The 144179-nt window shown below is 38.0% G+C and overlaps 6 protein-coding genes across 6 annotated transcripts; 2 read left to right on the top strand and 4 right to left on the bottom strand.

The window, feature by feature from the left end:
• Window positions 1–20965: 20965 nt before the first annotated feature.
• On the bottom strand, window positions 20966–24691 carry LOC149830822 (uncharacterized). The gene is made up of 2 exons (XM_090013510.1): window positions 23108–24691; window positions 20966–21738 (listed from the first exon to the last, which is right to left on the bottom strand). Exons 1-2 carry the CDS (start codon window positions 23748–23750, stop codon window positions 21107–21109), a joined length of 1275 nt encoding a protein of 424 aa, XP_089869636.1. The 5' UTR covers window positions 23751–24691; the 3' UTR covers window positions 20966–21106.
• Window positions 24692–51987: 27296 nt separating this feature from the next.
• On the bottom strand, window positions 51988–58506 carry HSA32 (Aldolase-type TIM barrel family protein). Its single transcript, XM_090013508.1, has 5 exons — window positions 58352–58506; window positions 55803–55994; window positions 55512–55722; window positions 52527–52750; window positions 51988–52280 (listed from the first exon to the last, which is right to left on the bottom strand). Exons 1-5 carry the CDS (start codon window positions 58472–58474, stop codon window positions 52200–52202), a joined length of 831 nt encoding a protein of 276 aa, XP_089869634.1. The 5' UTR covers window positions 58475–58506; the 3' UTR covers window positions 51988–52199.
• Window positions 58507–82138: 23632 nt separating this feature from the next.
• On the top strand, window positions 82139–83442 carry LOC149830820 (transmembrane protein, putative (DUF1218)). The gene is made up of 3 exons (XM_090011833.1): window positions 82139–82237; window positions 82440–82645; window positions 83193–83442. The coding sequence occupies exons 1-3, from the start codon at window positions 82139–82141 to the stop codon at window positions 83440–83442; spliced, it is 555 nt and encodes a 184-aa protein (XP_089867959.1).
• Window positions 83443–84770: 1328 nt separating this feature from the next.
• LOC149830819 (histone H2A.6-like) lies at window positions 84771–86087 on the top strand. Its single transcript, XM_090011881.1, has 2 exons — window positions 84771–85001; window positions 85661–86087. Exons 1-2 carry the CDS (start codon window positions 84813–84815, stop codon window positions 85880–85882), a joined length of 411 nt encoding a protein of 136 aa, XP_089868007.1. The 5' UTR covers window positions 84771–84812; the 3' UTR covers window positions 85883–86087.
• Window positions 86088–88352: 2265 nt separating this feature from the next.
• On the bottom strand, window positions 88353–99094 carry FH5 (formin homology5). Its single transcript, XM_090013507.1, has 7 exons — window positions 99012–99094; window positions 96262–96973; window positions 95465–96164; window positions 95174–95373; window positions 92112–92347; window positions 90155–91013; window positions 88353–89115 (listed from the first exon to the last, which is right to left on the bottom strand). The coding sequence occupies exons 2-6, from the start codon at window positions 96935–96937 to the stop codon at window positions 90174–90176; spliced, it is 2652 nt and encodes an 883-aa protein (XP_089869633.1). The 5' UTR covers window positions 96938–96973; window positions 99012–99094; the 3' UTR covers window positions 88353–89115; window positions 90155–90173.
• An 8229-nt stretch (window positions 99095–107323) lies between these two features.
• LOC149830817 (choline/ethanolaminephosphotransferase 1-like) lies at window positions 107324–142715 on the bottom strand. Its single transcript, XM_090013506.1, has 20 exons — window positions 142518–142715; window positions 141531–141749; window positions 139233–139242; window positions 139072–139122; window positions 138194–138271; window positions 127766–127841; window positions 127648–127670; window positions 127475–127575; window positions 114357–114451; window positions 113942–114010; window positions 111839–111908; window positions 110189–110252; window positions 110075–110115; window positions 109904–109988; window positions 109348–109410; window positions 108934–108992; window positions 108796–108848; window positions 108636–108708; window positions 107935–107988; window positions 107324–107791 (listed from the first exon to the last, which is right to left on the bottom strand). Exons 2-19 carry the CDS (start codon window positions 141665–141667, stop codon window positions 107967–107969), a joined length of 1170 nt encoding a protein of 389 aa, XP_089869632.1. The 5' UTR covers window positions 141668–141749; window positions 142518–142715; the 3' UTR covers window positions 107324–107791; window positions 107935–107966.
• Window positions 142716–144179: the final 1464 nt, after the last annotated feature.

Genomic DNA, 144179 nt, shown 5'->3' with positions numbered 1-144179 from the left:
CTAATAGTCGTCCTATAAAACTTTTCCTTCAACCGCAAAGGCATTCTAGGACACTCCAGTTGCAATTTTCCTATTTTTCAAATATCTTCCTAACTTATAAAATTACATGTCATTATTTTTCAAATATTTCCCCCCAAAAACCACCTTTGGGAACTTGTAGAGAGATCTTTCCCTTGCCTAGAAACTTTTGATACTGAGATCTGTGACATTGATTGCATTGTTGATTTGGAAACCACTAGCACAGCCATACCCCATGGCTCTCGAGGGATGGTTTTTTGCATTAATTACAGCTTTGTCTATACAACAGCATCTACGAATTAATAACATTACCTTTCTAATCTTTCATTATAGATGGACAAGCCTAGAGATGTCAAATATACAACCCACCAAGGCATGTGAATCCCCATAAACAAGGTAATTTAGGCTCTGTTTGAGAGCATGGAATCCATAACTTCAGATTTTGTTTGGAAGAATGGAGAAACGGCATTTAATGGTGTTGGCATAGGGAATGCCACCTCCAAATTCTTAGGTTAGGGCCTGTTTGGAATCTCGGCGCTCGGATGGGTGTTTATGCATTTGGTGTTTCCCAGGCAAAATCTTGGTCAAACGCCCGTGGTGGTCCCGTTTGGAATCTCAGAGCTTGGATTGGCATTTATGCATTTGAGATGGAAATTGAGGCCCTTTCTCCTTTGTATTTACACTAAACCATGAATCTGGTAAAACAGTTGCCACTTCCTCAAATGCATAAACTCCCATCCCAGCTACCCCGATCCCAAACAGGCCCTTAAATCAACTACCACCATGGAGAGGTGGTAATTTCCAAATTCATTGTCCACACCAACTCCAGCATCCATTCCGATGGTGCTTTCAACTATCACCTAGTTCAGTCTTAAGGGTGCATTAATTGACCGTTTCCCTTCCCAAACACCTTTCATTGGGAAAGGAATGATTAAACCATTCCAAAAACAAATGATGTGAGAAGTGCCAAATCCATGATCATTATCTCGTCCAACAAGATTAGCTTGGTCGCCAAACATGTAACTTGGATTTACGTAAATAAATATCATTGCACAAAAGATTGTGTTATCTTGTTTACTTGTCCTTTTAATGCAAAAAAAAAAAAATAGAAGAAAATATATTTACCAAATTCAAATGTAGAGAAAAATGTAAGAAAATTAGCATACCATTTATAAAGGGAGTCGCAAATTTTGGCAAAAGAACGTTGTGTTCTTGGTCAAAGGAAAGGACAAACTATTTTGCATAGACCCAAGGGTTTTGACATAGTGGGATGGGGCCTAGATCGTTTAACGGGCAGTCTAGGTTCAAATCCCATGGGTGCTACCCCTCTGCATAAGCCGAAGCTTGGCGACTCCCTGTGGTTGAGGGGTAAGCCCTCGGAGTTTTGCGCTGACATAGACAGAGATCTTATGTACAGCAGGCTGAGCCAATGCAGCTAGGTCTCTGTGTCTCGAGTGGTTTCTCCAAGTAAATAAAACTATTTTGGAATATAATTTGAGCAAATGTGGCAAATATATAAGAGGTGGAGGGTCCTATCAGGATTATTGCCTATAAAGGCTTCACTCATCTATTATGGGCAACTTGTGAGTATCACCAAGTTGAGGAACATCACGAGTTCAAAACCCATGGACCGCACCGCATCCTTTGCTACTCTCAGATGTGTCGGAGGGACTTTAAGGTAGGGTTGCAAATGGGTGGGATTCAGGATGAGGTTTTTGCAAATTCAGGCTGTCCCGATTCTGATCTGATCCAACTCTTCAATGTATTTTCTGATCCAAAATTCAAACCGTTTGCATCCCTACTTCAAGGGTTGTATCAACCAGAGGTCGGACAATGTGTGTCAGTCATGGGAGGTTTTCCCTTGCCCTAGATAAAATATAATTATAATAATAATAATAATTATTATTATTATTATTATTATTATTATTGTTATTATTATTATTATTATTATTATTATTATTATTATTATTATTATTATTATTATTATTATTATTATTATTATTATGCTTAAGCTTTGGGCCTAGATCAGGTGCTCATAATCTATATCATATGTATCACTGATAAAATAGCAAAAAATTTCAACTTACATGAGAGTCCCCCACTATACTCCGAATTATCATAGCTGAGGGATATCGGGTTCGAATCCCATGGGGTCGTGCCCCAGCTTGACTATTCCAAAAAAAAAAAACTGAAGTCACACCTATGATTGAACCATGGGCATTTTTCTCTAATGTGTCAAGAAAAAAAATCATAGCCATATCCAAATCGTAAAGTCCTAAATTAGATATGCACTCGATGAAGATCCATCATCAATGATCTAAATCCATTCCATTTTTAATTTTCATATTAAAAAGGAAAAAGTGTAAGCGTATCATGCCCAGTTGAGATGGGGTCCTAGCTATTCGGGTCGGATATCCAGTCGAGGTGAGACCCGTGGTCATCCTTATACCGTGCAGGGTTCTTTAGCAAGTCGTGTGTTTGTATCTAGCACTTGTTCCTCTCATCAAACTCAAAATGAATATGTTTGCAGCTTTGGCATTCTCAGGATTAGTCCAAAGCACTATGACAAGGGATGGAGTTGCAATTGGAACTCAGAACCAGTGGAATGTAAAAAATTGATCTTAAACATTTTGTTTCTTGTGCATTAAAGAACAGGGGAAAAACAAGTGGAATAAATAACAAAAATTAAAATAAAAAATCCATTTTTTAACGTATCTTTATTTTTAATGAAAATTTTCAAAGCAGTAAAAATAATTATTTATATAACAGGGCTTAAAACATGACAAAAGTGATCTAAGGATGAGAGTACAAAATAATATTTTTCCCATCATGCATTACACTTGGCATTGAATTCATTTGCTCTCTGCCTCACTGGGTTGGCTTGTCCAAGATTAGGGGCAGAACACTGTTTAATGTTTGTTTGGACCGTCCTCGGGTGTTGTGTTTTAAAAGTCCGTTGTTTGACCACGATGTGCAGACAAAGTCCGTTGTTTGATGAAGTTGTGCAGACAACTGGGACAGACGGATAATGGGTCGGATTACGTCATTTCAGATCGTGTGACCCGATTCACCCCCCCCCCCCCATTTTCTATGTTTTAACATGTTTATTAGACTGTTTCTTTAATTTCTATAATATCTTTACCTAATTTTTACTAACTAAAAAATTAGTTTTTGTTTTTTATTTCCAGTGAAAACCTGATTTTCTAACAAAAGAAAAGGAAAGTTGTTCTTAACTTTTGATTTATTGTGATTTCTCTAAAATCTAGAGAAAAAAGAATAAGATTATTTTAGAATCTAAAGTAGGAAACAAAAAAAAAGGCAAAAAAAAAAAAACACTTAATTTTCTCTCCCGGATTCAAGAGGAATGAAGCAGAAACTCAATCTCTGGCATGAAAAATGTGATTTTTATAGCCTATCGATGGTAAGGACGGGGAAGAAAGATCGGAACTAGGGTCAAAGGCAAGAATCGACAAAACGTTCATCAACACAAGAAACACAAAAAATGACGAGAAAATACGATAATAAAAATCCTGAAAAGTTCGGGTGATGAAAGCGACGATTTGAATTTCTGAACGTGAAATTGCAACCAGAGAAGTTCAGGAAATGTGGAAACGCGGAAGGCAAGAAACTGATGGATTTTAGAAAGAATCATCGATTTCCCCTTTAATAAGTCATTAAAATCCCCCCCCCCCCCCTGAAAACCTCGATTTGCTTGATCAAGGATCACGAAAAGAAGATGAAAATGTGTGATCAAAGAGGCGGGGTTTTTTTTTCAGGCTCTTCGTTCCCCTCATTTAGTCCTCCTTTCCCGAGAATTCAAAACCCTAACCCTGTCAGGACCATTAATACTCGGCCCAAAACCTTAAAAACCGCAGCGATCAAAGTACGAAGCAACCCGGGAAAAGAAAGTGAATAAATGAAGAGGAATGAACGGCATCACCGGAAAACGGCGTAATTCACAGAAAATCTATATATCCAGTGGTTTTCTGGCACTTCGTATAACAAAATCCCTGTGACTCCACTGGAAGCATGTGGCGTGGCTGAGAGCTTTATCGTTCTTAAAAGATCAAATTGGGGACGTGGGAAATTATGATCAGTGGTTGCAATGGGCGATTGCGCCAAATGGTGCATTCCACACCCACAAAGTGTATAGATCGTTGCTCCCCCGAGGGTGTGTTATTGGCTAAGGGCCCTTCCCCAAGATCTCAGGTCTTGGCTTGGTTAATTTTGCATGATAGGGTTCAGACTCACAATTATTTAAAGAAGTTGGGCTTTCAGTTTCCTAGCTGGTGCGTTCTTTGTCAAGCTGCTGAAGAAACTACTTCTCATTTATTTTTGTCATGCCCAATCTTTGTGACCCTATTTGATAGGACGTGGAGATTTTCGGACGTAATTGTCAAAGAGGAGACTTTTACGCTTGATCTGCTCCTGGGCCCTATTGAAATTAGAAGATGCAAGCGGTGGAGACTGATCTGGAAGACGTGGTTGCTTACTACTTGGTGGTTTGTTTGGATGGCACGCAATGATGCTACCTGCCGTCAAATTTTGGTCGTCCTTAATAATCTTGTCCATAAAATCCTGGTTGATGTATATGTGATTCTACGTATGCATCTTAGAGACTAGGGGTGGCAAAACCTGACACGACCCGCCAACCTGACCAGCCAATCCGCCTCTTAGGCGGGTTCGGGTTGGGCTTAAGCCAACCCGTTTAATAAACGGGTCGACCCGCGTAACCCATTTATTAAACAGGCCAGGTTCAGGTTGGGGGCATGCCAACCCGGCTGACCCGTTTAATAAACGGGTTAGGCGGGTGGGTCAACCCGCCAACCCGGCTGCCAACCCGCCAACCCGTCGACCCGACAACCCGCCAACCTGACCCGCGAACCTGAGAACCTGTTTACCCGACCCAACCCATTTATTAAATGGGTTGGCGGGTCGTGTCGAGTTACCCGTTTATTAAACGGGTCGGGTTCGTGTTTGCCACAACCGACCTGTTTAATAAACGGGTCGGGTTCGGGTTGAGGTATGCTGACACGCCAACCCGACACGATTGCCACCCCTATTAGAGACCTCTCCTTCCCTCTGAACAACGTTCACTCATCGATGGTTTCTTCTAATCTAGCGGATCCTGGTTGAGCTTGGCTTTGTTGTCTGTTGCTATCTGTTTGTAGTTTCTTTTTCTTTAGCTTTTTATTTTTCTATATTTTAATTTTGTTTTCTATATTGTTCGGTTCATGGGTTCAACATTTTGTTGATCTTCATGAGTGGTAATGTTGATCTTCTTTCGGCTCACTGCACAGGAGAGAGAGAGGAGGAGGAGGTTGGGCACGCCTGTGGAGAAATAGTTTTTTTTTAATTTGTTACTCATGTCCCTGGTATTTTCATTTTCATAAAGGGGTGGAACGATTTTAACGGCTCTTTATGAATGCAGCAAAACCGTTCAATGCTTGCTCCTTTTGGCATATTTCGTCTCGCACGACCCATCAAACAAGGATGGGCGTTTGTGATCAGTAGCTGGGATGAGCGTTTATGCATTTGAGAAAGTGGCAGCTGTCAATGAGCGTTTATGAAGTTTATACCTTCGAGGAAGTGATAGCTGCTTTAGCAAATCCATCTTTTAGGAAGGAAGGGCTTCACTTCCCATCCCAAATGCATAAATGCCTACACTAAAGCCGAGATTTCAAACAAGACCGCCATGCATGTTTGACCTAGATTTTGCCTTGAGAACACCAAATGCATAAACGCCCATCACCGCGCCCAGATTCCAAACAGGCCCTTACATTCGTGACATGATCATAACCAGGGTAAAAATGGCTTCTGAGTTCATTGACCTAAAACTCCAAGTTAGAGCAAAGAAAATCATATCTTCAAAACCATACTTTATTGGAGTTTTGTGGGTCCTTCTTTACATGTCTTCTGTCAAGCTATAGGGTTGTTCTTGCTCTTGAACCGTACTAGAAACTTCTTGAGAAAAAATCACATATTTCTTTGTCGATGAAGCAGTCTCATCCACCTCTACCTCAACTGCCAATTTTTTTCATCATCTTTCTCTTGCATGTAATTCTTTTTATTTGCTTTCATCATATGCTCATTATCAAACACAATGTCCCTACTTATGACGACCTTATGAGAATTAGAATCTCATAACTTGTACTTCATCACTCTCTTCTCATATTCGAAAAAGATGCATGATTTAGACTTAGCATCTAACTTGGAATGCTATCTACTATGCACATGAACAGAAGCAAAACATCCAAAGACTTTCAAAATAATAATCCATATCTCCTATGCAGTCTTGGAACTCCCCTTCATTATCTGACTTCATTTGTGTTTCTACATTTGTCTTTCATTATTTGATTTAACTGGTGGAGGCTCCCATACATTTATATGCATAGTCTAAGATGCCACAATTTGTATGCATTGCAGTTTTGAAAGTCACCCTACATTATTTTTCTAATATAAAATATTTGAAAAAATCTGGTTTGCATGACTTAACATCATTCAACAAATTCCCATTATAAAGTTTCAGCATACCCCTTTCACTCGTATGCCCTAGTTGCATGTGCCAAAGAGTGGTCTGATCTATATTGGTCACTTCATTGATGGTCACATTTGCTCTACCTGAAATTGTATTTCATATCAACCTGTATAAGTTCATTGTCAACTGGCATTTCATTGCAGACAAAGCTTCTTTAGTTACCTTAAGAATTTCACCTACTGCTGCAAACTTGCAACCACTTACATCTAAAGCACCCAAAGTGATTAAATTTTTCTTAAGTTCAAGGACATATCTCATATCAGTCAAGGTTTTTATCATCCCATCAAACATATTGAATTTTATTGTTCTTATTTTTGTAATCTTACATACAACACCATTACTCATAAGAACATAACCACAATTATAATCTCAATAGGTATCAAACCAATCTTTATGCAGACACATAGTATGAGTATCTAGAATTCAAAATCTAGTGATATGAGAATTGATTCATACCTGCAAAAACTGAAAGAAGATCTTCACCATCACCTTCATTTTTGTCAGTTGTCACACTTGCTTGTTCTGAGAACTTGTCATTTTTGTCTTTCTTCTCGATGTTCTTTTTGCGCTTCATGCAGTACATCTTCAAGTGTCCTTTTTTTTTGCAATAATGACAAGTAAGAGTGTTATTTTCTCTCAATTTTGATTGATTCTTATTTTCAGGACCCCGTGACTTTAATCTACCTCTTTCTTGACACAAATATATTCTTGCTAGAAGCCATTTTTCCTTGAGGTCGGTCGGTGTCGGGCTTTTTTTATCTCATTTGATAAAAGAGTCGCAGTAACATCATCCAACTCAAGAGACTTCTCCCTGAACAAGAGAGTGGTCATCAGGTGATCGTAGGATAGAGGAAGAGAGACCAAAAATAACAAAGCTCGATCTTCTTCTTCAATCTTTACTTCAAGACTTAATAACACAGTCAAGAACTTATTGAAGATAAGTGATCTTGCAAATTCGAGTCTTCTACTATACGAAGAGCATATATTTGCTTTTTCAAATAAAGCTTATTAGTTAACGATTTTGTCATGTACAAGTTCTTTAATTTTAACCATAGGTCTGAAGTAGAATTTATATTCATGAGATTATAGATGACATCATTTACAAGATTAAGTCAAATAACACTAATCGTTCTTTCACGTATGTCATTCCAATCATCATCAAACATATACATGGGTTTCTTACTTTTCTTATAAAGGGCTTTAACCAGCTCTTGTTGAGTCAAAAGATCTTTCACTCTACGTTATTATAACCCAAAGTTCATCTTTTCATTAAACTTTTCAATCTCGTAATTCATGCTTGATCCTTACATTGCCACCGTGAATAAACCCTAAGATCGGGTCTTGCCCTAATACCAGTTTATGGGCGCAAAAAGTGTGTAAACACACGATACAAGAAAGTAATCAAGCATACAAGACACTAAATTTATGTAGTTCAACAAAATCGCCTACGTCCATGAAAAAAAATATGAAAGAAATCTCTATTAAAACCAACATGTAATGTTACATGGCTCTCAAGAACAAAAAGTAATACACTAATATGCAACCAATACGGATTACCTCAACCCTACGAATCAAAACCAAAATTTGCACCTTCTTTCTCCTCTCTTGTTGCAGCCCTTCACCCCTATGAACAAGAACCCTCAAAGAACCTTGTAAAAATCCCTCCGGCAAAATCACCAAAGAGCATAATCACTAAAAAAAATGGTTTCCCATTTGGGAAAACCGTCTTCGATAGTTCGAGAAGGGGTGAGGATAAACCTCACCCCCAAAATCCGTGGGAGGGGCGAGGTTTATCCTCAACCCCCTCACCCTGCGTGAGGGCTATAAAAACCCTCACGCAGACCCTCCTTCTGCGCCCTACATCGAGAGAGAGAGAGGGGAGGAGACCGAGTAGAGAGAGAGAGAGAGCGGCAGAGAGAGGGGAGTGTACCAAAATCCCAACGGCGGTGAGGTAACACCCTCTACCATCTTCATCTTCTTCTTCGTTCTTCTTTTTTGTTCCGAGCAAAGGGGAGGGGGGCAGCCATGGCTGTTGGCGAAACTGCAGAAAAAAAAAGAAAAAAAAAAGATACACACAGAGAGAGAAAGAGAGGAGGAGGAGAGGGTCGGTCGGCCGATCGATGTCGGTGGCCAACCCCCCTCTGCCAATGAGAAGGACGGAGAGGGCTGACTCTGACATTCGGCCCCTCTGTTTAAGAAGAAGGGGAAAGACAGAACGAGTGATGCCCTTTTCGCCCCTTGTTAGGGCTTTTATTGAGGGATCGAGTCGGTCTGGGTGCTACCCAGACCGAACCTGACGGTCTGAGTGGCGCCCAAAATGAGCCAACCAAAAAAAAGAAAAAAAAAGTCGGTTCGGCCAGGGTGTGACCCAGACCGAACCGGGTCGGTCTGGGTCGCACCTTGACCGAACCGAGACAAAAAAAATATATGGACCGGTTCAGGGTGAACCAGTTCTAGCCGAACCGAGTTAGGTGGGTCGGTTTAGACCGAACCGGTCTGAACTGAACCGGTTCGAACCAACCTAGGTTCTGGCCAAACCGGTTCACGAGAATTGGTTCAGACCGACTCGGGTTTGAGCTAAATCGGTTTGATCCAAACCGGGTTTGATTGGATCAGTTTGGTCTGACTGGATCCGGGTTCTTGGTTTAGATCCAGCTGAACTGAATCAGACCTGTTCTGGACCCGATTGAATCAGTCTTGGTCCAGACCCAGTCAGACTATCCTTGATCCAGCCAGACAGGTTTGGATTCAGTCAGACTATCCTGGATCCAGTCAGGCTAGTCTGGATCCAATCAGACTGTTCTGAATCCAGGCAGGTCTGGATCCAGTCAGACAATTATGGATCCAGTCAAACAGTTCTGGACACAAATGAGTAATGAATCTAGATCAAGCTGAATTGTATTGGATCTAGATCGCAGATGGATCTGGATCGGGTAATTTTAGAGTTGTACCGAAATCCGAAATGACCAGAATATCCATTTGGATACCCAAGATCCATTTTGATAAAATGGACATAACTTTGCACCCCGAACTCGGAATCGAGTGAGGTTTGGTGAGTTGAACTTTTATTGTAAAGGAAAATCTACTAGTTTATGAAATTCAGTCAAATTAGTGATGTAAAAATTGAGAGTTTACGAATAAATTTGAGAAAGGCTATTTTGGTAATTTAGTAATAATGTGTGAAGTTTTGTGCATTAATATGAACATGTTATGTAACAACCATATTACACTATTAGAGCATCTTGAGACTCGATTTCGGTGAAAGCACGATGTTCGCACTTGAGGTAAGAGATGTTATAAGTAATTTTAGATGTGAATAAATATTTTCACATTGCATGTTATTGTAATGTTATAAATGATTAGCATGATAGTTTTCAAGTGACATCATGACATGCATAAACTTTCATGCTTGACATTATGAGTTGATTTATATACATGTTTGTTGTGAGATGCATGTTAGTTGTGATATGTCATGCATGATAGAAAGAAATTGTATTTGTGATTGCATGTCTATATGATCATTAATATCATGCATTGTGATGAGATTATGTTTAGATTAGAGTTTCATTTAGTTTATTCATATTGTATGAATGAATATTTTGATATCAGCATGCATGACCCCTTAAATCCTAGAAGTAGCGACCTTTGGCAAGGGCTACCTGGTTCGCGGCAAGAGTGCAGCCACCACGAATAGTGGGTTGTCGATGATTTAACGATGTAGAGACACTACATCATTGTGTGCTAAGTGAGAGAGGTGTGAGTCCTAATTTCATCATGAGCTTAAGAATGAGATTTGTTGTGATCAATCGCGACATCACTCATGTGAGAACGAGTGAATTATGAGTTTGAGAATATCGTTCAATGTGTGAACTTAGTTATAACTAAGAATTATACTCACACTGGTTTGGGACTCTGGACGATCATAGATGGTTGGTAACCATCATGGTTAGGATGTAGCATGAACCACATCGAGATTGAGAGCTTGACCTCCCGGCTAGCTATCGGTGGGGTCCCTAGGGTGGTTCACTACAGTGCCTGATGGTCCGAGGACCACTAGGAGTGTATGGTTCATTGTCTGACCAACATATAGAATTTGGGTGTTCTACGGGGTTGTTACGCCCATAGACAACTATGATCGGTATAGCCAACCTAGTGATAGTTGTGTGAGAGAGAGTGCTTGAGAATGATAATGGGGGTAATTAAAATATACAAACATGTGTGGTGTGTCGAAAACTAAACTAAGATTAGGGGCTTAGAACCCACTACAGTTGTAAGTTAGTTGTTATTTACTTATAATTATTTCTTACTAGGTTGTAGACTTACCCCATGTTTGTTAATTACAATTGTAGGTTCCAGGCATTAGAACATGCATGTCGTGAGCAACTTTTCCTTCTTCAGTAGAGCGTTTGGTATATTTTACTTTTTTTGTCATTGAATAAGATGTGTTTTGCTTTCTTTTGTTATTAATGATGAACAATTGTAAGAAAGAGTTAATTTATGAGAATAAAAAAAAAATAGCCATGTTTTCTCTATGTAAACTTTGTACTTTTTCTCTCTAAGAAGTAATACCAACCGAACTCAGACTCCTGAGGTCCTAGATCGGGGTGTTACAAAATAGTATCAGAGTCAGGTTTACACAGAAAAATGTTCATCATTCATAATAAAATTCAATGACAAAATATAAGACTCTACTCGAATAAGGCACGTCAGTGATTAGTTTGTTGCGTGATTAGGAATGGCTAGCGAACGAGGAAACCACTAAGACCCAAGAGCTCAAGACTCTACTGAGCCTCCCATCGGAGGGAGAGAAGAGTTCATCGTTGCAATGACGATGGCTATCAGAGTCATCACAAGCATGGCTCAGGTAGTTAGAGATCTAACACCACGGCCTCCTCTGATCTACATTATAATTGGAGATATCGGTTCCTACCATCAAAACTACCTCTATACTACTCATGAGCGTCAGCCACCACCTTACAAAAATATGACTTGTCAGTTTAACCGTCAGAGGGCGAGGTCTATACGTAGGCGGATGATGGGAAACCGGATGGCAGCTCAAGGACGAATCATAAGAAGAGCCTCACTGAATAAGAACTTTATGCCTCGGGGAGGGCCTCGCATGGCCAGCGCGCGGGGATGACATATGTCTCGAGCGAGCTATGAGGCTGCCATGAGTGTGGACAACCAGAGAGTTTCACCTCCAGTCTGAGAGTTTCTGTCTGAAGAAGCTCGGAGAGCCGCATTTCAGGCAGATGAAGCAGCATGGCAGGCAACGGAAGTCAACCGAAGCGGCCATGCGAGGCAAGGAAAAACAACTTTGAGGAGTTCGGAAGAGGAAGGCGAAGATGAAGACCTGATAGATGATCTCACCTCACCTACATACACTCTTGCCTCACCTACCCACACCTCTTCCTCACCCACTTATACTCCTACTTCACCCTCATACGACCTAAATGCTTCTCCCGTGACTCACGAGTATCAGGCTCAGAGGAGCATAGGGAACAGGTCATGCTTCAGATGGATTGAAGAATGATTAGGATTAGTTAGTGTATTTAAGTCGAATTATATTGTTTGAATTGCATTGTTTCTTCTTTCCTTGCTAGTGATGTTTCTCATACATTTATAAGACTTATGAATGAAATAAAATGAATGGTTATATATATATATATATATATATATATATATATATATATATATATATATATATATATATATATATATATATATATATATATATATATATATTGTCTGATATGTGATGAAATTTCGTACGAGTACCAACGAACCACGTGATAATAAATTCACTAAGTGATAATTTTCCTGCAGTATCGATGGCCACTCGCAGGGAAATATCTTACCTATCAAATGGCACGGTAGCGATCAGGCGAGAAAGGGATCTCCTTGGCGGACCATCGCAAAGGGCGCCTTCATCATCTCCTACTACGGAAGAGGCACAAGTTCAGGAGAGTCACACGGTGATTCACACTCCCGAGAGGTATGCTCCATGTGAGGGTGGAGGAGAAAGTATGAAGATCCCACCTGAATCATCGATGAGAAGTTCAGCGGGTCAAAGTACGAGAATACTGCCAGAATACACTACCAATCGCATATTATATTAGGTCCTGCAAACGACCTGAGCCCAACAAAGTCAACCTCAGACGGTGATTTCTGGAATTACCTCATAGGTTGAGAGGTTCAAAAATATGCAACATCCGCTCTTTGATGGCACTCTTGATGGTGTTGTGGCAGAAAATTGGTCGATGCAAGTAGAGAAAGCATTGGATGTCATCCAATGTTCAGAGGATCAGAGGGTATGGATAGATGTATCCAATCTGACCAGCGATGAGGAGTAATGGTGGAGGTCTATCAGGGACACCTTTGAGTTGGACATGTACTTTCCCTGGTCCATATTAATGAGAAGATTTTACAGGCAATTTTTCCCAAAGTGTTAGAGGGTAGAAAAGGAAGAAGAATTCAGGAAGTTGAAGCAGGGTGACATGACTGTCGTCCAGCATACCGCTCGTTTCAACTCTCTCTCCCGTTTTGTCAAGTCCTTAGTGGCGAACGAGAAAGAGAAGTGTAGGAGGTTCGAGAGGGGATTGATGCCCAAAATTTTGAGGTTGGTAGGGCCACAACAAATAAAGAAATGCAATCAGCTTGTAGACTACGCCTCCAGGTATGAGTTTTGAGAGATGAGGACGAAAGAGAAGCCTTAAGCAATGGGATAGAGTACTTTCAAAGAAAGTTTCAGTCTAGAAGAAGATTTCAGCAAGACAATAAGAGGCAGTATGGAGGACAAACCCCTGGTTAGAACCAGAGTAAGCAAGTCAAGTATGCGGGCAATCAACAAGCCAAGCGACCGAAGACCCAGAAGTCGGTCGAGTCAGACAACGCTTGCAGGACATGTGGTCTACAAAGGCACGAGGTTAAATATGACTTGAAAAATGTAAGATGTTTCAACTGCCAACAGATGGGTCATTATGTCAATGATTGCCCACAACCTGATCGGAGAAGCAACTCCCCACCGAAGCCGAAGTCGAAGCCTGCAGTACCGGGTCGTGCCTACATTGTAGCTTTTCAAGAAGCTCTTGCCAACCCTGAAGTGGTTGAAGGTACACTTTCTATTTCTAGTGTTCTTGCTCATGTATTATTTGACTCAAGAGCTACACATAGTTTCACTTCTTCAGAATTTGAAAAATGGTTGTCAGTGGCACCTTCTCGATTGAGTATTTTTTTACTTAATAGAGACACCTATAGGAGCAACCATCATAGTGGATACAGTGTATTTTAACTATGTAGTGAAAATCGAAAATTACGAGTTGCCTGTGAACTTGTTGCAACTTGACTTTAAAGATATAGACGTTGTTCTGGGCATGGATTGGTTGTCGGACCATCATGCCATTATCGATTGTAGAAGAAAGTGTGTCAGCTTTCAAATACCTCATACCTTTACTTTCACATATCATGGTATTAGGAAGTTACCCAAGTCAGCTATCATATCTTGTATAAAGGCCAATAAATATATTAAAAAGGGATGCATGGGATTACTGGCCTACATGAAAACTAAAGAGAGTGAAGACCTCACAATATCAGATGTAGACATAGTTTGTGAATATAATGATATTTTTCTGGAAGATCTATCAGGCCTCCCTCCTGATCATGAGATTGAATTTCAAATCGATCTAGTTTCGGGAACAATGCTCATTTAAAAGGTTGCCTATCGAATGGGACCTGCAGAACTTAAGGAGCAACTGCAAGAATTATTAGAGAAAGGTTTTATTCGACCGTTAGTATCTTCTTGGGGTGCTCCAATCTTGTTTGTTAAAAAGAAAGACGGATCATTGCGCATGTGTATAGACTATCGACAACAGAACGTAGTGACCATCAAGAACAAATATCCATTGCCGAGAATTGATGATTTGTTCGATCAACAGCAAGGAGCAGCATGCTTCTCAAAGTTGGATTTGAGATCGGGTTATCATCAGTTGATGATCAAGAAAGTAGATGTGGCTAAGACGGCATTCAAATCAAGATATGACCATTATGAATTCTTGGTCATGCCTTTTGGTCTGACTAACGCAACAACTGCCTTCATGGATATGATGAATAGGGTCTTCAGACCTTATTTAGATAAGTTCGTAGTGGTATTTGTCAATGACATTTTCATATACTCTACCACGAGGGAGCAACATGAAGAGCATCTAAGAATAGTTCTACAGACACTCAAAGAATATTAGATATATGCCAAATTCTCTAAGTGTGTTTTTTGGTTGGAACAAGTGTCTTTCCTCGGACATATTATTTTTAAAGATGGAATTATGGTAGACCCTGCAAAGATTGAAGCAGTCACCAATTGGTCTAGACCCAAGAATCTTACTGAGATTCGCAGTTTCTTGGGATTAGCTGGGTACTACCGACGTTTTGTGGAAGGGTTTTCTTTGTTGGCGGCCCCCATGACAAAGCTCGTAAAAAAGGACGTAAAGTTTGAATGAAATGATAAATGTGAGCAGAGTTTTTAGGAGGTAAAAAAGTGTTTGACAATTGCCTCAGTGTTGGTCTTACATTCTGGATCCGGAGGTTTCACTATTTATAGCGATGTCACTCACAAAGGATTGGGTTGTGTTCTGATGCAACACGAAAAAGTGATAGCTTATGCATCACGTCAGCTTAAAACTCATGAACTGAACTATCTGACGCATGATTTGGAGCTAACAGCGGTGGTATTCGCCTTTAAGATATGGAGGCACTATCTCTATGGCGAGCAATTTGAGATCTTTACCGCCCATCAAAGCCTCAAGTATTTATTTTCGCAGAGAGATTTGAACTTAAGGCAAAAGAGATGGTTGAAATTTTTAAAAGATTATGATTTTGAGCTAAAATGTCATCCAGGAAAGGCGAATATAGTCACTGACGCCCTTAGCCGAAAGGAAAAAGCACTGGCCAGACTCGCAGATTGGGAGTTATTTTCCTCGGTGGTTCATCAAAAGGCAAAACCTCAATGCTTACCAAGGCGGTTGTTATTCGTGCAAACCACCATGAGATCAGAATTGTGGGAGCTAATTAGGGTAAAGCAACCCTTAGACCCAGAATTGACCCAAATAAGAAAGAAGTTTTCGAAAAATGAGGAGTCAGAATTCAAAGTTGATGGTCAAGGACTCCTTAGATTTCGTCAGAGAGTGTGCATTTCTAAGGTCGACCAACTTAGAAATCAATTATTGGAGGATGCATATCATTCTAGATATGCCATCCATCCTGACAACACTAAAATGTATCGAGATCTGAGGGATACATTTTGGTGGAGTGGTATGAAGAGAGACATTGTTGAGTTTGTTAGCAAGTGTCTACTATGTCAGCAAGTCAAGATTGAGCATCAACGACCAGGTGGTCTTTTGCAACCACTTCTCATACCTGAGTGGAAATGGACGGATATCTCGATGGATTTCGTTTCAGGGCTTCCAAGGACGAAAAATGGGATGGATTCAGTGTGGGTGATTGTTGATAGGCTAACTAAGTCAGCTCACTTCCTGGCTTGTAAGACAACTCAATTTTGTGACCAATTGACTCAATTATTTATCAGAGAGATCGTCAGACTCCATGGAGTGCCTGATTTGATTGTTTCAGATAAAGACTTCAAACTCACATTGCGATTTTGGCAAAGTTTTCAAGAAGCAATGGGGACGCAATTAAAAATGAGTACAGCCTTTCGCCCTCAGTCAGATGGGCAGTTAGAGCGAATCATTCAGACCCTAGAAGACATACTCTTGGCATGTAGTTTGGAGTATAATAACTCATGGAATGAAATTCTACCATTGATGGAGTTTGCCTACAACAACAACTTTCAAGCAAGTATAGGCATGGCTCCATTTGAGGCATTGTATAGTCAACGATGTCGAACTCCCTTGTATTAGGATGAGGTTGGAGAAAGAAGATTGTTAGGGCTCGAAATGGTACATCAGATGGCAAACTAGGTGAGATTCATTCAAGAGCATCTTCTCACAGCGCAAAGTCGATAGAGGAGTTATGCAGACCAAAGACGACGCGAGTTAGAATTTGAGCAAGGTGAACACGTATTTTTTAAGATATCTTCATTTAAAGGAGTGATGTGTTTTGGTCGAAGAGGAAAGTTGAATCTCATATATATTAAACCCTTTGAGATACTCGCGAGAGTTGGTCAGACAGCATAGAGACTGACTTTGCCACCCTCCTTATCTTGAATTCATACTATGTTTCATGTTTCATGTTGCGAAAGTATGTGTTGAATCCCTCCCACATATTGGATACAGTTGAATCTGTATTGGATATACAAGATGACTTAAGTATGAGAGAAAAACTCATACAAATTTTGGATACGAAAGTACAAAAACTAAGAAACAAAGAGTTATCTCTAGTTCTAGTTAGATGGAGTCATCACAACAATAAGAAGGCTACTTGAGAGTGTGAATCTGATATCCGCGAGCAATTTTCATATTTGTTTTCAGGTAAGATTCAGGACGAATCTTTTCTTAAGGGAGGTAGAATTGTGAAAAACCCTCCAACGAAATCGCCGAAGAGGATAATCACGAAAAAAATGGTTTCCCATTTAAGAAAACCATCTTCGATAGTTCAAGAAGGGGTGAGGATAAACCTCACCCCCAAAATCCGCGGGAGGGGAGAGGTTTATCCTCAACCCCCTCACCCTGCGTGAGGGCTATAAAAACCCTCATGCAGGCCCTCCTTTCGCACCCTATATCGAGAGAGAGAGAGAGAGGGAGACCAAGCAGAAAGAGAGCGGCAGAGAGAGGAGAGCGTACCGGAATCTCGACGATGGCAAGGTAACACCCTCTACCATCTTCATCTTCTTCTTCGTTCTTCTTTTTTGTTTTGAGCAAAGGGGGGGGGGGGGGGGGGGCAGCCATGGCTGCCGGTGAAGCTGCAGAAAACAGAAAGAAGAAAAAAGATACACACACACAAAGAGAGAGAGAGAGAGAGAAAGAGAGAGAGAGGAGGAGGAAGAAGGGACCGGCCGACCGACCGATGTCGGTGGTCGACCCCCCTCTGCCAATAAGAAGGACAGAGAGGGCCGACTCCGACGGTCGGCCCCTCTGTTTAAGAAAAAGAGGGAAGACGGAAGGGGTGATGCCCTTTTCTCCCCCTGTTAGGGCTTTTATCGAGGGATCGGGTAGGTTCGGGTGCGACCCAGACCGAACCCGACGCTCTGGGTCGTGCCCAGACCAAGCCAACCGAAAAAAAAAATGGTTTGGTCTAGGTGCAACCAAAACTAAACCGGGTTGGTCCGGGTCACACCTTGACCGAACTGAGACAGAAAAATGTGTGGACCGGTTTAGGGTGAACCAATTCTAGTTGAACCGGGTTAGGTGGGTCGATTCAGACCGAACCGGTCTGAACTAAATTGGTTTGGACCAACCTGGGTTCTGGCCAAACCGGTTCACGGGAATTGGTTTAGACCGACTCAGGTTTCAGCTGAACTGGTTTGATCTAAACTGGGTTTGATTAGATCGGTTTGGTCTGACTGGATCAGAGTTCTTGGTTGAGATCTAGCTGAACTGAACCATACTTGTTCTGGACCTGATTGGATCAGTCTCGGGTCTACACCCAGTCAGACAGGATCCTGTCAGACTATCCTAGATTCAGTCAGACAGGTCTGGATCCAGTCAGACTATCCTAGATCCAGTCAGGCAGGTCTGGATCCAATCAGACGGTTCTGGATCCAGTCAGAATGTTCTGGATCCAGACAGATAGGTCTGGATCCAGTCAGACAGTTATGGATCCAGTCAGACAGTTATGGACCCAGATGAGTAATGAATCTGGATCAAGCTGAACTGTATTGGATCCAGATCGCAGATGAATCTGGATCGTGTAATTTTGGAGTTGTACCAAAATCCAAAATGACCAGAATATTCATTTGGATACCCGAGATCCATTTCAATAAAATGGACATAACTTTGCACGTCGAACTCATAATCGAGTGAAATTTGGTGCGTTGAACTTTTATCATAAAGGAGAATCTACTAGTTCATGAAATTCAATCAAATTAGTGATGTAAAAATTGAGAGTTCATGAATAAATTCAAGAAAAGGTATTTTGATAATTTGATAATAATAAGTGAAGTTTTGTGCATTAATATGAACACGTTATGTAACAAGCAGATTACACTGTTAGAGCATCTTGAGACTCAATTTCGGTGAAAGCACGGTGTTCGCACTTGAAGTAAGGGATGTTATAAATAATTTTAGATGTGAATAAACATTTTCACGTTGCATGTTATTGTAATGTTATAAATAATTAGCATGATAGTTTTTGAGTGACACCATGACATGCATAAACTTTCGTGCTTGACATTATGAGTTGATTTATATACATGTTTGTTGTGAGATGCATGTTCGTTGTGATATGTTATGCATGATAGAAAGATATTGTATTTGTGATTGCATATCTATATGATCATTAATATCATGCATTGTGATGAGACTATGTTTAGATTAGAGTCTCATTTAGTCTATTCATGTTGTATGAATGAATATTTTGAGATTAGCATGCATGACCTCTTAAATCCTAAAAGTGACGACCTGTGGCAAGGGCTACCTGGTTCACGATCAGAGTGCAACCACCATGGAGAGTGGGTCGCTGGTGATTTAACGATGTAGAGACACTACATCATTGCATGCTAAGTAAGAGAGGTGTGAGTTCTAACGTCATCATGAGCTTAAGAATGAGATTTGTTGTGATCAGTCACGACATCACTCATGTGAGAATGAGTGAATTATGAGTTTGAGAATGTCGTTCAATGTATGAACTTGGTTATGACTTAGGATTACACTCACACTGGTTTGGGACTCTGGAGGATCATAGATGGTTGGTAACTATCATGGTTAGGATGTAGCATGAACCATACCGAGATTGAGAGTTTGACCTTTCGATTAGCTACCGGTGGGGTCCTCATGGTGGTTCACTACAGTGCCTGGTGGTTCGGGGACCACTAGGAGTGTATGGTTCATTGTCTGACCAACATGTAGAATTGAAGTGTTTTACGGGGTTGCTACGTTCATAGACGGCTATGGCCTGTATAGTCAACCTACTGATAGTTGTGTGTGAAAGAGTATTTGAGAATGATAATGAGAGTAATTAAAATATACAAACATGTGTGGTGTGTCGAGAACTAAACTAAGATTAAGAGCTTAGAGCCCACACAGTTGTAAGTTAATTGTTATTTACTTATAATTATTTTCTACTGAGTTGTAGACTCACCCTCATTTTTGTTAATTACAATTGTAGGTTCCAAGCATTAGAACAGGCAGGTCGTGAGCAGTTTTTTCTTCTTCAGTAAAGCATTTGGTATATTTTACTTTTTTTGACATTAAATAAGATGTATTTGTTTTCTTTTGTTATGAATGATGAACAATTGTAAGAAAGAGTTGATTTATGAAAATAAAATAAAAAAAAAAAATTAACCACGTTTTCTCTACGTAAACTTTGTACTCTTTTCCTCTGAGAAGTAATACCAACCGAACTCAGACTCCTGAGGTCCCAGATTGGGATGTTACAAACCTCTCTTAAAATTCACATCTTGAAACCACCCTCTATACCTCTTTATATAAAGGTTTCACACTAAGATTTCAAAACAAAGAGAGAAACCCTCGGTGAAATTTGTTTGGTAACATAGGAGGACTCTAAGTGGTCCTATGTAGCAAGACAAAGCCATATCACCCCCAACATGTACTTATTTGGCTTTCCCGTGATCATCATTAGCATGTAGAATACAAAAGCAAATGGGAAATAGCAACACTTGTTTTTCACCAGAGAGAGAGAGAGAGAGCACTGTAAATGTACCGGTATAAGCATAATATTTCACGTTAAAATCTAAGCCAAATTCAAAATGCAATATCAATTGTTACACTTAAGTTAACAAAAAAGCCAACCAAACCCAGACTCTTGCAACAAAAGCCCCCATATTTTACCTCTTTCTTAAGATAAGAATGCGCAACATTACATGTATTAACATACAAAGCCCCTGCCCCTCTAGAGCTCAAGACACAATAAACAAATGTTGCAATAACACCAAAATTCATTGGTAAAAAGGAAACCAATGGTGAAACAAGTTAAAACAGAAAAAGACCAACTATTAGACAGCAATATATTCAATTGCATTCAATGATCATAAACAGTTACTTATTCTCAATATCATGCGTGCTTCTGTAGTCTCCTAGAAGGCCTATTATCTACAGCATCTCTGAATAGTTCAGACAGCCATACTCTTTTGTCATGGAGCATCTTTCACATGATATTCAGATAGAACCAAACTTGGCTTTTAAATATGAGATAGTTAAAAAATAAACATGGAATCCAAAAGTCATTTTTTCCAGGAGGGAGCCCAAGCCTGCTATCATAATCCACAGAAACCAGATGCTAGCAGTGAAAAGAAGAGTGTGAATCTCTTTGTCTCACCTTAGCATGGAAAGAAACAGAACCATATCTGAAGTTAAGGTGTAAACTTTGATTCACATGAGATCCATCCAAATTAAAGGTACAATGTGTCTAAGAATTGGCATATGATCATGATTTACAGATGACCACAAAGCATGGCAGCAAAGCTCTAGGATTGAGCAAGTAGAGTTCCCCAATATTGGAATAGGGACCTACTTTTCCAGCCAGCGAGTCGAAACCCGATTGGTCGTTCATTTCTTGAATATTTTCCAATGGCCTGTGAACTCGCCCTGCAATCACTCTGCAAACCAGCAAAGCCTTCCTAACTGAAGGGATATCTTCATATACTTCAATGGATTCATATGCTCTTCCACTAGTGGAGGTTGTGAAGACTCCTATTCCTTCTTTCATTTCCTTTTTCGTGGAAAACCCATGTCTGATAATCCAGCAAACACTGCACTTCTCCGAGATACAGAGGTTGGATGAACCGCTCATACCAAGTGAACATGTCAGAGTGGTGCCATAAAATCTCAACAGTTCGTTACCATCGGCAAGGCAGCGTGGGTGTTTCTTGGGTAGCTTGCTGGCTTTTATCTTCACTGTTTCTCTGTATTCCTCAAATCGAGCGAGGGTCTTTTGCATGTTATGGACTTTTAATACCCTCTCTATTCGGCCACATTGGTTTTCAGACTTCAACCAGCTTGTCCTGCAAATTATCTCCACAATCTTTCTAGATGAATCACCTTCAACCAACTCGGTAACTGCAAAATGTGGAGTTAAGATACATCATTATCCCAAGGCTTCCCAGCAAGAGAAGACAAAACATGAAGGCAGTCTGACACAAAGTATGTTACTGCAAAGAAGGCTACAGTTACAGTGATCTGAAAAAAAAAAGTGAAGGTATAGACATGAATAGACATCTGATATCCACAGGAGAACATGCTATACCCACATTATATCAGTCTTCACATCAAATGCCCCACAGGTATAAATGCATTTATCACCATTCCATTGTTTTCATAATATATTATATCTTCCGCACAATCTAATGGCCCTAGAGAGTGTATCTAGGACTAGGAGAATGGACCTAAAAGTCTAACAGCCACAAACAACCCTTGATAATTCTATCACCCCATAACCTAGATTTCTAACAGAAGTTTATGGTATCGGCGTCGATTTTTCAAAATGAAAGAAATCAGCTGCATAAGAAAAAAAACTCAATAAGTTGTTTGGTAGCAACAAAAATAGTTCCTACGTGGAAACAAAGACTGGGATCTTGTTCAAAGAATTTACAAAACTGATCAAGAACTAACAAATTCAAGACAAGCTTGGAGAAAAATATAGTTAAGGAAAAGAACAACAAATGTTATATGGAAGAAAGCAAGAAACATATCAGAAATCACCTTGACTGCATTCAGATATAGAAAAAAAAACAAATTTGCGCCAATCAAGAGAATGCTCAACACAAGGAATGCAGTCCATAGTTTGAACCAACATGAACTAGGTAAGTGACTGCCAAGAAGAAACATGCTGATATTATAAAGTTAACAGACAATCAGCACTCTGTGACATCCTTGAGCCGATAACTTGTAAAAATAGCAAACCTCTACAAACCGCAGCAGAAAAAAATGTGCCACAAATCCTGTTCCCAACAAGCCCCCTAAAGAAGGTTATGCAATTTCTTCTGCAGAAAATTAGAGAAGATACACAGGCATGGAGAAGAAAATAACCATATGAAAACCAGACAAACAAATCGGCACTAGAAACTCATTTTGAATAGCTAGCGATATTTAAACTCCAAAAACTAAATTTGGCCAAACCATCTTGGTTGGAAAGATATCAAGCAATGAAGCACAAGAGTTTTTGGTATAAGCCATTGAAGAGAAAGTTGAAGTAATCACCCAATATAGACTCAACATCAGAATAACCTTCAAGTTAACAAAACAAGCATAGAAGAATATGAGATATGAACCAGTTGCATATCTGGAAGAGTGTACTATCTCCTCCACCCACAGCCCTCTTCTACACTACTATTAGGAAATGAATGGTAATTATATGTAGTAATAGTTGTAAACTTATAACTTTACAACTATGAACGAAGCAAGCAGATCAAACAAGTTCTGTGCTCACCAGCATGTTTGGAGAGATGATGCGATTCAAGAGCTTCACACTTCCCAAACTGTTCTCCACATTTGTGGCAAGTAATATTGGAAGATCCTTGAGCTTCAGAGTCGAGAGAAAACCTTCGGGTCGATACAGCGTAGCGGCTCCCGCTAAAGATAGCAGCAGAAAGAGCAGAACCACCATAGCTAGAAGGTTCTCTATTGGAGAGATGGAGGCTGGGGGACTTTCTTGGAGGGGTGGCAGGAAAGCTCCCTGTAAAAACAGGGCCATAGTGAAGGGCACTTTGCCCTCCAGGACCAGGGGTACCAGGCCTAAGTGTACCCACATAGGTAGAGTCACCATCATTAGTGCCATTGAAGCCTGTGATCTTGAGCTCGCACCTTGAATTGCTTAATATGACCTCATGTGTGATGGGATTGAGGAACTCACTGCTTTGTATGGACCTTGGGCTGCAGCTAGGGGGCTTGTCCATGTGTCTCTTGCTACCATGAATTACATCTTTGAGATTGGCAATGGATCTTGAGCAACCTGACCTGCCAGTTCTCTTGGTGTGAATTGAGCTCAAGCGGCTGGCCTTTGGATCATAAACATCTGAGGGCTCAGATTTGCAATGGAGAGATCTCTTCAGAGAAAACCACGCTGTTGGCATCTTTTTTCTTTTATTCTTTGCTCAATACCCTTCAGATTTCATCATTTTCTGTCCACAACTGCTACCTGCTTCACTTGGTATATCTCTTTTTATATATTCCAAAAAGCTACTTCTTATCCAAACACTTCATACCTCCCTGCTTTATGTATGTGAAGAAGCCACTAAACCACCTGAATCTCAGCAACTTGAAGGCTCAACCTACACTTCTGAACTTTTCTACTCTTGGGAGAGCATAACTCCACAGGAACAATCAAGAGTACTTGTCATAAACACCCATTTTCTACCTTTGGAAATCAATCCACCATGAAGGCTAGGGCACAATGATACTTGGAAGGAGACCAAAGTCAGAAAGTCTCAAAGAGCAAGGCCAACCCCCTGAGAAAGGCTAAATTTTCAGCATTTGGAAGTCAATCCACTGTCAGCCCTCAACAATAGATGATGCTTGAGAAATACCCAGGTTGGGACTACAAGGAAATTATAGAAAACCCCTCACAGACAAACACATCTCTCAACTATTGGAAGCCAATCCACCACCCAGCCTGAACTAGAATGGTGTCTATAAAGAACCCAGGTCACAACTCTCAAGGTAAGCCACAAAGAAACCAAGAGAGCCCAAAAATGAATTCATACCAGAAAGACAGAATAACACAATAGAGAACGGTGCCAAGAAACCATTTTTCTGCTGCTGATTTTCTTTTTGGAAAGTGATCCACCATTAAACCTGACCAACCTGTCAACCAACTTGAAAGGATGCACTTATCACTTATGGGCTCATTAACCTTGCAGAAGAGGGACCAAACGGCAGAAAAATAAATAAATAAATAGGGAATGGAGAACAATAAACAACAGTAGGAACTTGACTTCTCAATCCTGGTGTCATGAAATTCAAGGTTTTTGAACATTCAACAACCCAAATGACAAAACTATATAAATCCAACCTCTTAAATCTACGGGGGTTTGAAAGTTTTGAGGCTGACATTAATTAAATGGTCAAGTGGCCCAAGTACATGTTGTGGATTGGATTAGAAACCAGAGGAGGTTGAAAGATGCAAATAATAAAGCACCATTATGTCTGAACCCTCGAACAAAAACAAGTACATAACTATGTTTTGCCACAGCGGTAAAATCTAGAGGTCGGTGATAAATATATCCAGGTGTGAAGATATTTATTAAACCCCCACAAATTTTTATGAGCCACGTGATCTTCCTGTTACAATGACCAAAAAACCCTTTAACAAGAATCCTTCGTGCTTGAATGTTCTAACAATAGTTACAAATATAAAGAAAATGTATCACGACATTTTGGAATTTATGTTTTTCTCAAAAATATAAATAAATATCAGTATATATGAATATAATGTTGTTGTTGTTGTATATATGAATATAATGTAAATATAAAATTGTATATAGATATAAATAATACACAAGCTCTAAAAAAAAGTGTTTTCATAGTGTTAATAACGTGATAAAAAGAGTATTATCCACAAAAAAAAACGTGATAAAATTTAGATATTTTCAAGATAGGTAATAATGTGGTAAAGAAAGGGCATTAGAGGAAGCAGTGAGCAAGGGATCCCATGAGGGCGGAACTCCCAAATAAGGGGGTTTGGGTCAAGGTGAATAGACATAGCAGTGGACCCGGGAAAAACTAAGACCCGCCCCGCCTTGTCTCGTTTGGACTGGGGATGGAGGTACAAATCAAAACTTGCGTGGGGATGGAGGTGAAGATGGACTGACGCTTTCCTCCATCCTTGATCCTCATTAGTAAAATAACTAAAATATCTTTAGGGATGGCCGTGGACTTGGGAGAAATGAGGCCCCACCCCATTTGGACTGGGGATGGAGAACATCAAACAGAGATGGAAGTTAAAATCAAAACCCGTGTGGGGATGAAGGTGGGATGCAAGATAGAACGTGGATGAAGACGTTGTCCATCGCCTCTGCCTTGATCGACCCCCATCCCTAAGGGTGAATGTTGTGCCCTTCTCTTTCTCTCTCCCTATAGAGAAAGAGAGAGAGAGAGACTGATGCTCAGTTGTTCACTTGTTAGGTGCACAAACGGAGTTCACTCACACGCAACCACACTAAAAGCGTCAAATAAAAATCTAAGTCTCTTTGCTGGCGCTATTTTTGCACCACTAAAAGTCTACAAGTGTCCGCTGAGACTTTTAATGGCGCTATTTAAAGTGTTTTTGCGCAAAATGACATTGAGATGGATGCTCAGTGTGAGTTAGCTCCATTTAATCACCTAACAAGTGAACAACTATATATATAAAAGCCTTATCATCAAAACACTCAATTTTTTTTCATTTATAGTTTTTAGTTCAAGACTGTCACTAAAAATGCTTTTTTTGAAAAAAAATTGATGCGCAGACCTTTTTTTATACTTAGAAACGCTTGAGAATACGTTATTTCATGTGTATATTATAGAGAGAGAGAAATGGTTACCTGCTAAGTGAAACATGCTAAATAAAACGCACTAAATGGGTTTTTCTGCTCCTTTGGTGTGTTTTTTTTTCAATTCTCATGGTCAATTTATGAGGAATCCACACCTACCTGGAACATGAGTTTTCAATGAAAAAATGAAATTTAGAGTCTCAAAAATTTTGAACCATTGAATTTTAGAACATTATAACCATGTGCCCTTATAAAATCAAGTCACCCATATATATATATATATATATATATATATATATATATATATATATATATATATATATATATATATATATATATATATATGTGTGTGTGTACCCACCTAAATTGGATTTTTTTCCTCCCCATAAGGGGACCTAATGTTAGTCAGAATCGATAGGCCTGAAACAATTTTCAAAACTATTCAAGGAATCGGCCCATTCCTATTCTGAACTGAATCCGTCAAATTTTAACAAACATATGAAACGTGTCACAAAAATGTTAAGATAATATTACAACTATTAAAAAATTTAAAATAAATATTTTTAATTATTTTCAAAAAATATTTAAAAATATGATGAATAAGCTTGATTTTGGATCTTTTAGGTCTGATTGGCAACAATACTGACAACATTGAGGAGTCCTTCATGTACGGATGAAAGCGTGGGGTGAATCAAACATTAATGGTTATGGAAAAATTGGATTTCAACCTGAAGTCAACAAGTGGGACCTCTACCCAAGGCGGGTGGTTCAAACCTGAATCCAACTATAAGCCTGAGGTTCTAGTATCGGGTCCAGCACTGATCTGATTGGACCTACCATAGGCAAAACCGTGCTCCGGTGCTATAAGGATAACATAAAATCAGACATGGATCAAACTCAGCAAAATAATAATTTTTTATAGTTTTTGCATCCAAAAATTTGCAAATCTCGAGTCAAACAATAGTTTAATGTAAAATTTTATTAATTATAACCCAGCTCTATATGACCCAGATAGTTAATCGGACCTATTTCTTAGTAACCAGACTTGGATCCTACTGTATCGGATATGGGTCAAGATCAGATCATACATGACATGTTGACATCCCTACTAACCAGGTCTTGATCTGTTATCTTTCTCTCATTATCCTTGATTCCTTTCTACTTGGATTGGATTTAGAGTTTTGGACTTTTGTACTTGGATATGATCAATGTCTTATATAAATTATAAAGGAAGAATATAAAAACTACAAAACCTTTTCAAAGTGTTTTATCGTATTAGCATCATGTTCATGATATTGTTGAAATATAAAATATTATTAAAATATTACCATACTCTTAAGATTATATCAGCTTATCAAACTATCATGGTACTATCACGATATTTTCAAAATATCCTTGATGTTTGTTATGTAGGATATGAAAACCCCATAACCGAAACCTGGGGTTTTGTTTCTCGAATCCTAGGGAGTTTAATGAATCTGACTAGCTAATAATTGGTCACTCAGTCCTCCATCCCAAGCCTAATTAGTGACAAGAAATTCTACTTTTACTGGCGCTATTTTTAAGCCAGTAAAAATAGGACTAGCATCAGTAAAAGGCTTTACTGGTGTGGTGCTGTCGATATATCAGTAAATGCTACATAATAGGATTTGCCGGTAAAGCCTTTACTGGCGCTAGCACTAGTAAACATTTGGCACTAAGGTCGTTCTAATAAAAAACTCACTCTATGCAAAGACAAGCTTGAGTAGAAAGAGACTGCAAAGACAGACTAGGGGTGGCAATCGGGTCGGGTTGGCGGGTTGGCGTGTCAGCATACCTCAACCCGAACCCGACCCGTTTATTAAACAGGTCGGTTGTGGCAAACACGAACCCAACCCGTTTAATAAACGGGTAACCCGACACGACCCGCCAACCCATTTAATAAATGGGTTGGGTCGGGTAAACGGGTTTTCAGGTTCGCGGGTCAGGTTGACGGGTCGGGTTGGCGGGTTGGCAGGTAGGCGGGTTGGCGGGTCGGGTTGATGGGTTGACGGGTCGGGTTGACGGGTCGGTTGGCGGGTTGGCGGGTCGGGCAGACGGGTTGGCGGGTTGACCCACCCGCCTAACCCGTTTATTAAACGGGTCAGCCGGGTTGGCGGGTTGGCATACCCCCAACCCGAACCCGACCTGTTTAATAAACGGGTTACGCGGATCGATCCGTTTATTAAACGGGTTGGCTTAAGCCCAACCCGAACCCGCCTAAGAGGCAGGTTGGCGGGTCGTGTCAGAAATTGCCACCCCTAAGACAGACCCTCCATCTGGGTCTCATATCCCATATAGACTTGTCCATCATTTTTCTCACTCTAATTATTAGGAGGGTTGCCTAACCTTAGCTGGTGTGCGGATCGAACCTAGTTTATTCAGTGAGCCTATGGGAGCTTGACTAACCTTAGCTTGTATTTATCGAGTCCATTTATAAGCCTGCCCAACTTTAGATTATCAGTGGAACCCATTTTAGTTGAGTTTATTTGCCCAAGCAAGTGTGACAACAATGAAAGGAAAAGGTGTTTTCAATCTATTTTGTGTTGAGCTGTTACGTACGACCCAAAAGATTCACGTGGGATCCCTCTGCTACTGCTACATAAGGCTGTGGCACGAACAAGATGTTTCATTGTAGAGTGGGGCCCAAACGGACTGCAGTATGGCCCACATATTAAAGTGTGTTGATTTGTGGAATAAGCACCAAACGTTAGGAGAGGGTGTTTGCGTGTGCACCCTCGGAATAAGAACTGTAGCTATAATGCATGTTCCTGAGAGAACATATAACCTGCCCGCAAACATTAGGGATGGCAGTGGACCGGAGGGAAACGAGGCCCTGTCCTTGTCCTGAAAACTGAGGACATAAAGCTGAGAATGAACCGGAGATGAAGGTTAAAATCAAAATCTGTGTTTGCATGAAGGCAGGAAATGGAAGGCAACAATGACAGAAGGATCGAGGAAATGGAAGGCGACAATGACGAAACGGTGTCCCGCCCTGACTCGCCTAGTTTGGACTGGAGATGGAGGACATAAAATGGAGAATGAACCACAGATGGAGGTTAAAATCAAAACCCATGCAGGAATGAAGGGCAAAATTTTGAGACTGGGCGAGGATGGAGACCTTGTCACTCCCACTCCCATCCACTGTCATCCCTACCAAATATGGTCCCAGCTACCACAATCTAATTGGGTAATTGGCCCAAACCTAGTTCTACATTAAAGAGGAAAGAAAAGAAAAGCATTTATATGCTCTCCGTTCATCATTACCCTAAACCCCATTTTTGAGTACCCAAAGATAACATAATGATTCAGATATTACTTATTAGGGACTCACTTGATGTGATGTGATCTACAGCTAAGAAGAAACCTACCAGACCATGTTATATATTTATATGGGGGCATGTGAGGCAAGAGTCTATTCGGACAAGTGAGAGTGATTGCCAACTTGGAAGGAACCTGCCAAAAACCAAGCACGGTTGATATGGGCAGCATAAATGACATCAAAACTTAACATATATATGTCAATGGGGGCCATGGAACGGTTCACCCTTTCCTAGAAGTAGGGGTGTCAACGGGTCGGTTTGGTTCGGATCCAGGTGGAACCAGCATGGTTCCAATTTTCACGTATGGTATTGGGTTTGGACCCGGGTCTAATCGAACCCATCAGAGGAGAAACTATACCCAGACCTGATAAAAACTACATGAACCAGACTCGGGCCATACCCAGTAAAATAATATTTCATTATTATTTTTACATTGAAAATTTGTGGGTCTTAATAGGAACTCGAGTCAGGCCCAAGTCTGGTATAAAATTTCACAAACTATACCCAGATCCATGTATTAATTGAACCTTCAAATTCGACCCGGGTCTTCTTATTTATCACCACACCCGGACCCTATAGGGTTTGGTAGGGGTCGAGTTTTGCTAAACCCGACTCACTGGTTGACACTCCTATCTAGAAGGTGAACACCTTTATACATAGAGCATGCAAGCAGCAGTGAAATCTTACTTAATCATCCCCGGTAACTTAACTATGTGTTTATGATACAAACAAAACAAGGGGTCCAGGGAACATACAGTGATTGTAGAAGCTAAATATGGATTCACTGATGCCGATCAACTGATTATGAAATCTAAATAATCAAACTATTTTTTGCATTTCACTCAGGGATATCAGGATGCTTATACGTTAATGTCTGAGAATCCCCTTTGGGTATAGAAAACAAAAAAGGAATGCAATAACTGCAATTCAGTGAGAAATGAATAACCGAAGTGATAGTAGCAAGTATCACCAAAATATCATGATTTTAACATGATATTTCCAGTGCCTGTTATTTTAACGTTAAAATGTGATATTTTCATATCTCATACAAACGCTAAGTAACTTCAGATATTAGGGACTCACTTCGATGTCGTACATGATTCCCTTTTAATGTGCCCTTAAAATCAAAACGGCAAGAAATTAAGCTGAACATCGTAAGTATGCTTGAGAAGAGGCATTAGGTTAAGGCCCGTTTGAAATGCAGAAATAGAAGTACCCTGAGACTTTTTATCCTTAAAACGGCATCGGCCCCATCTAGAGCGCATCGTTAGCAAACACTCGAAATTTTTTACTGGAAAATAGAGGTACGAACTGTCGTAATGGACAACCAAGTCGCTTGTGATAATTTGCTGTGTAAATTGGATCCAACATGACATAATTTTGCTAGAGCATCAAGAAATAATTTCCACTATATATAGATGCATGGGAGAATCTCTCTCTCTCTCTCTCTCTCTCTCTATATATATATATATATATATATATATATATAGAGAGAGAGAGAGAGAGAAAGAGAGAAATGGGTATGTGCTAAATGAAATATGCTAAATGGGTTTTTCTTCTCTTCTCATATTTTTTTATGCAGTTTTGACCCCATAAATGTGTTGGCCATAGTCAATTTATGATGAATCCACACCTAGATCATGTGTTTTTGGTGAAAAAAATGATATTTGGAGCCTCAAAAATTTACAAATATTTTGGACAGTTGATTTTTTAACGTTATAAAAATTCACCCGTGTGTCAAAATTGAACATTTTAGTAGCTAATCCCTATAAAATCAAGTACATAGATCACATTTGTACGATCAGAATTTAAAAATAAAACAAAAAATATGAAAAACTCATTTAGCATGTATTATTTAACATGTACCCATTACTATATATATATATAGGTTCCTCTTAGCCGTTCATATAGTGTGGACATTGTTGATTTTTATGTTTGAAGCCATATTTGGCAATGTTGACCCCCATATGCATGCAGCATGATCTCTTTTTTAGGAATTGACTATTGAATTACATTTTTTTCTATAAAAAAATATGATTTTATAAATCTTTAGGATTATATAAATTCTAAGTTATCAGTATTGCATGTCTTTGCCCGACAAAGTTAAACCAATAGAATGCAAATGGTTCTTTAAAATAAAATACAAGGCAAACGGATCAATCGAAAAGCCCAAGGTTTGACTTGTTGTCAAAGGTTTCTCTCAGCAAGAAGGACTAGATTATCACGAGACCTTTGCTCCTATTATTAAATTGGTTGTTGTTTGATGTATGTTGGCCATAATGGTAGCTCGCAATTCGTTCCTACATCAGATGGAAGTCCATAACGCTATTCGTTGTGAACAAGTGTATATGTTGATGCCCCAAGGATTTGCTAATAATTAAGGGGGCCTTAGTACGCAAGCTAAACAAGTCCCAGTGTGAACTTAAACAAGCCCCAAGGAACTAGTCTACTATATTCTTGTATGCATTGATAAACTATGCTTTTTCCTAGTCAAGAGCAAATTATTCAGTATTTACTCTCACTCAGGGTGCATCACTTATGACAAGTCTTGTGTATATAGATGATCTGATAATTGCAGGAAATAAAAAAGGAGCAATTGTTGAACTTAAAAACTATTTGAATCGTCAGTTTTACATGAAGGACCTTGGACCACTAAAATATTTCTTGGGCATAGAGGTGGATTAATCGAAGTCAGGTATATGCCCTTAGAGAAAATATACATTGGATATTTTAGATGAGACAGGCTTCTCTTAGGAGTTTGACCTTTGGATATTCCAATGAAACAAAGGCACAACCAGAGTGAATCAAATGGTGATATTTTGGAGGATCCTTCTATGTATAGACATCTGATAGGCCATCTTATTTACCTAACAATTATGAGACTTAACATTTTTTTTAGTTCAAGTTCTAAGTTGCTACATGTATTCTCCCTGCAAACCACACTTGGACACTGCCTTCTCAGTTATCTCAAGGAATTTTGTTATCATCAAGCTCTACACTTCAATTGAAAATATTAGCTAAAAGAGGTCGGGGTAGGCCTAAGAAGACTTGGATGAAGATGATAAGAAAGGATATGAATGCTTTAAACCTCACCGAGGACATGACATTGGATAGAAATGATTGGAGGAGAAGGATTCATGTGGAGGACCCAGAATGATTTTCTTTTTGGTTCATATCGTCACCCCCAATTGTTTGAGATGAAGGCGTTGTTGTTGTTGTTGTTGTTGTGATTGGGCTGCATGTCAAGATTTTCGTTGATCTATTATTGGATATTGTGCTTTCCCTTGATGACAGACTCATCTCTTGGAAATCGAACAAACAAAGCATTGTATCTCAGTGATCTACAGAAGTCGAATATAGTGTGATGGCAAATGCATTTTGTGAAGTTACATGGTTAAAATATGTATTGTCAGATTTACAGGTTTCTTGTCCTCAACTGGCATTGATGTTTTGTGACAACCAAATTGCACTTTACATTCCACCAAACCCGGTTTATCATGAAAGAACTAAACACATTCACATCGATTGCCATCTGGTTAGAGAAAAAAATTGCTTCTACAATAATAAGCACATCATATATTCAATCAAAGGATCATGTGGCTGGCCTATTTACTAAAGCCCTTGTAAAAGATCAGTCCACAAAGTTGATGAATGAACTGGGTATTTGCAATTTGCATGCTCCAGCTCGAGGGGAAGTGTAAAAAAAATGGAAAGGAAAAGGTAACTAAGGCAGTAAAAGTTGACAATCCAACTTATTGGGCAACACATCCAATATTGTTGTTGAGGCCACCTCGATGATATCTATCAATCACGATACCTAGCTTGATATCCTACCTTTCCGTGAGATTTCAGGTCTTTCTTATCATGATCCCACATTGGTGTATATCATGAATTGTATAGCGTACCATGATGTGTTTTTCTTTCTTTCTTTTTATTCTTCATTAGTATTATAAATTAAGGATCATTCCTCATCTCAATACACAAAAAACATATATTCAATCTGACTTCACATCAAAACCTTCTAAAATTCTAAATAAATCGTGTTAAACACATATATATGGTTAGATTTACCATTTAGTGGCTAGATCTATGCAAACAAGAGTATATACCAACATATATATATATAGCTGCTAACCAATCTTTTTTCCCATGTATTACTTAAAGCTAATCGTACAAATGTGTTCTACATGCTTGCTTTTAAAGGAACAAACTCTTAAATCATCCAGTTCTGATACGCAGGAGGGTTTTTATAAGATTTAAAAAATCAATGATCTAATATATTTTTTAAATAATCAAGGCTTAGAAACATGTTTTTCATCAAAAATATGATTCCAGTGTTATTTCCTAATAAATCAACCGTGCCGAACAATATGTACAGCTAGATTTAAGTAAAAGATAGGAAAACCCCTTTGAAAGCCTGATTAGCTAAAAAAGTGGTTAGTATCTGCCACCTTCTTTCTTTCTTTCTCTCTCTCTCTCTCTTTCTATATATATATATATATATATATATATATATATATATATATATATATATATATATATATCAAGAGAGAGAAACTTGTATCTTCAAACAACTAAAGTGTCCAAAAAAAATTGGACACTTGTGTGCCATTGATCACGCGTGCGATCAGCGATGCTCTTTTTTCTTAACGTGTCTCCAATATGAGTTTAGGAATGAAAACTAGAAGCACGAGTAGGGTCTTCGTTTCGTGGCATGAGATATTACTTAAATCCATAACGGATGCTAGAGAGATTTTGGTAGTACCAGTGAACCAGATGTTGCTTTGTAGTGTTGCCACACAAGATAAGCATGTCGCTCGCCCGTTGGTGGGGCGAATCCAAGTTCTCTTTCAGCCAACTGTCAACCCAGTCAAGTGCAAACACAGTGGAATCACGCAACTGTTGTGCTTCCTGCTCACGAGGAAAGAAAGAAGAATCCAAAGGTTTCGTTAGGATTTGACTGTATGCAGCATGGGAGCTGATTACCCAAGATAACAATGCAAAATGAAAAGGATAATTCGGTAACGAAAACTAGATGACATCCAACTGCCTGAAAGTCCGAGGACCTTCAGTGTCTCTTACCTTACCCCCAAGCAAAAGCCTTCACACCGAACAAGACTGCCAATGCCACTGTCCCTTTCTTCATGCCTAACGGCAGTTCAAAACATGCATGTCTAGTTTTCAAACGCCCGTATGAACCATATAGGTTTTTCTATATATGTAATTAATATCTGCTAACCTTGTGGATAAATAACTCCTGGTGAAAAAATGTAATATTTTTAATTTTTGTCAGCTTTTCTGCACAACTAGCCCTTCACATGTAGGGATGGCAGTGGGGCGGGGCGGGGGACAAGGTCTCCACCCCCGCCCGGCCTGAAGATTTTATCTTCCACCCCCGCCTCCATCCCCGGCGGGGAATGGATTTTATCCTCCATCCCCGCCTTCATCCCCATTTCATGTCCTCCATCCCCGGTTCAAACGGGGATGGGGCGGGGTGGGGATGAGGCGGGGATCGTGGCGGGGCTGGGAAAAGTGCACGTCCATCCCCGCCTCCACCCCCGGATGGGGATGAATTTTAACCTTCGTCCCCGCCTCCATACCCTTCATCCCCGGTCCAAACGGGGCGAGGCGGGGCCCGCTTTCCCCCGGTCCACTGCCATCCCTATTCACATGTGATTTACATATTAAGTTTAGTATATAATGACTTTTGGATAATGTTTTTCTTACGTATATGTCAGATTACGAGGGTTGAAATTTTGATGGACCTACCAAATTTTTAAGCCTCAAAAAAAACATAATTTTACATTGTAAACATTGAAAAGTTGATTCTTATAAGGTCAGATAGTGGCCTTTTATGAGTTCCAAGAGAGGTGAGGTGAAGATGTGTGAGGTGCATGAGTACTTTGAAATTAAAGTTTCTTAGGTAAAAATAAGTTACCGAAGCTTGGACATCATTATCAGTTAATTTAATAGGATGACCAAGATTTTCTCTGTCATACATTTAAAAAATCAAATTATGGAGCCAAGCCTCCACATTCACCGGTTGATGCATTCTGTACAGAACTCTGACAGCTGTCGTATTACTAAGACAGCAAAATGACTCATTTTTGTTAGGCAAGATTGAATAACCATTTGTTATTTAATGGGCAGTAGGTATTTTCGAAATTAATAAGAGATGCACCTTTGGGTCTATCTCACCAACCAAAGGTGACATTGAAGAAGTCACATGGCAGAGTTGTAAAGGGAATAATTGATGCAAATAATTGTTCTTGAGCTGTCACAATCCAATTACAAATTTTAAAGTTTTTTTAAAATAAAATACCATTTATAATTGATGACAAATAACATGTTTTTCATACGTCACTCTCATGCCCCTTGTATTTTTCTATAAAAATCCCTCGCATTAATTTGCCATAGGACGGGGAACCTCGCATCGCTCCACCTCACGTTGATTGGGCTAGGGATGGAGAACATGAAACGAAGATAGAAGCGGAGAAGTAGGTTAAAATAAAAACTTGTTCAAGGATGGTGGCGGGGATGAACTTAAGCTTTTCCACGCCCCCACCCCTTCTCCCTTCCTATCTGGGTCGCCGCCCTGCCTCACCGTGTTTGGACCCGGGATGGAGGACATAAAACGAGGATGAAGGCAGGAATGAAAGTTAAAATCAAAACCTGTGTGAAGATGAAGGCAAAGATAGAGGGTAGGATTTTGAGACGGGGCGGGGGTGGAGACCTTAGTACCCCCACCCTGATCCACTGCCATCCCTAATTTGCCATGTGAAGTGGCATTTGGACTCTAAGGCCTCGTTTTACATGAGAAAGTGCTGAGTTGACAAGCCTAAAATTATCCTTTTTTTTATCATGAATGAAATAAACATAAAAGTACCATGTGGCACAAGTGAGTCTCAGTTTTTTTTATCACTTTTTTTAATTGTAAATTCATTTATATCTCTTCCTCCTCTTTCTATTGTATCACCTCCCACTTTTTGTGTAAAATCATTCGTACCTCACGCACCCTCCATGCACCTTTACGAAAGCTTTACATAAAAAGCAGTAAATCATTTCCTTTATATAAGACTGAAATAAACAAGGCCCAGCTGAAGAATAGTCATTTTAATACCGAGGTGGTATCCCATGTGGTAAGCAGAGTCATTTTAATAAGAAAAATATATGATAATGGAAAACTACATAAAAAGAAAAAATCTCACTTGTGAGCCATGATTTGACATAATGTAATATATATTCATCACCGTATCTTGGCTATTGTGAGGATTTCTAGGGCTTAAAACAGAGTTTGTTAGAGGTCCTTGTGGACCTGGACCAGGTCCAAAGTTATCAATTCTACCATGTGGAATACTCAAGGACAATGCAGGCTAACCCAGCACAACCAGGTCTTCTAGCGTTTCTTTGAGTTTTACTCCTCTAGCTATAGTAGGTTATTTACTACAGTCTTCACCAATGTCAAAAATCTTGTTTCTTGGAAAATTCCCGTGAAGAAAACCGCAGTTTCTTGGAAAATCCCCGTGAAGAAAACCGCATGATAAATAAAAAAAAAACTTTTGAAAGAAACTTAGAAAAATGTTTCATACATAAAAAAAATAAAATTTAAAAACTTTAAAAAGTGACGTATTACTCTAATGTCAAAACAAAATGAGATTTTTAAAATAGCAAATATATTCAAAATGCTGTTTTTTTTTTTTGTAAATGTATCAGGTTTTGAGAATATCCTTATAAATTTGCAAATATATTCAAAATATCGTGGGATTTGCTGCAATGGTCCCGTCCTAAAACTCAGTGAACACCGGACATCAAGGATGAAACTGAATTCACGCAAGCGCGCACGCGCACACACACACACACACACACATATATATATATATATATATATATATATATAGGGTAGTAGAAAGGTACCTGACTGCATCCTTACCAAACGGTACATGATTGATTGTGGCCGCCAAATTTTTTGGTGTTTTTTTTTTAATTTTGACCTTACAGATGTATTCAGATTGATTCACTAGAAATTGACACTTGGATAATTTGATTTTGATGCATGGATAGGTTTTTATAATGTTAAAAAATCAATGGCCTACAACTTTCATAAATTCTTTAGCCTTCAAATACCATTTTTTCATCCAAAATGCATGATTCAAGTGTCAATTTCTAGTAAATCAATCATGCAAGGTCAGAATTTAAAAAAAACACCAAAAATATTTTTAATGAGAGGTTTGTATGTTTTCTATACGGTAGGTTTTTATACTCTCTCTCTCTCTCTCTCTCTATATATATATATATATATATATATTATTTATTGTGGACCACATGGACAACCCGAGGTACTATTTCATTGGAAGTCGGGAACTAAAACAGACAAAGATGGTTAGGTACATAATTTGTCAAATTATAAGAAATTAAGTGGCACTTGAAAATGATATTGAAGCTACATTTGGACAAGACAAGCACCAAACCTTAGCGCATAGTGACAAATTCACAACCCCTATAGTCTATGCATAGAATTGGGTACAATAGAAATACGGTTGGAGGAAAATTTTCTTGAACTTACTGTATCTCTAGGTTGAATAATCTTTTGAACTGTGAAATCAACGAGCTAGGTGCTAAAATAAAAGCCACCTAGGTTTTTTTAGGTACCAACTGACCTATATCTCCAAAGCCAAGTGGAGCATGGCATCAAGTCACATGCTTTGCCAATATGCACGCAAGCAACGCTGGTTAACAATCCAAACAAAATGTGTTCAAGCTCAGCTTGTTGTTATGGTGAACTGAGCCAATCAAGCTCAAGCTCATGACGAGCCTGAGCTACACGTGCCAAGTCCGAGTTGGCTCATTTACAACAAATACATTTTGCAAAGCCCAAAATGATAGATTTTAAACTCTATACCTATTGAGCGAACACTAAAAAAAATATGTGTTTTACTGGCACACCCGGGCGGTACGTAGCGCCAGTGTAAAATGATGTTTACTAGCACAGATTTTCTGTTGCCTCAAAGAAAAGGGTTACACTGAAACAGGGAGCCCCAGCCCCAGTTAAGACAATCTTAGGTCATTTTAAATTATATTTTTATATAATTTTTATATCAAAAGTTAATTTATTCATTATACTTTGAATGATTCATTTTCTTTCATTAATTAGGTTATGGTGTCTAACGAGATGTTGGAGATGCGTGGCATAATGGATTTGAAACTTTTTGGATGAATATATTTTGGACATATAAAACTTGTTTTTAAAAAAAAAAATTGTGTAGCCAAACTTGAATAGATTTTTTTTTGTATATGTTGAAAATGATATACTATCAGTGTGATTGCACCCTGCTGTTTCTTATCCATGTTGACACCAGTAGTTGGTGTTTTATATTTCCTAGTATATTCTCTGCTAATATCCATTTTGTAGTTGTCATGTGAAAGATCCATACCAGTAAAAAGCAGGAAGAATGCTTTAGATGATATGTTATTTCTTGCATTATTTTCATTAATATTTATTGTTGAACAATATTGATATCATAAATTTGATTTTGAACAATGTTGACGAGAGGTCATGTTTGTGACTGGTGAGATCATCTTCAGGCCCATGACTTTTGGAGAGAAGCAGTTATTCTCTGGCAGCTTGATTTGATTCTGTTAGTTAACCTTTGTTGAAATTAATGCACAGGCGCCTTTGATTTTGTGCAATAAAAAATCATTATTATGTAATGGTCTAAGGAAAAGAATGTGATGGGGTTGAAGATTCTGCATCTTTAACTTTCTGGTTTTTAGATATAGTGAATCAGAACCAAGAAAAGAATGTGAAGAACAGGCCAAAGCAAAAGGAAGAAAATAGTGAGGAAAGCAGGCCGCCCATAAGAGCTAGTTTGGTGACTCGACCTCGTGTTGTGTTGTGTTGTCCAGTCAGGGTATATGCTATTTCTAACCATACTGTCTATTCAATTTTCATTAGATCATGCTTGATATTTTAGTGGAATATTTCCCAAGAAGTAATTATTTTATCACACAGTTTCTCATCTTAATAATCCTTTATTTTCTCCAGCCTCGCATCAATAATACAATATTGTTAATTCTTATTAGATGATTTATTAAGATCTGCACAAATTTGTAAAAGATTGCATGTCAATTCACTGTATTAACAGATCTGTTTGTTAATAAAGCATGTTTCACGAAGGCAACAGTAATATTTTCCGTATCAAACATGGTGGGTGTATGATGCTAAGTTGATTCATGACAGGTGTACGGATTTTTTTTTCAAGTTTGATTCTTCAAGGATGATTCATTCCAAGATATATTGCTTGTTCCCAATGCCTATTGGACTGATTGTTAGTCATCATGAAAATTTGCCATTGATTGAACCAGTTTCAGTTGTTGAAGTTAGATCAGCTATGTTTCAAATTTGTGGAGACAAAGCACCTGGCCCCTATGTTTTTTTGGCAAGATTTTTTTACAAAATATTGGGACATAGCGAGGGCTGATATTACTAAGGTTGTGCAAAAATTTTTATCGAGCTAAACTTGGCTCTGTGCTGACTTTGGTTCGTATCCCTAAGGAGTTTGAATGTAGTGTAGGCATGTTGGTGAACAAGCATGTCTTTGGTGCACGGTGATGCTCAATACAACTTATAGTTAGGCTTAGGGATTGTGTAGTGTGCTGGTCTGGCCTCGAGATCAACTTCCATTTAAGTATTTTGGGGCTCCATTGTTTGTTGGTTGGATTGTTGTAGTTTGGCTCAAATTTTATAACTTCTTGAACCAAGCTAGCTATTTGGTGAAATAACTCTTTTTTTGCTTAAATTTTTGAGAAATGAGTTTTTGAGAGAAAGTTCACTTTACTAAATATGTTTAGTCTTATATTGGACATTTTTTAGAATCGCTTTGGATTTAAAATGTGTAGAGTTGAGTTAGATGGCAAGCCCCTCAATGAGCTTGTCAATTGAACTTTGGACTTGAACTTGGATTCAGATTCGGGTCGGCTCCGTCTGGTTTTGTCTTGACAAATCTTTTTATCATTCATTTTTTAACCATTTTTAACCTCTAAAGGCCTGTTGATCAGCCATCTATCCAAAGCCTATATATATATATATATATATATATATATATATATATATATATATATATATATATATATATATATATATATATATATATATATATATATATATATATATATATATATATACTAAAAGGTCCCTTAATCTTAGATAGAGACTTGACTGGCTTAGACTCTCTTCTTCTTCTTTTCACTCTTGTATCAAAGTTATTTTTTTCTTTGTGGGGCTGCTCAAGGTAATTATGTCATGGTAGTCGATTAGTGATAGAGAAATGCATGAAAGGTGTGGGCTTGGTTATATCCAAGAAGAGAAGTTTTTGTTCACCCTTCTGCACCTGATTTTTTTTGGAAGGGCAACTGGCGCCTTTAACCAAGCCAATTCGGCTCTTGCCATCACCATGGTCACCATCCAAATCATGCAGAAATTCCAAATTCAAACACAACTAGAGGTGAGTTCTTGTGCCCAGCTGATTCATAAAGTCCGACCCAAGGTTAGCACTTGGAGGACACGACAACTTTCATATGTTGGAAGCATAGCCTTAATTAATACGGTTTTGAGCTCAGTACCTTTGTATTGGCTATTGGTTTTTAAGATTCCAGATTGGGTTTTGAATGCTATGGAAGTGGCCATGAGGGAGTTTCTATTGTAGGGATACCATGAGACCAAAAGTATACATGACATTAAGTGGGACAAAAATTCTTTGCCAAAGATGAAAGGAGATGCTGGTGTGTGATACCTCAAAGACCTTAATCGAGGATTCTTAGCTAGGAATGCTATACGCATGTTAACAAGTGACTCCCTTTGGGCTGGTCTCATGAGGGACAAATACCTTGCCTACAGAAGTTTATGGTCTGATTCAGGCAGACTATTTGGTTCTTACATTTGGAAAAGCATTGTATGAGGTTGGAGGGGTATTGGTACCACTTGATTCATTAGCACTTGGTAATGGGACATCGGCCTAAGTTTTGGACAGGTCCTTGAATTCATACTTCTTTGGATTCAAGACTTGGAAAAATCATAGGAGGCTCATCCATAATAGACTAGGCCTCTCGGTTGCTGCTGGGTTGATTACACCTTGGTTCAGTCCCCTATTCCATTGATAGCTCATTTGTGGCCAAACAATACGTAATACTTCTCTTGGATGGCAACCTGATGGTTTGGAATGAACTAATGGTCTATCGTTTCCTGATTCGTCTAACAAACTCATTTGGGACCACATTCGGAGGCACGATCCATTTGAACCTCCGCTAAAATGGATTTGGAACAAGGATTGTGTCCCTAGAGCAGTTTGGACAGTTTTTGTTGTTTCTGCGAGTCCACGAACTCAATATATAGGGTACGGGTACTTATTTTTTGGTTGATCTTATGCTCGTGATTTTGGAGCTTTATAAGTTGTCAATTTGGTAGAACCAAAGTGCCTTCGTCATCTTTAATTACAGAGGGTTAGCTGTGAAGCATCGATGGCCATGGCTCGCTAAGGGCACGTCTGGAAGTGAAACAATTTCTCATGGGATGATATGATGATTTTTCTAAAATGAAATTTTTTAACTTGGTGGTGTGCATGAGAAAAACTCTCCCGCAGTGGAGGATCCCTCATAGAGTCGCGATGACTCGGTCAGTGTGTCGAAAGGTTACCTGGCAGTGATGCTCTCTTGCGAGGCAGAGGAGTTCGAGGATCTGGTGACGCTCATCGCCAGGAGGGAGAGGGAGCAGAGCTCGGCAGCGAAGAAGGCCAGATTCGGGGGTCATCATGGTGGCCTTCGTAGGTGCTCCTCCCTCGTCCACCTCCTCATTGTCACCCTTCCTCCCAACGACGCAAGACCTTTCCTTGTTGTCAATGTTAGCAGTCCAGCGGAGAGAAGAGAATAAAATATAGAATGGAGAGAAAAAGTGAAGAACGATAATGGAAAATGACTTCTAATACTTTTACTCAGAAAGGCTCTTCACACTTGGATTCATACAATAACTCTTATAGACTAGACTTTTATAGCACTAATAAGACCTTTCTAGATGTATTGAGACTCTAAAAGACTCTTAGAAATTTGTACATACTTAATAACTCTAGAAGACATTTACAAACTTGTACATACTCAATAATTCTAGAAGACTCTTACAAGCTTGTACATGCTAAATAATTCTAGAAGACTCTTAGAAGCTTGTACATGCTTAGTAATTATAGAAACAATCACTACAAGAAAAATGTTAATTAGCGACGAACATTTGCGACGGATTTTTTCCGTCACAATAGCGAGAGAAAACTATATGTCACTAACATTCAAAATATTTGTGAACTTAGCGACGAAAAGTTTTTCCTCGCTAATTCTGTCGCTAATGAGCGACATAATTTTTTTGTCGTCAAACACTACAAGAAAAATGCTAATTAGTGACGGATTAGCGAGAGAAATATTCCCTCGCTAATCTGTCGCTAATTAGCGACGGAAAATTTTTTTCGCTACTTTTTATTTAAACCGACCGATCTTAGGTGCAAAATTCTCTCTCTCTTTTCGTGCAAAATTTAAACCGACGGCAACGTCGACGAAGACCGGCTCCCTTTTCAACCCCAGTGTAAGCCTCTCCAGCAACGACGATCTCGGCTTTTACGTCCCCCGCCTTCCGGTTACGTCCCCTAGCGAATACCCCCAGCCAATGAAAGGGCTCCAGCCTTCGGCCACTGGCTTTAGAGGCTAGCCAAAACACTGCTAGCGATGGAGGTTCTTCGGCGATCGTGCATCTTATCAGCACCTCCTCGACATACAATAGCTGGATTGTCGGTAGAGCCGAAAAGCACCCAAATGTGCCGACCTTCCCCTTTTCTGTAATCGACTATTGTCGCCCATTCCCTAGCGAATACCCCCAGCCAATGAAAGGGCTCCAGCCTTCGGCCACTGGCTTCAGAGGCTAGCCAAAACACTGCTAGCGATGGCGGTTCTCCGGCGATCGTGCATCTTATCAGCACCTCCTCGACATACAATAGCTGGATTGTCGGTAGAGCCGAAAAGCACCCAAATGTGCCGACCTTCCCCGTTTCTGTAATCGACTATTGTCGCCCATTCCCTAGCGATGGTGTTCAGTCCCCCCCCCCCCCCCCCCCTTATGAATCATCATACCTCTGCCGGTGAGGGTAAGGGAAAAATAGGACCACCGGCAAGACTAAATGGGTGTTTTTTTGTATATATCTATTTGCAGACAGCCACCATCCTCTGTCAACTATCGTTGTCGACAACGGTCGGCTACTCTCCTACGTTGTGCAGAAGACCCTGCAATGGCGGGCCGGGCCGGAAAAGTAGGGAACCAAGTCGGGAGGGCACCAGAGAGCGCTGGAGAGTGCGCTAATTCTTTGAAAAAAAACCCGCAGTGGCGGGCCGGGCTGCTTGGGTGCAACGCATGTGTGGTGCGGTACAAGTCTGGCCTATTGCTGCTGGAATACCGCTCGGCACGGAGAAATTTTTTTTTTTAAATTTAGTGACGGATTAGCGATGGATATTATCCGTCACTAATTTAAAATAACGACAGACTCGCGATGGATCATGGTCGTCATTAATCCATCATAAATTAGCGACGGAAGTAGCGACAAATACATTCTATCACTAATTAGCGACCAAGATTATGCGACAGACGCTATCCATCGTTAATCCATCTCTAATCCGTCGCTAAATAGTTTAGCGACAGATTAACGATGGATAGCGTCAGTCGCTAATCCACGTTTTTCTTGTAGTGAATGTTCAAGTTTAATTTATTCCCAACAATGCCTCTTCTAAATTAAACTTGCTCCTTGCGCACAATCTTTCTGCATCTCTCTTGAAGACTTGTCCACTCAGTGGCTTCGTGAAAATATTTGTCATCTGATCTTCCGTTTTGCAGTACTCCACATGAACATCACCTTCATTCACAAGTTCCCTTAGAAAATGATACTGAATCCGAATGTGTTTCGTCCTTCCATGAAGAACTGGATCTTTTGCAACTGAGATAGTTGAGTTGTCACAGAAAAGAGTTGTTGGCTTATTTTTCTTCTGCTTCAAACTCTCCAAATTCCACGCAACCAGATTAACTGACAATCTGCAAAAGATGCAACAATATATTCTGCTTCTGTAGTAGAAAGCGCAACAATTGGTTGTTTCTTTGAGCTCTACGAAATTGCTCCACTTCTAAGATTAAATACATAACCTGAAGTACTTCTGCTATCATCAACCCTCCCTGCTAAGTCACTATCAGTATAACCAATAAGGTTGACTGCAACATTAGTTTCATAAAGAATTTCATAATCAATAGTTTCTTTCACATATCTTAGAATTCTTTTTGCAGTTTCCCAATGATTTTAATATGGCTTCTCTATTAATCTACTCACCAAACTGACAACATACATAATGTCAGGCCTTGTGGATGTGAGATACATTAGATTTTGAACCAAACTTCTGAACATAATGGAATTGACAAGTTTTCCTTCATCTTCTTTAGATAGCTTCAAACCTAAAATGCATGGAGTCGAAATTGGATTAACATTCTCCATGTTGAACTTCTTCAATATCTCTTTTGCATAGCTCTTCTATGAAATAAAAATTCCTTTCTTGGTTTGATAAACTTCAATACCAAGAAAATGATGCAATTCACCCAAATCTGGCATCTCAAACTCTGCCATCATTGAGTTCTTGAACTCATTCAACATCTGCACATAATTCCCTATGAAAATTATATCATCAACATAAAGACTTACAACAATGAATCTTCCTTCCGAATTGACTTTGATGTAAAGAGTATGCTCATATGGACATTTTTGAAATCCATATTTTTCAAAATATGAATTGGTGCGGCTATACCATGCTCTGGGTGATTGCTTCAACCTGTACAAAGTTTTCTTCAACTTGTACGCTTTCTTCTCTTCTCCTTCCTTGACAAACCCAGATGGTTGGTCAATATTGACTTCTTCATTAAGAACACCATCCAAGAATGCAGATTTTATGTTCATTTGAAAAAGCTTTCAATTATTCTGAGTAGCAATAGAAATAATTAAACCAATAGTCTCAAGTCTTGAAACAGGAGCAAATACCTCTGTAAAATCTTCTCCTTCTTTTTGCTTGTACCTTTTTGCTACCAGCCTTACCTTGTGCTTGTTGATAGAGCCATCTAGATTCATCTTTGTCTTGTACACCCACTTTACTCCAATAGAACTTTTGTGTGGTGGCAAATCTACAAGCTCCCATGTATCATTATTTTCAATTGAACCAATTTCTTCTTTCATGGCTTTCCTCCATTTTTTTTCTTGACATGCATCATCAAAAGAAATTGGATCTTCACCTGCAAAGAAGGAAAAAAATATGGCATCATTCTGACTAACTTCTTCTATGATATATAATTCTTGGATGCTTCTCATTTTTCTTATAGGGTTGCTTGATGAAGAACTTGGGGAAGCAGAAGAATTTCCTGCTTGGGCACTATCTTCATTATTTTTAAATGCTGGATCATTCTCTTCTTCAAACTCAAAAGGAAAGATAGGCAAATTTTATTTTTCAACCTCCAAGTCTTCAAATATGGAATTTTCATCAAATCGAACATCACGACTGATCACAATCTTTTTTGTCACCGAGTTGAACAGCTTGTAAGCCTTGCTTCTTTTGTTGTAGCCTAAGAAAATATAGTTCTCTGATTTATCATCCAACTTGTTTCTCATAGCATCTGGAACATGAGCATAAGCCACGCTCCCGAATACCTTAAGATAGTGAGCATTAGGCTTTGAACCATACCATGCTTCATGTGGTGTACAATTTTTCAAGCTTCTTGTTGGTGATCTCTTAATAAGATAAACTGCACAAGAAACAACTTCTGCCCAAAATCTTCTTGACAACTTCTTCTTCTTAAGAATACATCTGGCCATCTCCATAATTGTCTGATTCTTTCTTTCACACACACTATTTTGTTGTGGTGTATGTTGAATCGTCATTTCATGCCGAATACCATTGTCCTTGTAATATTTTTCAAACTCATTTGAAAAATATTCACCTCCGCGGTCAGTCCGCAAAGTATTGATTTTCAGCCTAGTAAATGTTTCAACTTCCGCCTTGAAGTCTTTGAATTTCTGAAAAGCTTCAAATTTTTTTTGACACAATACACCCAAACTTTTCGTGAGTAATAATCAATGAAAGAGATAAAATAATGATTACCTCTCAATGATGTCTCTGTCATCAGACCATAAAGATCTGAATGAATAAGCTCCAAAGGTCTCGTTGCACGCCATGATGATTGAGGAGGAAATGGATTTCTGTGTTGCTTTCCGAGTTGGCATGCTTCACAAACTTCATCAAGATGATCAATTTGAGGCAAGCCTTTGACCATCATCTTCTTTGAGAGAAGCTTCAAATTTCTATAATTCAAGTGTTCATATCTATCATGTCATAGCTTAGAAACTTCATTATCAATACTAGTAAAACAAGTCATATTTTTATTTTGAAGAGTGAGTGAAAAAAGATTATTTGAAGCAACTCCAACCCTTGCAATAACTTGTTTTTTCCTTGACAAGTAGCAAGCCATGTCATGGAAATGAATGTCGTATCATTTCTTCAAAAGATGCCCCACACTGAGCAAATTATTGTTCAAACTAGGAACGAAATAAACTTCAGACATTTTCTCCATTTTTCCTGATTTTATTTTGAACTTCATTTCACCAACACCACTAACTTTGTAAGCATTTTTATCTCCTACTTTAACTTTACCATAATTAGATTCAAACAACTTAGAAAATAATTTTTTTTACCTGTCATATGCTTGCTAACACCATTGTCTATGTACCAGACATCATCAAGATCTCCACCATGAGACACAAGCAACAAAGTGTCATGATTTTGCTCTTGGTTTTTGTTTTCACACACCAAACGAGCATCATGCCTTTCTTCCTCCTTGTACCAGTATTCACTTGCCATATGACCAGGTTTGTAGCAATTATAACATTCAAAATAGCTATGACCTCTCCCTCTTTGATTTTCATGACCTTTCCTCTTTGCGAGCCTTTAAAAATTTGATTTTGATTCAAGTCATTCTCCTTGCTTGAATAATCGTCTCTTCCATGAGCATATGAGCCTCTTCCTCTAAAGCTTTCACTTCTTTCACGACCATGTCCTCGACCTCTTTGGTTTTTGAAAATCTCCTTCTTCTCATTTAGAGACAATTTTGACTAGAGTGCTTGATCCAAAACTACTTCTTTTTTCTTTTTTATTAGCCTTTCTTCATGAGCTTGCAACGAGCCCATAAGTTCATCAATGGTCATGGTATTCAAGTCTTTTGATTCTTTAATGGCTATCATAATGTAGTCAAATTTTGAATCCAAAGAACGAGAAAAATTTTCAATGACACGAACATCATCCATAGTTTCATCATTTCCTTTTTAATTGGTTAACTATAGACAATACTCGTGAACAATAATCAGAAACTGATTCTGACTCTGTTTTATGCAAACCTTCAAACTCTCCTTGAAGAGTTTGCAAACGAACCTTTTTACCTTTTCACCTCCTTTAAATGAATTTTCCAAAATTTCTCATGCTTGTTTTGAGGAAGTAGCACACGCAATCTTCTCAAAAGCGACTTCATTTGAGGTTACTCCTTAGTAGATTACCACAAGAGCTCTTTTATCTTTTTTTCTCGACGCTTTTAGACTCTCTCTTTGAGCCTGTATCATTTCTTCTTTATTTTCAACTTCAACATAGCCTTTTTCGACTATCTTCCACAATTCTTGAGATCCAAGAATAGCTTTCATTTGAATACTTCAATTGTCATAATTTTCTTTGGCTAATTGAGGGACAAAATAAAGAGGAATAGAGTTATTCATTTTAATCGAACAAACTTTGATACCAATTTAAAGAGAATAAAATATAGAATGGAGAAAAAAAGTGAAGAACGATGATGGAGAATGACTTCTAACACTTTTACTTAAAAAGGCTCTTCACACTTGGATTCATACATTGACTCTTAGATTAGGCGTTTATAGCACTAGTAAGACCTTTCTAGATGTATTGAGACTCCAAAAGACTCTTAGAAACGTGTACCTACTTAATAACTCTAGAAGACTCTTAGAAACCTATACATAATAATTCTAGAAGACTCTTAGAAACTTGTACATACTAAATAATTTTAAAAGACTCTTAGAAGCTTGTACATGCTCAATAATTTTAGAAGACTCTTAGAAGCTTGTACATGCTCAATAATTTTAGAAACATTGTTCAAGTTTAATTTATTTTCAACACGGAGGAGGGGGTCGGGACGACAAAGAGGAAGTAGAGGAGGAGGTCGGAAGAATGGGGGATGTGCAGGGTGACCCAGTAGGCATAGAGGGACTAGGCAACGGAGAATAGGAGGAGGGCAAAATTGAAAGAGTCGTTGACGGTGGTGATGCAAAGGATGAGGAGGAGCTTGTCGAGGATGATGGTGAGATGTGGTAAGATGGGTGGTGGAAAATTGACCTCGCCATTTTCTCTTCGTAGGAAACATTCCTCCACCTCCCTTCTGAAGGAATGTTAGAAAAACTCTCTTGTTTGGAAGGGTCAAAAAAATCATACTGATTTTTCATTTGATATTACTTTTCCTACATTTTTCTCACTTCCAAACGTATCCTAAGTTCAAATAGTATTTTTATATATTTGAAGTCTATGGGGGTGAACGTAGACACACTCCAAATATGGTTTGAAGGTGGACCTATTATTGAGTCTAAGATGAATGTTCCAGTGGGCATGTACTTGATTCAATTTAGTCGGTGGGATTATTCAGAAGGATCTAAGATTGTATTTATAGTCCAAGATTCAGTGGGAAGTTTTTGGTTTTTGGTGGCTATTTTTTTTGGTCTAGGTGTTGCCTATCCTGAACTTCTTGGTGCTCAGATTTGTGTTGCTCAAAGTAGTTTTGTAATCGGATCAGATGTAGCCAATACCATATCTGACTAATCGAATATTGGCTGAATGGATTCGAATTCACATTCAGATTCGGATGGTGAAGAGCTCGGCAGTTGCTTGTTCTTCCGGGAAGATTCGAGAGAATTATTGGCCACAGAAAAGGAAAAAGAAAAAAAAGTATTGGGTATTTACATGGTCATGTATGTACTAAAAAGTGCAGTAGGGATCCAAAACTGCAACCACAAGAGGGAAGTTTAATGGTCTTAAAATGTATTTGATTTTTTTCACATTTTATTAGTTTTTATGGTTCGTTTTGTAATTTTTTAATAATCTTAAGTTTAACGCCCACACACACACACACAGACCTGCGTCTGTGCTTAAAAATAAATATTATGTAATAACAATTATGTTAAACAGTAATACGGTAGGTTTTTGACAAATTGATGTCATGTCCTCGTATCTTAATTTCATCAAAATCACGAATTTGTGTTTCAAGTATGTACCATATCCCTGTCAACATCCATAACTATGTGACAGAGTCCCTCCAGTATGTACAGAAAAGGAACAAAAAACAGATGGGCAACAAGGAAAAGAAAAAAGTCTAAATCAACAGACCTTGTGTTGGGACGTTGCAAGTTCGAACCCCAAATGGTATGGTTGTATAACTGGTAGGGGTCTGCTTAACCCCAGCTTTCTCTGTCAAAAAAAAAAAAAAACAGACCGTTTTGACAGGCAATCATGCAACTTCAGGTTGAAAATAGGTCAATCTCGTAACCCCACAAGGGCTCAGCACACATGGCTAGGTGGTCTGCTTAAAACGTTCAAGTTGGAAAACATCGCAAATTCGACACACAAGATGTGTCTCTTGCCATAAGGCCAAAGCAGCAGGCTTCCTGATGGTGAGGGGGTGGCCTTGGGTTTTACACTGTCAAGCCTGGTGACATATCGCGGCAGGACTTTCCAGAGGGGCAGGTCTCATGACTCGGCATAAGTTTTCCTGTGGGGCTACCCTTGTTTGGTAGGAGCCATGTTACCTTGTGTTGGGACGTTGCAAGTTCAAATCCCAATGGTATGATGTATAACTGGTCTTGCCCATCAAAAAAAAAAACAGCCTTCTTGATGTCTTGCTGTTACGGTTGGTATACATGTGCAGAAGGGTCATGATGTTTCGGAACAATTCCATCAATCCAAGCATGCTCCTTGGTCATAGGGAATCTGAATGAGATCTACTCCGTTCCTCTACCAGGGTATCACCCTAGACCAACAGATACAGTTGGAAAGTAGACCAGACACTAGAAGGTGATCCATTTGAGAACACTGCTATGCTCTCAGAGTATACCGACATAAGCAGTAGTTTAAAAAATATTCATATGAAAAACACACAGCTATGCTCTCAGAGGATACCAACATAAGCAGTATTTCGGTACAAACACTCGAACTTTTTTTTTAATATTTTACTAGGAGAAACCGCAAGGGCAGAGACCTAGTCGCAGCAGCTCAGCCTGCCATACTTATCGTTGTTGTCCTGTCAGCGTAAAACTGAGGGCTTACCCCTCGACCCCAGGGAGTGGAGTGGCCAAGCTTCGGATTATGCGGGGGTGTCGCCCATGGGATTTGAACCCAGATTGTCCGTCAAGCAACCTAGCCCCCCTCCCCCCGCCCTCATCCCACTATGCCAAACCCCTTGGGTGACTAACGCTTAATCTTTGTATATACATATAGGAAGTGTTTGAATGCCTGGGTTCTCAAATAGGAGGGATCGGTTTTGAGAGCCGAGGATGAGCCAGACACACCATGTATTGCCCTTTCAAACCATGCCACATCATATCCTTCGATCTCAGATTCAAGGCTCTCAAATGCACCCATAGTTTTGATGCTCAGATACGTTTAGCACCTGACATACATGTAACTGAGATTTTTAGATGTTTGAGATCAATGCATTATTCTGTGATATGTAGATGCAAATTGTATATTCAATATTATGTGATCACAAAAGCAGCAATAGCTTATAAATTGATCAACCAACGCATTATCTGCACAAAGGAACGGTGGTCGAATGTGTATAACGGCTAATATACTTCATTTACAGGTAACGTATAAATGTACACAAGTACAGTTGTAAACAATTCCTTCTCAAAGATAGATGGACACGCTCTGAGCCTCTTGCTAACAGGTAGTAGAGGGCATGTTTGAATAGCGGGGCACATCCGAGCAGGGACTGACCGGTCCCTGCCCGGGTGCAGGCCTGCATTTAATATGCGGGAACCAATTGGTACAGCGGGGACCAGTTGATTCCCACTGCTTTATAATTCAAGGGAGGGCAACAGAACATGTGAGTCGCACCCTCAGGGGTGTTTGAACAGCGGGGCACACCCGAGCAGGGACTGACCGGTCCCTTCCCGGGTGCAGGCCTGCATTTAATATGCGGGAACGAAGTGGTACAGTGGGGACCAGTTGCTTCCCACTGCTTTATAATTCAGAGGAGGGCAACAGAACATGCGACTCACAGGTCCTGGACAACGCCAGCTGGTGTGTCCAGGTCCAGTGAGTCAAATGCAGCCAGATTGTGACAGTTGAAGTGAAGGAACCATCTTACAAACGTTTCTGAAGCCATATACATACATTTTAGGCTAGCTATAGAACATAGACACAAACTGCAAAAATTCAACAGGTCTTAACAGAAGCAACATCACAGCAAGATACAACAGCAAACTGGCTGAAACTATTCACCTTTGAACAATATCAACTCCTCGGATCCAATATCATTCTCTGGGAACAGGTGTCACAGTCATGATAACCGACGGATAAAGTGTGGACCTCGCAGGCACTCAAGTTTCATAAGCTGAGAGTGATCAACAAAGAGGTTCACCTGAAAGTGCAGGGGAAAGAGTGAAAACCTTTGATGATAACTTCAAAACAGAGAAGAAACTACAACACAGTGAACACACTTTTAGTTAATTGCACTCTCTCAAGACCAATCTCTCAATCATCCTACTAGCATGATGGGATATTAATAACCAATAATTATCAGATTCAAGACAGGCCTGACAATCCATGAAGTGGATCCTCCACGTAATAGATGCAGTACAATGTAGACGGAATGTATAGCACCTACCCTTGGACCATACTGTCGAATAAACCATTCTGAAGTGCCAGGATTAGACGCTTCAAACATAGTTTTCTCCAGTCCCAAACGTCCAACAACTTTTGCTATTATATCTGATCGAAGGGAATCAAAATATGTGCTCACTCCATCAGCATCAATCATGATCATGTCTGCTCCCGCTTCCAAGCATCTCTCAGCCCTTCTGATCAACAGATCAACATCTTCAACAAAAACTGCATAAAGCGTGAAAGATACACTATAAAGTCAAAGATCTTTTCAGGAGATCAATTCAGATATGAAGGACAGTGCACATGGAATGGCTAGCCAGAGCAGCCAGAATCATTGATGAGGGCCTTCACAGATGAGACAACCACCTGGCTGCAGCACACTAGTGTGGAAACATAAATTTTGCACTGGAAGCAGCAGTTGGAGGAACAAAATTGCAATGGAAAAAATTAACATCAACACCAGCTTCCTACCCCAGACAAATCATACAAAGTTCCACAATTCCCACTTTTCATCGTAAAGGTAATGTATCCCTTTTTAGTCTCATTTTCAATAAGATTTAGATACACTGGTAAATGATGCTATAGAATAAGGCTTATCCAAGTACCTCTTCATTCTCTCTAATGTACACAGTGCACACCATCTTAGGAAATTAATAAAAATACAATACAAGTGGCTCTAATTGCATGATGCAAATATCAATTTACTCATTTGTCATCTTTCCCTCCCAGGCTCCCATAACAAGTTTGGTGAAGCTTAACATACTTGATATTGAGATTCAACAATACAAATTCACCATTAAATATTAACATAGAAAATACTAGAATTCCAGAAAAGGAAAAAGGAGAGGAAAAAAGAGAAAAAACAACTTGCTTTGGACAATGTGAAGATCATTATAAGACTCATAAACACAAGCAAAAGATATATCATAACTATAAGAAACATAAAGTAGGGTTCTATATTAAATAACTTGTTACTCAGCAGATTATAAAAGATCAACACCAACCTAGTAACTTAGTTTCAAACAAACTGCATGCATAAATTCTCTCTTAAGTTCACAAATCCTTGGAACATAATTTATAAAATTATAGAAAATAAACAGGATATGAATGCTTTGAACCTCACCGAGGACATGGCATTGAATAGAAATGATTGGAGGAGAAGGATTCATGTGGAAGACCCAGAATGATTTTCTTTTTTGGTTCATATCGCCGACCCCAATTGTTTTGGGATGAAGGTGTAGTTGTTGTTGTTGTTGTTGTATAGAAAATAAATAGGATTCTTATGCTAATTTGAATAATTAAAGAAGACCTCAACTTTGAAACATGCACATCAAAAGCCGTCATGACTTCAAACCAAAAGAAATTCCTGAACATGACCTAGACCTAATTGATCAACACTAATATAATAAATATCTAACAACTTCAGTAGCAATATAACTAAAGAAAAAGAAAACAAAGTTTTGCATACATTATCACAAATCTAAAGAGTGAATCACCTCAAAAATGAGATTCAAGTATCAGTCCTTTAGTGAAAAAAGAATTTCAAACACAACTGCAGCAATTTCATCCACCAAAATAAACAACAATATCCATCTATTTTGGTATAAAATTGGATACCAAAACCAAATGTATAGACATTCATTAGGTCAAAATCAAAACCTTCTGTACTAGCGCAGGGTACGAAGCCACCAAAGAATTGATGCCTAAGTGAGCAGAAAACTTCCAAGTGAGAGAAAGCAGCACAAAACCTTGAGAAACAAACTACAAAAAACTACTAACAATGGCAACCAAAACTGAACAATCACCTAGACGAAATTGAAGCTAACACAGGCCAAAAATAAACCTCAGCTAGGTGAAAATGATGCCAACATCATCCAATAACTAAGACCAGACCACATATGTCATTATCCTCATCAAAAGAAAATTAATCCGTTTCAACTTGACCTAAGAAACTGAACCTATTACTCTGACAAAAAAATTTCAAGACTGCTTTTTGCTGTCCTAACTAAACCCAAAATCCATTTTATCAAAACTACATGGCAAGCTTGATTCTGCAAAATGCAAGAGCCCAAGAATTTTTCTTATATAATAACCCACTGAAATCCAATTTCAATAGATGCATCAATAATGTGAACGCTAAATTTGAATGAAAGCCTTCATTTCTTCAAAGCTTCAAGGTTTGTTTCAGATTGACAACTCAGTCAGTGTCTCACCACATTAATTCATGCAAAATCATTCTTTCTAACGAAATGAAGGTTCCAAGGATGACAGCATACATCAAATTCCCGAATCAAAGTCTCCTTTGAAACCCTCATAAGGAGAAGAGTACCAAAGGGAATGGAAGCTCTTACAAGAAGGTGAGAATTCTAGTGAAAGAAAAGACAGACACACAGGGATGGATAAGCTGAACACGACACAGGACATTTTGTTCTGGTTTTTTGAAAGCAGACACACAAAATCATTCTGTCTTATATCTATGTCTACGGGCATCTGCATGTATGTTGGTGCACACTCATGTGTGTGTGTGTGTGTGTGTGTCTGTGTGTGTGTGTGAGAGAGAGAGAGAGAGAGAGAGAGAAGTTGGCGAAGAAATGGAGACATGTTCAGTGGGGGAGTTAAATGTTTGACTATGAGAAGGGTACACATAGAACAGCCACAGACAATAGTTCAAATCCCCCATTGTCTTAAAGTTCCACTAGATTTGAAACAGAAACTCCATCACTGCAATCGTACCAATCTACATACAATGAATATCAGCAAGATTTCGAAAATATAGCGACTTTATATGACAACTTCGGAATTCAGAAGCCAATACAATTCTGAAAAAATCTTGATATTTTAAAAATATTACCTAGTTTAATAATATTACGATATTCAAGTTATATTCACCCAAATTATTATATTTTAAGCCTTTTTATTTCTATACTTGTTATATTAATGTTTTCAAAAAATACATGAACTCAAAATACAATTGGAATAAACATACCAGAGGTCCGTGGAACTGGAGCATTATAGGCCCCAAATGCCCTATTATCTTTGACAGGGATTCTGGATGTCTCTACTTTTACTGAAAACTGAGGCTTTGCTTTGAGGCCAGCACTCTTTATCAAGTGAATGTATCTCAAGAGAGTTTCTTCAGGAACATCCAGTGATCCAACATTTAACTCAATATTGTCAAAGCCCAGGTCTTTACATTCCTGTAGGAGATATTATCTTTTAAGCAAACAAGAACCAAAAAATACTGCATATGAAACGAAATATCCAGAACTTTGCACACCTCAACATACTGTCTGAAAGTTGCTGGTCCTTTACGAAGTAAATGCTCTGCCCATTCTCCAGTGCTGACATAGACATCATGTTTGTGAGCCATATCTGTAACTTCCTTGATGAAAGCCTTTGGCAACAAACTGTGTGAACCCCCTGAGAACTTCAAGCCATCAACAAATTGTCCCATAGACTCCAAAATGTCCTGCAGAAAGCATTAAGGTGCATGAGGAAAATGCTTTCCAGATACCACATTGTTATTTTTGGCATTATGGCCATTTTTAGTGGTTGATCTCATGTGTACTTGAAGACCAAATTATTCAAGTACATTTTCGCAAAAAAAAATCATCTTCTTTTATAAGTTTCACACCTGTGAAAGATGCAAGAATCGCCTCAAGACCATATATTAATTAGCGTCAATCCTTTCCCTCACCACAATCAACATATTTATTTTGGAATTGGAAAGTTTTCTTGAAACATATCATTGTGTTGATTATCTAGCATTTTGGAGCTAATTTTGCAACAAATTCGCTACTTCTAACCCTTCACATTCATTGCTTCTTTTTTTTTACTCCTCCACAACAGAATATTTGTTACTTTTGGATGTTCTTCAAATTCAAAAAAATGGCAACTGTTATAGGCATGTTTAAGATAAGAACGAACTAATTACAGATCTTTCCATCAAATTTTCCGGGGACTAGAACTATTTTAACCGGGCATTTCCTATGAAATTTTTCTTAAAGGATGTGATGAAATGGTGGTAAGGGAAAACCTATGGGATGATTAATTTGGATCTTCACATTTAACAACATGCACATGGATGTGACATCATAAACTTCAGTCATTTTCTTTGAAACAATGGAATTAGGAATTCTCAGATCCCAATTCAGCCACAATCTAACTGAAGACAATATTGACAGCACATTTATGATTCACATACGTCACCTATCATTAGGAATATGGTTAAGGGGAAAAAACTCGTTCAATTGGGGAAAAAGCCATTTCAAGAATTATCATGGGTAGGTTTTGAACTTTGAGATAAGTACTTCTAAACATCTCTACAATAATTGTTTGAAGTGGGAATTTACTCTAGATGCTATCTAAATTACACTAAAAAATCATCTCACATGCGTATTTGTGAATTTCAATTATTTTCCTATTTTCACTCTGAACATTCAAGTAGTTATTATCAACATAAAATTAATCTTCAAATTCTTAACTAGCATATCCAAGATGCACCGTGATGTTGAAGTAATAAAAATGTTGAGCTTAATATTGCTCAAGTAAAGCATCTAAAATCATCACATCATAAGTTTTTACCATGAGGGAATAGACAAAAGAGAGCATTGGTACCGAGAACCTAAGATCTTGCAATGTGACACGCAGGGGCGTAGCTAGGGGGGGGCAGGACTGGGCTGTAGCCCAGTCCTGCCTCCCCAAACAGTTAAATTTTTTTTTTTTTAAAGCCCAGTCCTAGCCCTGCCCTGATTCCATATGAAATAGATTTTTATCCATTTTTTAGCCCAGCCCTGACTGCAGCAAATACTTTGATTTGTCCATATGAAATAGATTTTTATTAAGAATTGTAGCCATTTTTATTTTATCTCAAAAAAAAAATTTTCGGGGGCGCTGCCACCGAACCCTCGACTATCACACAAATAAAAAATTTTTTGCTGCACCCCTGTTTGCCCCCCCCCCCCCTCACATGAATCCTAGCTACGCCCCCTGGTGACACGTGTATTTAAACCAATGACTGCATAAGAGAAAGGCTGCTGAATGCTAATAAATCTACAGCCGGATAAGATCACACTGATCTGATTATGGAGTATACACTGATATCCAACTCTGGGTCATTGATCGCTTCTGAGAATACATCAGAATCAACATGCATACCAATTGGCCAATGGATGTTGTTCTATGACGATATGATCCCACATAGCAAACTTCTTTGTTGGTAAAAACTAAAAGGACACCATGTTCATCATTCATGGAAAAGTATGCCCACAAAGATGCATGATTCCCCAATTCATAAATTATGACTGGTCAAATCATCCATGATAATCTTCTATTGACATTAATCAGGCTCATTGGATGAGTCAGACTAGATTCATCCAACTATCCTACTCGACACAAACATAGATTCTCAAGAGGCCCAATGAATTCGACATGGAAACTTTGCTACAAGGTTGTGAGTGTATCTTAAGTTATTTTGAGAAGGATTGTATCTTAAGTTATTAACTAGGAAAGAAAGCAAGCAAACAGACTAGAAGATGACCCCCACAAGGCATGCAGTTCCATATCAAATTGGAAGCCCTACAATCCCATTTCTTCCACTAAACCCAAACACTAACAATCCCAATTTTAGAGCTCAAGCTTAGACCAACATCAGAATTCCTCACCATTAAAAGAATAAAAGTGAAAAGGCATATTCTTAATCACAAATGATCAAGACCCACAATTCGAAAACAACGATTTCGATGAACCAATGTGCTTTTATACCAAAAAGGCAGAATCGCGCACCCAATCTTTGTAATTCAGAATTGAGAGAGAGATGGTAAGTACCTGAATGACGGTCTGGTTCATGAGGGTGTAGTTGGGGCCCCTCATCTCCGTGACTCCATACCTTCGAGGCTTCTCCGGTCGATCCTCTTCCTCGAAGAAGCTCTTCCACTCATGCACAGACATTCTCTCTCTCTCTCTCTCTCGTCTTGTCTCTGAGAAACTGAAGGCTATTATAAGACAATGTATAAACTAAATGCCTGAGAAGATTTGAGGTTTATCTGGAAGCGTCCTCACTTTGTCTAAAATGGAATGGTTTCGGGTGCACGATGTTGCATTCTAAAATCAAGTTACTCCAATGACGTTCTGGAAATGATCCCGGTTACACCTTTCAGTTAAGTTAGCTCTTCTTTTATTGCCACGTGTCTTGGTAAATTTTTGTGAGTCATGGCGACATGAAGTGCAACCAAAAGAGGTCAGTTTTCAATGATGTGTCACGCGGTCGATTTTTCAAATCAGGACCATTGAACAACGCCTTTTACTGGGCATGGCACGTTTAGGTTGACACTTATGGGTAGGGGTGGCAATCGGGTCGGGTCGGCGGGTCGGGTTGGCGGGTCAGAATACTTCAACACGAACACGACCCATTTATTAAACAGGTCGGATGTGGCAAACACGAACATGACCCATTTATTAAACAGGTAACCCGACCAAATGGGTTGGGTCGGATCTGATCAATATAACATGATTACACGACACGGCGACCCGTTTATTAAACGGGTCGACCCGATAACATAGGCACGATAACACGTTACACGGGTTGTGGGTTGCGAGTTGACGGGTTGCGGGTTGACGGGTTCGTGTAAATGGGTTGCGGGTTCGTGTAAACGGGTTGACCCACCCGCCTAACCCGTTTATTAAACGGGTCAAACGGGTTGGCGGGTTGGCATACCCCTAACACGAACACGGCTCGTTTAATAAACGGGTTAGGCGGCTCTACCCGATTACAACACGAACCCGTTTAAGTCAAACCCAGACCCAGCTAAGAAGCAGGTTGGCGGGTCGGGTTAGATTTTGCCACCCCTACTTATGGGTAGGGGTGTCAACCGGTCGGGATTGGTTTGGATTCAAGTAGAACCATACTTAACCCAATTTTCAGGTATGGTATCGAGTCGAACCCGGGTCTAATCGGATTCACTATAAGAAAAAACAAACCAGGACTGATTAAGTACTACATGAACCAGACCTGGATCATACCTTTTTGTCATTTTTACATTGAAAAAATGTGGATATTAATTGATACTCGAGTGGGGTCTGGGTTTGGCATAAAATTTCACAAACTATACCCGAGTCTATGTATTAATTTGACCTTCAGATCCAGAGTCTTAAATAGGTCTTCTTATTTATCACCATACCCCAGACTCTATAGGGTTTGGTTTGGGTAAACCTTACCCGTTCACACCCCTACTTATGGGACAAAATTTATGAAACATGAATACTCTAATTATTGTTAGATTTTTTACATTCTTGTTTTTTTTTTACAAAAATCCTTTCTAGGAATGGAGCTCACTTAGTGGGTGTGTGCCTTCCAGAGTCTTAAAGCATTTAAATATCAAGCCCAACCAAACCATCTAATAAAAATTAACATCACATGTAAGTTCAATTGACATGCCCCCAATGGGTCTTGCCCATAAAAGCAACTCCCCACTATATAAACTTAAGTGAAGTTCTTACACTCTTTAATGTGGGACTAAACTAAAAGTAATAAATTAAACCCATTAACTTAGTTAAATATATAGTAATGAGTAAGCAAAACTAGGTTCTAACTTAATAATTTTGAGACAAAACCTTAATAATTTCATATGTGGATCAAAATTATGGACTTAAAAAGCTATTCGTTAAGATCTAGTGCATAAATAGAGGTACATTTTAGGTTTGAAACTCTACATTAGTATTACTTAGTCATAGTAAGTCTAGGACCCCAATAGCGTTAGCTTTGAATTAATAATTTTAATTAACTTTTCAAACACAGCAACAAACACTTTAACTTCAAGTGATCATAGCATATCTATCAATATATAAAAGTCACACATTAAGAGATATACGAAGGGACAAGTATTATATCCCAATTTTAAGAGCCAAGTCTCATAGAATGTGACCTCCACCTTCACACTCACATAAGTGAGTTCATCAACAGTGCAAACTTGTTTAAAACACCCTAGTCATAAGGCCTATAAATCTCATTAAAAGTTTAGTTAGAACTCAACCTTTGTACACAGATTTAAAGTACTTGACATCAGTAATGAGAAATTTATAAGTGTTCAACCCAATCACTCAATGACTTGTTCTTCACATTAAATCACTAGATTTTGTATGACCTATATCATGTGGTTGGGTTTCATTAGATTTAGTTAACAGGTTTGTAACAATACTTATAAAATTGATTTGTTTATATATTGATGAGTTACCATTTTCTTCAGGTAGCTCTCAAAAGTCCTAAATTCACTGGTGTGTAGATGGGCTTTAGGCATTTTCGCTCGATTTTGTCCAACCTTCGCTGAGCGGTTTCGAAATGCATCCCCAGCCCACTTGTCACGCATTGCATCCCAAACATCTGACCTGATCGTGGGAAGTCCATGGCCCTTCCACTGAAGTAGGTCATCTATCATGTCAGATGCTTTTCTTATTGCAGTCTTCATATTATGCAACATGTCTGTAAATCGATTGACAACATCCATCGTAGTCACGAAGCGATTCGAAGCCTACAAATATTTTCAAAAAGTTAGTAGACATGACTATAATAAATAATTAAATATTAAACACATTAACTATAACAAACAACTGTATACCGTGAATGAAGACCACAATTTGTCTATCACCTCTTTTGGATACTCTTTCCATTGAGCGATTGGTCCTAGTAGATATTGAAGTAGTGAATTTCTAATATCGTGTACTACTTCTTGTAGCTCGAACCTCGTGTTGCACATGAATTGGCACACAATAAATATCAATATACAATATTTATAAGATATGCAATAAGTGAAAATGAAATACTTATGGTCGATTATCGATATACACTATTCGAATGAGTCTTCTTGTGCCAGACTGAGAAGACTTTGCATCCTGTGTTGGCTCCTGACGTGTATGATCAACTGGTGTAGGTGGGTCATGTACAGGCAAAACATCATTTGTAAAAAAATATGTTAGAAATTCTTAGAATGTGCATTTCAACTAACCAAGCATTCAATTAGTTAAATGATATACCTATCAAAGGAGCCCGTGAAGATGAAGGCTGAAATTGACTACTACTAGATGAACGACCATTGTAAGCTCCATGAACCATATTCTAACAAATAAAAAATGTCATGTAATACATTCAAATTGTTTCAAATCATTCACATCAAGTATTTCAATACATTCAAATAATTCAAATCAAGTATTGCAATATATTCAAATCATTCAAATCATTGGAATACCTACAAATCATTCAAATCATTGCAATACATTTCAATACATTCAAATCAAGTATTGCAATACATTCAAATCATTGGAATACCTATAAATCATTCAAATCGTTGCAATACATTTCAATACATTCAAATAATTCAAATCAAGTATTGCAATACATTCAAATCATTGAAATACCTATAAATCATTGCAATACATTCACATCAAGTATTGCAATACATTCAAATCATTCACATCAAGTATTGTAATATATTCAAATAATTCAAATCATTCACATCAAGTATTGCAATACATTCAAATCATTGTCACACATTTCTATACATTCAAATAATTCAAATAATTCAAATCATTCACATCAAGTATTGTAATATATTCAAAACATTGGAATATATTCAAATAGAGGTTTGTATTACAAGATTTTGCTCACTAGCTCAAGAATTCTTCCTCATCACTTGTTTGACTTTCATATTCTTCTTCTTCTTCTTCTTCTTCTTCTTCTTCTTCTTCTTCTTCTTCTTCTAGATCTTCTTCTTCTTCATTGTTTGCCCATCCACTTGGTATATCATTTGGATCACATTCTTCTATGAATGTTTCATCGACCAATGGAGATATATCATGCGCAACATCGTGATCATAAGAGAAGTCATAGATATCATCTGATTGATAGTAATCACTCTCTTCAGTTAACTTATGTTCTTGTAACTGATCATACTTAGGGTATAGTTTGGACTTCACCTTGCAAACTGCCCGCCAATTCATTTCTATCTGACTTTTTTGTACTCGGATATGAAGTATAATAAACTTGTTGAGCTTGCGAGGCTAATATGAATGATTTATATGTTCCAACCCTTGATTTATGATTCACCTCCACAATGTTTGAGGTTTTGTCGACTCTTGTTGCAGTTGGATCAAACCAATGACACTTGAATAAAGTTACCCTATTATTTATGCCTAAGTAAGTCAACTTCATTATTTCCTCTATAACACCGTAGTAATCATGTTCATTTTTACCGTAGCTGCTACCCTTGACACATATGCCACTATTCATCGTTGATTTGTTTATACCGTAGTCTTTTGTATGGAATCGATAACCATTTACGATGTATCCGCTGTAACATTGCACAACTTTGGTCGGACCATTTTGTAAATCACATATTCCTTGATCTTTAACATCACCATGGTGGACCTACAAACATAAACAATGATTGTGATCACGAACAATTAAGTAACTTAGTGTTTTTTACAAGTACACAATTTATGTGAGCGTCCTTACCAACTCTTTCAACCACTCCACAAACTTAGTTTCACTTTTCTTTTTGTACTTCTGCATCAGTGAGATGTGAAACTTCTCTTCGCAACTCCAGATCAAATCGTCTGCAAACCACAAATACTTATATTACCGAACCATATATGCACGTATAGAACATAAAAGGATTTAGAATTGTGTTGCGTCTACATATACTTACTCGATGTATGGGTCGATAGCTGGGCAATTAAAAAGAATATAAATGTGTGTTGCGTCTTACTCTCAATCTGCCAAGAGTCTTGATCGGCAACTACCAAATGCATGCCCAAGTGGTTGAAATATCAACAGTTTGTCAGCTACAATTACTTGTTCTCCATCATCGTTACGAGGCAGACATGTGTAACGTGTTGAAATGTGAGGTTCAAAGTATATAGATGAGAAATTTGAAATCTCCTCTAAAGTGTACGCCTCACAAATAGAGCATTCTACTCTTGCTTTATTACGAACCTTTTTTTTTAGGTCAATCATGCATCTGTCAAAAATATATATTTCAAATTTGAAATATCTGTCATTGAAGAGACAAATATAAGAAAACATATACTTAAATTAGTATATCCAATGACTTGCTTTATTACGGAAGTTTTTTCATCGCTATTTTAGTAAATATTACATATTTTAGCTACAGATTTGTTTCACTTGTTAATCTGCCACAAAGTTGCAACGAAAAAAATTTGTCGTAAACTTTCGTCGCTAATGACCATTTTTCTTGTAGTGTTAGAACACATATCTGCATGATTGAATCACTATAAAAAAAATTTCTAGTCTTAAAAAACATATCTGAATTCTGTTAATGTCCAATTTATTGCTAGTCTATGTGTCATTCAGCCATTTACTTTGTTGTATTAGATTAGGTGCATTACGTATAATTTATTTCATTATATTTTGTTTATAAATACTAACATTTTGGTTCTCTTGTAGAATGCTGGAGATAATCAGGGTAAAGGAGCTGATAGAGGCATGGAGGGAGGGGCAGATTGAGAAAATGAAAAGGATGATGCCCAGAATCTTGGCGAGGATTAGATTCATGTGTTTAATTTGTTTGACGTACTTGTAACTAATTATAACTTAAAAATGACTGTATTTGGTTGTTAAAATTGTTTAACTTAGAACTTGTGCTAAATTTGTTTCATATGTATATGTATTTTTTATGTGTACTTTGTTTTTTATAAGGAGGTTATATGAATTGTATAACGAGAATTTTTTCTCGAGTTTCATATTAAAAAAATTTATTTTAAAAAAAAAAAATTAGCGACAGATATTATCTGTCGCTATTCTATCACTAATTTAAATCAGTCGTTGGTTTGCAACGTATACGTATCCCTCGTTATAGTTTAGCGACGGATTAAATTATGTCGCATAACCAAATCAGTCTCTATTTAGCGACGGACATGATCCACCGCTAATATGTCGCTAAGTAGCAACGGATTGGCGACGGATAAATTCTGGCGCAGTTTAGCGACGAACGCTATCCGTCGCTAAACATGTTAGCTATGGACTTTGCGATAGATTAGCGACAAATAGAGTCTGTTGTTAATACACATTTTTCTTGTAGTGTAAAGGTTTTTGTAAAGCAGTTTTTGCACCAATAAAATCTTTTTCACTGGTGCAACTACTGCGCCAGTGAAAGTGTTTGAAAAAAAATTGTAATTGCACATATTTGTGCATGTGAACTCAATATGAAAACCTAAAATAATGGAATGAAATAATAAATGATTGCAGTGAAATGCTGCATTTGGATCATTTGTCTCCTTGCACATTGGAGGTTTATTCTCAGGCTTGCTCTTGTAGCAGTCATTAGAAGTAGCAAACACATAATCTGGCAATAAGTGTTATAGCTCCAATGACTTGTGCAAGAGCCAATCCTTGTAAATCGAGACAGCATTCCCAGTACTTGCTCAAATTTTACAAAGTAAAACAAAAATCCTACCTTTTCATAACCCAGCATCTTCTTAATTATTTTGGTTCTAGTAAATCGGGGTAACAGATCATACAAAATAACCACCTGGACGTAATACTTGATTCAGCTCCAGCAGAATTGCACCACCTATAGGTACATGCAATCAAGTTTTTGTTTGGGTAGGTCAGACGGAAGGCCATTGCAAGTATTCAGTGTGCCATAATGATACACTATTTCTTTCAAAAAATGGACCAAAAGGAAAGAAAAACTTCCATTGAAAAACAAACAGCAGGAGGATGGCATGTCAAATACTCTCATAATAATTAGAATATTAGTTGTTAGAGGTTGACACATAGCTGAAGAGGTATATGTTGGATCATATTTTGAATCACGCAGTTTCACAATCAACATCATGACATAAAGCAAGAAATACAGCAGTATGGAAACCATAATTGACAGTCGATCGAAACAAGAACATGGAGCAAGCATGATGGTTTCCGCATAAAACCAAAATCCAGACAGCAGCATATGAACAAACAGATGTATAGAACACAATAAAAACAACGAAAGTATGTTAATACTGTGTAAAAGGCTAAGGCGTACGAAAGTACTCCCCTTAGAGAAGATTTGAACCCACATACAGTGCAAACAAGGTCCGGCGTCCTTCTCCCAGGATACAATAGCCTCGGCGATCTGGATCAGTGCACGTCAATGGTAGATCGCCTTTCGAAAACAACCTCAGGAACTACAACTGCAGACCTCACAGTTTTAGCAAAGCAAGAGAGAGAGAGAGATGATAGAGTATACATTTGTCCCATTGGAACCTCTCTAACCACGTTTATATAGACGTGTAAGAGATCTGTTCGAAAGGACATGACTCTTGAAGAGTTGCCCATTTCGAATAGACATGACCCTTGCAAAGAGTTACTAGATTTGAACAAGACATTGGTCTCGATTGGATATGGCCCTAAAGGGCCAATTACCCGAACCTGGCACGGCGGGCGGGCGGGCGCATGTGGTAGTCATCCCAACCCATTGTTTTTAGGAACAAGTGTAAGAGTTTACATATGGGTTATAAAGCCCACAACAAACTCAAACACCATCAATATGGGACTATTCCACACCATCAAAACCAATTTTTTCCAAAAAGGAAAAACACTCCACGTTTCTTCTTGGAATTTTCTCGCCCCTCCCTTCTTTCACCTAACAGTATATATATGATATCTTAATATCCATGCAATACTTCTGGAGTTGTTAAAGTTGTAATATTGTTTACCAGAGGGTGTCTAGGTAAATCTTGAGACCCAGCTGACAATCTAATAAATATACAATGCAAATATGTTGCACGGTACAGAACTTTGCAATTCGATGTTGTAGTCATACAATGGCCAAACTAAACGAGGAATAGGAGCTTGAATATTCACATCCATTTGCATGATGTTGCTGCAATCACTAATGATGTTGAACATGTCTCCACTGATGATACATAACGACATTACCCAAGAACAATGGACCAAAATTGGCATTCTCATCACCTAAGCAGCATGTTGTGGTCAGTAATGGCTTTAAAATATCACATCTTCAAAATATTCTCAATGATTGTTATTAATTATAGGTATGCACCATCGATTTCGTATGATCACCGTACTTTAAAATATAATGATCACAGTAAGGAGAATGACAACAATCTAGATATAGTCAAGAGCAATCCTATACTGAACGGTGTTCTACAATCTATATTGCTATATTTTCAATGGAAGCTAGTCAATCATGAGCTTGAATAGAAAGAAATTGGTAACATTGAATGAACACTACATGAGGGCGTACCAGTTAGCAAAGCTTTGGCAAGCACCCACTATGAAAGTATGAATAAAAAAAAGTCTAAATAAATGAAAACTTAGAACTTGTCACAGTGCAAAAAATACTACAAATGGGGCAAAATGAGTTGTAAGACCACATGCAAGTAGATTAGCCCCATCAAGCCTTGCACCAGTAAGGCCAATATATCCTTCTGAATAAAAATGATAAAAAATAAAAGAATATTACAATAAAATACCTTTAATGTTATTTCATAAAATCTAGTCAACATAGCAAGTTATTACAATAAAATACTTTTAATGATTGAGAATATACCTGGCTGGTTTGACCTCTTCTGATCCATTGAAAGGGCTCTCACTACAAGGATGAGGGTGAATAGCAGCAACTCTTTTCCAGCGAGAAAAAATATTGTTGCTACTGATAAAGCAATAACGGCAAGATTTTTAGCAGGGACATAAATATATCATCGTTATTACTCTACTACAATCATGAATCTCGCAGTTATTAGCTTTATCAATAACTGTGAGTTGGATATCTCTTGGAATGCCTTGCTCTTGTACATATCTCGAGGTTAAAGACATATAATGGCGAGATTCTCTAGCTGTTAGATATTGTTGTTAAAACATTTTAACGGCCACAAGATCTCATTGTTATAGATCAATAATGATGAGATCTAGCTCTCGTTGTTGGATATTATCGTTAAAACACTTTAACAACTACATTTAATGGCCAGAATATCTTGTTGTTATAGAGTAATAACAACAAAATTTGTCTCTTACCTTTATAGATTTTTACTCTATAATGATGATAGTTATGTCATCGTTATAGAGTGATTTCTATTAAAAGAGCTCAATAGGGCCTCTCTCTCTCTCTCTCTCTCTCTCTCTCTCTCTCTCTCTCTCTCTCTCTCTCTCTCTCTCTCTCTCTCTCTCTCTCTCTCTCTCTCTGCAACCACCATACCCTACCATCGTCTTGCCAAATGCTAAAACCATTGTCCAAACCCTACCACCCCCATTCACTGGACCTTATCGTTATTATCGTTCACCAAACAATCCCTCTTTTTCAAGTGTGCCTCTCTGACTCTCTCTTGATCCCTCTCCCTCTCTCAATCGACTTGACCCAACAAAAATCCTCAAGGAGTTATGGGGCAAGGTCGGTCATGCCCACCTTGACCTAGACCGTAGGTGGGTAGTTCCCACCATGACCCGAGCTGCAGGTGGGCAGTGCCCTGGGTCAAGGTGGGCACTTCGTAACCAACACCTAAGTCGAGTGGTGATTACATACCCACCCCACTCTCTCTCTCTCTATCTATTCATTTGATTTTAGTTAGACAAATAGTTTTTTTTAGTTTTTAGTTAGCATAAATTTATGATTTTTTTTAGAAATTAAGGTATTGATTTGGACTTTTTCAAATGACATAAATGTTAATTAAGGGTTTAAGTTTTTTATTGTGTTCTTTTTTTAGGATTTATCTGATAATGGCATGAATGTTTTGATTTTAGAGGTTTTATTTGCTTTTACTAACATAATGTATGATAAGGCTTTATTTTTTATTTAGTTTATTTTTAAACAGCATAAATGTTTAATTAGAGTTTTAAGGTTTTTTATATATTTTTTAATTAGCATCAGGCATGTAATGAGTGTTTGATTTTATTTAGAATATTAATGTTTTTTTAATGAATGTAAATGCATGATCTTTTAGTAATTAGGGTATTGATTTGTATTTTTCCAAATGATGTAATTATTTAATTATAATTTTTGGGTTTTTTTGTGTTATTTTTTCTTTTTATATATACGATTAACCAAGATTCCATTAATGAATGTATGATTTTGGTTATTACTTATGAAACTTTTAAATCTTTGATTTTTCTTAGAATTTAAGTTTTTTATTTGGTTTCTTAAATGTCATTAATATATAATTAGGATTTTTTTTATTTTTTAATCAACATTAAACATGATTTCGTGAATGCATGTTTGATTTTGGTTAAAATTTTAGAAGTTTTATATTTCTTTTTCAATTAACATGTCTATGAATCATATTGTTAGAATTTAAGGTTTTGATCTTTTTACTACGTATTTGTGACCACCCTAGTTTAGATTCTTGGCTCCGTGGGGGTATAAATGCCTTGAATCTAACTCTCCACTAACAATCATATCAGAAGCAAATCTCCTATTAGTGTTGGCATTTTGGGTGCCTACTTAGATTCTTCATTTACATTTTGGGTTCTTTGCATTTCGTATTAATTTTAACGCTTGCATGTTGATTGCCATCATGTTTATTAGGTAATGATTGCCCAATTATCAACTTTATATATATATATATATAAACTGCACTTATATATATTCCACTGATCAAATATTCTCTTGTTGAATATAGCAAAGACACTGTCTATGAATATGGATCAATCATGAATACACATTCATGACAAAAGTTTTGAACCTTATATATATGAAATTGATCAATTTTTTGAAGCATTACGTGTTCATGTTGATTCCGCTGGTAGGATGAAATGCCCATGTCAGGACTATAATGATAAAAATTTTAAAGTTCTATGACTGATCAAACTACACTTGATTGGACGTGGTTTCAGTCCAGAATATATTTAGTCTCATGTGAGTGTAGCTCAAACCCACATAGATGCAGTGCATGTACATCATGATGAGAGTGAGGATACGACCAAGGTTCATGATCAGGTTGAAAATATTTTGGACGATATTATTATAAGGACAACATTAGATCCAGCTTTAGATGATGATGGCAAACACATGTCCCTTCAAAACTTAATGGGTGCTGCTTGGAGTGATCTATATTTAGGTTGTACAAAGTTAACAAAACCAACTTTCATTCTCAAGTTGTTACATATTAAAACAATAAAAAATTACAATAATAGATTGTTCATCATATTCATTGATTTGTTGAAGGAGGCATTGCCCGAGTGAAAAATATTGTCAAACTCTTACTACGAGATGAATAAATTTATAAATTGCACCAACTTTGATTACATTAAAATAAATGCATGCATGAATGATTGTTTGCTTTTCTGGGAGGAGCATGAGAAGAACCAAACATGTCTAAAGTACAATGCTTTAATATGTAAACCACACAAAGGAAAAGGAAAGATAGTTTCTCAAAAGGTGTTATGATATTTTTTCATAAAGTCGAGGTTGCAGTGTTTGTTTATGATAACATAAACAATATTAAATATAAGGTGATACAAGACCCGATGTGCAAGCGATGAAAACATACTAATTCATCCATCAGATTCTGTAGTGTGAAAGGAGTTTGACAGAACATATATCATTCATGAAAAAAACTCACAATGTTTGTCTTATCTTAGCAAGCGACGGTTTTAATGCATTCTAAAATATGAGTCAATCATACATCATGTGCCCCATAGTATTATTGTCGTATAATATTCCCCCATGGATGAGTATGAAAGATCCTTTCATATAGCTTTCTGTACTCATCAACAAGGACACTTAGTTTGTCTATATTCTCACATGACATTCGCGTGAAAGCTGGAGGCAGTTTACCAGCTATACTTTTATATTCAAAATATGTGATAACTCATTGGTATGTGTTGGATAACTGTATTGAATTTGAGTCATATCTAAGGGAACACAAATAGATATTTCACAACATGTGCAATAACATTCAGGAAGCTAAAATACGACATGACCAATAGTTCGAAAGTTGGTTTCTATAGGCTTGCAAGGATGCTTCTCCAAAATTAAAAAGTCTCGTAAAAGGACTTGAGCATGAATCACAATCCTATCAAACTTGCAAAGTAAATGAAATAAGGTTTAATACACTGTCTCAAGCTTAAGCTACAGTTCTCAGAACAGTGGGATAATGGTTGCATGTGTAGGCGATATAGGGGAGCCTAATGTAATCTATTACAGTGTTCTAAAAGATATTATCAAATTTAAATATATAGGACAAAATTGAGTGTATATATTTAGATGTGATTGGTTTGATAATAGGCACATGTGTAAGGACGAAGACTTTACATATGTTAACATGTCTCACCAAATATACTAGGAGGATCCTTTTATTTTAGCCTCTCAAGTTATGCAAGTATTTTATGTTAAAGATCCCATAAATAGCAAAATGCATATAGCACAAAAGTTAATACAAGAAATGTGTACAAGATTCTACCATTTTCGGCTGAATAGAACGAAGAACGAGACAATGATGTATATTAGGAGGCCAATTGCGAAGGGGTTGATTCATTACTTCACTACACCATCGACGAAGATCCCATGCCATTACACCGAGATGATTCAGATGATGATTAAAAGAGTTTTAATAGTTAATATTCTTGTATGTTAACCTAGATAGTGAATATTTTTGTATGATTTAATTTTGTAGTATAGTTTGATCTAATATTTTTTGCATGAAATTAAGAGGTATCGATATATTCAAGATGAGTATGTGGATGTTCTTCCTTCCTCAAGATCGGTTCACCACCCACTAGTCAAGGTGAACACCTAGATGAGATCGACTTAAGATCACAAGTGATTGATACTTGAAGGGAGGAAGATGTGCCCCCCCAACACACCATAGGCCACTGCAACTCTAAGCTGACCCATGATGACTTCAAGTAAATATTGTAGTAATTCTTTAGTATAATTAACAATTTACTATTGTTATTCGTATTAATATTTTTTTATTACTACAAATTAGCAAGTGCTGAATCCTTCTAGAACAAACATGAGAAGAACAAATGTGTAGACCACCACATGTAAATCAAGCAATAAAAGGCTTAAGTAAATATCAACTATGAGACGCAAGGATTCGTGGGTGAGGGCGCCTCCACATTCTCTACGAGGCTTTTGTGCATCATCAAGAAGCAGGTCATATTCACTCATAACTCATGAAAAAAGGTCACAAATGATGAAAAGATTATATTGTGTGAGGCAGTTTATATAAGTATAATTCTTAACTATATTTTGATAAACAAATTAATCCATAAAAAAATGTTACTAACTATATTTTGATAATTTTGTGAAGGACGAGTTTGATTTATACAAGGGTATACCTAAACATCAGGCGTGCATGGAGAAGTAGCTTGCACTATTATACTCAAAGGTTCGAAAAGGTTTCCACAAGTAGTACCAGAAGTTTGGAAACCACGATGTAGCAAAACAACATTCTCTTGAGAGATGTGACTCTGGAGTGTGAAAATAGAATTGCAAGTTTTCATTAAAGACTATTGGATGATAAATATTGGACATATATTTATAAGTAAATAAATGTTTAATTTTTTAAATTTTCATCTATTAATTAATCTTTCTTTGGCTAATAGTGGGCATAAAAAAAATTGACAAATAAAGCAAAACAAATGATCTTACATATTAGTCGATCATCTTCATACCTCAAGAGGTATCATATGAGGGTAAGTTTCTTATTCCATAAGCTTATTTTTTCATATAGTATAATGTTAAATATGCTCGATCTAATAAATTCTTAATTTGTTATTTGCAGACTAAAATAGATAGGCAAGAACCAATAATGAGTGCATTCTATAATGATATGCACACCCATTCGGATTACATGACATTCATCTATAGAAAATACCTTTGTAAATAACTCACATATTGTACTGTCACATTCATTCATTCTATTTTGAATATTATCATTAGTTATTGATAACCATTTATAAATGACGTGTAGACGAAGTTGCAATCTGTGGAGATTAAAAGTTAAACATCTTCTTTATATGGAGGCCCATCGATGATGCAGTGAGAGGTCTTTGCCAAGGTCCTCAGAGAGCGGTACTGACATGTGAGGGGGGTGATTGCATTTGTCATTTCATCCAAACCATCCTCCTATAGCCAGGTCTGAGTTTCAGAGTTATCTTCTCAGCTGAAGGCAAAGTAGGCGTGACTCTAATAATTAAGAGAAGAATAAAGGATGAACCAAGAAGAACGACAACGAGAAAGATAGGAAATGGAGAGAGAGAGAGAGAAGCAACTAGAAAGTTTAAAGAGAAGATGAAGACATTTATAGATGCGCGCAAACATAACCCCCATTCTAGATCCAAAATTTTATTGTTATATTATTTAATTATAATTTTCTACCTTACTATAACTTTTATACTCTTTATTTACTTGTTTATGATATATTATTTTGATTCTCCTATAATGGGTGTATACAATTCCTAAACTCGCTTTGTTTACTTGTTTATGTGAATATTAGAAATGTATATGTTTGTACCAGGCTTCAAAAGGATGTAGGGAGTGTGATGAATTTATATTTGAAGTGTATTTGTTGTAGGCTTGGAGAATACAATTTCTAAACTCACTTTATTTACTTGTTTATATGAAAATTAAAAGTGTATATGTTTGTTGCATGCTTGGAAAGAATGTAGAAAGCGTAGGGGGTTTGTATTCGAAGTGTGTTTATTGGAGGCTTGGAGGTGATACATTTTCTAAACTCTCTTTTTTTACTTGTTTATGTGAATATTAGAAGTGTATATATTTGTTGCAGGCTTGGAGAGAATATAGGGCAGTGTAGCAGGTTTGTATTTGAAGTGTGTTTTTAAACTTTTGTTGCAATGTAAAAAAAATTGAGACTAACTTTTTTGTTTTTTGCTTGAAGGTTTATAGCCTATAATGGTGAGATCCCTGTCTCACCATTATAGACGAGATTCTTGTTTTTCCAACCTATAACGGAGAGTTAATTCACCTCGCTATAGCCTATAACGGCTGGTTAATTTGACCTGATGTAGCTTATAACGACAAACTAGGAATTTTGCAGTTACAACCTATAACGGTGAAAGTACCTCACTATTATAACTTATAGGTAGCCTATAAGAGATCTCACCATTATATCCTATCTCATCGTTTAAACAACTGTGCCGTTAAAGATTGCCACGTTGTTATTGGTGTTCCCGTTTTCTGTGAGATTCTTTACTAGTGTTGGTTCACCAACTAACAACGAGCTATAAAATGTCGTCGTTATTACTCAACAAAGGTCAATTCTTTTTTGCAAGAATTCCCGTTGTTATAAGCCTATAACTGTGAGAAATAGGTCAGTCAATAGAGGTGAGATATGTGGCCGCTATTGACCTGCATGTTTGAACCCACCTGACAAACTCATGATGAAGCTGTGAGATTTTGGTCCAAAAGAATATTTTCAGCCTTTAAGTCATTACCATAAATTTCAGGTACAACTCCTTTGCATGTTCAAGAATTTGACACCCCTTGATATGCCCATTGCAGTGGATACTCTTTGTGACCAATTTAAAATATTTCCCTGTAAACCTAGAATAACAGAATGTGGTATCTTCAATCAGATGAAATGAATCAAAAATCTAATCATAGGACTGCAGTTCTATTTTTCACTCTAAACTATGGAATTGGAGAAAGCACAAGCCAAGGAAATCAAACAAAAGAACCAAAACAACTCAAATACAAGCTTTTGAGACATGTATTCTAATGCAAGTTACTGAAGGTTTATGTACTCTAGTGCAAGTATCAAGCTCATCTATGGTGAAAATGCGATAGCGTGGCAGACCAAGAGCAGTCAAGCTTCTAAGATATGATATAATCTATATATTTTTAAGTTCACAGACATGGGATCATTGGATACCCAACCCTGGGAACTGCAGGGAAAAAGGAACATTAGAATCAAGAAAGAGAACTGACCATGCTCGTATTTCATAAGGTTCCCTTGGTGCCTCCCAACCCTGGCCTTCATTTAGTATCTAGCAGTATAAACAAGATCAGTCACGATTAATAACAATGAGGTTCTAGTAACCATAATAAAAATAAAAAAGCACTATAAGTAGACCACTTTGAAGATAGCATCATATAATACCAGCAGAAATGGATAAGGTTTATGCATAGATCACGACTTTTAGGCTACAATTTTAAGTTCTACATACAAGACCTGTAAATGCACATTCGTCATGTCCAAGTTGAGTTCATATGGTTAGGCCAATTAATCTGTCTGGACAACACATTTTGCTCCATCAAAGACCTTAATATGTATTAAATTCACGTTGCAATTTCAAGTACCAGGGAAGCACCAAGCTTGCATAAACTGGCAATACAAGAAATTCAATCTTCAAACCCTTATGATTGTGAAGAAGAAAACAAGTTGCCACCATGTATTGAAGGAACAAATAAATCTATACATCAAGTTAAGAGACAATATAGCTCTTACAATTCCAACAGGTTCTAATGGCACATACACAACCAGGTATCATGGTTGAGCCATGCTCTTGATATGATTAGGCATCTCTTACCAAGATAATTACCAAGGTCAAATGGAAACTAAGGCCAAGACATCAAAGGCCCAGAAACTATCAGTGCAAATCCAGATTGGGATGGGATACAAGGTCTGTATGCATTGGTCACCAATCTTACAATGAACATGGAGTGTCAAAGATGCATCAATTAACATAAGGCAACCTTGTAAATGTGCTTATAAACTTACAAAAGTTGTGAATCTCAGAAAAGTAAAGGAAATAAAAATAAAATAAAACACGAGTCCTTTTCAGCTAGTTAATAGAATGACAAATAAGAGCATCTCATAAGAGTTAAGCTGAATAGTGGAACCGGAAATATTTGTACCTCCTGAAGGGGATGCTTCCATCATTGCTAGAGCTTCCTCATCTTGATTGTCAAAAATCTCTTGATCTTCGATATTAAAAGATAATTTCATTTTTCTAAGATGAATCATTGTTCTTCCCTCCCCCCCACACCCCAATTCTGAAAAAAAAAAAAACTTCCACATCTCTTGTCAAGGGTAAGATAAGAGGAAAACCCAAAAGGTAGAGAAAAACACATATCGTGAAATTGGAAAAATGAAAAAAGAAAAGACATCACGAGGACTTCCATTGCACAATGGAAGCTCGAGAGCTAATGCACCTTAGGACCAAGCATAACAAATTCATAAAAATGCTCAAACAAACAACACTTGCATCCTCAATATGCATCATCAACCCTTTGAATTTCCATTCGGAAGAGTGTGAGACGGTTTTCCAGGTGAATGATCGGGAAGGAAAACATACCGAAAATCGGGCTCGGCGAAAAACGGCAAGATGCGACCGATGATCGGAAGAGTGTGAGACGGTTTTCCATTGTAGAAGACGCCCGGGTAGTTCCTTGCCGTGTGCTTCAGCAACTTGAGGATCGCTATGATCTGCCGCTCCTTTCCTGAGGCAATGGAAGCGAAAAGGAGCGAAAAATATGGCATGGAGAGAGAAGGGAGGGAGGGCGAAAGAACTACTAAGAAGAGAGGAGACAGGAGCAGAGCAGGCCTGTGGAGGAAGGGAAGATGTAGGAGCGGAGGAGGGTGGGGAAGACGGAGTAGAACCTAGTCTCGAGGGGATCGAGGTCGTGCTGGGAGGGAGAGGAAGAGGATGGGGACGACGACGAGGAGGCGACGTTCTTGCAGGTGATGCGGTCTCCCAGGTCCTGCAGCAACCCACACAGGTCTTGAGGCACCCCTCCCTGTCCCCCCTGCTCTCCAGAGTGCAGACGACGATCTCCATCAGCCGACGGTTGCAGGGAAGGAGATGGCGAAAAGAGGCAGCAGAGGGCGGCCAGAAAAGGGAGAGCACTGAGAGATGAAAAAAAGAGAGGAAAAGGATGTAAACCAAAAATGCTTCTGCCGATATGATTAGGGATTTACTGGCGATATTTGTGTTGCGCCAGTGAACGTAAAGTTTTTCTAATTAAAAATGCGCCAAAGAAACACTGTTTTTTCAAGCGCAATGTTGGGTTGCAGCAGGAAAGATGTTTTCATTGGCGTTGGGTTTCTTTGCATCAATATAAGCCTTTTCTTTTACACAACCCTTTTTTGCTCGAGTAAAACATGTTTTACACTAGCGCTACCGCTTGATTGCGCCAATAAAATGCAAATTTATTATAGTATAAAGCAATTATTATTCTAATAAATGCAATTCTAAATACAGGAGCATAGGTGTTAAAATAATTAAGTCTAAAGTCTAGGTTTTTGTTTAAAACCTTTTTAGTAACAAGTCTAGTTTTAAAATTTTCAATAAAAATGATTAGTTAAAGTTTTCTCTTGAAAATTCATTTATATTCCAATGGTTTAAAACCAAGAGGTTGATCTATCAAAATCCAAGTTCTATTTTTAATGATAGAATCTACTCATCTCTGTAGCCTCTTTCAAAGAAAAGACATTTAGAGAGGTCATAGGTTCAGAAAAAGAAACTAGGTATCTATCATGTAGAGATAAAAATTAAGAAAAAAAATCTTTTGGTTTTTTCAATCTTTTACTTTTTTGAATTTCAAGATTTTCAAACTCATAAAAATTGACTCATTTTCAGTACCTTTTGGATTTTCAAATGATTTTAAAGTTAAATCTTTTATAAACTCAACTTGGATTGATTCTAAAATAACTTTGGTTTCAATATTTATAAATTTATAAATTTTGTTATTTTGGAAATATCCAATAAACACACACATTCAGGTTTTTAGACCAAGTTTGGTTAATTTTGGTTCATTAAGCTTTACATAAGCAATGCAACCCAAACTTTAAAATAACTAAAATTTAGTTATCTACCTTTCTAATGTTCATAAAGTGTAATGTTTGAATTAAAATATGAAATTTTATTCAAGATATGACACAAACTAAGCAAAGCATCACCTCATAGATTATATTTCATTGTAGAACTTATAAGCATTACATTAACCATATCTATTATAGCCTTATTCTTATGTTTAGCTACACCATTACACTAAAGAATATATGAACTAGTGTTTTGTTTATGTATCCTCTGAATTTAAAAAAAATTGATAAAATTATTTGAAAGAGATTCAACATATCTATTTGATGCAAAAGTCTTTATTTTGCAATTATAAATTTTTTTAACTTTTGCTTTGAAAATCTTAAATTTTGTAAAAGGTTTCTCTTTAGTTTTCATGAGATAAATATACGCATATTTTAAAAAATCATCAATAAAAGTTATAAAATAACTGTTACCCCCATGAGTTAAAGTAACTTTCAAATCACAAACATCATTGTGTATTAAACTAAGTAATTTTAATTTTTTTAAAATACTTGGAAAAGGTTTTTTTTCAAATTTGGCTTGAATGTAAGCATCATATTTTCTAACATGCTCAATCTTACATTTATGAATAAGTTTTAAGTTACCCATGCTTCTCAAAGATTTATAATTAACATGTTATATTTTAGCATGTCCTAAATCATACGAGTCAAATATCTCAATAGAAGTAGAACTAACTTTATTAATCAAATTGAGCTTGGACAATATATTGGTGGAGTAGCCTTTACCTACAAACTTGTGGTTTTTTTACAGTATAATATTGTACAATTCTATCAAAACTTTAAAATCATAAGTTGTAGGTAGGTAGACAGATACACGATTCTTCATCACAGTGCGTACGTAATACATATTTTTAATAATTAAGCATTTTTCAAAGATAAAGTGAAGCTTCATGTCTACCTTTTTTATGAACCTTAGCTTCATGAGAATCTCATATAGTGATCTTATTATATTTTCTCACCATTTCGTATATTTTAAACATACTTCTATCATTATATTAATGGATCATCAATCCAGAATCCACGTAGTACCCTTAATCTGAATTGATCATAAATATTTTACTTACTACAACCATACTCTCACATAGTGACATTGTTTGCCACAATTATAGCAAAAAACTAAAATCTCGCTTCTTAGCAATAGTCTTTGATGTCTTATTCTTGTTTATAAATTCAAGTTTGAACCTTGGTTTACGCTTGACCATGTTCACTTTAGCACTAACTTATTTCACTTCATCTTTGATTTTAACATGTTAAAAAGTTATTCTAAGGTAAACTCTTCATTTTTGTGTTTTAATTTATTTCTATAATATTTTCAAGATCTACTAATAATTGCAACCACCTGAAATGATTCATCAAGATGCATACCCTCATATTATTTGATCTAATGAGCCATGATCTGCATTTCATGTACTTAAGGTAGGAGACACTTATCATCAAAGAACTAAAAATTCATATACTTATTAACCAAAAACTTATGATTTTCTACAACATTCATCTTATATTTGCTTTCGAGTGTCTGCCACAACTCCTTAACTGTATCGACTTCTGAAAAGAGATTGAACATTGAGGATATGATTGTGATACATGATGTCATCTTCAATCTACTTTTAGCTCTTCTGTTTTTTAGTGATGGCCTCATTTTTCCTATTCTTTTGGACACGCCTCCATAAGCACGTACACTATGTTTGTATTTGTGAGAAAAATGTAAACCTTTTGTTGTCATCGCTTAAAATTTGTGTCATCAAATTAAGATAACTTAGGCAACTCCTTATTTTCAACCTTCACAATAGTCATTCACAAAACTTGTTAGAAAATTATTCATTCAGTGGGTAAGGCAACTGAGCTTAAACTAGGTACACTCAGAGGTACGTGTTACATGCACTATTTTTCAAGCAATAGTTGTCTCACTTAAGATCAAGTCCTTAGTGAAATAGGTATTCATACAACTTTGCTCTTAAGAAACAATCAAGCTTTCACCTATTCGCAAAGGTTGGCCCACACTCTGCATTGAGTGAGACTAACTAGCAACACAAACCACCTTAAATAGCCTCTTGAATAGGTTAGGTAAACTATGTTCAAATTAAGTTAGACCCAACTTACCTACTAGAGAAAGAGAAAGGAAGAGCACTAGAGAGAAAGCTTGGGAGCTCTAAGGAGCATTATATATATATATATATATATATAAATAGAGAGAGATAAAGCAAGCTCGAAAGAGAGAGAGGAGAGTTGTGAGTGATGATGGAGTAGAAGCCGGTTGGGGTATATATATGCCCTAGCTCCAACAAGTAGCAATAATATGCTTTGGGCTGGCAAAACATCTAGTCATAAAGGCCCCATGGGCTAGGACAAAGAGATTATGGGTTGGGTTAAGTCAAAGGATGAAAAGGACAATCAACCAGTCATAAATGACCATGCCACAATAAAAATCATAGAAAAAAGAGGGGAGGGATGATCTTAGAATGTTGGACCATTAAATGGGATATGAAGGAATGTTGCATTGGTTCAAGAGTGACTCCAACGGCTAGGGTTGATAGGGTTTAAGTCCAAAAGGATTGGTCAAAGGTTAAAGAAGATCATCTTGGTCTTGGGGATAAAAACATCCCAAAAACCAAAAGAATGGTTTAAGTTTAATAATGACCATGACCAAGACAAACATAACTGAGTTGAGTCAGGCCAAACTGAACCCAAACCCAAATTCAAAGTTAAAAGCAACTCTCACACTATTCAACGTGGGACTAAAGTAAAAGAAATAAATGAAATCTACTAACTTAGGTTAATGAGTTGGCAAAAGTAGGTAACTTAATAATAGTTTTGAGACAAAACCCTTGGTCAGAAAACTACCCAAAGCAAAGCACCTTGGATGTTATCCATCATGAAGATGGTTGGCACACAAAACCCAACAAAAATGGTGGCCCCGCCTAGATGGGCTCCACAAGAATTTTTGATGTCATTCACCTTCCAGATCAATGGCATCGAATGTTTAAAATGAGCGGCTGAAATTTGTTGTAAACATGAAACATGTCAGCGGTTTTCACTGGCGTTCATCTTCATGATGGACGACCTTCAGGGTGACTCGCGAACGTTACCAAGTTGATAGGGCATCACGAGTTCGAAACCCACAGGCACGTATTCTTTGCAGTGATGTCAAAGCTGGATGTACTCGCTAGTGGGCAAGGAGGACCTTGGGTTTTGTGCTTAATAAACTCGATTATTGATAGCTAGGGTGTCAACGGACCTTGTTTACCCAAACCCGACCCAAACCAAACCTTATAGGGTCCGATGGTGATAAATAAGAAGACCCGGGTTCGGACGCGAAAGTCTGATTAATACATGGACCCGGGTATAGTTTGTGAAATTTTATACCAGACCCGGTCCCGACCCGAGTTCTGATTAAGATCCACATTTTTTCAATGTAAAAATGATAAAAGATATGGTTATACTGAGTATGGTCAGGTTCAAGTAGTTTTTATTGGATCTGGGTATGGTTTTTCTTATGATGAACTCGATTAGACTCAGGTCCGGACCCGATACCATACCCAAAAATCTGGTCCAACTCTGGTTCCACCTGGGTCCAAACCAAACCCGACCCGTTGACAACCCTGATTATTGAGGCAGCTTTTCCTTGGTTTTTCCAAAAGCAGTAAAGTGTAACTGATGAATGCCAGGAAACATGAGAGAAGTGTACAATCTAGCAAATTTCTTTTACATGAATAACTAGAACCCTTTTTAACTGCTTAACACAGGCTGGATACCGTTAAGTTCGATTAACAATGAAGTTATCAAAAGACAGACACGATAAAATCGGTGGAATTTTCTTTTAGAAGTAAGAAGAAAGGGGGTGAGGAAAGCCTACATAGGCTACCATCCTTTACGTGCAAAAAGATGGCTCGAATCTGATTAGGGAAGGAAAGGATTTCATGGAAAAGTAAAATGAAAGAAAAGAACTTCTAATAAACAATAATAATTCTCTCTTGTACAGCTAAATAGCACAAGAGAGAACCTTGGCCAAAGGCCAAATTACTACAACGTCCTTGTATTTATTGTCAATGACTAAGATATCTGTACGTGTCACGTATGAACTAGTTTTACAAATGGTATGTTTGGGATCATGCTATGCAAGATTAAGTTTATGATAAACCCCAACATTTAGAGTTCATAAACTTGGTCATGTACAGTGAAATTGGGATTCACATTTTTGTATGGTGGAGTTCACACAAGGGGCCCTATTATTTAGTAGGGTTGGGAAAGGAGATGAGCTACTCGCGGCTCGGCTTAGCTTATATTTGACTTGTAAAGAGCTCTCGTGAAATAGGCTTGACAAGCACAAGCATGAACAACCAATATTTGGCTTGACTTGTTTGTATAGGCACGTTACTTATTTGATGTACTTTATATTATAGAGGGAAAACAGTTGAAGTGTTTGGCTTGCAAGTAATAAGTTTAGAGTTCAAATCCTATTGCTTACAACTTGGGGTTTGCTAGGTGGGTGAGCCGAGTCTATGGCTGATTGTTGAAAATGAACAACTATACTTGTTGCACTTAGCTAGAAGGCTAGAACACATTTCCATAGGGATAAAAACTGAGGGGTTATTATGGTCGTTTGGTGGGAAAGTAAGGTGATTCATGTAAAGTTATTTCCTCAACATATTCTCTTGTTAAAGCACATCACTTTTTATAGTAGACAAGGAGATGCCTCTCGTCACAAAGGTCACTCAACTACTTTAAGCACCCCTTTAAGTTTGGTGGTGTTGCACCAGAGAGAGAGAGAGAGAGAGAGAGAGAGAGAGAGAGAGAGAGAGAGAGAGAGAGAGAATGGCAAAAACATTAGCCATTTTCTTATGCATTTTGATCATTGCATTGGATGTCACAGCAGGAATACTTGGCATCAAAGCAGAGATGGCACAAAATAAGGTATGTTGGCCATGTACTATGCAATTTTTATCACTCTCTCTCTCTCATAGAGAGGCCAGAGGTTTAATAGGGTATTGTGAGAGTTCTCAATTATTATTCATGTCATCTAAGAATAGTTGGGTTGAAATGTTGGATTTGTTAATATTGACCTCTGTTCCTTAGTATCTTATGCAATTTATGTGATTCTCTTAAATTTGTGCAGCAAAAGCATGTTAGGGTTTTCATATTTGAGTGCAAAGAGCCCAGCCATGAAGCTTTTAGGATGGGAATAGCAGCGGCTACGCTTCTAATACTAGCTCATGCAATCGCAACCGTTCATGGGGGCTGCGTGTGCATCTTATCCGGAGATGAGTTAAAAAGATCACCTGCAAACAAGCAATTAGCTGCTCTCTTAACACTAGTTTCCTGGTAAAAATTTTCTTCTCCTTCTTTTCCTTAAGGGGGAGTTTGGTAGAGATAAAACTTGAAAAGTCGACCGTTGAATATTCAATCAACATCTGGGATAAATAGTCGAACCCCTCGGGATCCGACTATTTATCCTCGTTTTGGAGGACAAATAGCATACCAGATTATTTCTTCCGCGTTTGAATTGGACCAGGGTTACCGGAAACTCCACTTGCATGTGGGAAACCAGTTTTTGAAACACGGGGACAATGTTTTGGAAACTTGTGTGGGAAACATGTCAGGAACTCATGGGAAACACATTTCCTGAGAAACCTGCTTTTCCATGAGTTTTGAAACCCATTTACTTTGTATTGCCACATATATTATGGATCAGGGTTCAAATGCACCTTGTTTGGATCTCATGTGGGTACCCACTAGATCGGATTTGGATCCCTTGCATGCGTTTTGGATTTGGGTTCAGATATAGCATGATCCAGCCCGTATCCGATCTGTTCTCAAACCTCAGTAGCTTTTCTTGCTTATATTGCATGTGACGTGAGCATGTGTACAGGGTTGTACTTGCCATTGGATTCTCCTTGCTGATTATTGGAGGCCTTGCTAATCGTCACTCCAAAGCAACCTGTGGTCTCTCTCACCATAAGTTACTGTCGACAGGAGGAATCCTCTGCTTTATACATTTGATCTGCATCCTGGGGTTTTATGTTACTGCCCTCTCTATCACTGGGGAAGAACAAAAGGTTCACAAGAAAGGCAGCACCCAAATGACTCAAAGAGGACAACATGCACCAGAACAACTTTAGATTTCATTCTTCTCTTTTTTCCTTCCCTTCTCACCCATTTGATCTTCTTTTGTAATTGCAAGTGTTTGCTGTTTTTTTTTTTGGGTCTTATGATTCGTGTACTTTCTTATTGTAATTCAAATAAAGTTCAGTGATGTCAATGCTTGGTCTTTTCAATTGGGTTCCCTCCTGTATCTAGTAGGGGTCCAAATGGATCTTCTTTGGACCAATTTTTTTAATCAGATTGTCTGTGCTTGGACAGGACGTAATCAGACCTTTGATTTTGGCCTTATTGTACTGGATCCAGTATTGCCTTGTATATTTCAGGTCAGATCCGATTTGGCTGAATCTAATATTGTCATATATATTTTGGAGATGGATGTGTGAAAATACAATAAAAGATAAGATTCGGAACGAGGAGATACGTAAGAAGGTAGGCGTTGCACCCATTGAAAATAAGATGAGATAGAATCGTTTACGGTGGTTTGGACATATTCGACCAAAGCCGAATGATGCTCTAGTTAGAAGGATGGAGAAATGAAAATATATTATTTAAAAGAGGTCAGGGTAGGTCTAGGAAGACATGGATGGAGGTGATAAGAAAGGATATGAATGTTTTGAACCTCACCTAAGCATGGCATTGGATAGAAATGAATGGAGGAGAAGGATTCATGTGTTGGTTCATATCGCCGACCCCAATTGTTTTAGGATGAAGGGTAGTTGTTGTTGTATTCAACTCTACATGTCCAGACCCTATTTGATTCAAGAATCAGTTTTGTATCTTGTGCAACAAATTCAAATTGGGATCTAGGGGGCATTTGCATGTCATGAAACTGGGCACTCCTTTTCCTCAAGGAAAATGAGCCCAAAATCCACGAGACACATTCAGCAGAAAGGTTTCCCACGTGATGAATAATGGACGATGAATTCAAAATGAGTTCTAAAAAAAAGTACCTCGATCTATTGAAGCCACGTTCAAGGATATACGTCGATTTTTTCCCACAAATGGTCACAATTCCGTTAATATCCTTTCATTACTTATCCACGTGGTACTATCTACTTTTGGACTTGATTTTGGCGTTTACTTATGTGTCCCGAAACAGAACATAGCCAACAGCATGAAGCTCAGGACATGTTGGTAATTACGTAAGTCACTGAGACTTTTTTCCGTAAACACGGTCGACGAACGATCCCGAGAAACGGCTGCGAGAACGAATCGAGGCCGTCGGAATGGAGACGCTAACGAACGGTGACGATGGAGATCCGTGTGGTTCATCCTGATTGGCTGGTTATCTCCCGAAGAAGAGTTCGCGCTATAAATATCAGGCCGTATAATGAGCGTCGAACTATTTCTCTCTCTCTCTGAAGGAGTAGAAGAAGGAAGGTTGAAGATGGCCGGAAGGGGGAAGGCTTTGGGAGCGGGCGGTTCGAAGAAGGCGACGTCGAGGAGCAGTAAGGCCGGACTGCAATTTCCGGTCGGCAGGATCGCCCGGTTTCTGAAGGCCGGCAAGTACGCTGAGAGGGTCGGTGCCGGCGCCCCCGTCTACCTTGCCGCGGTGCTCGAGTACCTCGCTGCCGAGGTGAAATTCCTTCTCCTTTTGGTTCTCTAGTGTTAGGTTGAGTTCGTGTTATTTTCGTTCTGCTGCGTTATTGTTCCCGTTCTAAGGGGTACGGAAAAACCTAGGGCATCTCATTTGCTTCGTTTGAAAAAAAAAGGTTTTTAAGTTTGGTTGTCTCCCTCTTCGGAATTTGGGTTTATTTTAGGCTTCACGGTTTTCTATTTTATGTATTTATTTATTCGTTCTTTTTTACTCAAAGGGTATGCTTAGTTTTATTTAGGTCTTGATAAGTCACTAAGTTTTCGGATTTATTTTGGTTTTGATGGACACCTTCAAGATTTTTTTTTTCTAACTTTTGGTTGATTTACTGGAATATTTTGGAGTTTGAACAGCTGGTTTGGAACAAAAATAACGAGGGATTTTCTTTAGTTTGTCTCAGAGTTGGGTAGTGTTTGTGGTAGAGATGGCTATCTGCATAAGTGTGCGGTCAGTGTTGTATCTTTTCTTATATTTTGTTTTTTTAAAGTTTCAGTTTTCTGAAAGTTGTTTCGTTATTTAGGGATGATCGTTTATGAAATTTTTTCCTTTTTCTGGAGTTTTTCCCCTCTTGTTTTGGTTCTTGTTCATGTGCCATTTTCTGCACCTTCTTTCTGATTCCTGTTTTTTTTTATTTGTTGAAGGTGTTGGAGCTTGCTGGTAATGCTGCCCGTGACAACAAGAAGTCGAGGATTGTGCCTCGCCACATCCAACTGGCGGTGAGGAACGATGAGGAGTTGAGCAAGTTGCTCGGCGAGGTGACGATTGCCAGCGGTGGGGTGATGCCCAATATTCACAACGTGTTGCTCCCAAAGAAAATTGGCTCCTCTGGTTCGGCCAAGGTTTCAGGAGAAGATGAGGGTTGAAGAGCTAAAACCATTCTGTTTCATCGTTAGATGATGATCTTAATGCGTTCGTTCTTTCCGCTCGTCTTTTTTTTTTCCCTTTTTTGTTTCTCCTCCCGCCCTTGTGGTCATTCTCTTTGTAGATATAGTTAGGCTAACTGTTAGTGAAGCAATCACTTTTTTTGCTTTACATTCTCTTAATGAAACTTCGTAACAACTTTCTTTAGATCTTTGTGCTCCTCCTTGCTGCTGTTGATAGTGACGCGAACGCATTTTCTTGAACGCTGTAGTGGGATAAGTGGGTGATTGGGTACTTGGCGCACCTTGATTGATCATCTATCAGGTGTACTAGTACCAACTACCGGTAAGAAAGGTATATTGGAGAAACTCGTTCTAATTACTTGGGAAACTTATACCACCTTTAGTAAAAATTTGGTTTTTATCATTGTAAATGGATATCAAAGTTGTATGGAATGAGATAGCTAGATGGTTAACTCTAGCCATCATAATCGAGATTCTCGACTTCGAATCCCACGGGGACTATCTCTCAGATTGCTGATTAAAACAAAAGTGTATTAAACTGTTTTTTATTAAAATAGTTCGACTTTGAAAATGATGATTAATTAATTATGTGCAAGCAAGCTATGTCAGTCTCCTGTTGATGTTTCGTGTTCACTAGAACAATTGGAAGTACCGGGGCTGATCCGCACTCCTTTGTAAAGCGGGAGTATGAAAGACGACTAGACTAATGATCTTCCTTACAACAAAAAGAGGGAATCTGAAGGATGATTAGACTAATTATTACTCTCTCTCTCTCTCTCTCTCTCTCTCTCCGAAGATTACACAACAGATAAGACTATGAGATAAAAAGTAGTAAAGAATGCAATGTGGTTTGATTTGGCATTCAATGCGTTTGAAGTTTCCATGACCCCATAGCCTCTTCCCCGCAGGGCATAAACACAATCCTGAAAATAAACATGTTTGCAACACCTGTAATTTTCTAACTTTCACATGTTTCTTGTGATTCTTAATCACATTTTAGAACTTTCACATTGTCATTGCAAACATGCAAAAATGGAACCTGTGAATGTGATTCTCTATGAATGTTAAGGCTCAAAACTTGTGAAAGTTTTACATAAGTCTAAGGGTGTATAAAACTTTCACAAGCATTAATGCTCAAGTCAAATTCACAGTCCAAAAGCGAACACCATGGCTGTTTGATGGTGTTCACCGCCAGCATCAACTTATTTTTCTCTAGTCACGTGTGATAGATAATTTGTTCCTCTATTTATGAAAGTAAAAGCTTAATTGAGAGACCAAAGGAGGCTCTGCTTGTCTGGTAGGAGCAACTAGTGCACGTCACATTGTGTTGGGACGTTGCAAGTTCAAATCCCAGTGGTATAGTTGTATAACTGGTAGGGGTCTGCCTAACCCCAGCTTGCCTATAAAAAAAAAACTTAATTGAGAGACATCAAGGCTTTGAAAATTTTTCGGAGATGGTTAGAATTACGGTGGATATCAGCTGGAACATCATTCCTGGGGCCAACCCAGATCTAGGCTTATTGAGATCCCGATATGACTTGCCGAGTTTTGCATAGACTGGAGCTTGTGTTATTTCACATATAATCATCAGCTCACGAACTTAGAGAGAGAGAGACCATGTTCCGGAAAGATGCATGGCCCCAGCAACGCAAATATATACGATATACTGAAAAAGAGGGGAAACAAAGGTGGAGAAAGAAGGAACCACATGCTTTGTTATCTAGTGGATAAAATTATCATTTTACAATGATTATCAGGGGTAAATTCAAGATTTAGTGTAAAAAAAGGGATCTTATCTAACCACTTGTTTAGCTATAAAATACGAGGTAGGATAATTATGAAAAGAGATCACATAAAATGCAGCGGCGCTGCATCATGCGATGGGCGTGGTCTCCATCTCGAGAGATGTTGAGATGGGTGGCTGTCAGTGATTGTCAGCGGCGCTGAATAATAAATTCCCTCTTATGAAAATTTCTGGATATGAGTATCATTTATAGGAATAAGGAGGTAATTTTTTTGCAAATAACCCCTTATGTTTCCACCGATTTTATTGAAACCCTACAAGCAATTTAGTGAAGAGTATAACAAGAAGAAAATTGGAAAGTAACCACATGGAATATAACACCCCAAAGGGGATAGCATAGTTGGAGCGGGCCTTGGCTGTCAGAGATGGGCAGTCAGGGTTCGACTCCAGCGGGCAGTACTCCCCTTGCATAACCCGAAGCCCTGCATAGGCCCTGGGGGTGAGGGCCCTAGCCATGGCATTTGCCCGCCCCTGGATGGCGACTAAGTCTCCATGCCGGGCTTGGGGTTCCTCCGGGCTAAATATGAAAAAAAAAACATATCTAATATAACATCACATATCTTAATCGGATTATCAAAAGCAAAAGAAATAAGATTAAAAGTCATCAAGATGTTTCTAGTATACCACTTAGCAGCACACCCAGTAGGGAAAGAAAAATCATTCAGATGCATATGAAACTTTCTACAACTGCAGTAAACAAATTATAATGATCAGTAGAGCTGGAGAATGTAGCTGAAGCTGTTTTTACCTTCTACAATATGGATGCCTATCGTTGCATCCGATTTCTATAATAGCTGCATTATAGCAAATCCACCAGGAAACAGAAACCGCAACGGAGGATTTTCCTATAGGCAAGAACCTCCATAGAAGTGGGAAAATCTCCAAATCAGAAAGATGGTGTTACTTCTATAGATTTTCTTCTAACCTAGCAATAACCCTTTTAAATAAACAGCAAAATCAACAGTGAACCCCAGAGCAGAATGATGCATTGGATGAACCAAGAACAATTTACTTTAAAGAATGAAAAAATGAAAAATGTGATTTTCATAAACAAGCTTGCCCACGAGATACACCAGCATGTATGGTCCCGTTCATCTTTTGATTGATGTGATGATACTTGATAATGCAACTTCCACGACGAAGTGATGGCCGTATCCATTGTAAGGCAAGCCCCTTGGATCACATCCTTCAGTGCTTTCATTCTACCCCCGAGAACTATGTACAGACTGGTCCCCCTAGCAGATGAATATCTTCCCTATCTACATATCCTTCTACAAAAGAATGTTAATTTAAAGCTTTAAGCTTGAAAAGCCAGGCGTGGAAAGGTGGCCTTGGAGACAACAAATGCCTCTGCAATTTCTGACTGTTGACTTCCAGTAGAACAATATGAAACTTCCTCCAAAATTGCCTGCCAAAACACCCAACAAGAACAATAAGAGGGAAATTCTCAATCTTTGTTTTTTTCCTTTTCAATAAGAAAGAGCAAAAACTTTCCAATAAAATAAAACTAAAACATCATAAACGACTAAATAAAGTGGCACTTTCAGGCAGAGGGAAGAAGCACAAATTCTTTTGCATACCAAATGTGTAACATATCAGCACAATCATAACCAACTGAAGAACGAAGAAGTTGTGGACCAGAATTAGAACTGAATAGGTCTAAATCATGGCAAAAAATGATTTCCAAAGGTCATGCTTTCTGTCTATATAACGCATACAGCTCTAGTTGCTAGTTGGGCTCGCCCCATGGATCAGGTTTATAAGGCAAAAGATAAAAATAGTTTAAAAAACAGCTATGACCAATCACTGACTAAAGAAAGCATGTGGTATGCTTCAGTGGTGGAGGTGGTGGTCGTGGTAGTAGTGCCCCGTTGGTTTCCAACTTTGACGGACAACTGAAACTAAGTAAAGGAACTAGGACAAGGGGAGTCAGACACCCACCTGTTTCATCTTACTAGGAGTCATCAGATGAAAAGTCACATAGTGACATCGACATGAAGTACAGCCCTTCTATTTACTTTCATGTCTAGTGCATCACACTGTCCAGTGGCACCACAACAATCAAATGCTTTCTAAAGCTATTTCACATAAACGTTAAAAGAAATGATCAGTTAACAGTGATGTGTTCCTCGTGCATAATTCAGAAAAGAAGCTTTTGGATGACACTGCGAATCACGCTTGCATTTACAGATAAAATTAGAAAGCGACCCACCTGTTGGCATTCAACATTAATCACCTTTGTTATTTGGTTTATCATCACTTAAGAACTTCTATGCATTTTACAAATGCATAATATTGTTTTATATTCAGGTTCAGTGATCATCCTATCTAGAGGCAAAAACTGAATATCAAAACTTCACATAGACTATCAAAGTGCCTAACTTTTGAAATAGCAGTATTCTAATTTTAACAGATGAAAAACAAATGCAACAAGAGGAAAGACGGACCTCATCATAAGCAATTGTACTAGGGAGACGGACTATTATCATCATCATCATCTGAGCTATCTACTCGCCTAACCCTTATGGCTGGGAAGAGTAGATGCTTTTCATTTGGAACTGGAACAGCTGATGGCCCTTTCGTTCTTGGTGCCTGCGGTGCACGCCTTGGTGTGTCACGCACCTCGTTACATACTTTGTCCAACATATATAAAAAGTCACGTACTATGACAAACAACCGCAACCCTTCATCTTTCGAAGAATTACCATGAAAATAATCAGTCATGCCCTTCACCAGTGACATTATCTTCTTCTCCTCATTCACCAGCCATGTAATTTCATCTTCTGCATGTTGTACAAAGCATGTCAAGGTCCGGAGAAAGTGTCCACCTTCTACACCTCTCATCTGTGAATTCAAAAATGCCTTTGTTTTCTGGAGCGTGTTGGCAAGAGCTGACACAGTGCTTGTCAACATGTCTGCATCAATTGCTGCTGCTTTTTTCACATTCTGAAGCTCGCCCCCAAGCCTAGATACTACTTGTAAACCTAAGCTACAGTAATGATCTCCTGTTTCTCGGGGATTCTCTTCCAAATTCTCCTCAAAATTCAGGCTAGAGATACTCCCACTTTCTCTATTTGCTCGTGCTGCACGGACACCTTCAGATCGTATGATCTCCTGAACAACAAAATGCAACAAAGTCGTCTTCCCATCTGTTCCTTTGACATCAGACAGCTTTAGTAATGTGTCAAGTTTGAATGCCTGAGCACCTCCACGAAAGGTCCCATTGTTCATGCGATTTCCAGTTTTGAGAACAGCTTCTAGGAGTTTCATGAAAAGACGGCTGCTTCTGAGTTCTTTACAAGCCACCTGTAAGAAAGGCACAAGGGTGGGAAAATGTAATACAAGGCAACTTCAAAATAAAATATGTTGGCCCTGAGGAAAAAAGATAGGGTGAGATGAAACAGAATGCCATGCATGTACATTTGCATAAAATGGTATTTTTTTCATTTGTCTTCTTTCCAGGTTGTTACTTGTAAGCTTATTGTGGGACAATGTGTTTTGATTCCTGCAATAACATGTTATGGCTCCCTTAAATAAATATATTTGATTTGCCTCAAGGAACCATGTCATAATATGATATCAAAGTCTAACTATATGTAATAGGTGCAGTTTTGACAGCCCTCACCCAATCAACTAACGAATCATTTCAGCCAACAGATCGTGTTCATTTAGTCATTGACTTCCCTGTTCAACATAAGCCATTCGCTCACCTCAAAGTGAAGGGAGTCCCATTTATGGATTTGACCTCTGCATTTTTTTTTTGAACCTTGAGGCTCATGAAAGAAGCTGTACTAGCAAACACTTAATGTGCAGAAAGGTTTCAACTTTTTGACAACTATAGAGACAAGACTTCAACTAAGTTGTTCATAGTCAAGTATTAGAAAATTGTGATTTACACAATCATGTATTTCTCATGAATGCAATTCCACTGTCAGTTCCATAATAATTCTGAGCGGGGAAACAAAATTTCCGTTTCTCGCAACAGTTTTTTTCTGCACACACTCACCATGTTAATTTTCTGCAACATTTGAAAATGATGGTTACAAAGTGACAAGCAGCAAACAGTAAATGCTAGAGGATGTCATTTCACCAAAATTACTTGATATATAATTCAGTATGATGACAAGGAGTAACATGTTAATTGGATGCTGAAACTATTGGTTAAGTAGGATGTGTAACAGAAACTTGTTTGGAATTGGTGGAAATCAGATCATAAACTGATGCAGGCAAAGGTACAGTAATTGGCAGCTGTGACTGTCAGGCAGTTGAAAAGCTTGTAGAGCATTATTTTATATTTAGATAAAAAGATGAGCATTTCATGCAAATATGAGCTAACAAAAGAAATAGACCATCTGACTACAAATTAGATACAATAGCACATGTTTGGGTAATAGAAATACTTGCCTCCAGAGTCGTAAAAGACACCTTCATATTAGCCACTTCCTCCCCAAGAATGCCCATGAAAAGCAATGCATCAAGCCGCTTAAAGGCAAAAGGGATGTCCACTAATGCCTTCAGAAACCGTTCTGCAGGCCCAAGCTGTGAAAGCTCACCATTGTACATCCTAAGCTTAAATTCTTCTTCAGCAGTTGGTTCCATCTTCAATAAAGTTTGAAGTAGCTCAACACTAAGCTCATTTCCTAGTTATAAAAAAACAAAGAATAAGTAATCACATTTAATAAGATGTCAGAATATATAGTGCATTCACATACACACCAATAATGACTCAAATCAAGAGCAACTGAGATGCCGATTCAAGAAGGATGTGTCTTAGGAGGACACACAAACTGTATTGAAATCAACTAATGACACACACACACACACACACACACCAATAATGACTCAAATCAAGAACTGAGATGCTGATTCAAGAAGTGTCTTAGGAGGACACAAACTGCACTGAAAACAACTAAGGAGGAGGCAACCAAGAAGCTATGGAACACGGACACTCCATTTGGGGTGCCGTACCCATGTTGACATGGGTACCGCTACCAGACGCAGTGTGGGTACGCCGCGGATCGGGTCCCGCACTGCATCGGTCGGGTAAAAAAATCTGACCCATGGTTTTTTTAAAGAACCCCCGACTCTCTCTCTCTCTCTCTCTCTCTCTCTCTCTCTCTCTCTCTCTCTCTCTCAGCCCCTCGCAGCGTCGCTCAGCCTCTCTTAGCCACTCGCTGCCTCCGCCCTCGCAGTGTTGCCTCTCTCAGTCTCTCGCAGCATCACCCTCTCCGCGTAGCTCAGGTACTCCTCTCGTCTCTGTCTCCCTCTCGCCTCGCCTCTCGTCTCTCTCATCTTTGTCTCCCTCTCGACAGAGACCATATTCCTATCAACAGATTGTCCCTCATGTACAGAGTTGTTACTGTTGATGATGTTCTATACGGTAATTATTTGTTGCTATCAAACACTTAAAGACCATATTCCTATCAATGGATTGTCCCTCATGTAGAGAGGGGTTAGTGTTGATGATGTTCATGAATTTGTGTGATAAAATGTGTGAGGGTTATATGGGGCAATATTTTCTCTATGTTTCACATGTTTAATGGCACAAAAATGCTTTCATTAAGTGTTTAATCTACAGGGTCTTTTCTATGGCAGCCGCCACTTGTCTCATCTGTTTTTCTGTTTAAACTACTCCACTTGCATTTCTGTTTTTTTTGTTTAAACTAAACTTTTTTCTCAGCAGTGCTAATTTTTAGGTATTAATGTCTATTATCTATTTACCTGAAATTGTTATTAGCTTGTTATAACTTGTTTCTTAAATGTTAATTTGTTAGTTGTAGTTATAGCTTTACATGTTATTGAATTTTGATTCTTTGAATAAAAGTTGTTAGCATGTTCTGGTACTAGTTTAGTTGGTTATTAAATGTTAATTGTTTAAATGTTAAATTAATTTATGTTGTCTTGTTGGAATAATAGATTTTGATTTTTGAAATTTATTTTATATTTATGTAATATTTAATATATATATATATATATATTATGTATATACCGTCCTGACCCTGTACCTACATTTTTTGGAATTGCCGTGTTGTACCCATACCCGTACCCATGTGACTTAGCCAAGAAGATTCCTGTTTTTTAGCAACATAAACAAGCTTAACATCTAAAACTTACACGACATGAAGAAATAGAAAAGAATGTTCCACGTAAGTTGAGAGCTTTTTCATGATGTTATTGCTATAAACTGAAAATCATTGATGCTTCCTAGAAATTGAATTAGAATAGCTTTACTGTCTTGATAGGAAAACCTTCAGATAATATCTTGATATCTTTAAAGTTATGGAGATATTTGACACAACCTAAGGAACCACAAACTAGTTTTGCCAAGTTACACCAACATATCTCCAGTGAGCACTACAGCTACATTGGAAATGGGCTTGATATAGGGTATCTATTTGTGATAAGAAAAATAGTTCTATATAGGGAATTTATGTTGTCTCTTACCTTTCAGGCTAATCCCATGAACCACCTGCACAACTCCCCTGACCCAGGTTAAGGCTATAGTGAAAGACAAGGGCAAAAGAAATATATAAATCGACTATTTTACCACTCATTACTTCTTAACTTTGAAGAGTATAGTGGTGACTTTATGAGTCATAGATAAGTAACTTGTAAAAAGTAAAGCAAGGTCAATGCAAGTCAAAGAGCTATAGGGGGTTATTTGAAAAGATGGTGAAAAATACAGATGGTATTTGGTGTTCCCCGATTAAGAGAAGGATTTAAGGAATTAGACCAAATCATGGAGTGGACACGTAATACAACTAAGTTTTGATAAGATGGAGATCTCACATTTATTGGATGATAAATATAATAGTGAGGAATGATTTGGGGGCATTAAAGTTCCCAGTTGGGACCAAAATTTTAGATACATATTGCTAGTACAGAAATATATGCAAATTGTGGCCTGTCCAATCATTGAAGCATTCAAATGGAATTAAAAAGCAACCTGCAGTATCCTACTCAATTTGAAAACTTAAGGAATAGTTCTTGCCTAAAAAGTTATAGTATGGAATCATGGATACAGATATTGTGTACACATTCTACACATCAAGACAAGATTAACTTGCTGCCAGGTGCACTAAGTCAGGGTGTCTTTTGAGATAAAAAAAGGGAGACTATTTTTTGGGGGAAAACCCCATCAAAAACTTTACATGACATGGCAAATATTTATAAGGGATCATTTTTGAATCTTGAAACACCATAAAGCATTCAGCAAATTTTTGCTACTCACAGAAGGTAAAGTGTGACCTCAAAATATGTAATTCATGATACCAAGTAAATAAGCTCATACACAAAAGACATTTCCAATAATATACCAAATTACTAACTATGATGCAACTCAATTCTTCTAGACTAAATAAACCATTTAAAGAAATATTAACACAGGAGTAGGTGTATGGTGAGTGGGGGATACATTTCATGATTTCATCAACTGCATGTGAATTCATTCAAATAAAAGCTCTTACCTTCCAAGAGTGAATCACAAACTTCTTCTGTGGAAACATTAAGAGCTCGTAGAAGAATAGATAAGTTCTGAGACTTCTTGGGATCAAGAATCTGATGACTCTGGACTGGACCATCACGAAGAGATTCCTTCTTTGGGTCATTGTTTTGCTTAGCCTTAGAGCTATATCCAAAGAGTGTTTCTATCATTTCTTCATTGAATCTGCATGTATAAACAAACAATTTAGAGCTCCATATTAGAACCAATTTGTATAAAGTTACTCAACAGACATACGAGTGTGAATTATCCTTACTGAAAAGATCCTGATTTAATTTGATGCCAGACCATTGAGTGGTCAGGGTTTGCAAGAACTTTGTCCCAGAAAAATGGTTTCAGCTTGGTCTTTGGAGCTTCAGATTCCTCTGTTGCATCATGTCTGTTGCCACTTACAGAAGTTTCTGTATTACTTGGCCCAAGAGGGGAAGGACGTGTGATTTTTGAAGAAATTAGGGTTGGAGGTGGTGGACGAGGAGGGAAAGCACCTTTTGGTGGTGGAGGTGGTCGTGGACCAGGCTTCCCACCAACAGGTAAGGGTGAATGAGGTGGTGGTTCAGAAGAAGGACGTGCTGGAGGAGGAGGGGGAGGGGTTGGAGGGCGAGGAGGAGGGGTTGCAAGGGAAGGAGGAGGAGGAGGAGGAGGAGAAGGGGGAGGAGGAGGACTTGGCTGAGTATTTGATGGCATGCTTGGAGGAGGAGGTGATGTTGATGATAGAATCTCAACCCGTGGAAGTGAAAGATTCGGTTTCTCAGATACTACCAATGCAGAATTAGCTCCAAGAGACACAGACTGCGGATCTTGCCAAGAAAGAGGTGGCGACAGCCCCATCTCAGTAGCCTGCATACTTTTGCTTGGGTTTGATGAAAATGAATAGGTTACAAACTCCCCCCCATCCATTCCTACATGTGATTCACTACCCATGGAGTTCTCCATAGTCATTGATTTTGGTGAAGATCCTAAAAGTTCATGTTTCAAAAAAAAAAGATTAACTAAACGAACATCAGAACTTAAAAAAAGAGTTATTAGAAAAAGGTCAAAATCAAGTTGCTTTACCTACTGAAAAATCACTCATACTTAAGGTAAGAAGAGGCCTGTCATCCTTTTGTGAATCTCCCACGTTATTATCATTGTTACAGCATTTATGATAACAATAAAAGAGCAACACAGAAAAAAGAAAGGTAGAAGCTGCAGTTACAACAACAGCCACTGCAATAGTCCTTGAGGTGTTGACATGGTTATCTGACTGCAGAGGAGCAAATTTTGGACTTCCATTTATATCTGCCCCGCTCATAGGTGGTCTACCAGAAGAAACTAATTGATCTGGTGGAGAAGAATGGAATTGCTGAGTTGGAGGTTGAACAGATGCTTGGTGAACAGGAGTAGGAGCACTTGCAGGTGCTTGACTGGAAGATGGAGCATGTGCAGGTGCAGGTGGATGAACAGGACCAGCAAGAAATACTGCATCAACCAAATGTCTTCTCCGCTTTGCACGCCATGCAAGCAAGTATTCAAGCTGCTCAATATACCAATTGCTAGATCTATCATCTTTTCCCGAGACACTTTTTGGAAAGTGGATCCTCATGAGGCAATCAGAAAGTGCATGCTTCATTTGAGGTGGCAGGGTATTTATCACCTTCTGCAAGTTGGTACTTGCTGATGGACTTAACTCTAAACTGACTTCAATCATATTGTCAAATTTTGAACTTCTGGAAGATGAGTCAATGCCCATTGCATCATGTCTGCAAGCAATCCACAGCTGGTTCACCTGAAGTAAAAGATTAGATATTATTAAGGTCAATCCAAACACAATGACTGGCACAAACATGAAAAGACAGCCAAATCCTCACATCCAAAAGATGCAATAGTCATGCTTTAAAACATCATCAGTGCAGCAACAAAGAGCATAAAGCCTTTTCATGAGTGATGTGGTATAATACATCCCCAAAGAGTGATCTAAAATAGAGCATAAATGACAAGAATATTGAATGCTCCTACCATGTCTTGTTCAATATCTGTGAGTGCCTCTAGAGAATGGTCATTTATCAGAATCAATAATTCCTTAATTGTCTGCCTCCCCAATGCTCCTATAATGCTTAAGGAAATCACAAATACCAAAACACAGCATGCTCTGCCATGATCCATCTGCATGAAAAAGAAATTTCAGATGTACATCCAACTATTTGTTAATACAAAAGTAAACAAGACAACCCAGCTTGCAAGAACAGAGTTACTTGGAAGTGATGATCGTTAGAGGATCAAAAAAGGAGGCAACACTTGTAAGACCTTTCTCGGCAAAAAGAGAAACAAAAATCAAATAGTAAGTGCTATCTCAACATAGGACCACAACAGGACAGCTCAGGTCAAACTAGTGATTAAAGTACAGATTGCCAAAGTCAAACGCAGGTCAGGGATGCTCAGAAGGCAACAATTGGGCAGAACGTTTCAGGAGCATGGCTTAGTTAATGTACAAATGTTAATTGAACTATGAAAATTTATTTTTATTTTATGTTTTTCAATGTCCTAGTAAATTCTGGAAAGGTTGGCAAATAAGGTTGCTATGTGAAAGCATTCACTGGTTCAAGCTACATTAGTAGCCATGCATGAATGCGAGCATGCAAGAGGAGAATCGTCAATACATGTGACATAGCGAAAGATACCACCCAGTAAACCAACCACCACGGTTTTCCTGGCAGAAATATAAATTGCAATCACTCAGATCATATGACTATCCTGGGCAGAAATGGAGGAGTAAAGACAAAGTTCTTCACTGTATCTGACATTGAGTTAAAAAGGGAAAATAAAGCTGATATTGAGAGAAACTAAGAATTGTGTGGAGAAGCTATTTTCCCATAACTCAAAGCATCATGGCAAGACACAGCATTTGTTCCTTCTTCACAGCAATACTGGAAAACGGCAAATGGCAATGACAAAGTTCACAGAAAAGGAGGGCCTTACTAACAAGGCTAGAAGAACATATGCATTCAAGCATGAGAAAAGGGTTACTCCAGTCATTCTAGAAATGAATTGACTTCATTGCTATTTTACTGAACCTGTTAATGTTTATTCTTAAATATCTATCACTTAAGATTGTGAGCAGGATTACTAAGTGCATAAACAAATGTAAATGCCATAAAAAACACAAAAAGCGAATAAGAAACCAACATTCAAAATCAAGCAACGGTAACAAATTCTCCTCGAGGGAGAAATAATCCAAAGAAAGCATCAAGTACAACTTTTCGCTCGTCAATCACATTATATACAAAGTCAAAATTGTGAAATATGAATCAAAACGAAAAACACTCTGCAGAAAAAAACATCAGTCAGCTCAATCCAACAATACATTCAGCTCAAAGGAAAAAATAATGGAAGAAATTTTACAAAACTACCAAAATTTGTGGCAAAAAAACGAAACGAATATAATAATGGAGAAAAAACAGCAGAATCTAATAAATGCTCATAGTAAAAAATTCTAAAACCACGCAAAAACCGGTAACATTTCCCGATCATCCGAAAACCGACTCCAAAAACTTCAAATTCTCAATACCAGAACACCTGAAAAATCCATGTCCCCCCCAAACGAATCATAACGATCTCGTCCAGTAAAACAAAAACAAAAACTTAAGTCGGCTCAGCAGATCGGATCAAATGTAGTGATCTCGTCATGAATTTCCAAATGAGAAGTATTGCGAATCCGCGAAACTCACATGCTAAATGAGAAAACTTGAAGAACTACATGGTTCAAATCGTCAGGATCAGGGTTTCTCATCCTTACTCCCTACATTACAGAGAAAGAGAGAGAATACCTGAAGCCAACGAGCGAGCTCGGAGTCGGGGCTGAAGATCGGATCCCTTGCCACGAAGACGACGGCGACAGAGAAGAAGGGCGGAGACGGCGACGAAGATTAAGGACGAAGACGCCGGCGACGAATACGAACGACGTCTGCGGCGGCGACGAGAATGCAGAGAGTTTAAAGCGAGTTTCAGGCGATCACCGTCAAAAACAGTCTGGGGAGAAATGGGTAAGCTAGATTCGCCGGACGCGTATAGAGGAGGCGGGGGAATTTCAGTGGGACCCACTCCTCATGCCTTCAGACTACAGTCTTTCGTTCTCGAACTTACAAAACAGACGCGTTGAATTTGCTTTCAGCTCTTTGGCTGTTTTTCAGTAAATTACAAAACAGGCCCCAAACTTACCGATTATTTACAAAACCATGGTGAACGTTTAGTACATTTAACCGTCTTTTTCTAAAATGACTGATGAGTAGGGTGGTTTTGCAATTTATTTTTCTCTTTCTTTGTACGAAACTTGACGTCCGAGCCAGCAGGCCAGCACTCAGTTGCGTACACACCCAGGACTCCTGTGAGCGTGACTCAACAGATATCAAGCCCCGTCAACCCACGCTTTCTAACATAGAAAACATTGAAGTCTAATGTAAATGGAGAAGGGCGTTTTCGTAAACTAAAAGCACTTTTTTCAGCAATTAATAAAATTACTTAACTACAAATAAAATAAAAGAGAAACAATTTGAAATTTTCATAACGTAAAAAATTCAAGAAAAATTATTCTAAAAACTAAAAAAATGAAATCAAGAGGTCTCATCTAGCTATTTATAAAAATCAGAATCATAATCTTCGTGTGAGCTTTTGGATCTAATCCGATTAGATCACCCTCTTAGACCCCAAAAAACGTAGGTTAGGGCGACCGCGTCAACTTCTATATATAAAAATGAAAACATCCCAAACCTCTCCAATGAAAAAATTTTGGTGTTTTTTTTTCTTCAAAATTCTGACTGTAAAGATGTGTTAAACATGATTGATTTACTATAAATACTTGAATCATGAATTTTGGATAGAAAAAATGGTATTTGGAGCTTCAAAAATTTATGAAAATTATACATCGTTAATTTTGAAACTATAAAAACCTATGCATACATTGGAATCAAATGCTCCAATAACTTATCCCTACAAAAACAAGTATATAGATCATATCTATATGGTCAGAATTTTGAAAAAAAAACACACCAAAAATCCTAGAAAACCTCCCAAACTTACCCAATAAGAAATATGTCTCATATTTTCAGTATTTTTTTAAAATTTTGACCTTGCAGATGTGTTCAACATGATTGGTTTACTAGAAATCAGTACTTGGATCATGCATTTTAGATGAAAAAATGGTATTTGAAGCCTCTAACATTTATGAAATTGTAGGCCATTGATTTTTGAAATCTTATAAAAACATATCCATGCATCAGAATCAAATGCTCCAAGAATTGATTCCTATAAAAACAAGCGCATAGATCTCATCTGTAAGGTCAGAATTTCAAAAAAAAAAATCCTTTTTATTTAGTAGGTTTAGGAGGTTCTCTATTGGGTAGGTTTTCATTCCCTTATGTATATATAAGGAAAACATATTTGCTACTAATGAAAGTAGAAAACTAATGAACTAGAAATCAGAGGTGAAAGTTTTATCAACTCATTCTAACAGCAAAGACGTGTTCAACATTGTTTGGATCATATTTTGCAGATGTAAAAATGTGATCTTTTAAATTATGAAATTTTGGCACATTATGGGCCATTGATTTTTGGACTCCTTTAAAAAATTAATTACTTGTTATAATTACATTATTCAAAACAAGTTTCCAACTAAAAAAACCAAAACCATGTAGATTACATATGCAATATTTGACCACAAAGGGTCTCAAAGCAAAAAAACGTGTGTCATAGGCGCGGTGCATCCGATTATATATATATATATATATATATATATATATATATATATATATATATATATATATATATATATATATATAGAGAGAGAGAGAGAGAGAGAGAGAGAGAGAGACCAGTACCCTCTTATCAAATGGTTCAGGATCTCTTGGCAGCTTGAAACCACAACCATGTTTAGTATGTTATCTGTAAACGGATTTGTAAAGCATTTTTCACGCTAAATGTGGACCTACTCAAGGAACATCCAGTTGAATTTGGTCCTGAATAAGGTTTATGAATAGAGATGTTAATGAATCAGATTTTCTCTGACATCCCACTTAATTCAATTCTATTTAGATGCATTTGGTAGATGTGCTTTTGATTTTTTGCTTCCGAATTCAATGAATATCAGAATTTGATGGATATCCGAATCTGTTTATATGTAAAAAGCAGATACGGTTTGAGTTGTTCATCATCCAAATTCCGATCTGTTTAGCCAACATCCGATTAGTCGAATATGGTATTAAATGCATCCGACCCTAATCCGAACCACTTAACATTCCTATTTATGAAGATCGGACCAGGCAGTCTAACAGTTGGTCTGTGACTTTTGAGCTAGGCCAGATAAAGTCATGTGCAGCAGCACATTTTAATTGTGCAATATGATTGCACCTGATCTTTTCTCTAAGTCATGCTGCATGGTTCTTGCTGTTCCAGGCAAAAACACTTTGAATGTAAAAGATCAACTTGGTTCCAATTGTATGAAAAAAATAACCCACCTAACCTTCACTTGCTGTAACTTAGTTAGCCTGACATCCAATTTTAAAATATTTTTGCTGGCTTTTTCCCTTTGAATTTTTCTAAAGAAAAAAGTTCCATTGACCAAATCTTTCCATTTTCCCATTCATCCGAGTCAAAAACCACAACTGTAAAGGAACCCAGCTTTCTTAAATGCTAAATATAGTCTGCAAAACCCGTGACTAAAGTTAAATATTTTTATCAATATTGTTAAAAAATATTTTTTTTCCTAATAATAAACACAAGGGTTTGAAGCCAGGGTAGTGGAATTCAGAGATCAAAACCTTTTAACACTTCAGATTTTGGGTGATTCGAGGATATGAAATCCTCAGTGAGACATCATATTCAACATTTATTTGTTAGACGAGCTGGTGCTTGTTACCCTATGCTATCACTCTCCATTATTTTAAAAAACTTCAACAACACTTCCTAAAAGACTCGCAAATGAACATAACTAGCCGAACAGAGCATGTTCCAGCAGCAGTAAACTGAGCCCGTGATTCATGTTTAACCAAGCTGAGCTCAGTTTGCATCGGCGAGAGTGGGTTCATGTAATATATATACAGTAGCGGAGCCAATAATCTAAACTAGGGTGGGCACAAAATGCATAGTAAAAATTTAATTACTAATAATAAAAAATAATTAATATAAAACAGTAATTAATATAATTATGCTTAATGCTAATTGAAAAAAAATAGCACAAAAAACCTTAAAACCTTTATTAAATGTTCATGAAATCCAAAAAAATCTAAATCAATACCCTCAACCATAAAAAAAAATCATAGATCTATGCTAATTAAAAATGTTTCCACTTAGGTTAAAAAATTTCAAACTTTAGAAGGGGTGCTTAATGCTAATTGAAAAGAAAAATAGCACAAAAAACCTCAAAACCTTAATTAAATGTTCATTAAATCTGAAAAAAAATCTAAATCAATACCCTCAATCATAAAAAATTCATAGATCTATGCTAAATTAAAAAAAAAATCACTTCGGTTGAAAATTTTCAAAACTTTAGGAGGGGCTTCAGCCCATCCTCGCCCCTAATATATATATATATATATATATATATATATATATATAGTAACTAGAATATGAACATTTTCAACATTTTTTTTTGCAAATCCAACCATGTAGATGTGCTTGGCATGAAGAGTTTGCTGGGAATCGACCATAGGATCATGTATTTTTGAATATTCGTGAAGATCATGAGCTATTGATTTTAAAACCTTAAAAAAAATCAGATGATTCAAGAGGGGGTTCTTATAAATCCAATCATATAGACCACATCTCTATGGTTAGATTCAAGAGAAAAGGACAAAAAATCTCTGAAAATAGCGGTTCACAATTATTTCTCGTATTTTCAGTTCTCATATTCTAGTGTATATATATATATATATATATATATATATATATATATATATATATATATATATATATATATATATATATATATATATATATATATATATATATATATATATATATATATATGCGCTAACCACTTTTCTAACTACCTGCCATACTAACCCAGTTTTTGAAAAGGTTTTCCCATGTATTACTTAAATCTGACCATATAGAGCTTAGTCCATTGGGTTTTAAGTGCAGCCCGGCTCAGAGATGACCTGGTTCTTAATGGGCTTGGGTTTGAAGAGCAGCCCATGACCCATTGGACCAATGGGCTAATGCTTAGCAAGTCGGTCTAGCCTAGCACAAACCCATTATTAGTTAATTTAGAATGCTGCAAATCATATTGTTAAATGAACCAATAGTCCCATGCACCAAGCTAATTATCTTTCTATTATTCATAAAATTAATGCAACTAACTATGTAAATAATAATATTGTTTTTGTAAAGAAAAAACCCTCATCGAGAACTAGGGCACTTAATAAGCCCTCCTCCTGCGAGGTAAAAATGGGCTAGTGATCGGCGCATAGGGGAGTTGTTGCCCGATTTTATCGGCTTTCGACTCATTGTTACTCTAGATGACAAAGATGTTATTGACTGTGAACCCATATTGGTTTATTTACAGAGGGATGGAAAAAATTGCACAAAACCGAACAATTATACAATATCTACCTATTTAGCTACTATGTCCATGGAGGCAATAACGGTTAATGTTTTTTTGGTCTCGTCAGAAGAACCCTCCAGAGATCCTGTTTTTTCTTGTATCAGTTTCGATATCGTGGAATACGAACAGATAATTAAGGGTAAGCTCATTGAGAAAGAGATATGGGAATAGGGGTGGCAATCGGGTCGGGTTGGCGGGTTGGCGTGTCTCAGCATACCTCAACCCGAACCCGACCCGTTTATTAAACGGGTCAGCTGTGGCAAACACGAACCCGACCCGTTTAATAAACGGGTAACCCGACACGACCCGCCAACCCATTTAATAAATGGGTTGGGTCGGGTAAACGGGTTTTCAGGTTGGCGGGTCGGGTTGACGGGTTGACGGATCGGGTTGGCAGGTAGGCAGGTTGGCGGGTCGGGTTGACGGTTCGGGTTGGTGGGTCGGGTTGACGGTTCGGGCAGACAGGTTGGCGGGTTGGCATACCCCCAACCCGAACCTGACCTGTTTAATAAACGGGTTACGCGGGTCGACCCGTTTATTAAACGGGTTGGCTTAAGCCCAACCCGAACCCGCCTAAGAGGCGGGTTGGCGGGTCGGGTTGGCGGGTCGTGTCAGAAATTGCCACCCCTATATGGGAATGCCCCATAAGTAAAGTAATTTAATTGAGCGAGAACCCCTTTTCCAGCCAGCCGATCGATCGAATAGAATATGTATAAACCATTTTTTAATTTAGATTATAAAAATAGCATGCTTGAGACACCAAGGCTAATTTCGAAAGAAAACAAAACAAGGAAAAGAAATTAAACCCTGAATCTGTCATCACCACCATATATTCACCATGTCTTCCTTTGCGTAAACAAGAAAAGTCTCCAATGAAAAAAATATATTTATCACGTTATATAGAAAAGCCACAAGTCATCCACCAAATGCAAAGATAAAAACAAAAAAAGAGTGCCGTCAATGCTTTTGAATCAATCAAAAGGCTCTTCTGTGGGGTGGTTATTATCTGCTGGAGCTTTATGATCTTCTTCCTCAACAGAGTAATAAGCTTTATAGTCGTAATCATCATAGTAGTCTTCATAGAAGGCAAGACAATCACCGCCTTTGCAGAAAAGCTTACCGGTCCTTGTGGCATCAAAGCCAGAAATGAACAGCATGAGGAAGAACATAAGGCATATCACACATTTGGAGGCCATGGAGGAAAAGCACGTATTCTGGAAGTATACTGTAGCTATACAAGTATTATGAGGATTAAATATGCAGGCTGATGCCTCAAGATATACAATATTATCTCTAGGCTTCTTAGATGAATGGAATTCTAAATCAATTAGAACTTAGTTACATGGAGAGTCCAAAAGTTTCATCCAGGTGAGTTACCAAATAGAGTCCAAGCAGGTACCTTATTGCAGGGCTGGCAATGGGCTGCTAATGGTCGTTGACCGGGCCAGTGAAGCTCGCACTGCCAATTGATGAACCAGGCCTAAGGCCAGCCCCTTGCAAAGTGCTTGGTCCAAGGTCCGCCCATTAGGCCTATGGGCTTAATTGGGCCAGGTAGGGAATATATATATATATATATCCCGAGTCAGAAGCCTGGCCACAGGCCCAGCGAACTGGTGCCCACCGCTACCCTATTTCATAATGCTCTCTCTCTCCAATGGGAGCTAATGAATACTCTCCCTGGATCATATTTGGACCTCAATCACATACTATTTATTTCTCCAGTCCATATATGATGAACTAGAATCAGATTTTTTTCCCAGTGACATTGTTCTAATATACCACTTCTACATCTTCAATCACACGCACATGCATGTGCATACACGCGCCTAGGGATGCCAATGAAGTGGATTTTATACGGCATCCGACGAAATTTGATTCTGTTTAGTTGCACTTGTGTAAACCAAAACAATATCCGATTATAATCGGTTGCAGATATGTTTTTGATTTTTTGCTATATGGATATCTGAATTCATTTGCATGTAAAAAAGCAGATCTGGTATGAGCTTGTAACCATCTGAAACCGAATTCAAATTGTTTAGCCAACATCTATTTAAAATACAAGGCCACACAACCAACTCTCTAAAAACGACTCCCTAGGAATCAATTTGGTTTTGTGATAGACTCTCGATGTTCCCTATTCATTTGACTCTATGAGGATGAATCTGGATCAGAGACAATTTTATGTAATGAAAAGATTTGCCAAAACCAGATTCACAATTGGAAGGCTTACTCCATCCTCCACTCAAAGCTGGCCACTAGGACTCTCAAACTAGCCGATTTTGAAGTGCTCAAGCTTGACTCATTATTGTAGCGAGCAAGCCAAGCTCGAACTCATAATGAGCTCGAGTTAAACATGCGGGTTTGAGCTGGCTTATTTACAGAAAAAAATTATTTCTTTAGAGCTGGAAGATATAGGATTACCAAAAAATGAATTGATTTAGAGCAAGGAATAATAAGATTTTACCACAACCTGTGTTTTGCAGGCCAAATAGTTCAATCGTATGTTCTACATAAACTATATGATGTAAAATATATTATACAAAATATATCTAAAATATATTTTTTACTTGACAATAGTAACAAGTTTACATGAGTCAAGCCGAGCCAAGTACCTATTGTTCACATTCAGCCTGCCCATCCTATTTTACAAGTTTGATCAAGCACTTTATGAGCGGAACATGTACAAGCAGCTCGGCTTGTTTCCCAGTGCTACTGACCATAGTCGGTACTGAATGACCAGATATATGGCCAGTATGAGGACTACCAAACAGAGGTTTAGCTCAAAGAGGATTTCAGCTTAGGCTTCCAAACGAGCTCAACAATGACGGATTGAGCTTCAATGGAAAACATTATCAAATAAGACATATTCTGATCATACATAAGCAATATGTGGGTGCATCGTATAGTTACATGGTGGAATGCAAACTCTCTCTCTCTCTCTCTCTCTCCCTCAAAAGGCAATCTGCGCAATAATCCCCCATGAGATTCAAACCCGAAACCCCTCAGTCATGATAGTGCAACCTAACCATCCAGCTATCTCATTCAACCCTAAATGCAACTGTAAGCCCTTTGTTAAGACACCGACCCTTCAAATACTAGCCATACATATTCCAAACCAGTTAATCTGTAGCAGAAAATCTAGTAAAGTTGGTAGCCCAAGCCTCCTCAAGTTCATAAACAATATAACATCCATATCACAAAGATAAGAATTGATAGGTGATACGAGTAAATAAATCTTTTGAAAAAAAAATAACACGGGCGCATTTTTTCATTTTTTTAATCGATAAAAAGTAATTTCTGATATTTTAACATATAAAAGTACATTTTTATTGAATCATTATTAAAAATCATTAAAATAATAAAATATTCTCCATATGTATGATGGTGTGTCCAGTGGTCTGCCCCTGCAACATAGTACAGAACTAGCATATAAAGTTAAACAGGAGAAGATCAAGGTTATGCTTAGGCTGCATTCTCCAACAAGCGCACCCGAATCAAGCCATCTAAAACAGAATAAGATTGATAGGATAAATTGGAGCTGGATTCATGAAACTTTACATGGAACTATTGCTTGAAAAGTACTCTTCCAAATACATAAACATCAGAGTTAGGTTTGGATTGAGATGATTAAATGCTGGGACATTCATATTTCAAAGTGACATTGTTGCCATGATGGGCCACATAACAGCCTGCACTGTCATTTTCCCCTCGTTCTCAAATCACGAACACAGAAACTAAAAAAACAAACAGTACTGTACGGGATTTTGAAACATTTATATTTTCATTTTCTCTAGTAAATTGTATGCAATGTTCCATATTTTGCATCGAAAGCATTGGTGCAAAATTCCGAATTAAATCACTTTGAGTACCCGTCTAGAATAATGCCACCAAAGAGAACCCTTGAAATCAACAATCTCCAAATATTCAGCTGGACAACAATAGCAATACAGTACACAATCGTGTTGAATGCTACAAGGATCAGCAATACTTCAAGCTTCCTTCCCAGTAATGCTGTCCATAGATTAAAAGGTTTCAGAATATAAGCAGATCAAAAGGAACAAATGAAGCTGTATCTTTAGCAGTAATCTATCATAGACCCCTTCAGTGTCAGTCCGAAGATCAGAACGAAAAAAAAAATCAAGGATTCATCTCACCTATTCATTTTAACTACTAAAGCAGCAACACTTCAAGCTTCTTTCCTGGTAATCCTGTTCAACATTAAAACAAAAAAGGATTCAGAACACAGGTAGGTCAAAAAATTCCAATGAAGTTATATCTTTAGCAGCAACCTAGCCTAGACCCCAAAGAGTTAGTCAAAATATTTTGAAAAAGGTACATTAAAGAAAAAAATTGAAACTGTAAATTAGTAGAACCTGCCTAATCAACATGGACCAGGCAATGTAGCTTCTGGACAACTATAATCAGAATGGGAACACCAAAGCCAAGTGAATTCATGACGCAAGTAATTTCTGTTTGGGAGCAAATGGAGTAAATGACATGGCACATAATCAAGTACTAATTCCTCTGCAGTTCAGCCATTTTAAATAATTTATGTCAGATTTAAATTTCAGATTGTCTAGTCACAAGTTCCATTTGCACCAAAAGTAGGACTTTAAATTGATATGGTCTAGGACAACTTTTGACCAACATGCCCACATGCATTAGAGAAATGAAGCAGCTAATGTCTGCCATGTCAGAGCCACCTGAGTTCATTAGAATCTTGAACGTTTTGACTTACTAATGGAATGATCCTGAACATTTTTCTAACAAGTCAACCTTGTTTCATTTCCCATCTAAATCCCAATTGGAGTATCTACTTTCAAATATTGCTCAAAGAAACATGTGAAATTATTACCTGAAGCAATATATACCAAGAGCAGTTGTAATTTCATGGATGACTGAAGTGGCAAAATGCATGTAGAGTGCCACTTGCACACAGAAAAGAAAGGTCAGCCTGCTAAAATTCCGCACAATGCAGCATAAGAATGAAAAGATCTTGTTAAAAAATTCATTACCAGTAAATGCACAATATCCAAGAACAACTAAATACTCATCAATAAGTGGAATCCTGCACAAAAGCATCGAAGTTAGAGTTCCTGATGCTTGTAAGTTTTAAAATTTTCAGACTGCAAAAGCATCTGAGAAGTCATTACCCGCCAAGAAGGCTTGCAGACAGAGCATTTGCTATAGCAAGTGGAAGGTATAACAGTGACTATTCAAGGCAAAACATGTTAGGAGCATAAACATAAAAACATTAAAAAAAAATTGCAATGGAAATAAAGATGTGAACTTTAATGCAAATGTCATTCTCTTGTTCACAAGTTTGTAATAGAAACCACCTTCTAGAGATTGAGACTTTTTTAAAGGTAATTTGCTCATTAACAAAAATGATAAGCTACAGAATGTCATTTTTTTAGTTTGAAGCTTTCCATATTTTACTACTTGTCACACCCTTGCAGAGCTCAGATCATGGTGGACTTTATCAAAAAGATTAGTGAGACCAGTTTGTTATTCCAGTGAAATGGTAACTATTAATGACCCAATCCAAAAAAAAGACTGTCATATACCATGCACATTCCAGTTTTCAAGCCTTTTGGTTCATCACACAAATGGGCCAAAATCATCCTTCCCTGCCAAGAGAAATACATTGGAGTTTAGTAAAACTGAAAACAGTCTTTTGTTCTAAAGAATTACAGAATTTTTCATTACTAAGATGAGCTGTTATCAAATTGAATACTAAATATCCTAAAACTATCTTGGTGGCAGAACAACAGTTAATTAGAATCAAATTGCAAGATTTATCTGCATTGCTGGAGATACCCAAGAAAGAAATAGGATACAGGAAGGCCCTTTTTTACCCAACTGCTCAGGAGAACTATCCTGGGAACATGGATCCTCTACAAGATACAGTACCATGGAAAGATTTTTTTTTTTACAAGCACCAGCTTACAGTGGATTTGCATAGAATTCTCTAAAAAATTGTTAGTTTTAATAGTTCCTCAAGCAGATGCTTAATTTTAGCAAATAACTAGAAAAGACAATTATACATTATGATGTTAAGATAGGACAATATAACTTGTTTAATCAGCAAATGAACCACAAAAAACCAGGCAGGTACCTTACCACAAGAAATCCAAACGCAAATCCAGTTCCCACTATAAGCAAATAAGGATGATTAGCCATGATATCTGAAGAAGACAAGTAACACCTGTAGAATAGTTCAAGTTACATGGTGCCAGATTCTGACAATTCAGCTGATTTCACTATTCCATATGATATCTAATTATTTCTTACCACACCAGAACTCCCCCCAAAAGCACGCCAAAAGGGAAAAGCTGTAATAAGTCAAACACGTATTTCAGAAAAATGCCTGGTACATATGTATCTTTTCAGAAGGTAAAACCATACCATAGCTAATGCAAGAAACATGCTTCCCCTTCTTGCTTGCACAACTTTGTATACATTGAAAATACTGCATAGAAGCACAAGTACAACCGAATTAGTGTATGTTTATTGACAAGGCAGATCCATGAAGAAAAGCAAAATTTGCTGGAAATCTGTGGCTGTTCACATAAAAATTGAAAGAACAAAATAGGTAACATAAACTAAGCATTTAACCATCCAGTTAACAGCAAAAAGTGTACAATATCCTATTAGGCAGAAAATCAATTCCCACAAACCAAATGTCGGGTGTGAGTACGGAGGGTATGACACGGCAATTTCAATAAATGAGGGTACGGGGACACGGCTATATATATATATATATATATATATATATATATATATATATATTGTGGGGGTCCAATGCAAGATCCATATAACGGTTTATAGGTCCAATGCAGTTTTTAGAAAAAGAGAAACAGACTTTAGTAAGAGGTAGTTGTGGGATGACATTATGAATAAAGGAGGGGGTGTGGGTAAAAAAAATGAATAAAGTGGGGTGTCCAAAATTTTTTAAAAATGAATAGAGAGTACGATAAAAAAGAAAAGGTCTCCCACCACCTCACCACCCGTGTGTCCAAAGAAGGAGAACAAGGAGGTGAAGAAGAAGACAAAGAAGATGGAGGAGGAGTAGGTAGGTACCTCTCTCTCTCTCTCTCATCAACCTATGTGCATCATGATCACTAGCAATAACAGGAAGGATTTGTGGTGGTACACATCTGCTTCCTGCTTTTGGTGCATATCTTATAAAGTGATATGCACCAAATAAGAGGACTCTTACACGCAAACAAATTTCTAACAAGGGACAATTTAAGATTGCAACTACATCAAGGATTCTATACCAGTATGGTTGCTTGTCTCTACCCAACATGGGAAAAAGCTAGCTGCTTGTCTCTACCCTCCATGGGAAAAAGATAGCTGTTTGTCCCTACCTCCCTCGCAAAAAAGGTAAAATAGGAGAGATTGTTGGTCCTTCCATCATAGGCAAATAATGGGTAAGAGAAAGCCCGCCTTCTCAAGACATTCCTGTAAAAAGCTCAATTACCTTGACTGACAGTGCCGCAGAAAACCTAAGAAAGCAGGTCCTTCAACAGGCTAATGTACAAGTTACTACAACCCAACTCAACCAACATTTTTAGCTGAAATCATAAAAGGAGAAGCAGCCACAATATCAGTACCCTTAATGTTTTAATTCTGTTAAGTGTTTATGATCATAGAGCCAATTCTGCTCACAGAAGAAACCTAGCAACTGCACCAGAGGAAAAATCACAATACAAACAGTAACAAATATTTTTTTTTAACAATGGCAACAATAGTTTTATTGATGCAGTCATACTATAAAATCATCTACAAGTGACCATTATTATGAATATCACATGCCTATATTGAAACACTATAGTACTTTAAAGGACATGAAAATTGTAAGAACAATGACCGACAATGTCAGTAATCTTTCTCCCTCAAAAAAAACAGACCGTCATTGACCTGAAAAGAAAATTACTGCAAGATCTATACAACATTAGCATTTGGTGTAAGCACTTCATGGATACTTTACACATAACAGCAACTTTTACATTATTTCTAAGATCAGAACATATAAGTTAGAGGATGACTTACTTGTATGAAACAGTAGGCACCACACCACCAACAATCATAACAAATAACACCATCCCATATGTTGGAATTTCTGGAAACAACAAAAGTTTCTAAGAAAAAAGTTTCAATGCAAGCAATTAAAAGAAACTCGTGACAGCAAAATGGGTATCTCAAAGCATCATAAAAGAAAAACACAAATAAGCAGTCCAACTTTAGTTTTGAACAATTCACAGCCTTCCTGGTTAGGGGTGATGGTGGTCTGTCACATGCAGAGGACAACCACAGTACAAAACCCACAGGAGGCATCCCTTGCCACAAGGTTGAAGCTGGGTGTACTTCCTGGTAGAAAGGACGACCTCAAGGATTACCAACTGGCAGCCAGCCAATGTGTGCTCGGTGATTGGTTGAGATTCTGGTAATGATATTCTATAGTTGCCTTGGTTTTTTCTTCATGAGTTTATTGCCACAACAAAGAAAAAGGCAACACTTAAAATAGCATTCAAGAGGTTGATGGAAATGGTATGCTAAAGGAAACGACTGCCATAGAAATTTCATCACTAATCAGTTTATTTAACATATGATATCCAGAAAAAACATAGTTACATTATTAGCCCCTGCTTATTACTCTGAGGCTATACTAATGCATATATAGAAAGGTTACAAGTATATGGTGCTCTTCAAGTATATGGAGTCAAAAAGATAACACATGATGTCTCATGCCTCTTTCAGGTAAAATATCATGATGATCAGTAACTGATCAGTAATAAAAGGATAGAAGGAAGAAAAAAAACTGAGTGCTTCAAAGGCTTGTAAATGGGGCAAGGGGAACGACTCCTGCTGCAGAAACCACGATTTCAGGGAGTTTACACTGGAATATAATATTACCAAAGTAGCAGTATCCCAGCACTAAAAGAAAGGATGGCTGATGAAATTGATGGACCATACATTCACTTGAATGGGAAGCACTCCAAGATGTTGAATTTAAGGAAACATTTAAATCCTAATTGTAACAGCCAAACAGTTAAAAAGCAATATTTGCAAGGAAAAAAAGGATGCATAAATACACAAATAAATGTGGATGCACACGCATGCACAGACATGGAAAAGGAACCAAAGAGCCGCAATACATGTGTACAGTTACTCTTGATTTTGGCAGCAAAGCAAGTCACTAAATGACTCAAGAACCAGCCTAGACGCCTTCTAAGGCATTTCATAGAGGCAGGTTAAGTGCAACAATGTGTCAGCTTTGAAGGGTTAATTTCAGGATTGCTCTTTTCACTTCAAGCAGATATGCAGGTCATATTTAGTGATTGGGGAGAAACTATATGGTGTAAGAGAATGCCTAGTTTTCAACCCATAAATAAGGAACTAATGTATATATGCTATTTTGACATTTTAATTAAAATTTAAAACACAAAGCTTCGACAACAAGTCATTGAAGCAGATGAATATTTTCTATAAAGTATAAACCCATCTAATGGATATCAGATGACTTCCCAATGCCCCACAAGGGACTAAAGGAGTATAGAAAATCATGATACCTTGTAAGCAGTTTAAGACACATTTGAAAAAAAAAGGACAGATACCTTTACAGATGAGCTTGTACAAAAGGGCAAAACAAAGAACTAATAAAAATTTGTGAACTACACCCACCCAGGTCGCCCGAGCGACAGCAGGCCTGGGGAGAAGGTGCTGACCCCTTCATCCCAGGTTCGACTCCCACCAGGTGTGCGGGTGACTTTAACTGGTGGGCTCCGTAAGGGCTTTGGTGTCAGTGACTCCACCGGGGTTTACCTCACAGGAAAGCAGGCCCATTAAGTGACCCGGTTCTTGGTGAGGGTTCCTTGTCATCAAAAACAAAAAATGGTGGACTAGCAGCATTATTCAAATACAAAAACGAACAGCTTTCTTACCTCTAAGCAGAAAGCACAACTAAATTTCAACAGAGATAAGAACTGAAATTGAAAACAATATGACACTACCAAACAAAAGCTATCTTCTATTGCACAGATTTCATCATGAAGTGGCACAGAGTTTGCAGTCAATAGGAATGATGCACAATCAATTGCAGTCAATTTGCATCCTCTGACATTGGAAGTAAGTAGGTTAACCATGATATCTTACCAGGAATCAATGGTATCCAACTCAGAAAGGAAATGGATGTCCTGAAATCCTGCACCCACCATTCAGCACCTGAAAGACGCATGAAAGATGGTAGCAAATAAGAAACTAATCAAAACATATTTTGTGATGCATTATTGCAAAATTTTTAGGTCATGCAATATAAAGAAAAGAACAAGATAATCATCAAGATGAATCACAAATTAATGTGCCAATAACTTAAAAGTTACAACGAATATAAAATTAAGAACAGATGCCAAATTGCATCACCTAATGACAAAAAGAGCAATCATTCACTGGTAACAGCGACCAGACAAATGCAGTCAGTACACTCGTTAATATTTAAAGCACATGTGCGATAATTAAATGTTGGAGGCAATTCACAAGATGGATCAACATGTACAATCATGTAGCATACCTACTGCAGCTGTGAAAAAATGGGCCACATAAATCAGCATAAGCCCTTCTGTAGGTCCATTTATCTCCGGAAGAATAAGTGTATTGGTGAAGAAACTGCATCCATGATAAGAACGTCAGGAATATGATCAGTTTTACACTTGGAACTAAAATGATTAATAGTAGCTTTAAGAAAAACAAAATTCAAGGTTGTACAGATCTTGATACAATATAAAGGTGGTCAAACAACCAAAGAAAATTCCCTTAAGAATTTGGAGTTTTTTTTTTGTATTTACATGGAGAAACTGCCCCCAGGAACAGAGACCTAGCTGCGCTGGTTTTGCCTGCCATAGTTACGGTCACTGTCATGGCAGCATAAAACTCCGTGGGTTACCCCTTGCCCTCGGGGAGTCACCTCACTTTGGCTTGCGCAAGGGGTGAACACTAAAAATGGTGAAATGACCAATGGTACAACTAAAACAAATAGAAAATAGATTAAGATAGATGAACACCTATAACAACCAAAGTGAATGAAGCCAAATACGCTGGCAAACGAATCAAGCCACTCAGAACTTGGTTCAGTTCACCTCAGTCATGAATGAGCTCCTATTCAGCTTGGCTAGCCCATTTTACAAACATGTCATGTTAAGCAGTACAAGCTTGAACAAAGGATGCTCTGCATGAATCAGCTCAGCTCACATATTCAGCCTAAATGTATTTTTCTGGTACCCAGAGTCTGTTAAAATATGTATATATATACATATACTTATATATATATATATATACATTCGTATATATATAAGTATATATATACATATATGTATATATACTATTTCTTCTTTAGTGAAATACCCGATAGGGGTATTATTGTAAAACCACCAATGTACTTTTCTATTTTTTCTTTTTTACTTTTTTCCTTTTTTCTTTTATTTTTTCACTTTTGTAATGACCACAAGGGGCCCCACACTTGTAGTCGTTGGGGCTCCAACGGTCAGATTTCTGACCGTTGGGGCTCCCAACGACTACAAGGGAGCCCCCTTGTGGTTCCTTTTTAGATCACTTTTGTAATGACCACAAGGGGCCCCACACTTGTAGTCGTTGGGGCTCCAACGGTCAGATTTCTGACCGTTGGGGCTCCCAACGACTACAAGGGAGCCCCCTTGTGGTTCCTTTTTAGAGCCTCCCTCCTCTATAAATAGAGGAAGTATTCTCCCCTTGTAAGCATGGGTTTTTACACCCTTCTCTTCCTTTCTTCAATAAATCCAACTTATGACTTTAAGTCATTTTCTATATTTGAGAGTTTTGTGTGTGCACATTTGGTGTTTGTGTTCTTGGCTCTAGTAGTCACTCTTAAAGAGTGACTTTTTGCCCTATTGGTGCTTCCGCCTCTTTTCATTACATGGTATCAGAGCTCGGTTGGTGATTGGGCTTTTCCTTTGTCATCTTGGAACGCGTGCCTCTCAAAGTTTAAAAGAAAAGAAGTATATTTGGTGCCGATGGAACGTGACTCTAAAGTGGAGCTTTCTTTCAAGCTAAATGGGTCCAACTATCTCATGTGGGCCTCCGCTATGGAAAATCATCTAAGAGGTAAGAAACTTTGGGGCTTTGTTATGGGAACTACTCCCGAACCCTCTCTTGTTCTTACCAAAATTGAAAATAAAGTTGAAAAAGCTTTAGATGGCAATGAGCGCATCAAAGCCATTAATGAACATCAATCCAAAATTGAGGATTGGGAAAGTAACCATGCCAAAATTTTGGCATGGTTTATGAACAATGTAGACCTTAAAAATTGTGCTAATATTGCCAAATTTAGAAGGGCCAATGAGGCTTGGTTTTTCCTGGTTTTTCCTTAAGGGTATGTATACCCAAAAGGATCTTGTTCGGCAATTTTTTTGTCAAGAAAAAATTTGTTCCACTAAACAAATGGATATGAGTGTCCGGGACTATTTTAGCTCTCTAACCCCTCTTTGGGATGAGCTTGCCCTTCTTGAGCCTAAATGGGTTGCTCCACAAGATATTTAACTAAGAAGGGAACAAATTGAAAAGGAGCACTTTTTTCAATTCCTTCATGGCCTTCGCCAAAACTTTTTAAACAAGTGAGGGCATCTCTTCTCCATAGAAGCAAAGCCCTACCTATTGAAGATGCCCTTGCCGAGATTTGTCAAGAAGAAACTCGACTTGGCTTGAGCATTAGGAGTGATGAAGTTTTGGCCGTTAATAGGCCCGGATCAAATGTTAAAGCATATAGACCTTCCCACTTTAACAAGAATAACAATGGGCCTAGAAAGGGAATTATATGCCACTATTGTAATGAACCGGGGCACATTAGACCGGTTTGTCCAAAGCTTAAAGGAAAGGTTGTCGCGGTTGGAGAAAGTTCTCCAAAGAAGGAAGAAAGTACCAAAGAAGGAGATATCAAAGAAACTCTTAATCATATCTTCGAAGTTCTCCAACACCTTCTCAAGTCTTCTCCTTCAACATCCGGAGCCGCCATCGCCTACTCTTCATCACCTCCAGGTATGTGGATACTAGACTCTGGTGCTTCTTTTCATGACATCTCATAAAAACTCTTTCAAATGTTTTTTCCGAACCCATGTCCTCCTATGTTTCAACGGCCGATGGAACGTCATTGAAAATTGAAAGTATTGGAACACTTGACTTCAAAAATTCTCAAAACTTTTTCGTTCCTAAAGTAAGAGTCGTTCCAAAAATTAATTTAAATCTTTTTTCCGTTTCTCAAATCACCGACCATGGATGCCAAGTTTCTTTCTCACCTAAAGATTGCACCGTGCAGGATCTCCAGTCAGGGAAGCTGATTGGGCAAGGCCATAGAAGGGGTGATCTCTATTTTATGGACTTTTTGACGCTTCCATCTAAGTCATCTTGCAATCTTGTTAAAGACAAAAGTATTGGAATTTGGCATGAGAGACTTGGTCATCCAAATTTTGTAAAAATGTCTTTCTTCCCTTTTTTGAACAATACTTGTAAAGACAATCACATGACTTGTAAAGATTGCATTTTTGGGAAATCTAAAGTTACTCCGTTTCCTCAAAGAAGTTACTTTATCACTCGGCCATTTGAACTTGTTCATTCCGATGTATGGGGACCCTCCCCAATTTTGTCTAAAGGAGGTTTTTCGTATTATATGGTCTTTATTGATGACTTCACTAGATTTACGTGGATATACTTCCTAAATCGCAAATCCGAAGTCTTCTCCTTCTTTAAAGAATTTCATGCAATGGTTAAAAATCAATTTTTGGGAAATCTATCTATTCTTAGGTCCGATTCGGGAGGTGAATATATGTCTAATGATTTTCAAAGTTACTTAAAAGAAAATGGAATTTGTCATCAACGTTCGTGTCCCAACACTCCGCAACAAAATGGTCTTGCGGAAAGAAAGCATAGGCATATAATAGAAACTACAACATTATTGATTTCAAAAAATATCCCAAAATCCTTTTGGGCCGAAGCGGTTCAAACCTCAACATATCTCATCAATAGAATCCCTTCATCCTCTTTGAAAAATCTTTCTTCATTTGAAAAACTCTACAATATGTCTCCCGATTATAAAAGATTAAGAATTTTTGGATGTAAATGCTTTGTTTTAACTCGCAAAAATGATAAACTTTCTCCTAGGGCTATTGAATGTATTTTCTTGGGATATGGCGAAAAACAAAAAGGATATCGATGCTTTGACATACTTAAGAATAAACTTTATATCTCAAAAGATGTCACATTCCTCGAAGAAGAAAATGGTTTTTCGCATCAACCAAATGAAAATATTGACTATTCTTTTTTATTTGACTTGTTACCTCAAGAAAACATCATAGATGATCATGTTGATCCTAGTGAACCTCTTAATGAAGATCTTGTTGAACATCCAAATAATGATCAAAACTTAGAAGAAAATGCTTCAAGACAAATACAAGTCTACTCTAGAAGGAATGAAATAAATCCTCCTTGTGCCCTTGAAAGATTTTCTCAAAATGAGTCGATAGAAGAAACCTCTCAAAGAAGATCAAATCGCATTCCCAAGATACCAAATAGATTTGTTTCTTATGACTCTTTTTCTCCTAATTATCGAGCATGTCTACTTGCTCTTCACTCCTTTCATGAACCATCTCATTACAATGATGCTAAACAATATGCTCATTGGAATAAAGCTATGGAGCTTGAACTTAATGCCCTTAAAAAGGCGCAAACTTGGGAAATCATTGATCCTTCCAATGGCAAGAAACCCATTGGATGTAGATGGGTGTTTAAAGTAAAGACTAAGAATGATGGTTCATTAGAAAGATATAAGGCTAGGTTAGTAGCCAAAGGATATGCCCAAGAGTTTGGGGTAGACTATGATGAAACTTTTGCCCCATTTGCTCGAATGACTAGTGTTCGAGCCCTTATTGCTATAGCTTCTGTTAAAAAATGGCCAATCTTTCAACTTGATGTTAAAAATGCCTTCTTGAATGGTAATTTAAATGAAGAAGTTTATATGGAACCACCTCCAGGTATGAATTTAAATGGAAAAGTTTTAAAATTAAAAAAGGCTTTATATGGACTTAAGCAAGCTCCTAAAGCTTGGTATGACAGGTTTAGTAATGTATTAATCAATTTAGGTTTTTCTTCTTGCTATACTGACACTGCTCTTTTTGTTAAAAGGACAGGTGACTCCATGATTATGCTTCTGCTGTATGTTGATGATATGATCATCACTGGGAATGACAAAAAGGGAGTAAATGATGTTAAGTCTATGCTAAAAGATACTTTTGATATGTCTGACCTTGGTTATTTGAGATATTTTTTAGAAATTGAAGTGGCTTATTCCGCACGAGGATACATCTTATCTCAAATGAAGTTAGCTGCAGAAATTTGTACCAAATCAGGAATATCTGATGAAAAGAAAGTTGAGACTCTCGAAGTTATCAATGCGAAACTAAGACTTGAAGATGGTGTTCTTCTTGAAGATCCAACTCCCTACCGTCAATTAATTGGATCCCTCACCTATCTATCCATCACTCGTCCTGACATAGCTCATGCGGTTCATGCAGCAAGCCAGTTTCAGCACGCACCTACCACGGTTCATATGGCGACCGTAATGAGAATTGTGCGATATATCAAAAATACCATCTCCAAGGGACTCTTCTTATCCTCTTTCTCATCACTTGAATTGACTGCTTTTACTGATGCTGATTGGGGAGGAAATCCCAATGATCGAATCTCAATTACGGGTCTTTGTATTTTTTAGGTGAATCACTCATCTCGTGGAGATGCAAGAAGCAGCAGAAGGTCTCCTTATCATCTACTGAAGCTGAATATCGGGCTATGGCGATGACAACTATGGAAATTGTATGGCTCAGAAGTCTTCTTGGTGACATGGGCGTTCCCATTTCCACTCCCACCAAGCTCTGTTGTGATAACAAGAGTGCGATATACATTGCCAGCAATCACACCTTTCATGAGCGGACCAAGTATATCGAAATGGATTGTCATTATGTTCGAGACGAATATCTCAAAGGGACCATCACATTGCCATATGTCACTTCAGAGTATCAACTGGCTGACTTCTTCACCAAGGCGCTTCCAACTCCACGATTTATGTTCCTCCTTAGCAAACTTTCGGTCTTCTCCCCGTAAAGTTTGAGGGGGCGTGTTAAAATATGTATATATATACATATACTTATATATATATATATATACATTCGTATATATATAAGTATATATATACATATATGTATATATACTATTTCTTCTTTAGTGAAATACCCGATAGGGGTATTATTGTAAAACCACCAATGTACTTTTCTATTTTTTCTTTTTTACTTTTTTTCTTTTACCTTTTTTTCTTTTATTTTTTCACTTTTGTAATCACCACAAGGGGCCCCACACTTGTAGTCGTTGGGGCTCCAACGGTCAGATTTCTGACCGTTGGGGCTCCCAATGACTACAAGGGAGCCCCCTTGTGGTTCCTTTTTAGAGCCTCCCTCCTCTATAAATAGAGGAGGTATTCTCCCCTTGTAAGCATGGGTTTTTACACCCTTCTCTTCCTTTCTTAAATAAATCCAACTTATGACTTTAAGTCATTTTCTATATTTGAGAGTTTTGTGTGTGCACATTTGGTGTTTGTGTTCTTGGCTCTAGTAGTCACTCTTAAAGAGTGACTTTTTGCCCTATTGGTGCTTCCGCCTCTTTTCATTACAGAGTCATCACCACCAATCGGCATCAATATAAGTTGATAAAATAAGAGATTCTAGAATGTTTCAAATTTTTTACTGTACAGGCAGAGAATTTTAACTGAGACAGAAACAAGCTAATTTGGACAGCCTATTTACCAAATGATCAGGCTGAGCCAATTTCTGACCCACAGATCCAATGAGATCCTGGTGTGAGCTTAATGAAACAGGTTCACTTAGCCAATTGGGTAACGAGTGGTACATGGATCTGGTCTGGTTTGTAAATTTTCAAACGAGACCTAGTCCAGCTCAAACTCTGATATCCCCAAGGGCTCTAATACCTGGCTAGGTGAGTTGGCTTAAAGGGTCCAAGTTGAAGGATGACACGAGATTGATATCCAGGGTATACCCTTTGCTGCAAGGCCAAAGCTAGGAGTACTGCAGAGGGGAATGGTGGACCTAAGGGTTTTTATTAATGGAGGCCTGCATTATGAAGACATTGCAAGTGGCTTCTGAAGATATTGACAGACCTACAGGTGGATAATATATAGCCACCCAAATAAGCCCCTGATCAAAATTTCATTCTATACATCCATCAGCTAAACCGCAATGGCAGGAGAATGAAAAGAAAAACAAAAAGTAAGGCTAATGTTATATAGTCTGGAAAAAAATCACTTGCATGCTCATATGCATCCATAGAACATATTTCCTAGATGAAGAGTAACAATTCCACTGCTCTGCATGGATGGAAAACTCAGCAATCCAACACAGACCTCAAGGAGCTGGATCAGGTTGGTCCCTAACCAAATCAAAATTTAGGTGACAGGCAGGTACTAAACTCAGCCAAGTCAGCGGAGTTTTATCATTGACTCAGTTAAGTTGACAAAGTCTTAACCAACTCCACTTCGACTGCAACTGCTACTGAACCGAGTGGCTAAGCTACCTATGATGCTACCGTTTCCGCCGCTGTAGAATTTGGAACTCATCTGGGTCAAATTCCAACACCATAGACTTGGCCCGTGCCTCGGGTGCTTATACTATAAGGTTGCCAAACTAGGAAGCGGAAGCGGGAAACGATATGGGAAGTGGAAGCGAGAAGTGAGGCATTTTGAAATTGATAGGAAGCGGGAAGCGAACTATCAATTTGAAAGCGAAATATAAATAAAACATAAAGCAATATGGTAACTGAATAAGAATCAAACAAGAAGCAAATAAAACTTAAAATAAAATAGATTATTCTTATATTTCATGATTTTTCAGTAAAAGAGTTGAATTTTTGTTAAAATCTAACAATGATGGTTATCAATTTAGAGAAAGTATATGGAAAGTGGGTGAAAGCGTGAGAGAAAATACATGAAAACGTGAAAAGAAACATGAGCAAAGCATATAGGAAACGTATACCATGTGTGTGGAAAGCATAGAAGAAGCGTGGGGGAATCGAGATTCCCATGAAGTCTTGGAAGCACTTCTGAAGCAAGTTTCCGGGAAGCACGCTTCCCACCTACCTAAGAAGCTTCCGGTAACTCCCTTATACTACTCATGCCGCTGGAACAATGACAACGAGCTTTGGAGACCCGTTTTTTCTTAGAGTTTTTTCAAAAGTTATTATATAGCAATTATGTGTTGTAGGTTTATTCTTTATTATATATGTACATGGTAAAGCTTTTACACTTATAAATTGTTTAAGTCACATGAATTATTATTGTATATAACATAAACATATTTATATGTTAATTTCAATAATAATACACATGAGTTTTGTATTATAAATTATATATTTATCATTTACTTTTAATAAATCAATTAAAAACCATGACTCCCGAGTCACTGAGTTGCATGTGGTCAACCTGATAACTATGTCACAGGGATTCGGCTAGCAGGGTGCTGCACCCGCATCAACAAGATGCGACCCAACCCTGGGTGCGGTTAACGCACCCAGGGTCATTTTGGTCCAATTTTTGGACTTGAAAAAAAAATTGCCAATAACTTTTTTTTTAATATATGTCACAGGGATTCTCCAACTAGGTGCCGCACCCGCAACCGCTGCGGTCAACCTGAATTTTTTTTTAATATATGTCATTTATGTCCAACTTTTGGACTTTATATATATATATATATATATATATATATATATATATATATATATATATATATATTTTTTTTTTTTGCCGCAACCCCGCACCCGGGTTTTTTGGAAGTGCCGCATACCCGCACCCATGTGACATAGCCTGATAATGAGTTACAAGAATGCCAACCATGGAAGCACAGCCCTTGCGGGCAGTTTATCACCCAAAACTTCTTATGTAAATGAAAAACCACATGCAACTCAACACCATTTCTAGGACAGGATATATACCACACAACAATAAGAACCTTCAAGAAAAATGAATAAAATCACCTAAAGCATTGACCTTCCATTTGGATGTTTTTATAAATAGCTTCTTACTATTTATATTTATTTTAAATATCAATTTTCTGTATTTGATTATTTTATTTTTATTTTTTAACAAGTTTTCATAAATATAAAGAGAAAGCACCTCTTTTTTTTTTTACAAAAGGATACCTATTTTTTTCCTACTATTACTTGTTTTCTTCCATTCCACCACCATCACCACTTCTTTACCACCATCACCACCACTATCATCACCGCCACCATCACCACTGCCACCAGTTCTTTGCTACTATCACCACCACCACTTCTTTACGACCATTACCACCATGACCACTACCACTGCTTCACCAACACCCACCACTTCACCATCATGACGACCACCACCACCACCACCATTTATTTTCTCCTACTTATTTTTCTTTATTCTTCATTCTAGTTTATATATCAAAACATTCACCTAATCATCAATAAAGGCAAGACTATTCTTTATAAATGTACCTTTATTTATGTTTGTGAACATTAAATAAAAACACATCCAAACAAGACCTGAAGGATGATCAAGCAAGAAGAATAAGATATCACTGTGAGACCCACTCATATGGTGAACCTAGAGCTAAGAAAGGAAAAACACTAGGATATCACCTGTAGAGGCCGTAAGGTAGACAATGGGTCAGTTCTATAGCAAGTACCCAACCCGACTCGAACCTGAAATTTCAGGTATGGGCATAAAAAGCACCGACTTAAATTATATTGGGCTAGACCAAAGCAATATGCGGGCCAGGTTTGAGTTATGAATGTTGCCAGATACTCGATACAATCCGAGTGTCCTATATGTATTTTTACGGCATGTTTGCAATGCCCAGTGTTTTTTGGATCCTATGATTGTAAATCACAATCACCATACTTTCTCAAGGTTAGTGAAACATAAAAAAGTACATGTGACTGTGATTGCTAGCTATGATTATTTTTACATGTTTTTGCTTTGAATCCACAGTCACATGTATCGTTCAAGGTAATTTCTCAGTGGAGCTTTTATCAGAGATATTTTCAAAAAGTTATTTTTCTCAGTAATATATCAGGAATATCGCAGAAGCTATGAATAATGAAAAAGATAAGAAATAATAGATTTTACAGTATTTTTTTCTTGCAAATATAAAGAAATAATTATAAAAGGTTTTGAAATATAAAAGAAACAAAAAAGATACTTAAATTATATAAACAACTGTTTTTTGTAAATCTCAAGAAAATATCATGATATTTTAGGTTCTGAAAATATTTTGAAAATCTTGGAAAAATATCAGCTGACCGTAAAAAAAACTATAATATTGCAATATTTTCAAAATAACAGCAACATCGGTGACTATGCTTGAATCTTGTGAAAGTTGGTCACAAGGTTGACCTTGTGACCAACTGTCACCTGGGTATGGGTGCGAGTGCGGGTAGTACAGAGAGTACGACACGGAAATTCCAAAATTTGTGGGTACGGGAACACGGTTATATATATATATATATACTATGTCACATGGGTGCGGGTGCGGGGATGCGGCACTTACAAAAACCCGGGTGCGGCAAAAATATATATAAAAAATTTATATATATATATATATATATATATATATATATATAAATTCCAAAAGTTGGACATAAATGACCCTGGGTGTGTTGATTGCACCCAGGGTCAGGTTGACCGCATCGGGTGCGGGTGCGGCACCTAGTTGGAGAATCCCTGTGACACATTAAAAAAAAAATTCTTGGCAATTTTTTTTTAAGTCTGAAAAATTGGACCAAAATGACCCTGGGTGCGTTGACAGCACCCAGGGTCGGGTTGATCGCACCCGCACCCTAGTGTGTGTATGTGTGTGTGTGTGTGTGTGTGTATATATATATAATGTCACATAAATACAAAACAAATTCAAAATAAACTGAATATAATCTAAATATATATGCTATATCTAAGATATATAATATATATACCAAAAAATATAAAGTTATGAACTGAAAATATAATTATAAATTAAATACAAACTTGTATGCATAGGTGTCGAAAAGTGTCAACACGGATACACATGTCGACACGAGTACGGAGGGCAAAATAGAGTGTCTGGGTACCATAGGTGACCAACTATGTCACATGGGTGCGGGTGCGGCACTTTCAAAAACCTTGGGTGCGGCAATATATATATATATATATATATATATATATATATATATATATATATATATATATATATATATATATATATATAAAGGGGGGTCTGGGGGTTCCCCAGCGCGGATCCCGCTGCGTGGTCAGCGGTCCTGGGGGGCAGCCCCCCCCCCCCCCAAATAATTTAAAAAAAAAAAAACTGCAGCCCATTTCATAGGGCAAATTTAAAAAAAAAATCCAAAATGGACCAAAATGACCCTGGGTGCATTGACCGCATCGCATCGCATCGATGTGGGTGTGGCACCTATCTGGCCGAATCCTTGTGACATAGGTGACCAACAATTACAGCTTCTACTTTCTCACCAGTGACAAAAGCAAACATGCCCTTAGCAAAAGTAAACTTCTATTATATGAATTTAGGCTAGGGATTTTGTTTTCATGACCCGACAAAATCCGAACCCAACAATTTGTTATTTAGATGGGTTCGAGTACAACCTGATAGGTCAAGTACCTGACCCGTTGACAGCCCTAATAGGCAGCAAACAATGTCCGAGTAAGTTACTCAAAAACCACTCCCGTTTGCATCATATCCAAGAAAGATACAACATGATTATGTACAAGATAGTTATCCCACTTGGAGGAACCAATTGGAATCACATATGCCAAATACAGGAAAACAATAAAGAACAAGACAAATACCAAGTATTTCTCAGTCAAAGTAATATTTCCCATTATGAATAGTGCTAGTAAGTTGCAGAACCAATGTTGTTAAAAATTGTGATTGGAGGCACAAAAAACACACCTTGCTATGAAGCGAGGCCACGAGGCCACTTTTACCTCAAGGCGCAAGGTAAAAATGCAAAGAGCTTGAGGCGCATGCCTTGTTTGGCCGGGTCAAATGGGGGGCAAAGCTCCCATTTGACCAAAGCCAAATATTTTTTTCTTTTTTCAAATTAACATACGAAGGGGAGGGGGGGCTTAGGGCTACATTTCCCCCTTCTATTGCTTCTTCCCTACTCCACCGACAACGCACCTCCTACAAACTGTTTGCCCTGTGACCCACCTTCCAACGAGCCCTCTTGTGGCAACCCACCTTCTGGTGCAGTATATTCTCTTCTTATTCTTCTCTTTCTTCTTCTCTTTTGCTGTTTCGTCCCTTCTTGTTTGTCTTTTCTTTTTCTTCCCAACTCCTTCTTTTCTCCCAGTTTGACAAACAGCCAAAAATGTTTTATTTTAATAGTTGACTTCTATTTATTTTTCTTAGTTTTTCCTGTCTTTCACTTAATTTAATAAAATTTAATTTCTGTCCCCAAAAATATGAGAATATTTTCTTGTCATTTACTTTTATGACTGTGCATGTATTACAAGTGTGTGTGAACTGTGCATGTGTGAGTTTGTGTGTGTGTGTATATATATCAGAGTTGTCAGTTGAGGAAGCGGGAGCGGAAAGTGATACGGGAAGCGGGAGCGGAAAGCGAGGCACTTTCAAAAATGCAGGAAGCGGGGGAAGCGTGGGCCCACTTAAAGGAAAATTATGAACCGTCTCGAAAGCGACATAGGAAGCGAACCGGAAGCGAGGGGGAAGCGAAAAAAATGAAAAAATGGGGAAGCGGGGGGAAGCGCGCTTCCCAAAAAAGGGGGACGCTTCCCCCTCACACTTCGGAAGGACGACATTTCGCGCTTCCGAAGCGCGCTTCCCCTTTACCCTAGGCGCTTCCGGTAACTCTGATATATATACACACACACACAGCATGGAATTGTTATGTTATTTTTGTTAGCTTGTTTATATCATCAATAACACATTTCTTTCATTTATTTATGTTTTTACATAATTTTTTTAAATAGATTTCTCTAAATATGTATTGTGAGGTTTATTCTTTACGCCTCACTTCATATTTAGTGGAGTGCCTCGGTACGCCTCAATGCTTCAAACAACATTGTGCACAACAATGAGAACAACTTCACCCCAAACTCACATGGAACAAACATAAAAGGAAGCAGAATGCAAACAGTCTCCATAATATGAACATAATCCTGCTCAGGATTAATAAGGACAGGAGAAATGACTAGAATGAAGCAAACATCAATACCCAATCACACATTCCTACGGTCCAGTTATCCATGAACAAATATATCCACATATGTGTTTGTGCAACTTCCCAGCTTATCACACTTTTTCAGGTAAGAAGGTGTGTCCAATGATCTCACAAAGATTAATCAGAAACTGATGCAATTATGTTTTCATAGACATATTTTAAGAAATAGAACATACAGTACCTTAAAAATATTATCTGTCAAAATGACTGTAACTTACAGCAAACAGTATGCTCTCTTAGGTATGTTAATACAAAAACAAAATGTCTCCAAACCAAACTACAAAAAGTCAAAAACAAAATACACTTCAATTCACAACATTCAAAACAAACATGACTTACTGCTCCCATGTGGCACAGTAGAATGCAACTGCTGCTATCAGCCAGAACCAGAAAGTATTCTTTCCACACATGGCAGTGCTCCCAAATGCGAGACATTCAAACTAAGTAGTCAATCAAAGAAAATATCAAGCAAAGCCCTGTCCAACTTGGGAAGACTGAAGAAAGGAACATACCGCACATGCAAGCGCATCACATCCTGAAAATATACATTCAAACAGCTCATCAAACAGAACAGTACAAAACTGGGGAGTTCTTTAAAGTTTAAACTGAAAATATGATGAAGAAAATCACCATGATCAAAAAGTTCACCCAACGGACTGGACGAATTAGTACGCCTGGCTTGCTTCCCATCAACAGCATCAAAAGTCTGGAATACAAAAATCCTTCAAAAATAAGATAGATGCATAATTTAAATAAGAAAACTTGCATGAAAAATGCATCGAGTCTAGGAGCGCGCGGTATGCGTTGGCTTGATCGGTGACGCGTGGTGATAGCGCCACATGCGATAAGCAATGATATCGGTGTTAGTGCATCGTTGTGTGGCGGCTCAAACGTAAAGACTTGTTTGATTAAGCAATGCCAGCAAATCAGAGGATATTGCCTTTGAAGATTTAGTTAAGGACCTCTTGGCTTGCAAGAGTTTCCCATGCATAGTTGTTGGACGCACGGGGGTGTGTGTGAGGTAGGGTTAATTCAATCAGGGATCACCTTAGGTGGTTTCTGTAAAATTGTCTATGGCAAGACAATACGCATACGAGCACAAATACTTTAGAAAAGATGTGCACGAAGGCACTCTCACAACACTTGAACAAAGTACGCAAAAGCGTAAAAATAATAAACATGCACAATGGCATGTATTTTATAGAAAGAACAAAATGCTTGAGACTCTCAAGCTTATCTTACAACAAGGGGGAACACCCCTATTTATACAAGATGAAAGGGGGGCAAGAGGGGGCTCCCCAAAGGAGTCGTTGGGGGCCCCCCAACAACTCTATTGGGGGACCCCCAATGCTCCTTTTTGTTATGCAAAAAAAGGAAAAAATAAAAAATAAAAATACAGAATAAAAAGAAGAAATCCAGCATATTCCAAATGGAATATGCGCAAAATGTAAAAAGACAAAAATACCCTTTTGGGGTAAAAGCGAAAAGGGAAAAATATATAAATATATATACTTATATATAGAGATACGTATACATATAATATATGTATATGTATCTCTATGTATATAAGTATATATATTTATACTTACAATAATGTTTTTGAGTATACATTTTAACACCCCCCCTCAAACTTACGGTGTGATAACCGCAAGTTTGTCAAGAAGGAAATGAAATCTAGGCGAACAAAGAGCTTTTGTGAAGAAGTCCGCAAGTTGATACTCAGACGTCACGTATGGTAAATCAATGACCTTCTTCAAGTATTCTTCCCTGACATAATGGCAGTCCATTTTTATATGCTTTGTTCGCTCGTGAAAGGTGTGGTTTTTGGCAATATAGATTGCACTTTTATTGTCACAGCAAAGCTTTGTTGGTTCTCTGATAATCACTCTCATATCTTCCAAAAGGCGTCTAATCCATACAATTTCCATAGTAGTGGATGTCATGGCTCTATATTCGGCTTCAGTGGATGACAGAGAGACCTTCTGTTGCTTCTTACATCGCCATGAGATCAAAGACTCACCTAAGAACACACAAAAGCCAGTGGTAGAGTGACAGTTACTAGGGTCACCTCCCCAATCTGAGTCAGTATAAGCAAGTAATTTCAATTCAGAAGAAGAAGATAGAAATACTCCCTTATTCACAGTTCCCTTCAAATATCTGATGATGCGAAGCACAACACTCATATGAACGGTTGTAGGAGCGTGCTGAAACTGACTGGCGATGTGTATAGCATGAGACAGATCAGGTCGAGTAATGCTAAGATACATCAAAGAACCTACCAACTGCCTGTAAGGAGTGTGATCGGTTAGGAGAACTCCGTCGTCAATCTTCATTTTTTATCCCACGACTTCAAGAGTTTCGCAGACTTTGTCATCAAAAATCCCTGATCTGTCAATAATCTCACAGGCAAGTTTAGATTTAGATAAAAAATAACATCGTTGAGAGTAGGCAACCTTAATTCCAAGAAAATATGTCAGAAACCCCAAGTCTGACATTTCAAATTTTGAAGTCAAGACGGACTTAATACCCTTGACTCCTTGAACATCATCCTCTGTTATTAGTATATCATCAACATAGAGCAACAAAATTACAATCCCTGCATTAGATTTTCTAGTAAACAAAGCAGTGTCAGTATAACATGAGGAAAAACCATTTTCCAGCATTACACTGGTAAACCTATCATATCAGGCTTTGGGGGCCTGCTTTAAACCATAGAGGGTCTTTCGAAGATGAAGAACTTTATCTTTAGGAATTATCATGCCTGGTGGGGCATCCATATACACTTCTTCGTTAAGATCACCATTTAAGAAGGCATTTTTAACATCCATTTGAAAGATGTTTCAATTTTTAATAGATGCAATAGTAATAAGACACCTAACTGTAACCATTCGGGCTACAGGGGCAAAGGTTTCTTCGTAATCAATTCCATACTTTTGCCCATACCCTTTTGCAACTAAGCGAGCTTTATACCTTTCAAGAGAACCGTCACTCTTAGTTTTGACTTTAAAGACCCATCGACAGCCTATAGTTTTCTTTCCTATAGGTAGAGTTTGGAAATCCCAAGTTTATGTTCTTTTAAGAGCATTAAGTTCACTTTGCATGGCTTCTTGCCATTCTATACATTTTTTAGCTTCTTCAAAATTTCTTGGTTCAAAATAAGAGTGAATGTCACTAAGACAAGCCCTATATCGGGGTGAAAAAGAATCAAAAGAGACAAAACGAGTTGGAAGTCTTCTATTCCTTTCAGATCTTCTATGGTCAAGAATAGGAGTAAGCTCACTATATTGATCAATAGCACTTCTAAAGGTGTCTTGGTTTCTACGAGAGTAGGTTATTGGCTCACTTGGAACTCTACTTTCTTGTTTATTGAGTGAGTTATGTTCACCAATATCTTCATTATTTTCCTCATCATGGTTTAGTGATACTTCATCATCACTAGATATATCATCATTACTAGACAATAAGTCGAATAAAAAGGAGTAATCAAAATTTTCTTGTTGAGAAACATTTTTTTCAAAACCACTCTCATTTTCTAAAAAAGTTACATTTCTAGAAACATATAGCTTATCATCTCGAAGGTCATAACAACAAAAATGAACAACCAAGAAAGGCACAAGGAATAGCCTTGGGAGAGAGCTTGTCATTCTTATCCGTAAGTATGAAACACTTACATCCAAAGACTCTTAACCTATTATAATCAGGTTTCAGCTTATGTAATACCTCAAAGGGAGATATTTTCCTAATATCCTAGATGGTAAGCGATTTATCAAATAAACCGAAGCAAGAGCTGCTTCAGCCCAAAAGTTTTTAAGAATATTTTGAGATATAAGAAGGGTCCTAGTGGTCTCAATAATGTGCCTATGTTTTCTTTCAGCCAACCCATTTTGTTGAGGCGTTTTAGGACAAGACCTTTGGTGAACAATTCCATGATCCTCAAGATATACCTTAAATTGATTGGAGAGATATTCTCCTCCAGAGTCACTTCTAAAAATCTTTATGTTACTGTTGAATTGATTCTTAATCATCGAATGAAAATTTTTAAAACACGAAAACACTTCATGTTTAAACTTAAGAAAATATATCCACGAATATCTGGAAAAATCATCCACAAATATTACGTAATAAGAAAAACCTCATTTTGAAACAACAGGTGCGGGTCCCCCAAACATCTGAATGAACAATTTCGAAAGTTTTAGAAGAGAACATAGTTCTTTGCTCAAAAGGTAAACTTCACATTTTTCCGAGAATACAGTCATTATAAGAAAAAAAGCTTTTACATAGGTCTTTTGCAAAATGTAAATAGGATAACTTGGTGATATTAGGATGACCAAGTCTTTTGTGCCACACATTTATATCTTTATGTCGGGCAACATTACACAAAACTTTTGGAACTTGAAGATATTCCATATAGTATAAATCTCCTCTTCTAAAGCCTTCCCCAATCAATTTCCCGGACTGGCGATCCTGTATTAAACATTTATCACAAGAGAATTTAATATCGCAGCCATGGTCCGTGAGTTGAGAAACAGAGAGGAGATTTAAGTTTAGTTTAGGTATAAATCTGATTTTTGGAATAAAAAACTTTTGAGTTTCAAAATTACCTATTCCTTTAATTTCAAGAGAGGTTCCATCCGCAGTGGAGACATAAAATGGAGAACCATTTTTCGAGTAATCGGAGAGTGAAAAAATGTTTGGGGACATATGAAAGGATGCACCGGAGTCCAAAAGCCAAGAGATTTTACCTGGAGAGGAAGAAGTGGATATGGCCGCACCGGAGGTAGATACCTTGAGGAGAGGTTGAAGAGCTTCCATTATTTGATTTATAGAGAGGGTCCCACTTGAAGATGCATCCTCCTTCTGTGGTACACCAGTGGTAGCCATGGCTAGGAGCTTCTTCCATTTGGGACATACGGGTTTGATATGCCCCGGTTCTTTACAAAAATGACAAATAGTCTTGCTATAGTCCCTTTTTCCTCTTTGACCACCATTTTCACCTTGATTTTGAAATTTAAAGTGAGGAGGACGATAGGTTCTTACATTGTTTCCGGGCCTTGATACTGCATTGACCTCACTATTTTCTTCAATATTACAAGGGATTGCAAAAACATTTGGTCCTTGTTTACATAAATTCATACGAGTCTCTTCACCACTTAATTTGGTGAGAACATCTTCAAGAGAAGGGGGAGAAAAAGAGGAAAGAAGAGATGACCTTATTTGCTCAAATTCGGGTCTTAGCACATTCAAAAAGTTGAAGAATCGATCTTCTTCAAGTTGCTTGTGACGGAGCTCAATTGTCTCTCCACTCCATTTTGGTTCAAGCATTGCAAGCTCATCCCAAATAGAGGAAAGATCGGCAAAGTACTCCCTAATCGTCATTTCACCTTGAGAAAGGGAGATAGCCTTCTTTTGAAGATAATATTTATGAGATAGATCCCTTGATGTGTACATTTTTTCAAGATAATACCAAGCTTCCGATGCCTTTTTTAATTTAATAATGTTGGCATTAATCTTGGTTTCTACGGATGAGAAAAACCATGAAAGAATCTTGAAATTCTTCATTTTCCATTCATCGTGCTTCTTGGAGTATTCTTCAAGGGCTTTGATTCTTTCTTCTCCCTCAAGAATCTTGATTTAGCTTCCATTTACCTCGGTAATCTTGGGTTCCGGTTCCGGAATTATGCCAAATACATATCCCCATAGGCCCTTCCCTTTTATATGAGCCTCCATATTTTTGGCCCAAATATGATAGTTGGACCCATTTAATTTGAAACCAAGAGCAAAATGAGACTCTTTTTCGCCCATTAGAGAGTAAAGAGGGAGGGAGAAAAGCGTACCAACACAATATTTCCAACCGCACCTTTGCACAAGATTCTTCTAAAATATTTGAGAAGAAAGGTCCACCACTTTAAACTTCAAAGATCGGAAGGCACGCTTTTCGAGGCACTCGAAAAAGGAAGAATCCCACGATCTTCAGTAATCAACCTTGCTCTGATACCATGTAAAATTGTCTATGGCAAGACAATACGCATACGAGCACAAATACTTTAGAAAAGATGTGCACGAAGGCACTCTCACAACACTTGAACAAAGTACGCAAAAGCGTAAAAATAATAAACATGCACAATGACATGTATTTTATAGAAAGAACAAAATGCTTGGGACTCTCAAGCTTATCTTACAACAAGGGGGAACACCCCTATTTATACAAGATGAAAGAGGGGCAAGAGGGGGTTCCCCAAAGGAGTCGTTGGGGAGCCCCCAACGGTCACAATTGTGACCGTTGGGGGGGGACCCCCAATGCTCCTTTTTATTATGCAAAAAAAGGGAAAAATAAAAAATAAAGAATAAAGAATAAAAAGAAGAAATCCAGCATAATCCAAATGGAATATGCGCAAAATGTAAAAGGACAGAAATACCCTTTTTGGGTAAAAGCGAAAAAGGGAAAAATATATAAATATATATACTTATATATAGAGAAACGTATACATATAATATATGTATACGTATCTCTATGTATATAAGTATATATATTTATACTTACAATAATGGTTTTGAGTATACATTTTAACAGTTTCAACCGAGTATGGTGACTCGGGGCTAGGCGAGTGAATGACTAGGCGCCGATGAACGAGTCTGGGTGGTGCTATTCGCTATGGTATTCAATCATCAACTGGTCTTCGGACTGTGGGCCACAAGGTCTTGTTCCTTCAGTGGCGAGGTTTTGTTGTATTGTGCACATGGAGAGAGTCGCGATATGCTCCATGGCACAAAAGGCTAAGGCAAAGTTTGTGCCCTTTCAAAAGTGATAGCTGGTATGAGACGACTATGCACTAAGCGGCATGGACTAGATGGAATCCGTATTTGAAGATGCGCTTGATCAACTTCCATTAGGCAGTTGCGCACGAGGTGGTGCGCAGGGCCAATGAAAATGATTCAGCACATGAAAATGTGTTGGTGAGTGGTCGTTGGGCTGGCCAAACCGGGCAGTCTGGCGCATTACGGGTTTGCAAAAAATTTTATGCCCGTGACACGCAAGTTGATTCAACATATTCTGCAACAATATGAATCCTACATTACAACAACAACAACTATGCCTTCATCCCAAAATAATTGGGGTCGGCGATATGAACCAAAAAAGAAAATCATTATGGGTCTTTCACATGAATCCTTCTCCTCCAATCATTTCTATCTAATGCCATGTCCTCGGTGAGGTTCAAAGCATTCATATCCTTTCCTATCACCTCCATCCATGTCTTCCTAGGCCTACCTCGACCTCTTTTAACTAATATATTTTCCCATTTCTCTATCCTTCTAACTGAGCATCATTAGGCCTTCGTCGAATATGTCCAAACCACCGTAAACGATTCTCTCCCATCTTATTTTCAATGGGTGCAACGCCTACCTTCTTACGTATCTCCTCGTTCTGAATCTTATCTTTTATTGTATTTCCACACATCCATCTCAGCATACGCATCTCAGCTACACTCATTTTTTGAATATGATGTCTCTTGGCAGCCCAACATTCCGTACCATATAGTAAAGCAGGCCTAATAGTCGTCTTATAAAACTTTCCCTTCAACCGCAATGGCATTCTACGATCGCACAACACTCCAGTTGCACTTTTCCATTTCATCCACCCAACCTTTATCCTATGATTTACATCTTCATCAATTTCTCCATACTTTTGAATGATAAATCCCAAATATTTGAAACAATCATCCACCGGTATTTCTTGCTCACCAAGCTTCACTACACTCCCATCACTACGTTGCTTACTAAACCGACATTCCATGTATTCTGTCTTACTCTTACTCAACTTAAAACCTCTTGCTTCCAATGTCTGTCTCCATAATTTTAACTTAGCATTAACCCCAGCTCTAGACTCATCAATCAAAACAATATCATCAGCAAACAACATACACCACGACACATTTTCTTGAATTGATCTCGTAAGCTCATCCATCACTATAGCAAATAGGAAAGGGCTTAAAGCAGATCCTTGATGTAACCCAACTGTTATAAGAAAATTGGTTGTCACCCCTCCACAAGTGCGGACATTGGTTACTATTCCTTCATACATATCTTTAATTATTCTAATGTACTTGAGAGAAACACCTTTCTTCATCATTGTCCACCAGAGAACGTCCCTAGGTACTCTATCGTATGCCTTCTCCAAATCAATAAAAACCATATGCAAATCTTTACTCCTCTCTTTATTTCTCTCAATAAGTTGTCTAAGAAGATGTATAGCTTCCATAGTTGATCTTCCAGGCATAAAACCAAATTGATTCTCCGATATCATGACAACCTTCCTCAACCTAGACTCAATCACCCTCTACCAAAGTTTCATAGTATGACTCATGAGTTTTATACCACGATAGTTTGTCCAATCTTGTATATCACCCTTATTCTTATATAGAGGCACCAAAGTACTCTTCCTCCACTCATTAGGCATCTTATTTGTCCGCCAAATCTTGTTAAAAAGATTTGTCAACCATTCTAAACATTTCTCTCCCAAGCATTTCCAAGCCTCGATAGGTATACCATCTGGGCCACTGCCCTTCTTGATTTCATTTTCTTCAAAGCCTCTGCAATTTCTTTCTTTTGAATCTTGCGCATGAAGTCACGATTCATCTCATGAAAAAGAATAGAGAAGTCTCCAAGATCCTGAGCATGACTTTCATTAAATAGCTTATCAAAATAATCTTTCCATCTCTCCTTAATCTCCTCATCTTTGACTAAAACCCTTTGTGTTTCATCTTTGATACATCTAACCATACCCAGATCCCTCGATTTTCTATCTCTCATCTTTGCAAGCCTATAAATATCTTTCTCGCCCTCTTTGGTATCCAACTTGTCATAAACCTCCTTATATACCTTATCCCTCGCGTTCCGAACTATTTTTTTAGTTTCCTTCTTTGCTATCATATACTTCTCCAAATTCTCATTATCACGACTCTTACTTAGATTTCTATAACACTCTCTTTTAACCTTAATAGCTAATTTGACATCCTCGTTCAACCACGATGTATCCTTACCTAGCGGTGCACCGCCTTTAGACTCACCCAATACCTCCTTAGCCACCCTTCTCATGCCACCCGCTATCTTATTCCACATTGATTCAGAATCCTCCTCGAGACACAAATCAACTTCCTTAACTACCTGCTCTACAAACATTCCTTGTTTAGCTCCTTTTAGTGCCCACCACTTAATTCTAGGATCTATCTTATGTCTATCCCTTTTGCGGCATTGTCTAATTCTAAGATCTAAAATTAAGACTCTATGTTGTGTAGCTACACTTTCTCCCGGTATAACTTTACAATCGATGCAACAACCCCTATCTCTCTTTCTAAGTAGGAAAAAATCTATCTGACTCGTATTAACCCCACTTTTAAATGTTACTAGGTGAGACTCCATCTTCCTAAACCAAGTGTTTGCTAAGATCATATCATAGGACAAACCAAAATCTAAAATCCTTTCTCCACTTTCGTTTCTTTCTCCTATACCATAACCTCCATGGATACTCTCAAATCCATCCCTACTAATGCCTACATGCCCATTAAGGTCACCGCCGATGAAAAGCCTTTCTCCATAAGATATCCCTTGTACTACTCTATCTAAATCTTCCCAAAATTGACGCTTAATGGAATCATCTAAACCTACTTGAGGTGCATAAACACTAATAATATTAATAATATCCATACCTAATACTAATTTAATAAGTAAAATCCTATCACCCTTCCTACGGACCTCAACTACATTATCTATAAACTCATGACTCATAACAATCCCTACCCCATTCCTATTCCTATTTATTCCTGTATACCAAATCTTATATCCCCAAGGTTCTATCACTTTTGCTTTCTCACCTACCCATTTGGTCTTTTGTAGACATAAAATATCAATCTTTCTCCTACACATAACATCTACTAACTCTACCAACTTACCAGTTAAAGACCCTATGTTCCAAGAGGCTAACCTAATTTTATGGTCTTGGACTAACTTTTTTACCCCCACCCGTCCAACAAAGTGAGGGAACCCTTGCCTATTTGACACCACACCCGAGCGCCGGTGTGACGCGTCGCTTCCGAGCGACGACCTAGCAACCCTTGCCCATTTATCACTGCCTTCGGGCCTATAGAGTACAGCGCGTCGCTCAGTAGGGAACGCCCCAACGAAATTCTCATATTGGTTCATATTCATAGGGTATGACTAAGTTTTTATGTTGGCTGTCAGAGGCCTACCGCAACCCTCCTCCTTTATCCGGGCTTGGGACCGGCAGTCCTACATTATATTAGTAATAAAAAAGGAATAAGAGCATACGGGTTAAAATAGTCAATCATATATGCATGCATGCACTATACATACATACATATATATAGGGATAGATTTTACTACTCGTGGGTAAAGAACTATGAAGTTGGAACTCACAGAGGGAGGTTGTTTTGGCCAAATTTGACCTCATGGATGTGTTCAACATGGTCAAAATAGCAAGAATCAGCCCTTGGATCGTAGATTTTTGACATAAAAATATGTTTTTTCAAGGTTTAAAAATTTGGTCCATTATAGGCCGTTGATTTGTCATCCCTCGTAAAATCTGACATTTGCATCAGAAAAACATGATCCAAACGGTGATTTCTACTAACATCTGGAGGGTCAGCGGCGTAAAAAATAAAAAATTACATTTTTCCACTAGAGGGTTCCTTACCCATGGGGGTAAAAAAAAATAATATATATATATATATATATATATATATATGTGTGTGTGTGTGTGTGTGTGTGTTGTCATCTATCACTGCCTTTCATAAACTTTAGCAAGTTTACCAAAAAATTAAAGTTTTAAACATACACAGTGGTTCATACATTAATTGACACCCACATAGGAGTTTTAGCAATTTTATAAGGAGTAAATGACACATTTATCAGTTGTGCTTTGAAAAATACTCAATGTCAGTTTATGTATTTCTTTTATAAAATCGCCAAACACAGGTTTGTGTTTGCGTGAATGTGTAGAATGTATATGCTTTTTGCATGAGAGAAAGAGAGGCAGCTGAAAACCTGATATAAAAAAAGAAGCAATCCATGTGCAAAATGCACCCAACGCGGGGGAACTGAATCCAGATGAGGTGAATAAATCTGCAAGGCAGTCATAATTTTTAAAAAAAAAGAATGAGAAATACCAGATTGTCTGAGCTGTCCTATGATGAACTCTGAACACTTGAAACGACATACTAAATGAAAAAAATGAATGACAAAAGCAGTATTTTGAAAGAAAAGGTGAATAACAGAAAGCATGAAAGGATCATACCAAACTGAAAAAAGTCTAGAATACTAGTTAGCAGGTACTAACAATGATGTTAACTAGCATAAACAGTTTCCAATTTTGCCCTCCTGTCTAAAACAGGTGTTGTCTTATCATGGATACCTATCACTAAGTCACACCCGATTTAGTAGCAAGGTTACAAACCATGCATAGTCAATGACAACAAAATGAATTAGATGTCAACATTTTTCGAGCATATCTAAATTTCCATCAATCTTAAGGTTTATCGAAAATCACAACTGGTTAAAGACATTTATTTGTGCTTTGCGCATGCGGCTCACTCTGTGCCATCAATGGCATAGAGCTGCTTCTCCAATCAGAACCAACAAGGCTACACGTAAGCGAGGGTGGTACCTTCCAGCATGTAACTTGTGATGCCCAAGAAAGGATTTGAAAGGACATTTAAAGGGTAAAGATGTGTCTTAGAAAATAAATTTTCCAACAAGTTTTTAGAATAAGACGTGACAACATTAATGTAGCAACTATCCATGAGAACTCAACAATCCTGTGATACAAGGTATACTGCTTCAAGCAACCTGGATAAACACCATGGAAATACAATATTGAACATTAACCTTAACAGGATAATAAAATACGAAAAAGTATTACTTACATAACCCAAAAGAGCAGATGTCACCAAGAACATAAAACCCATCAAAGTGATCTGCAATGAATAATAGGCAATAGCATATGAATCCCAAAGGTGGAGAATTATGGACCATTATAAGGCGAATCAACAGTTCAACTGTTACAAAAGGATAAGGATAAACTTACCATGTTTGGTCTGGAGATGCACCCAAGGGAGTCAAAATGAAAAGAAAAAGATCATAGTCAGTACTTACTATAACTGTTTCAAACTGTCACATAGGTGCGGGTGCGGGTGCAGTTTATATATATATATATATATATATATATATATATATATATATATATATATATATATATATATATATATATATATATATATATATATATATATATATAACTGCACTTGGTTAGGGTTAATCAAATCTACTTTTGGACAGAAATGGATCTGTGTGGTTGACTTCACCAGACACAAAGGAGGCCGTGTCCAAGTGTCGCACCTGCATGGGTGCAGGTGCGATGCCCTGTTAGAAGAGTCCTTATTACATAGGTTTCAAATGACATCCCCAATGATAAAAAAAATATTAAAAAGTTCAAACCATTTCACAAACCTTTGAACCAAAAGACAAATTACTCAAATAATGAGGTTCTAAAACCAAAATGAACTTATCATATTTGTTTACAAGCAGAAATAAAAATCTGAATTCAGGTTTCCCATACAAACATATGAATTTAGTTAAAGAAAACTTGGAGAGAAAATTAAAAAGTGGAGAGAAATTGATCCATATACCAGATTTTCTTGCTTGCATGCATAAGACATCCACCATATACCACAAAACAATGCAGTTGTTTAAACAATTAGAGCTGGTGAGGGCAGACAGACGCAAAAGACTGTGAGGTCTCCCAAGTTGAAACTATAAATAGGAAGAAATGAAGAAACAGGAGCTTAAAACTGGCCTTATGTAGTTGTGGTAAGGCCTGTTGATGATGATGGTGACCATGATGACAACAATGATGGTTTAAGAGGATATCCATACCATATGTAGTGAAATAGGATAGAATAGGCCTAGAAGACCCAAGGTCCCTAGGCACAGGCAGGGCTTCAACTGCCAACCTTGAAGCATGCAATTTTCCTTTATCTCCTTTTTCTACACAGCCCCTTTGTTTCAGCCCTTTTACATATGGAAAGTCCACACTGGCAGAAAAGCCCCAGCTTTTCCCACCTTGGGTTAAACCAGGGTTACCGGAAGCGCCTAGCTAAAAGGGGAAGCACGAAATGTCGCGCTTCCGAAGCGTGGGGGGAAGAGTCCCCCTTTTTTGGGAAGTGCGCTTCCCTTTAATGGGGGACGCGTTTCCCTTTAATGGGAAGCGCGCTTCCCATCACGCTTCCCCCTCGCTTCCCCCCTCGCTTCCCCTGTTTTTTTTTTTCAATTTTTTTGTATTTATTTTTATTTTTTCGCTTCCCCCTCGCTTCCTAGGTCGCTTCCGAGACGCTTCCTAGGTCGCTTCTGAGACACTTCCCGAATCGGTCCTAAGTGGTCCCACGCTTCCCCCGCTTCATAAAATTTTGAAAGTGCCTCGCTTCCCGCTCCCGCTTCCCGTATCGCTTCCCGCTCCCGCTTCCTCAACTGGCAGCCATGGGTTAAACAGACACCCAAAACAAAGGGAGGGAAAAGACCACACTGGCAGGTGTGGTCCTCAGCTTCTCCCTCCATTCCCATGAAACGGCATCCACAACTCCACCCCTTGGGGAAGGTGTTTCATGGGAAAGCCAACATAGCAAGTGTTTTTACTTTTTAGTAATTCGAAGTTTGGAACCCTTTCACACAAAAGCGCCTTTCAATCACTCACCTTGCAACAGACAGGCTGCTAGAGTAAAACTAAAATTTTCAAGTATTAGAGAACATGAATATAAGCAACAGCATATAATTAATCATCAAGTGTATAATAACATCATATAATTTAAGGAATTATGAAATCCTAAATGAACATAAAATAGCATGAATCTATCAAACAATTTCACCAAGGCATATCCTGTAGCTTGGCTGGCATTAAGACCAGATAAGAAAATGCTGAATTTATTTATTTATTGAAATAAATCAGTACATAATTAAAGGGTGACCAATGTTGACTAGAACAGAAATTATGAAATCATAAATGAACATAAAATAGCATGAATCTATCAAACAATTTCACCAGGGCATATCCTATAGCTTGGCTGTCATTAAGACCAGACAAGAAAATGTTGAATTTATTTATTTATTGAAATAAATCAGTACATAATTAGGGTGAACAATGCTGACTTGAACAGGAATTTCACAATACACTGTGCTATTATCCATATAGAGACCCTAGGCATCTCAAGACAAGATTGCTCATATCCTGATAGCAAAAATCCGGCACACTGATCTTTGGGAAGCGTAATCAGTAAGAGAAAAAAGAAAAAACTGCAATAACAGGCCAATCGTCAATAAGCATGACACTTACGGCATCCAAAGTGGGAAAAGAATCACACAGCGGCTCCAAAATGGCTGCAACACATATTTGGCCAGATAGGACCTATCAACACCGCTGTATTTGTATTTATGCAGTGTGCCGATACCATGAGCACCAATGTAACCCATTTAAAATACAGAAACTCAAGTATTCCAAACTCGGAGACGTTGCACCAGATGTCAAAGAGCTGTCGCCTGGTCGGTAGTCCACCTGCCCAAACAGATCAGTGTGATTGTCAAAATCCATTCAATCACAAAGTCATGGAATAAAAAACTAATATTTTAAAGTAGGAGAAGGGTTGAAACGATGGCAATGTCATTCAAGTCAGTGCAGAACCCGCAGACTACACTTCGCTGTAGAGCGTAATCAGAAACATGTTTCTTCCCTTGTATTTTCAATGGAACACGAACCTCCAGAGTTTTGAAACAGCAGCAAAAAAGCACTCCAAAACAATGCAATCATCAAGACAAGTGTTCAAATAAAACCATTTTTTCTCCCAAAATGCATAAAAACACCATCTTGAGACACAGAGAGTCAACCTAAGAAACCACATAGACAACCTCAAAAAGCTACGGAAATTTTGAAGGTTATGACATTGACTACAATGAAGAGTTATACAAAAGAAAACTGCTGCAAATTCCATTCTAGGGGGAGAAAACTAACTGTCCACAAAGATATAACCAACAAAAAACCACATAAGAAACAAAAACCCTTTAGTCCCATCTTCTGAATCGATTAAAGACCAAATCGAATAAACTAAACCAAGCGACGAAGTTTAGGGCAAAGTGAATCAAAACAAACAAGAAAAGAAACACCAAAAAAAGACGCACGAAACGAACAAAATCAAACTATAGCAGCAACCACGAGCAAACCAAGCAAACAGATCGAATCGCAAGAGTTCAATCAAACCAAAAAGGACGGGATCGGAACAAGAAGAAAGAGAAATCGTTCAAACGAAGAAAAGATAGAAGGACTCACTCTCTCGACGGGCCCACACGGAAGAAGCAGATCGGTGGTGTTGGTGCTGCGGGATCAAGACGGGTACGGAGAATAGGAACGGTGGGAGCGCTCATTCTCCGTTGCCTCCAGCCCTGGGAATCACAAACAGGAGAGAGAAACAACAGAGAGAGAGAGAGAGAGAGAATCTCCAGGTTTTCTGTACCAAATATAAAATGTGTGAATTTTTTTGTTGTAACAGATTGAACAGTCGGTCCTGATATTACATCACGGACTAAGCGGGTCCAAGTGAGTATGTAAATGATCGGATTCGATTCGAATATTAGTATTTATCCATGCAAAACGTGTTATAGTAGGGATGCAAATGGATCAAATTCAGTGAGAATCCAATCCACATTTGATGCATTGCCGGATTGATAGCCACCCATCTTGGCATTTCTCCAGATGGATGTAGTCTTCATGTAGAGAAATCTTGAGATGGATGGTCATCAGCAAGGGAACTGTAATATAAACATGCAGCGCCACTGCATAAAAAATGACCTCATTTTCATATGATCTTGAAATGGAATTTTGAGTGTATTTGCAGATTAGATGAGGTTGGTAATACTGTTTATGGACTTAGACTCAGATTCAGATCAATATTTATGCCCGAATATGTATTCTGGATTCCGGTTTGAGTCCAGTCCATTTGCATGTTGCAAGTAAAATGCATGTTTCAGCAGGATCTGACAGTACCATATAAAATGGGATTTAGATTCAAATCAGCTTCGTTAGATCCATTTTCACTATGTACCTGCTGCTTAAAATTCAGTTTCAGAATTATATTAACCATGATCTATGACATGCATATGGAGAGAGAGACCTCCGCGTATGATCTTTACCACCTACTAAACAAACACTGGGCTTATGAAACAGTTTCTCACCTAAGATAGGCCATTTGTTCTAAAGTGTGAAAGTTCTTCATGATCGTTTTACGTGTGGAAATTTCTCGTAACTATGTAAACATGAGATTCGTTTCTCTGATAACGATAACGAAATGAATCAAAAGGACATGTAAGAAAATTTAGTTGTCAAAGTTTTCTCCACTCTTCGTCTTGAGAAAACAAATGTCAGCTACTTTCTTAGGGAAACAGTTGACTTTCCTGCTTGCAAACGTGTCATAAATCGTTGAAGTTATTTATAAGGAAAAGATCAGGCAAGTCCTTGCCTCGCGGCTGCATCAAAACCATCAAACTTGTTTTTGCCCTTCAATGGTGTCCCTTTCTTTCACTTTGATGGGAAAAAATGCACTTTGATCATTCAACTTTTTTTTTGGTTAAAAATAAATAAGATGGTGACAGTGTTGGCGTATTTGCAAAATCAAGTATTTGCAAAATCAAAACAGGAATCCAAATACATACTGGTAGATGTCTTGATGCGACATGCAAGTACATGGTGTTATCCTCAACCTATCGACGCCCACGATGAGCCCAAGCCTTTAATTCGATAGTAAGCAGGACCCTAAACCCAAATGAGAATTACAAGGATATAGGCAATAGGATAAGTTTCTAACGGTTGGCTGCTCTCATTATACAACTTAGCCTTCTCTTTTATAATGGAAGATAGGGATGGTTACTGAAAGTGATTTCTCTACATTCATGTAACCTCCACCCCCCACTAACACCCATTAAGGGTCTACTAACA

The sequence above is a fragment of the Nuphar pumila genome, chromosome 7, assembly GCF_984573655.1.
Source record: "Nuphar pumila chromosome 7, dmNupPumi1.hap1.1, whole genome shotgun sequence".
NCBI classification, from domain to species: domain Eukaryota; kingdom Viridiplantae; phylum Streptophyta; class Magnoliopsida; order Nymphaeales; family Nymphaeaceae; genus Nuphar; species Nuphar pumila.
This window is presented reverse-complemented; position numbering and strand designations above follow the sequence as displayed.

Bases quoted from the DNA above. Each gene is read 5' to 3' on its own strand.
- LOC149830822 (XM_090013510.1), bottom strand. From the start codon at position 23,750: ATGCCAACAGCGTGGTTTTCTCTGAAGAGATCTCTCCATTGCAAATCT. The intron at 21,739-23,107 runs GTGAGCACAGAA...CACATTTTGCAG, and splicing joins TCATCTCTCCAAACATGCTG to TTACCGAGTTGGTTGAAGGT.
- HSA32 (XM_090013508.1), bottom strand. From the start codon at position 58,474: ATGTCTGTGCATGAGTGGAAGAGCTTCTTCGAGGAAGAGGATCGACCG. The intron at 55,995-58,351 runs GTACTTACCATC...TGCTTTCTGCAG, and splicing joins TGAACCAGACCGTCATTCAG to GACATTTTGGAGTCTATGGG. The intron at 55,723-55,802 runs GTGTGCAAAGTT...TATCTCCTACAG, and splicing joins CTTTCAGACAGTATGTTGAG to GAATGTAAAGACCTGGGCTT.
- LOC149830820 (XM_090011833.1), top strand. From the start codon at position 82,139: ATGGCAAAAACATTAGCCATTTTCTTATGCATTTTGATCATTGCATTG. The intron at 82,238-82,439 runs GTATGTTGGCCA...AAATTTGTGCAG, and splicing joins CAGAGATGGCACAAAATAAG to CAAAAGCATGTTAGGGTTTT. The intron at 82,646-83,192 runs GTAAAAATTTTC...GCATGTGTACAG, and splicing joins CTCTTAACACTAGTTTCCTG to GGTTGTACTTGCCATTGGAT.
- LOC149830819 (XM_090011881.1), top strand. From the start codon at position 84,813: ATGGCCGGAAGGGGGAAGGCTTTGGGAGCGGGCGGTTCGAAGAAGGCG. The intron at 85,002-85,660 runs GTGAAATTCCTT...TATTTGTTGAAG, and splicing joins TCGAGTACCTCGCTGCCGAG to GTGTTGGAGCTTGCTGGTAA.
- FH5 (XM_090013507.1), bottom strand. From the start codon at position 96,937: ATGGGCATTGACTCATCTTCCAGAAGTTCAAAATTTGACAATATGATT. The intron at 95,374-95,464 runs GTAAGGATAATT...TTATACATGCAG, and splicing joins ATTAAATCAGGATCTTTTCA to ATTCAATGAAGAAATGATAG. The intron at 92,348-95,173 runs GTAAGAGCTTTT...TTTTATAACTAG, and splicing joins TTGTGATTCACTCTTGGAAG to GAAATGAGCTTAGTGTTGAG.
- LOC149830817 (XM_090013506.1), bottom strand. From the start codon at position 141,667: ATGGGTTACATTGGTGCTCATGGTATCGGCACACTGCATAAATACAAA. The intron at 108,849-108,933 runs GTAATGACTTCT...GCTTTTGTGCAG, and splicing joins TCTGCAAGCCTTCTTGGCGG to GATTCCACTTATTGATGAGT. The intron at 107,989-108,635 runs GTAATAATTTCA...AATGTTGAACAG, and splicing joins CTTGGTATATATTGCTTCAG to GATTACCAGGAAAGAAGCTT.